At 40.1% G+C, this 144179-nt stretch overlaps 2 protein-coding genes across 7 annotated transcripts; one reads left to right on the forward strand and one right to left on the reverse strand.

Moving 5' to 3' along the window:
- Window positions 1-15465: 15465 nt before the first annotated feature.
- On the reverse strand, window positions 15466-85497 carry RIMKLB (ribosomal modification protein rimK like family member B). 5 transcript variants are annotated; one of them, XM_035028273.1, is made up of 8 exons: window positions 85192-85497; window positions 67245-67473; window positions 40099-40329; window positions 37166-37252; window positions 35259-35462; window positions 22289-26859; window positions 19415-19575; window positions 15466-15645 (listed from the first exon to the last, which is right to left on the reverse strand). In XM_035028273.1, exons 2-6 carry the CDS (start codon window positions 67417-67419, stop codon window positions 26396-26398), a joined length of 1161 nt encoding a protein of 386 aa, XP_034884164.1. In that variant the 5' UTR covers window positions 67420-67473; window positions 85192-85497; the 3' UTR covers window positions 15466-15645; window positions 19415-19575; window positions 22289-26395. The 5 variants fall into 5 exon arrangements, with proteins under 5 accessions (XP_034884164.1, XP_034884163.1, XP_034884168.1 ...); XM_035028272.1 differs by having other exon boundaries at window positions 19415-26859; XM_035028277.1 differs by lacking the exon at window positions 85192-85497 and adding an exon at window positions 84703-84970 and having other exon boundaries at window positions 19415-26859.
- A 29101-nt stretch (window positions 85498-114598) lies between these two features.
- On the forward strand, window positions 114599-125963 carry MFAP5 (microfibril associated protein 5). 2 transcript variants are annotated; one of them, XM_035028288.1, is made up of 10 exons: window positions 114603-114789; window positions 115290-115356; window positions 116318-116353; window positions 119814-119858; window positions 120174-120206; window positions 120813-120848; window positions 122703-122732; window positions 123431-123518; window positions 124106-124179; window positions 125537-125963. In XM_035028288.1, the coding sequence occupies exons 2-10, from the start codon at window positions 115299-115301 to the stop codon at window positions 125647-125649; spliced, it is 513 nt and encodes a 170-aa protein (XP_034884179.1). In that variant the 5' UTR covers window positions 114603-114789; window positions 115290-115298; the 3' UTR covers window positions 125650-125963. The 2 variants fall into 2 exon arrangements, with proteins under 2 accessions (XP_034884180.1, XP_034884179.1); XM_035028289.1 differs by lacking the exon at window positions 120813-120848 and having other exon boundaries at window positions 114599-114789.
- Window positions 125964-144179: the final 18216 nt, after the last annotated feature.

Consider the following 144179-nt stretch of genomic DNA (forward strand, 5'->3'; position numbering starts at 1 on the left):
TTCTCTATTAATCTTTTCTATCTCAGTAAAGTCAATAGTAATGTTCCCTATTCCATTCATAATTTTAATGAGTATTCTCTCCACCACTCCCACCCACACTTTGGTCAGTTTAGCTAATGGTCTATCAATTTTGTTGTTCATTTTAAAGAACCAACATTGTTTTGTTTTAATTTTCTTGATTGTTTTTGTATTCTCAATTTCATTAATTTCTAATTCTAGTATTTATTATTTCCTTCCTTTCACTTGCTGGGGATTTATTTTGCTCTTCCCTACTTAGTTCCTAAGGTGGAAGTTCAGGTAAATGATTTGCGTTCTTTCTTCATTTTTAATGTAGGTGTTTACAGTATACACTTACCTCTAACCATTGCTTTCACTATATCTCATAAGTTTCTGTATATTGTCTTTGTTTTTATTCATCCCAAATTATTTTTCAATTTCCTTGTGATTTCTTCTTTGGCCCATTGATTACTTAGATGTTGTTTAATTTCCAGATAGCTGTGAATTCCCCTAATTTCTTTCTCTTACTGGTTTGTAATTTCTTCCATTGTGGTTAGAGAATATAACTTGCATAATCTCAATCCTTTTACATTTATTGAGGCTTTTTTATGACATAGCATATGTTCTATCCTGGAAAATGTTTTGTATGTGCTAGAGAAAATTCTGCTGCTGTTGGGTATTGAAGTATTCCATAGATGTCTATTAAGTGTAACTGGTTTATACTACTGTTTAAGTCTTCTATTTACTTGTTGCTCTTCTGCCTGGTTCTATCCATTATCAAAAGTGGGTATTTTTTCTCTCTTTGATTTTGTCCATTTTTTTGTTTCATGCTTTTTGGGTTTCTCTAATTAAGTGCATATATAATTGTTATTTCTTCTTGATAGACTAATGTTTATCATTATGTCCTTTTTGTTCCTCATAACAATTTTTGTCTTAAAATCCATATTATCTGATATTAGTATGGTACCCTAGTTCTCTTTTGGTTACTATTTCATGGCATATCTCTTACCATCCTTCTACTGTGAACCTATTTTTCTTTGAATCTAAAATGACAACAAAATTGGATCACATTTCTTTTTTCCTTTTATATAGCCATATGCCAATTTCTGCTGTTTGAGAATTTAATCTGCTTACATTTAATGTAATAAAGCATAAAGGAGGATATATGTTGGGGCGCCTGGGTGGCTCAGATGGTTAAGCGTCTGCCTTCGGCTCAGGTCGTGATCTCAGGGTCCTGGGATCGAGTCCCACATCGGGCTCCCTGCTCCGCAGGAAGCCTGCTTCTCCCTCTGCCTCTCTCTCTCTCTGTCTCTAATGAATAAATAAATAAAAAATCTTTAAAAAAAAAAAAAGGATATATGTCTGCCATTTTGCCATTTACTATATTTTTTTTCATTCCCCAGTTCTTCCATTACTGCATTCTTTTCTGTTGGGTAGATGTTTCTATGGTATTGTTTTAATTTTCTTATTGTTTTACTATATATATATATATATTTTTTAAGATTTTATTTATTTATTTGACACAGAGAGAAATAGTAAGAGCAGGAACACAAGCAAGGGGAGTGGGAGAGGGAGAAGCAGGCATCCTGCCAAGCATGGAGCCTGATGTGGGACTTGATCCCAGGATGCTGGGATCATGACCTGAGCGGAAGGCAGACACTTAACAACTGAGCCACCCAGGCACCCCTTTACTATATATTTTTAAATTATTTTCTTAGTGGTTGCTCTGTGGATTAACATTTTAATTGACAGCAATCTAACTTGGATTAATATAAATTTAATTTCAATAGTTTACAAAAACTGTATATATATATGTATAGCTCCACACCACCCCCATTTTATGTTATATAATTTTAATTAACCTATCCTCGAGTTTGCTGATTCTTTATTATTCCTCCTTAAAGCTCCTTTAGTGCATATCTCATTTCAGATATAGTATATTTCAACTCCAGAAATTTTATCTGGATCCTTTTAATACCTTTTATCTTTTGCGGCACCTGTGTGGCTCAGTTGGTTAAGCATCTGCCTTCGGCTCAGGTCCTGGTATCAGGGTCCTGGGATCGAGCCCCACCTAGGGCTTCCTGCTCAGGGAGGAGTTTGCTTCTCCCTCTCCTTCTGCCCCTCCCCCCAGCTCATGCTCAAGCACGCACGTGCTCCCTCTCTCAAATAAATAAATGAAATCTTCTAAAAAAATACTTTTTATCTTTTTATTGATATTCTCAATTTGATGAGACATTGTTCTCAAACATTATTTTATTAGTTCTTTATAGTTTTCTCTTAATTCTTTGAACATATTTTAAATAGCTGGTTTAAAGTGTTTGTCTACTAATCATTTGCTCTTCCCTCAGGTACAGTTTCCATTGAATGCTTTCTTTCCTTCTATGTATGGACCATAGTTTCTTTCCATATGTCATAATTTTTGGTTGAAAATGGGGCATTTCTGGAATGCCTGGGTGGCTCAGTCGCTTAAGTATCTGCCTTCAGCTCGGGTCATGAGCCCAGGGTCCTGGGATAGAGTCCAGCATCAGATTCCTTGCTCAGCAGGGTGTCTGCTTCTCCCTCGGCCTGCTGCTTCCCCTGCTTGCGCACTCACGCACTCTCTCTCAATCTCTGATAAATCAATCAATCAATCTTTAAAAGAAAAAGAAAAAGAAAATGGGGCATTTCAAACAATATAATTAAGCAACTCTGGAAATCAGATTCTTTCACCTTCCCAGGGTTTGTTGCTGTTGCTACGTGTTGTATTTGTTTGTTCAGTGACTCTTTCTGGACTGATTCTGTTTAGTCTGTATTTGTGTGTGTGTGTGTTGTTTGTGTGTAGAGCCACTGACGCCCCTACTCAGTTAGCTCAATGGTCAGCTGGTAACTGTGGAGAGAAATTTCCTTACATGCCTAAAAAGTAAATCTCTGTCTTTGCTGAGGGGTCTTTGTGCATGTTGGAGCACATCTTCTACATTTACCCATGCAGTTTACAACTTTATCTTAGCGTTTATTTCCTGCTTGTACGTACTCACAAGGCCAGTCAGAAGTGAGAGCTTAGGACCTTCTCAGGTCTTTCCTGACCTTGTGAACAGCCCTACTCACGCATGTGGCCTCTTAGATCCCAGGAATATGTTGGAGTTTTCAAAGCCCATCTGGTCATCTCATTCCTCACCTTTTCCCTCTAATGACTTTTGGCTAATCTATTGTTTGCCCCAACTGTGACTGAGGCTTTCTTTTAAGTTGGTTAAGTGTGATGGAGCAGCCTTTGGTCTAGGGCAATTTTTTTCCCACTCCTGAAGCAATACTTTTCTGAGTTCTCTACTTTTTCTCCCATAATCTACTTAGTTTTTTCACTCTGGCTGGTGGGAATACTAATCCAAACCTCTCGTGAGCCCCAGGAACTGTGTCCACTAGTGATTCCAGGTGGTTCTCTTCCTGTCCTTGGGTAGTTTCTTCACACACATGTGCTAAACAGTACTCATCCAAAAACTCGGGGAGATCCTCTGCAACCTCTGTACTCTGCAGCTCCTTCCTCTCTGGTACTCTGCTCTGGGAATTCTAGCGGTGCTGGTTCTCTAATTCTCAACTCCATTCCTTCAACTCAGTGAAACCACTAGGCCCCTGTTAGACTGCCTTCCCCTGCACTGTGATGAAGAAACTCCCCATGGAGTGTGCTGGCAATCACAGGGCTCACCTTAGTTGTTGTCCCTCTCTAAAGAATCATCTTCTGCTGATGTTCAATATTTATTTTATATATTATGTCCTTTTTATTAATTGTTTCAGATGGCAGGGTAATTCAGTCTCTGTTATTCCATCTTAGCAAGAAGTCTTCTTGCCTATGTTACTTCCATAGTCTCCCTGTTTCTACCTATGACTGTCCAGAGTCTATTATCAACAGTGTAGCTAAAATAGGTCTTTGTTTTTTTAGTCTTTTAAAATATAAATTAGATCATATTACTTTTCTGTTAAAAGTAGTGCATACAGGGTATTTACCACAAAGATACAAATGTAGTGATCTGAAGGGCACCTGCACCCCAATGTTTATAGCAGCAATGTCTACAATGGTCAAATTATGGAAAGATCCTAGATGTCCATCGACCGATGAGTGGCTAGAGAAGATGTGTGTGTGTATGTGTGTGTGTGTGTATATATATATATATATATGTATGTATGTATATGTATATATGTATGTACATATATATGTATGTACATATATATGTACATATATACATGTATATATGTATATATACACATATATGTGTATATATATGTATATATATACACACATACATATACACAATGGAATATTATGCAGCCATCAAAAAAATGAAATCTTGCCATTTGCAATGATGTGGTTGGAACTAAAGGGTATTATGCTAAGCGAAATAAGTCAGAGAAAGACAATTATCATATGATCTCACTGATATGTGGAATTTGAGAAACAAGGCAGAGAATCATAGCGAAAGAGAGGAAAAAATGAAACAAGATGAAACCAGAGAGGGAGACAAACCATAAGAGACTCTTCATCTCAGGAAACAAACTGAGGGTTGCTGGAGTGGTGGGGGGTGGGAGGGATGGGGTGGCTGCATGATAGACACTGGGGAGCATATGTGCTATGGTGAGCGCTGTGAATTGTGTAAGACTATTGAATCACAGACCTGTACCCCTGAAACAAATAATACATTATGTAAAAAAAAAAAAAAGTGTGCAGTGCAGGGGTGTCTGGGTGGCTCAGTTGGATAAGCGTCTGCCTTTGGCTCAGGTCATGAACCCAGAGTCCTGGGATGGAGCCCTGCATTGGGCTCCCTGCTCAGCGGGGAGCCTGCTTCTCCCTCTGACCCTCCCCCGTCTCACACTCTCCTCTCTCTCAAATAAGTAAATAAAATTAAAAAAAAAAAAAAAGTGTGCAATGCCTTGCAATTTCCCTCAAATTAAAACAATGCCTCCACAGTTATCCTAAATCCATGTTTAACTGGGCCCTTCATTACCTCTCTGACCTACTACTGCTCTGTCCATCCATACTCACTGCTGTTCCTCAAACATTCCAGGAACACTTTCAGCTTAATCACTTAAATTTATGACTTACTGTTTCCCCTGCTGTACTAAAAAGTAAATACTGGCAAGATGTTTTTGTTTTTCCCTATTTTAATCTAAGCAGCTAAAATAGTGCACAGTACATAGTAGACACTTTTAAGTATTTGTTGAATGAAAGTCACAGAGCATTTAGGATATTAGGAAGGTTACAAAAATAGGCAGTCAGCCATAGGAAACAAAACAAATACAATTTTGAGTCTTGCCAGTAACAAAGGTTATTTGATGCCAAGTGTTATTGTTAAACAAGAGATATTTAATGTGTTTTACCAAAGACCAGAATTTAATCTAGAGATTCAGCTGAGATGGGAATAAAGTGACTCAAACTGTGGAAAGAGGATCTGATATTAAGCTCAGCTGGAAATGCCTCAAAAACATAATTTCAAAGGGCAAAAATATCTAATATTCCTATTAGAACTGCAGACTGACTATATATCATCATCCTTTTTAAAAAACAATTTGTCAGGATTGTTAATGCTGATAGAGATGTGGTAAAATGAGCACTTTATGATCGAATTGTGATCCAAACATTTAATTTTTAAAAAATTGTGGTAAAATATACATAAAATTTACCCTTCGAACCATTTTTTTTTTAAGATTTTATTTATTTGACAGAGACACAGCAAGAGAGGGAACACAAGCAGGGGGAGTGGGAGAGGGAGAAGCAGGCTTCCCGCTGAGCAGGGAGCCCGATGCAAGACTCGATCCCAAGACCCTGGGATCATGACCTGAGCCGAAGGCAGTCGGTTAAGGACTGAGCCACCCGGGTGCCCCCCTTTGAACCATTTTTAAGTGTACAATTCGGTGGCATTAAGTACGTTCACATTGTTGTACAACCATCATCACCACCCAGTCTAATTCCTTCCTTTCCAGATGAGGGAGCTGAAGCTCCCCCAAATTAAGTGATTTATCTAGGGTTACTCAGTGAGTGGCTGAACCAGCACACAATACTATTTCCTGTCTCTCAATCCATTATTCTCTCCATTACATATGCTATTGCCCTCGATCATTCAATATACTAGACTCCTATGCCTGTGAACCTATAAGCTATGTTACCCCACCATCAGACAAGTTAGCATAAATCTGCCAGTCTATATACCATATTTTATAGTATAAAATATATTTATAATATATAATACACACAAAATATTAAATATATTTATTTTATATATTTTTACTATAAAGATACTTGTGTTAGGTTTCCAGTGCCGTGTAACAAACTACCACAAGTTTTTGTGGTTTGAAAGAACACATATTATCTTACAGTTTTCATGGGTCAGGAATCTGGACACAAGTCTACTCAGATCTTACCTGAGCTGCAGTCTCATCTGAGGCTCAGGTTCCTTTTCCAAGTTCACTAGTTGGTTTAGACTTGACTCTTAGAGGTCACTGTTCCTTGCCATATGGACTTTTCCATATGGCAGTTTGTCTCTTCAAAGCCAACAAGACTCTCTGCTGATTCAAATCTGATTGCTCCTGTCCCTGTCCTCCAGATCTTTTTTTAATTGGCTCACCTGATTAGGTAGGGCCCACCAAGGACCATCCTCTTAATAACTTAAAGTCAACTGATTAGAGGCCTAAATTATAACAGCAAAATCCCATTACCCGTATCATGTAACATAGCCTAATCACAGGAATAATATCCCATTATAGTCAAAGGTTCCATTCAAGGAGGGGGAACTATATAGGGCATATACACTGAGAGGAATCTTGGAGGTTATTTTAGAATTTTGCCTACTGCAATACTTAGTGGAAGATATTTCATTCTTCTTACTTCCTGAGCCTCCAGAGCTATTCCAAATAATTTCCCTTTTACCAGATCATCATAAAATAGACCAAAATGCTTGAAATCCCTACTCTGATAGCAGTGACTAAGAGTTAACAAAAGGCTAGTGTTCTTTTCTATCTCGTGGAAGGTTAATTTCTCCAAATCTATGCCCTAACCTTTCAAATATTATTTGTCTCCATTAAGACAATGTTGTCTTTTTTTTTGTTTTTAAGATTTATTTATTTATTTAGAGACAGAGTGCATGGGGGGGGGGAGGGGGAGAGGGAGAGAATTTTAAGCAGACTCCCCACTGAATGTGGAGCCCCATGTGGGGCTCGATGTCACAACCCTGAGATCATGACCTGAGCTGAAATCAGGAGTCAGATGCTCAATCAACTGAGCCACTCAGGAGCCACAAGACAGTATTGTCTTTATATTAATATTCCTCAACCATTTTCATTTCCTTCATCTCTTCTGTGTCTTCTGGTAAAGGAAACTGCCCCCTCCCTTTTATTGTTGTGGGAAACTCTGTGTATCAGGAGGGGCCAACCTATCTTGCCAACACTTGTTTATTAGTTATCCTAATAAGTGTAAGGTGATGATGCATTGTGGTTTGATTTGGACTTCATTGATTAGTGATGTTGAGCATCTTTTTCATGTGTTTATTGGCCATTTGTACATCTTCTTTGGAGAGATGTCTATTCAAATCCTTTGTCCATTTTTAAATTTGGTTGTTTTCTCTACTATTGATTTTTCTCTATTGTCTCTATATATTCTGGTTATTATTCTCTTAGCAGAAATATGATTTGCAAACATTCTTACATTTTGTGGGTTGCTTTTTCAATGTTGATATTATGCAATGTTTTTAATTGTTCACAAGTATTTTTTCTTTTCTCCATATCCCAGCAGAATTTTGGCTAGTGGAAGACAGATTATCCTGTATTTCTGTTATGTTATGATTGTTTGGTGCAAAGGGGAGAAATTCTAGGAGAGCCATTAAATAGCAATTATGTACCAAATGCTACTAGGATTACTCCCAAATAAAGGAAAAACTTGTCACTAATCATCTTTTGCAGATAAAAATTGGTGCAAAGAAAGTTTAACTTGCCCACAATCTCAGAACTAGTACATGGAGCAGCTGAGATTTAGAGTTTAACTTAATTTGCTCAGTATGCATGATGATACGTATCAAATGATTAGGCTAGGGTTATTAGACACTATTGGGCAAATAACAGACTTGTTCTTATTAGTTGACTTAACTGCGAACTCCAAGAACTGGGGGCGCCTGGGTGGTCTGCCTTTGGCTTTGGTCATGATCCTGGAGTCCCGGGATTGAGTCCCGTGTCAGGCTCCTTGCTCAGTCGGGAGTCAGCTTCTCCCTTCACCCCGCTCATGCTCTCTCTTGCACTCTCTCATAAATAAAATCTTAAAAAAAAAAAAAACTCCATTAACCGGGAAATCCATATAAATCTGCCCTTAGGGATAATGTGTTTATGTAATCAAAAGTCAAGTCTGTTCAACCCAGACTAAGCCCACCATATACTACTTCAGGCTCTGTGGCACAGACGCCTTGCATGAAGTGGTGGAGAATTATGTTAATTACTCTGCTTATAAAATGAAATTATGTTTCTGACTTGCACTAACAAATATATATTAAATGTTTCTGACTGTCTAATGGCATGTTTTTGCTCAAACGGATTTTCCTGTAGATTTAGAGATGGAGTGTATATGGAAATAAAATTGAGGACTATAAAAACTGTTTTGGAAATACTGAATTGGTTGGCAGCCTTTTTCTTTTTGCGTTCATATGATCCCGTACCCTAATTAGGCCAAATATGGATTTTGAATCTATTCCGAGTGTGTGTTTAAATACTCCATTGATTTAACTGGTAGAAATGACTTTACTATTCCTGCTGGCACTGTATAGTTCCTAGATGTTAATGAGACTTTGCAATTCTTTAATCCTACCACATCCCTATTATGATCAAGTTATCCTCCATTAGACCTAGTACGACTCAGGTCAATATAAGCCTTCTGAATTATGGAAGTAAGCCAGTTTTTGTTTTGTTTTTACCTCTCCAGCAAAGCTCAGTTTCTGTTCAAATAATTTTCAACTGGTTATCCTAAGAAAATTTGTCAAAGTTTATTTTCTTTTTCTCATTTTCTTTTCTTGTCTTAGAATTCTTTTGTGGCATATAACAGAAACAAAATTTTAGAAGGGAAACTTCATTTAAAGAATGCTGGAATATTTCATGTAACTAAGCCAAGAAAATAAATTACAACAGAAGCAAATAGAATTTTATGTAGCTGTTTAAAAAACTTGAGGTAGCAGTATACCTATTTGTATGGCAAGGTATTCAAAGACATGTTGTGAAGTTATGGTGCACTGTTTATACCATGATCCCATTGGGTTTAAGAGAAAAAAGACATGCAGGGTGTCTGCCTTCAGCTCACGTCATGATCTCGGGGTCCTGGGATTGAGCCCCACATCAGGCTCCCTGCTCAGTGGGAAGCCTCCATCTCCCTCTCCCTGCCGCTCCCCCTGCTTTTGTTCTGTCAGATAAATAAAATCTTAAAAAAAGAAAAAGAAAAAAGACATGCTTTTAATGATTTAGAAATTCTGGAAGGATATGCAAGAAAATGTTAACAGTAATTCCCTCCAGAGAGTAAGGTCAGGAGGGGGAGGGATCCTGGTGGATCTTCTTGAGACCCATTTGTTAGCCATGAGCACTGTGACAGCCATTGAAGTATTGAGGTTTGCCAGTCAGACCTCTCCTAAAACTTACTGTGAAAAATGTTGCTGGCTGGCCAGTCTCCAGCTGCTCCTCTTTTGGATCCACCTCAGCATTCAAGGCCACAGTCTTCCTGGCTTACTCCTAGCCAATGACTGCACACAGCAGTGGTACTGGATCTCAGGTACCTAATATACAGCCATTGATCTGGTAAATAAAAGAAGTTTTTTTCTATCTTGAACAGAAGAGGACCAGAAAGTTTGCATTTACATGGAATGGAAAATAGTCACTTAGTTTTGCTCCAGGGATATGTTAACCATTGAGCTTTTGATGATATAATTTAAATTATACATCATATGGACATTCCACAGAACATCACAATGACATTATGCCAACTGGACCAGATAAGCAAAAGTCAGCTTACCACACTGAAGGCCTTGTGGAGATGTGTTTCAGAGGGTGGGAGATAAACTCTATAAAGATTTGAGGGTCTGCCATTCTTAGGAAGTTTTTAGGAGACCCAATGGTAAAGGGCATGCTGGAACAGCCCCTACAATGTAAAAGCTTGCTACATTTTTATCACCTGCTACAACGAAGCAAGCACAATACCTGGTGGTTCTCTCTGGATTCTGGAGGCAATACATTCCACCTAGAACAGTATTCCAACCCACATGCTGGATGATATAAAAGGTTAGTAAGTTTGAGTAGGGCCTGGATCAGAAAGGGATCTGTACAAGATTCAGGATGTGATCCAAGTAACCCTGCAAACTGGGGCCATATGATCTGCTCATATCCTGACCTGAGCTGAAGGCAGACACAACGACTGAGCCACCCAGGCGCCCCATTTTTTCTTTCCTTTTTTTTTTTTAAAGTAGGCTCCACGCTGGGCTCCAATGTGGGGCTTGAACTCACGACCCCAAGACCAAGACCTGAGTTGAGATCAAGAGTCAGACGCTCAACCACCTGAGCCATCCAGGCACCCCATCCCTTCCCTACTTTCTAAATTTTGATCTCTTTCTCACCTTTTTCAATAATTATCTCCTATTACAAATTCCCTACCTCTATGTCCACATGATCCATGCCTTTCTCATACCATCATTTGACCTTCACTTCCACACCAGATTTTCTACCACCTTATGGTGGTGCACTATTTTCCTCAGACTTTCTTTCCCACTCCCTGAAACCCATTTTTTATTCTAATTCAGTCAAACTGTCTTCCCTGTCAACTCCCTGTTCCCACCCCATTAGCAGACTCCTCACAGAATCGTTGCTCAGCTCTGTCTCTGGCCTAAGTAGTAAGACACTCTCACCCACAGCCCGGACTGCACACGGGGACCCAGGAGCTGCCTGTAGCTGTACTTCCACATCTGCTCCTGGAAGCTGCTGGGGAGGTGAGAAGCCAAGGGAAACCCGTGGAAGGGAGAAGTACAACTGAGGGGTCAGGTCAGCCTGAAGAGAAGGCGAAACAATGTCATTTGGAACATCAGCCAATATGCCCCAACTCTGGCATTCAAGCCCATTCCTTCACTTTTATACTGATCTTTTTTTTTTTTTTTTAAGTCTAGCCCTTTTAGAACTCCTCTCTTGTGGTACAATTGGAAAAAGCGAGCAGCATAACACAGAATAACATAGAAAGTTTGAGACAAAAACTAGAAAGAAAGAATAGCTTTATAGAATATACAAGTTCCCAGCACGACTTCTTAAAAGGAAGTGGGAGATAGATTTCAACAAAACATACTGAAGCCATAAATACAACAATGACATCCACTTCAATATGATCTTCTTATTTCCCTGCCCCTGCCTGATCTCCAACCTCAGCATACATGTGATCTCTCTCTATGCCCAGACCTTTTCTTCACCTTCCTCAGCTGCCATTTTACCTGATTGTCAAACATCTCTACTGAGAACTGAATTTTGTCAGTTATAATGCCTCCACTGGGAAAAATGGCATAGATCACCAGGGAAGGGTCAGGGGCTAGTCTGGAAGTGAAGGTCAGTGAGAGGGAAAAGGAGCCTTTTGTTCCTGAAAAAGAAGAGGGGATGGGGCGCCTGGGTGGCTCAGTCGTTGGGCGTCTGCCTTCGGCTCAGGTCATGATCCCGGGGTCCTGGGATCGAGCCCCGCATCGGGCTCCTTGCTCGGCAGGAAGCCTGCTTCTCCCTCTCCCACTCCCCCTGCTTGTGTTCCTGCTCTCGCTAACTCTGTCAAATAAATAAATAAAGTATTTTTACAAAAAAAAAAAAAGCTCTTACAGACTGAAGGAAACCATGAAGAGGCAGCCTATGGAATGGTAGAAAATATGTACAAATTATATATTTGACAAGTGGTTAATAAAAATGGACAGAGGGCTTGAATAGAAATTTTTCCAGACACAAGCTACAAGTGGCCAACAGGCACATGAAAAAGTGCAACATCGCTAATCATTGGCGAAATGCAAATCAAAACCAAAATGAGCTATCACTTCACACCTATTAGAATGGCTATTATCAAAAAGACAAGAGAGAAATTGCTGGCAAGGATGTGGAGAAAAGGAAAAGCTTATACACTGCTGGTGGGAATGTAAATTGGTACAGCAACCATGAAAAACATTATGGAGGCCCCTCCAAAAATTAAATAGAACTACTATATGATCCAGTATCTGCAACTACATGTTCACTACAGCTTTATAAAAGCCATGGTATGGGAACAACTTAAAGTGTCCATCGGGGCACCTGGGTGGCTCAGTCATTAAGCGTCTGCCTTCAGCTCAGGTCATGATCTCAGGGTCCTGGGATCGAACCCCACATCGGGCTCCCTGCTCGGCAGGAGGCCTGCTTCTCCCTCTTCCACTCCCCCTGCTTGTGTTCCCTCTCTCGCTGTGTCTCTGTCAAATAAATAAAATCTTTTTAAAAAAAAAGTGTCCATCAATGAATGAATGGATAAAAATAATGTGGTATCTAGATGCAATTAGATGCAATGGGATATTATTCAGCTATAGAAAAGGAAATCTTGCCATCTGTGACAACATGGATGGAATTTGGGGGCATTATGCTAAATGAAATAAGGTCTGACAAAGAAATACTCTAATGATCTATGTGGAATCTAAAACACAAAAACTCATAGGAAAAAAGATCAGATTTGTGGTTGGTCAGAAGTGGATTTGCGGGGGGGGGGGGCGGGGGGAGAGGGAGGATAGGTGAAGGTGGCCAAAAGGTACAAACCTCCAGTGATAAATGAGTTCTGGGGGTGTCATGTACAGCATGTTGACTACAGTTAATAATGCTGTATTGTAGATTTTAAAGTTTCTAAGAAAGTAGACCTTTAAAAATCTCTCAAGAAAAACATAACTGTGTGGTGATGGATGTTAACTAAACCCATTGTAGTAATTCTGCAGTATATACACATTGCAAATAATTGCTAATACCTTAAACTGATACAGTATTACATTTCAATTGTATCTCAGTAAAGCTGGGGGGTAGGGTATGAGGCAAGCAGCCCCCAGCTCCAACTCCTTATGTCACAGCATTTGTGTGGAGGCCCATTTCTCCTCAAGCTGCTCCTAGCATACTAGCCAGGCCACTTCTGTCCAATGCTGCACTGCCATAATGGGTAATCTGCTCTAACATTCCTCTATCAGGTTGGCCAGAGACTTTCTCAGGACAGCTTAGGTCTGATGCTCTTTCCATTCAATTTTCTTCTGTCATAGGTGTCCTATGCTTTTTCCTGGCTACTGTTCCCTCTCCCTTGTACCCTTCACTGCCATCTTCTTCAAACACCTCTAGCTCATCTAACTCCATCTTAATGTCTGCCTGTCGGAGGTTCCAAAGTAACACTAGCATGGATGCTTTAAACAATAAACTTTTTTAAAGATTGTATTTACTTGGGACACTTGGGTGGCTCGGTCAGTTAAGCGTCTGCCTTTGGCTCAGGTTATGATCCCGGGATCCTGGGATCGAGTCCTGCATCGGGCTCCCTGCTCAACGGGGAGCCTACTTCTCCCTCTGCCTGCAGCTCTCCCTGCTTGTGTGCTCTCTCTCTCTGATAAATCTTTTAAAAAATAAAAAATTTAAGATTGCATTTATTTATTTCAGAGAGACAGTGGGGGAGCAAGTGAGAGTGGGGGGAGGGGCCAAGAGACAGGGAGAAAATCTCAGACTCAAGCACAGAGCCCAACAGGGGGCTGGATCCCACAACCCTGAGCTGAAGAAAGACGCATAACTGACTGAGCCACCCAGGCTCCCCTGAGCTAAGATTTTTAAAAAATATTTTTAAGGAGTTATCTTATAGGTGGTTGTAGGTCACCAAGAAAATTTAAAATTTTATGACTGAATCAGATTAGACCATCAGGAGGGTTTCTTACTGTGCTGGCTTTAATGGATTATATTTTAGTGTCACAGTACTGATCTACATTGTGGGATATCTCAAGATCAGAACATATTGCCTCTCCTGTGCAATAAATTTGCTTCTATCTTAAGGTTACTAAGAATCTTCTAATTATCTTTAACATTATTTTAGAGAGCAAGAGAGAGTGAGCACGCAAGTAGAGCTCAATCTCACAACCCTGAGCCAAAATCAAGAGTCGGGCGCCCAACTGACTAAGCCATGCAGCCCCCTCCTCCCGTAATTTTCTTATTCCACTCTTTGCCGATTTTGTTCCACCTCTAAGCAAATGTAAAGACCTGATAGTATGTATTTGCATGATTTTAATCCTTGTTTCAACCTATCTTTGCCCTTTATTTTGGCTTCTCTACCGTTTGATTTAATACATCTCTGTTAAGTCACATTAAATCATTTTTAGGAAACAAGTCACACTATCCTAAATTATTCCTTATGGTGCATGGTGTGCATATTCCTCACTTGTTTAATTCTCCTGATTTATAAGAAAAAGTATTTTTGTTATGAGCTGATAGGGAAAAATTGGAGAAAGTATGAAATAAAAGGTTTCTTATATAAAATTCCTTAGTCAATGAAGTGTGGAGACAAGGAATAATTAGTCTAGGAGAAATGCCACAAATGTGCACATGCACATACATGCATACACACTATGTTCCAACCACAAAATCTTATGAAAGGGGCTTAAGTAAGAACACCAAAAAGTAATCAATAAAGAAAATCATATGTACTTCAATTCTGAGATGAAAAGATTTAGCAGCTCTTGAATAAGATATCAATAACCAAGATTTACATAATTAAAGATCAGTATTTATTATTCAAACATGTGTTAAGGACTATACATGTATTATAGCAAAGTTATACTTACACTTTAATCTAGTAAAGTAGGTACAATTATTTCCATTTTTTACAAATACTCTCCTATGGCTTGAAGAGGGTGATTTGTCCAAAGTCCATGTAACCAGTTAAATAATGGAATTAGAATTTGTATCAATATCTGACTACCAAGAATATCAGTATTTTCTGTCCTAAGTACTAGGGCTGCCTCTGTATACACATATAGGTATCAGATCTTCTATAGTCCAAATATATTGGGTCAGACATGGTCTCTAGCTACAAGAAGATTAAAACATAGTGAGTGATGCTGTGATGAGTGTATGCCAGGGTGTTGTCAGAGGGAAAGAGAAAAAAGCTGCATTTCTTCAGAGATTAAAAAAACACAGAAACCATTATTTAGCATGGACAGATAAAGTGGGACGGAAAAGGGCAGGGCTAAATCCATGTAATACATATTTACATGTAAAATGATACATATTTTAGTGCCTATGTACTAAGAGGAGAAGTAATCATTTCAAAACATATTATAGAAAAATCAGTGGAGTTTGCAAAGTGAAGAAAAGGAAAGAATAAAGAGAATGACACATGTGGAGCTAGACTTCAAGTCTAGCCATGCAGACTGAAGTGAATTCATATAAGATGGAGCGGGCAGGAATAACTGCCAAAAGAACAAATCACACTCCATACTATTTTATTCCCAGTTCTGGTGTTTTTATTTTAGAAAACACATTGAATCAAACAGGTTAGAGCTACTGCTTCCTTGTTCTGGGTATTTCTATCCTCCATTTCAAAAAACAGTCAAATCTATCTTCGTCCATTCTGTGAATGAAGTAATAAGCAAAAAGGATCACTGGTTACTTCAAAAGAACCTAGAGGGGAAAAACACATACAGCTCACTTAAATCAGATTTAAACAGTCTTTGTAATTAAGATGAGAAAAAAGAAAAAGAGAATATTGAAAATTAAGTTGTGACAATAAAATACTACAAACTGTCTAGATTACCAAAGAAATTTACAATCGTTTTTTTTGTGATTACCACACTTTAACTTTGTGATCTCATCTGAAAAAGGTATACTAAGTATACTAAGGTACGGTCTGTTATTCTGACATATAAAGATGTATCAGCAATATTATCCCTTTACAATCCTATTAATATAGACAAGTGTTGATTTTAGTCAGAAAAACTGTACCAAGAGGAAAACCCTGAGGCAAAAATAATTCTTGAACATCGCACAAAATAAAACATAAAATTATACCAAAATACCTGAACAAACAAAATTAAATTTAAATGTTATGTTCTTACCCTATTATTACCCTAGGTTACATTTTTTTTTTTTTAATTTTTATTTTAAGTAGGCTCCATGCCCAATGTGCGGCTTGAACTCACAACCCTGAGATCAAGAATCACACGCTCTACCAACCGAGCCAGCCAGGCCATCCCTAGGTTACATTTTCAGTAAGTTATCCAATAAACAATATATTTTTGTTCAGATTAAAATTCAAGTTGGTCATCTTCTTTCAGTTCTAAAGCACTGTCATCTCTATATGAACTATATGAAAATTTTCGTGATAAAGACAAAACTGTTCAAAAAGATTTAGAAATTCTAACCATATTAACTTAGGCTGTGTAGTCTTGTGTTCCACACTGGGATACATAATGTCATTTGGCATTAGGATAAATATTTTTTAATAGAAGGTAAGTTCCTTTTACAATTTTTTTTTACACTTTTTTTTTTTTTAAAAAGAAAAGAAGGGCGCCTGGGTGGCTCAGTTGGTTAAGCGACTGCCTTTGGCTCAGGTCATGATCCTGGAGTCCCGGGATCGAGTCCCGCATCGGGCTCCCTGCTCAGCAGGGAGTCTGCTTCTCCCTCTGACCCTCCTCCCTCTCATGCTCTCTCTATCTCATTCTCTCTCTCAAATAAATAAATAAAATCTTTAAAAATAAAAAAAAAAGAAAAAAAGAAAAAAGAAAAGAATACTGCATATTTAGTCAATGGTATCAGTTATTCTAGCTTCATGTTACTATTCATCCATGCTATACTAGATCTAAGGAATCCATTCCTCTTCTCCATTAACCAGAAATTACAAAGAACCAAAAGGCTTCTTTGTGTCTTAACAGGGGACACCTTTTCATTACCAAACCCTGTAAATGATGTACTCATTAATTTTACATATAAGCCATCTAAAATAGTCACCCACAGTTTGCCTTAATATCTTTATTTGAACAGACTTCCCACCATATGAGATAACCACAAGCACAAATAGTGGTAACTTTTTATTGGTATACCACAGCTCTCATTACAGAGCATTTCATTTCTTCAGTTACTACAACAGATTTAGAAAGATACATGATATATAATGCAATGAGCACTTTATTAGCAGATAGGAGACTTGGGCCCTTGCTCTGGCTCTGTTATCTTGGGAAAGTTACTAACTTCTGTGAACCTTAGTTTCCTTACTAGCATATTCAAGATTATAATAATATAGCCTTTAAGCTTTCCAGCTTAAAAATTCTGAACTTCTATGGCAGGCACTTGTATGAGGTAGTTCAATCTGTTACTACATCTATTAATAGGAAACAGGACTCCTTTTCTTTAAATAATTTCTCCTCTGGATATCCTGTTTTCACCATCTATAAAATTTGAAAACAATTATTTGTGTGCTACTTTAATGAAGCTAATTAACACTTCTAAAATGTTTACATGTATATCCTAGAAAAAAAGACATATTATCTCACTTTTAACTTTTATCTGGAAGACTGAAGATTTATTTTCTCTCCAGTTACAAATACCTAAATCGTAATGCTGTACTGCATATTTAAAAGTTGTTGAGAGTAGATCTTTAAAGTCCTCATCACAAGAAAAAAAATTCTGGGGTGCCTGGGTGGCTCAGATGGGTAAGCGTCTACCTTTGGCTCAGGTCATGATCCCAGCGTCCTGGGATCGAGTCCCACATTGGGCTCCTGGCTCAGCGGGGAGCCTGCTTCTCCCTCTCCCTCTCTCCCTGCTCATGCTCTCTCTCTCTGTATCTGTGTGTCTCGAATGAATAAAATCTTAAAAAAAAAAAAAAAATCTGTAATTACGTATAGGGATGCATGTTACCTAGACTTACAATGGCGATCATTTCCCAATGTATATAAATATTAAATCATTGTGTTGTACATCTAAAGCTTAGAGTGTATGTCAATTATATCTCAATAAAAAATTTATTCTCTAGTAAATGTCTATAAAATAATAAGTGCTTTTTCTGATTTCAAAACTTGAAAAAATCCGAATCAATTTGAAGGCTAGATGAAATTAAGAATGACAGGACTTTTCTTTCTGTCCAAGTGATCTTAAAACAGCTTGTTTTAACAACAATAAAGACACTATAGTTAAAATAAACTTGTGGGTGAATGAATAAAAGGATCTGCATCTTACTATAAATTTCAATGCTGAAATTTAATCTTACCAGGGACTTAAAAATCCCAATTTCTTCTATATAGCCTCTCTAAATTCTAAAAAAGTAATCACAATGTTGATACTCTGATTAAAACATCTTAAGGCAGTTGCCGATGCAAAGAAAATAAAGCTGTTTACTCTGAAAGATACAGACATAGATAACGCAAAAAAGGGGGAGGATACACACATATAGAAAAAAAGGGAGCAGAGATGAAAAATGGCAATACTGGAAAAGTAAAATTCTGAGGGAATGAATGAGACAGGCACAGAGAGAGACCAAGAGGAGGAAGAGATACAAAGACAGGGAGGAAAAAACACAACTAAAGAAAATGGAAGAAATAAGAGCAGAGACAGAAAAGCAACAAAGAAAGGTGAACAGAGTGGAACTGATGAGCAGACACAATGACAAGGAAATGGGACCAGATAGGTAAGACATAACTAGTTGAAGAAAAAATCATTTTCACCCAGTAAGTTTTCCAAATTACCTACTTTTGTTGCTATCTCCCCAGTGCTGCCACTGAAAAAGACACTTTATTTTTTACAAAATGGTTAAACAATGTATATTTCATTTATCTTGCAGATTTTTAAAAATCTTATTTATTGGGGCGCCTGGGTGGCTCAGTTGGTTAAGCGACTGCCTTCGGCTCAGGTCATGATCCTGGAGTCCCGGGATCGAGTCCCGCATCGGGCTCGCTGCTCGGCAGGGAGTCTGCTTCTCCCTCTGACCCTCCTCCCTCTCATGCTCTCTGTCTCTCATTCTGTCTCAAATAAATAAATAAAATCTTTAAAAAAATAAAAATAAAAATAAAATAAAAATCTTATTTATTGTAAGAGGCATAATTTTTGCCATCATTGAGGTTCACATATTGGATGTGAAATAACAACTTGATGGGGGAGGATTCTTTTATAATGTATACACCTATCAAATCATCATGTTGCACACTTTAAATATCTTACAATTGTCAATTATACCTCTATAAAGCTGGAAAAAGGTTCGTATGTAACAATATACTGGGGAAAGATCCCGAATTTTACATAATGCTAATATTTCCCCCCCCCCCAAAGTAAAAATGATAGTACCCTAGTTAGGCCAAATTCATCCCAAGGCAAGGACCTACAGAGCCATTTATGAATTCATACCACAATGGCATATAATACCACTAGACTGATAACACATTCTTAGTTGAAAATAACTTACCATTTAGAGTCAAAATCCAAACATTTTAGTCCTGTTTCCATTTTCTGCCCCCTTTGCTTCACTTGATATGTTATGCTCTATCTCTTCTATGTAGATTCTTTCAGTAGCCATCAATCTGAAGAATTCCTTCTTCTGCTGCCACCTACCAGTTTATCTCTCTGCTGCAGCAGAAGGGTATATAGAAAAAGTTCTTGCTTACTATTCAGATTAAATGGAAAAATTCCTTTAACATTTCATACTTTCACATGTGTATGAGCTTCCTCACTGATTCCCCAAGACCTCCCCACCAAAGTCAAAACAACAAAAATCCCAATCACAGAAAATCAAATAATGTAATGTATGATCAATATTCATGCTAAGCTGGAAATTTTTTTTTTTTAACTGGAATAACTGGAAACATTTAGACACTCAGCAGTTGCCATCTCAAGGAACCATTTCTTTTGTTATATTATCCTTTTTCACCTATCCCTACAATTTATGAATAAGTGTGCAATTTAAAATTTTAATGAGGTAGTCCACAACTCCTGCAAATTTTAAGTTCAGAGACTATTAAAGAATTGTGGAAGATGCAGCAATAAAGGAATTTTTAATAGTAATTCTAGAAACTAAAGGTGTTAGGTGCTTTACCTGCATGAGTTTTCAATGTTCTGGACTGCTTATTGCCCAATGGCTCTGAATACATTAAAACACGAACACATACGCCACCTATATTTAAAATAGGGTAGCATTTGTATGCCCATATAAGCATTGGGTATATCTTTGTGCAAGAGTAATAAAGTCACCGAGTCCTTTTTAAAAGGACTGATCACAAATGCACACTTCCTCAAACTGTATACATACACAAAAAAACTAGGGTTGAAAAGGGAGACAGAGGGACAAATGTAATAGCAGTTGTAAAACTGGAAACTAACACAACATAAATGTTTTGTGTCCTGAGATTCATTTCTATTCCCATTCTCTTTGTCACTGAAGGTCTAGGTTTCAAGTTTATTCTGTATTAGCTACTAAAGAACAGTATCCACTAATGAACTAGTAATAATAGTAATGGCTTGTTTTTGTTCCACCCTCCCACTACCTGTACCCCAAAACAGGTAGTTTTGCCAACATAAAACAAACATTGACATTAAGCACCAAAGGCTAGTCAACAGTGGCACTGCAGTGACATTGTTTCTACTTTCTCATTCCTTCCCCCGATCTCAAACCCCACCCCCTTTGACCTCTGTATGTGGGATGAGCCTGAGCAGGAGAGTTGGTGATGTCAGGACTGCGCCGTTCCCACGGATGCTCCTAGAGGCCTGCTGTGCTTCTGGGAACTGGGGCACAGTGATGTCTGTCTGACTGAAACCTAAAACAACAACAATTCACCCCACCCCTCATGTTCCCAAACCCCACAATAGCAGCCAGGTATATATGCTATATAAGGCCCAGCTAATAAGTTTGAATATGGTGAAATCTGAAAGCAAGATCATTCTTAACAAGTCCATGATCTTCATGGGGATAGCAGAATGGGGACTGTTAAAATTCTCTATGTCCCATGCAATCACATAGTCCACACATTCTAATGCTGGCCATTCTTAGCAAGAGAACAAGGTTCTCTGGTACAAGCCTTTTTTAGTATCTATTCATTAATTCCTTCAGGAGGCAGCTGGGATTCCTCTGTTAGTAAATTTTACTTCAACACATACATAATTTTGTCTTAAGACGTTTAGGGGACAAATGGCCCTATCTTACATAAGTGAATTGAAGCACAAAACAGGTTAATGATTTATTTTATGCCTTCAGCTGTAGAATGCATTATAAGCCACGATATCCTATTAGCTAACTAGTGAACTTAAAACCTCTTCAGATAGGACATCTAAAGTCACAGAATAAAATTGTGCAGAAATCTATCTTGAAAAGGTCCTGACCACTGTCACTAAAATTCTACCTAAGAGAAAGAGGATTATCTTCCCAATGATAACAACTCATATCAGAACTAAAACTCTAGGAATGACAGGAGAAAGGAGGAAAGGGCAAGGGACTGGGGTATACAGAGAAAGGTATACTACATTAACGGAAAGGCTATATTAAAATGGACAAGTTGCATTCCTATTCCTGCCACTAAGCCCTTGGTTAATGGGCTTAATGATTTGTGCTTCAGAAATGCCCTCCAAACTGCTCAAACCTGTAAATTTTTTAAATATTTGAACCATTATGATAACCTGAAACTGTTCACATCTATCTCTTTGTTAGAACTAGTGTCTTAGAAATGCTAAAATGATTAGTTCTGAAATCACACTGTTCCTAAAATAACTGAAATGCTTTCTATTTTCTTTGTCTCATCATTCCTTTTCACCTTTATAATGACGTCACAGAAAGAGAAGCACTAAGATCAACTCAACACTATGGTGAGTTTTTACCATATATATAACCTAGAGCCTAATTTTACCTTTTCAAAACTCTAGTTTTCCATACCTGTCAACTCCTAATTGATGTCTTTATACTGTGAGCTCACTGTGTATTCGGAACACCAAACCCTGAAAAAGCTTAAGCCAGAGTAGCACAATGGAAGAAACAAACAAACCCAAAACAAAAACAAAGCCAAAAAAGTCACACTCTGAAATACTTAATTATAGACATATATGCAAGGAATGGAGTTATCTAAATGGCTAAAGTAAATCCCCAAAGAAAGTCCTGAGTTCATCCCAACCAATTCAAACTTTACCCCCAAAAGTTCTTCTTTAATCAAATTATTTGTTAGATATACTTAAGCGTTATTTTCTAATCAAGAGTTTTTACAAACCCATGGTTGCCTTTAAGTACATAAAGAAAGAAAAATTTTTAAAAGGAAAGTAAAGTTAGCCTTGCGATGGAAAGAAAGGAGAGTCAAATTACCTGCAAGCAGGCTGGGGCTGTGCCTGAATCCAAACCGCTGCATTTACCATTCATTATACAGCTGCATTATTGGGGGAAGGGGAGTTTAGAAGGGCACTGACCCCGAAAGTTCTCAATACTTCTCACTCATCATCAGGAAGGGGGAAGAAGGAAAGTTTTTTCTCTGGGTATTTTTTTGTTTGTTTGTTTTTGTTTTTTTGGCTCCTGAAAAGGCTGGCAAAGAACAGTAACAGTGCAAGCAGTTAGAATATTTCTTTAAAAACAGTTTTAAAAAATGCAAAACATTAAGGAATTTAAAACACCAAACTTCCGTTAATATAGAAAGAATTTTCACTAGAGTTAGGCAGCCACCCCAAAACAGCATGGCAAAAGGGCACTGATATAAAGGAAATAAAATACCACACAAAAATCCAAAACAAAACTAAAAACATTTCAAATTAAACCTGGAAGACTAGAAGATTCCAACAGCAGATTTCTGTCCACTACTGAAACATTCCAAAATCCAAGCTTCAAAGGCGCCTAAATGTATCTTAAATGAAACTTTGTTTTTTTTTTTAAGAAAAAAAAAAAGAAAGCAAGCAGTGAACCTGGTTATAAATCCTGCAATATATTACATTTAAAAATATCCTAGTACAACAAAAACAAATTTTAAATGAAATTAAACAAACAAACAAACAAATAAAAACAGTAGCAGCAGAGGTTACCTGTCTGAGCACCTACATTTTCTTAGGAGGGGATCGTGTCTCACCAGCCATATAGCCCATAAACCTTCTCAAAAAGAGTGAGCCAGGAGAAAAATGTAACACAAGATTTGATTTCACAATGTCTCTACACTCCCCAGACCCCAAACTGGGGATTCACTGAATGAAGAGAATTTGTTTTTCCATTGTTTTCTTCTTGAGAAAAAGAGATGATTTTTAAAGTCAATTCTTTCAATGCCTTCGATACCTTCTCAAAAGTCTGATAAAGTGCTTGATGAAAGCCAAGTCTCTTGGTGGATTTTTCTAACGTTCCAGCATATTTTCTTATTGATAGCATATACAGAAAGATTTCAAAGTTCAGTGAAGGAAAAGCCAGCAGAAATGACCAATCAATTATTAGGCACCAAAAAAAAGAAAAAACTATTAAAAATTTTAAATGGAATAGTTCATGGGGGTGTGTGTGGCGGTGTGTGTGTGTGTATGTGTAGTCCAGTTTTCATCAGAGGTAACATAAAAACAATATCAGAAAGAATTACTTTTAAAATACAATTAAGAATTACAATTTTAACAATACACAATTTTACAATAGTTCAGATTTGGGCATGATAAGAATTACACATATTTGATAAATACATTTTTAGCTCTCATAATAGCAATGAAGATTATACAAAAGTTATTAAACAATATGAAAATATATTTAAGTTTCACTTATATATCTGGGGTGTTTCATCTGGGTTCTTCCAGAATGATTTGATCATATTCTTTACCTTAATTTTTGAGGGAGTTCAAGAAGATATTCATGTTTTTAAACGCTAAGATGATCATTCCTAACCTCTTTATTCTAACATGTGAGTGTATAAATCCAGAAATAGGTTGGTAAAGCTATGTTTTAATATAGTGTGATTGCAAAAAAGATTGATCAGTAGTGAATAAAACTAAAAGTGAAATAATCTCACATAATTCTTATATTTGGTTAGTTTGGTAAAATAGTTTTAAAGGCTATCTACATTTTTCCTGACACCTTATCCCACCCAGCAACAAACCCTGAGTTTTTCATCAAGTAGAGAGGGTGTTCTATTTATGTTTTAAAATTCATAAATCTATATACATGTGATATGTAAGTATTTAATGTATCATAATTTATGTGACAACCAGATGCTCTCTACACAATCATATGAATAACTTAATTAAGCACTTCTTTCTCCCTCATTTATTTCTCTATCCCAAATATGCATCCTCCTATGGTCATTCAGTGAAAGTACCACCAAGTATTTCTTTCTGTTAATGAGTCAGAGGTACTTATAGACATATGTAAGGCCCACAATAACCCTATGCAAATTCTTTTATATGAGATTAGAATATCTTAAAATAAATTAGAAAATCCTCTTATTATCATCTTTTTTCTGAGTTGAAATGAGACACTGCACAGATCAGAAGTACTATTCTATTTGCCAACAATCAACCTTTCACTCAATTTCAATATTATTTAATTCTATGGAAAAGAACAAATTTTATTACATTCCTTTTTAAAATGGGGGAAAAAACTGTACAAGCATGATCAAACCTCTGTTAGAGCTGGTTAATACTGATCTTTTATTATTGCCTTGAAGTCTCTCTAGTAGTGTCCGAGAAATTATGTTTAAGGTCCATCTGAAGGAAAAAAAGCACTGGAGAGGCAAGAAAGGACTCAGGTAAAAGCTTCAGAGGATTGTAGTGAGATGGAACTTGCTGTTTAAAAAAATTACGTTGAGTTCTGGAGCATCTCCATTTCTTAACACACCTTCCAAACCCATTATTCAAATAGATTTACCCATGTTTTAAAGGCTCGTGTTATATGCCATTTTGGGGCTTTTATAAATTCAGAAAATAAAGGAATATAAAGAGTGGACAGTATTGAAGGCTTCAGAGTTGGGCTATAAGAGACTTAATACTGCAAAATAAGTCTCCAGACAAAAATGTCCAGTCCACCCCACCCTAAAACCTATGTGTAATAGGAGAAAATGCACAGCCAGAAGCATAGAAAAGCATGTAGCCTTAAATAAATCATACACTGAACAGTCTAGAACCAAAGAAAAAAACCAAACAACATACATATACATTAAAAGGCCTTAGAAGCATCTATTCTCTTTAAGTCTTTAGTGAGTACCTCTACCCCAGTGTAGTTATTTCTGTTATTTAAAGTAAAAACTGTGTTTCCCCATCATGCTCCATTTTCTAGAATCTATCCTTTTTGATTGGTTGGTGTAAACAAAAAGCAAAACACATACACATGCATGCGTGCACACACACACACATATATATACTCCCTCCTAAAATGTGAAAAATGCAAATATATAATGCTGGTATTATAAAATCACTTCAGCTTTATACTTAAGAACTTATAGGCCCTTGATTTGCCCCCCAAAAATATTTTCCCTTGTCCTTATACTTTAAATGCCCAACCACCAAAAGAAAAAAGGAAAAAGGAAAAGGCTTTAAATGCACATGTTTCAAGTCAGTGTCTTGTTAACAAAAAGGTAGCACTTTCTTCACTTTGGCCATTGTTAAAGATGCAGGCATAGATCAGGGAATGTTAGACTAGCATGTATTAAAAAAAAATTGCAACATTAACAGAGCATGTATCTTTCAAAAAAGATTAAAACACTAACATATACAAGTCAATGCACATATTTTAAACTAGTGTAATTTTATCTACATTGGAGTAAATGTCATTTTGTGTACCAGACATTGCAATACTGTTCACTTCCCTTTCATCATACGAAAATGCCAATTCTGTCATTAAGAAACCTTTATTGGGTCATACTAATGTTGCCCTCCCACCCAAATTAAAGGAAAACCAAAAAACAGAAATAATAAATCCCAGTAAAAGAGTTCCTCAAGACTTCATAAACTATGAACATAAAGTTGCTAGTTAATATGGTAAAGGCAGAATTTTCAGATTTGTATGTAAAAATTCCTATAATTTAGGTAGATGTTTTCCTCTCATTACAAATCTCTGCAATGCGATGTGAAGTAACGCTACAACAAAATTTGTAGCAACTGTACAAAAGCAAAAGCAAGGGGCCATGAAGAAAAAGTTGTGTGTTCTTCATGACCTGAGAGCATACACATTGAGTAATTTTAAAGGGTTACAGAAGAGCCTGACATTTTTCTGTATCTCACCTCTTCTGCCATTCTATCTGTAGTATCTGTAAATGAAAGTCAGTAACATCTTAATAGCAGAGGTTGAGTCTATCTCCCCTTTCTTCTCTCCTAATTCTACTCAATTTTCTCTCATCTTCCTGAGTACCCTTCCATGAACAGCATTGCAAGTTGGTTTAAAAAAAAAGAAAGAAAGAAAGAAAAAAAAGAAGAAAAAGAAAGTGAGTTTTACAAGGTTTTGTTGGTTAATTATTTACCGGTGGAGTCACTCCACCAGGAGTTTGATTTCATTGGCTATCAGCTGGTTCATGTTGAATAGGCCCCCTGGGAGCTTGGTGAGTAGCTCTCGCTCCGTGCTTTCAGGGTCGCTGTCAACAGAGCTGGAACTTGCGCTCATGTTGTCGACAGCAGTGCTGGCTGGGGGACCCAGCTCCGGCTCACTAGTCTCACTGGCCGTGGACACCACGGAGAGCAGGGACATACGCCGGGTGAGCCGGCCAGAGGGCAGGAGGGAGGCGGCATAGTCCGCTATGATACCAGCTACATCTAGATTACAAGCCTTATCAAAGGCGATGAAACCTACATTTGCATTGGCCTCGCAGACACAGAAGGAGCCGTCATCTTTCATCAATAGGTCAATGCCACACACATCCATCCCCAGGATATTAGACACCTGGATAGCTAGCTGCTTCCCTTGTTCACTCAAGGAGCACATCATCCCCACACCACCTGGCAAAAAAGAAACAACATAAGTTACCAAAATGATACATTTTTAGAGTAAAACTAAAACTTGCCTCTAATGCTGATTGTCTTTTAAATTAGCAGTGATAACAAATGTGCCATTCTAGTGTAAAACTGTGACTTCCGAAATCTGTTTCCTTCATTAGAGAATCCCTGTCCAATTCAAAGAAATAACTTAGTATTTTTTCAATATGCTTTTTCTGAAGATGGCATAAACTTTCACAGAAACTTATTTTACTTGGAATAATATGGGTCAAGGTAATATTCTTAAGACCTCATATTTCTATGAAGGCAGAGGAGAGTAGAAAACTGAGAGTATCAGGGAAAACTGTTACCTTCTCAAATAATAGGAGGAAATAGTGTCTGATTTAAGCATATGGAAAGAAAAAATTAACCACTAATGGAATGTAAAACTGCGGATGAGCATCCAGATTGACTGAGTTTGGGAACCGGGGTGGAAATGGAATTAATGGTACCTTACAAAACAGCAAACACAAAATAAAACTGGAATAAAGGAATAACATGAATTGTATTGGCAATTACACTAAAGACAAACTGAAATTTCCCATGGAAAAGGTGGAAACTGGTCAGATTGGTATGAAAGACGAAGTTTATCTATATACTGTACCAAACAAAAAAATTTCTGAAAACTAAAGGGATGGGCAAAGAGATAAGGGACAAAGGCAAAAACAAACTTCACTTCATAGCTTTATACCTCTTGAATATAGTATATACCCACATACCCATTTTTCCTTTACTGACAATAAACAATCACGTGTTTGCCCAAACCAAACAAAGGGCGCCTGAGTGGCTCAGATGGTTAAGCGTCTGCCTTCGGCTCAGGTCATGATCCCAAAGTCCTGGGATCAAGTCCCGCATCGGGCTCCCTGCTTCTCTCTCTCTCTCTCTCATGAATAAATAAATAAAATCTTTAAAAAAAAGAGAGAGAGAGAGAGAAAGAGAGAGCATGTTAAGTGGGGGGTTGGGACAGATGGAGGGAGAGAATGAATCCCAAGTAGGCTCCAAGCTCAGCTCAGCGTGAGATCTCAAAACCCTGAGATCATGACCTGAGCCAAAATCAAGAGTCAGACGCTCAGGGCGCCTGGGTGGCTCAGTTGGTTAAGCGACTGCCTTCAGCTCAGGTCATGGTCCTGGCTGGAGTCCCGGGATCGAGTCCCGCATTGGGCTCCCTGCTCGGCAGGGAATCTGCTTCTCCCTCTGACCCTCCTCCCCTGTCTCATAAATAAATAAAATCTAAAAAAAAAAAGAGTCAGACACTCAGCCAACAGAGCGGAGGTGTCCCAACAAATTATAAACACTTATAAAACACTTTTTACAGGCAACATTCCCTGACAATAACCCAAGAAGATTAGAAATTAGGAATTAATGATTTAAGTAACCAAAAGGTTATTAAGGACTTAGAAACTGATCCCCTAAATTAAAGGAAAATAAATACCATCTGTAAAAACACTTCATACTAAAACTTATTTTGAAATTAGAAAGAAACTAAGTACTCTAAAAAAAAGAAACTAAGAAGAAATTAAGAGAGACTTAATAAAGAAAAAAAGTTGAATGACTAGAAAAGAAAAAATAGAGGAGAAAAAAAATCCAAGTGCTACTTTGACAAAATTATGAATGATATCAAAGAAAGAACTGCAGACAAAAGAAGAGATTCAAATAAACATAAGCAATCATCTCATGAAACTGAAGACTGAGGCCTGCCTGAAACCTAAAACAAATGGCTGATTTATTTTTTTTTTTTAAAGATTTTACTTATTTGACAGAGAGAGAGACCGCGAGAGCAGGAACAAAAAAGCAGGGGGAGTGGGAGAGGGAGAAGCAGGCTCCCGGCCGAGCAGGGAGACCGATGTGGGACTTGATCCTAGGACCCCAGGATCATGACCTGAGCTGAAGGCAGATACGTAACAACTGAGCCACCCAGGCGCCCCACAAATGGCTGATTTCTAAACAAATGAGAAATCATCATTCATCCAAGAAGAAGGAAATTGTATTAAACAGGCCAACTATTATTACAGAAGAGACTGGAAAGGTGATAAAAGAGCTACTTCTACAAAAAGAATCAGGACAGGGTGCCTGGGTGGCTCAGTTGGTTAAGCGACTGCCTTCGGCTCAGGTCATGATCCCGGAGTCCTGGGATCGAGTCCCGCATCCGGCTCCCTGCTCGGCAGGGAGTCTGCTTCTCCCTCTGACCCTCCTCCCTCTCATGCTCTCTGTATCTCATTCTCTCTGTCTCAAATAAATAAATAAAATCTTTAAAAAAAAAAAAAAAAAGAATCAGGACAGGATGGTTTCAAAGTGGAGTTTTCTTTAGCTATCCTTTATTCCGATGTTAACTTTACCTGTAGAATGCCCTAGGAAAAGACTGAAAATTTCCCAATACACTGAATAAAAACCAATGTTACATAACCTTGATCAAGTCATTTTAAAAAGTAACATTATAGACCAATCTTTAATTATTAAAATAGATGTAACTATTTTACATGAAATACTAAAGGAATACCAATTTACAAGTATGCTAATACCTATTTAAAGGTTTATTCTAGAAATGCAAGGGTAGTTCAAAAACTGTTTTAAATCTAAAATTTATCAACATAATCCATTACACAAAGAAATTAAAGGTGGAAAACACACTAATGATCTTATCAATACAAGAATTCCAAAAGACACTGGATAAAATTAGACAATCATTCCTACTTAAAAACTCTAGTAGAACAGTTACTTAAGTATTCTAAATAGCAAATTAAATCTATTTCAATGAAAATCAGAAACTTAGGAGCACCTGGGTGGCTCAGTCATTAAGCGTCTGCCTTCGGCTCAGGTCACGATCCCAGGATTCTGGGATCGAGCCCCGCACTGGGCTCCCTGCTCCATGGGAAGCCTGCTTCCCCCTCTCCCACTCCCCCTGCTTGTGTTCCCTCTCTTGCTGTGTCTGTCAAATAAATAAATAAAATCTTAAAAAAAAGAAAATCAGAAACTTAGATACTTACAATCATTACTTAACACTGTACCAGAGGTTCTAAAGCGGTGGTTCTCAACAGGGGAGAATTTAGAAACTGAATGGTGGCATTTTGGGCTGTTCAATTGAGATTAGAGGAGGAGGGCTCTATAGCCGACATTTAGTGGTTATTGGTCAGAAATGTTAAACAAAAAAGATGACAAATATAATAAAAAGCAATTCATATACAAGTACATGTAAATTACCAATAAGCTATGAAAAGATACTCCCATCATTAACAGGGAAATAAAATTAAAGTTAACAGTGAGATAGCATTTTGACTCCCATTAGATGGGCAAAAACTTAAGATAAAAAAAGTAACAGTGCTTGTGAGGCAGAGATGAAAAAAGGGTATTTTAATATGTCAGACGTAAAAATACACTGATAGCCTTCTGGTAAATTACTCTGGCCACATCTATAAAAATTAAAAATATTTTGACCCAGCAATACCAATCTTGAGACTCCTCAACACAAAAGTACCAGTATGTAAAAGCATTATTCACAAAGATATGTATTTAAAGTAACATGCTCACAGTGGCGAAAAACTGAAAATAAATGCAAATCAAAGGGACAGATGTATATATAGTAGGGGAAAGGAGAGTAGAAGAGGTAAGGAAAATGGGGGGGGATGAAAAGGATGACATTTAAATGATTTTATAAAATTATTTAAAATATTTTAAAGTCGACCAAAACCTATTCATTATGGAAAAACCAAAAGTCTCTGCAAAAATAGCTTGAAAGCTGATTTCCAGTACTAACCATAATTATCTAACCTTTAGTTAACTATCCATCAGATGTGTCTAGGTAATTTCACATAACTGAGATCATAATATAGTTAATAAACATTAAGAAGAGTACAGAGGCACATAGCTTAACAGTTTTTTAAAAAGGCTATTTTCATGTCATTTCCTTGAAAATCTAAATGGTATCTGCATAGCTTCCATGTAATTTTTCCAATTTTGGAAATCAACATATTCAAAGAGTGGTTAAGAGGACAACTCTGCAGCCAAATAATACATTGGCATTCTGGCTCCACGATTATTAGATCTGTATCTTGAGCAAGTTACTTAACTGTTCTGGGCCTTCCTCATCTCTAAAATGGGAATACTAACAATATCTAGCAATATCTAAAGAAGTTAATAGTCATTAAGCACTTACTACAGTACCAAAACTGAAGAGATATAGTTACCTTTACTGTAAATACTGAATGTAAGAGAATATTCATATAAAAAAGGCCTCTAAACAACTTGCTGCCAGAGGGGAGGGGGTAGGGGAGATGGGTAAAATAGGTGAAAGGGATTAAGAGGTACAAACTTCCAGTTATAAAATAAAGAAGTCATGGGGGTGCCTGGGTGGTGCAGTCCTTAAGCACCTGACTGGTTTCCGCTCAGGTGGTGATCTCGGGTTCATGAGATTGAGCGCTGCCTTGGGGCTCTCCCTTCCTCCCTTCCTCTTCCCCACCCGCCCTCCCCTGCAAGCATGTGTAAATCTTTTTAAAAACTAAATGAATAAATAGGTCATAAGATGAAAGGTATAGATGAAGGGAATATAGTCAGTAACACTGCAATAATGTTATACGGTGACTACTATGCTTGCTGTAGTGAACATCGAGTAATTCACAGAATTATCAAATCACTGTGTTGTACACCTGAAACTAGTATGTCCACTACACTGCAATGATAAGTATTTTTAAAATGTGAGATTACACACACAAAGGAATATTTTTTAGCCATAAAAAAAAAAAAAAAGAAATCCTACCATTTGTAGCATGGATATATATTGAGGGCATTATACTAAGTGAAATAAGTCACAGAAAGGGAAATACTGTATGATTATATGTGGAATTAAAAAAAAAAGCTCACAGAGAACAGATTGGTGGTTGCCAGAGGGGGGTAGGGGGGAGGAGGCAGGGGAAATGGGTGAAGGTGATCAATGGGTATGAGCTGCCAGTTATAAGATGACTAACTTCTGGGGATATAATGTATAGACTGATGATTATTGTTAACAATACTATATTACATATTTGAAAGTTGCTGAGAGGTTTTTTTTTTTTTAAGATTTATTTTTATTTCAAAAAGAGTGAGAGAATCAGACACTTAACCGACTAAGACCAGATTTTTTTAAAGTTCTCACCACACACACACTCCAGTAATAAATGAAGCAATGGATGCATTAACTAATCTTATCGGGGTAATCATTTTGCAATATATAGATATATAAAATCACTATGTTGTACATTTCAAACTACACAATGTTATATGCCAATTATATCTCAATAAAGATAGAAAAATAAATATCTGGATTACCAAAAATGGGGGGCCTCCCTGGGGATAGAATAATGAGGGCATTCAATTTTGAAGAATAAGGTAGAGGTGCTCTTGCTCTATCAGATATTTAGGCATACTAGAGGACTTAAGATTGATAATCATATAGGGAATGAAGAGTATATAAAACAGACCAGAGGACCCTGAAACAGAAGGAAAATAGCATTACAAATCAGTAATGAACAGGCTATTCAATAAATAGTGCTGGGAAAACCAGTTGTTAACTCATTTGGAAAAAAGAAAATGGAATCCCTATCTTACACTGAACAACAAAATCAATTTCAGGTAGCTTAACAACCTAAACACGGTAAGTGAAACTTCAAAAACTTTTAGAGGACTATATACAAGAGTAGAACACAACCACAGGGTGAAAAAGAATTTCTTCAATAAAAAATAAAGAATGTAAAGAAAACCATGAATATGCTTGACACTAAAACTGAAAACTTCTGTTCATTAAAATATATAAACCAAAAAGATGAGGGAGCCTGGGTGGCTCAGTCGGTTAAGCAGCTGCTTTCGGCTCAGGTCATGATCTCAGGGTCCTGGGATGGAGCCCCACTTCGGGCTCCCTGCTCAGCAGGGAGAGTATGTGTCTCCCTTTCCCTCTGCCTCTCCTCTCTCTCTCTCTCAAATAAATAAATAAAATCTTTGGAGAAAAAAAAAGATGAGGTATCATAAGCTGGGATGAAAACTGCATTTACAATTCATGTAAATGAAGGATTTGAAATCAGATTATATACAGGACTCTTTTTCAAGTCATGTTAAAAAAAAGAAAAAAAAAAATTCCAATAAAAAAGGAGGCAAAGGACCTCAACAGGCAATTCACCGAAGATAGATGAAGAGGGTCTGAGGTACAAATTAAAGTAACATGATATAATGTCACACCAGTCTGACAAAATGTTTAAAGTCTATCAATATCACAAGTAGGTAAGAAGGTGGTACTACAAGAAAGAAACATTATATAATAACTTTGGACACTCATTTGGTAATATCTAGTAAAGGTGAAGTTGTATAATTCACTAGGATACAGAAATCCACTTCTGAGTGAATGGGCTAACCTACAAACACAATTGGCCCTGTATCTAAGGACACAAAAAAATTTTCATAGCAACAGCGCTTGTAAAAGGCCCAAATTGGAAGCAGTCAACAGGTAAATTTATGCAGCAGGGAAAATTAATCAACTACTGCTACAATGTTGACATCGATGAGTCTCAAAAATGATGCCAAGTGAAAAAAAAAGAAAGTTATAAATCATTTATATAAAGTTTTATGACACACAAAACAATACCTTGTTTAGGAAGACCGAAGAACTGAAAGTACTTTTAAGGTAAAAAGAAACATCAAGTTCAGAACTTGGGGAGAAGAGGGAGAAATGACCAGGGAGGGGAGTAAACAGAGAATGTAATTAACTTATTTCTCAAGCCAGGTAATGGTTACAAACGATTATATTATCCTTCATACTTTCCTGTAAGCCTCAGTTACTTCAAAATTTAAAAAGTATCACTTCTTAATATAAAATTAACTTACCTTTTTAGTTTCTTTGCTTAAAGTATAAAAAGTAATTGTTAATTAAGTCTCACGGTAGAAAAGTAAGAAGGTAAAGGTGTTCCAGAAATGAAAAAATGCTATTCAACTCTGCAGCAGCTAATAAGCATAATATGACGGGATGGAAAATGTAAAATGAGATATGAAGAACTAATGCCAGGAGGCAGAAATTATTTTTCAAGAGTACAAAAGAGGCTTTATATCACTATTAGCTTTTAAATTCCCTGTGCTCCTATTCTATGCACTATGCTGAATTTCACATTTATCAATAGTTTTTTACAGTTTACTACATAAATTTATATTCCCAGCAAACTATTATTGATTTTTGCGTATATTTAAATTTTATATAAATGGAATCATACTATATGTATTCTCTTCTGTGACTTTCATTTCTTCTCTCAACATTATGTTTCTGAGATCTGCCCCTGAGGCTGTAATCTCAGAGGTAAGTAGGGGTCAAATCATGCAGGGCCTGTTAGTCTACTGTAAGACCAATATAGACTACTGTACTTTGAATGAAGCAAGGAACTACTGGAGGATTTTAAACAAAGTCTGACTTGATTTGACTTGTATTTTAAAAAGATCTATCACATCACTGCTGTGTTAGAAACAGACTGTAGGACAATAAGGACGGAATCAAGAGGACCAATTAGGGGCGACTACAAGTAATCCAAATAAGGTAAGACAATATTAATGGCAGAGATAATGAGAAATTGTCAGATTTGGATACATTTTGAGAGTAGAAATAAAGAAATCAGAATCTGACAGTTCTTAGTCAATGACTAAGTATTTTGGTCTAAATTGGAGAGACAGAGTTGCCATTAAATGATAAGGAGAACGGGGGGTAAAATACACTGGGAGGGGGAGTTTTATCAGGAGTTCACTTTTGGACAGGATTAAAATGTCTGTTAGACAACTACTGGTAGATACTGAGTAGACAGTTATTTATATGTACTTGGAGTTCAGGAAGAAAGCCTAAGGTAGAGATATAAATTTGAAAATAACAACACAGATAGTATTTAGAGCCACAACCAGATCAGATGACTAAGATGAAATACACAGAAAAGAAAAAACTCTAAGGCACTTCAACAATAAGAGATCAAAAAATACACATTAAAGTAAATCAAAAGCAGTAATCTTGTTTGGACCAATGGGTAAAACAGGTTAGGACCCAGCTTGAGTGAACTCCAATTACACACAAAATAAGTATTATCACCAAAGATGGAATTTTTAACTCTGGTCAGACATTTCATACAAGTGTGAATTGGGTTACAAATTGAGCATGGGTAAAAGCAAATTTATGTTTCAGAGAAATCCAATTTTATTACTAGAAAAACAACTCAAAAGTACATTATATTCATTATAAGTCTATTGATCATAGTTACAAGTGAAAGATAATGTTTTTCAACTTACTAAGTAAAAAGACCTGCAGTTATATATGAGTACTCACTAGACAAGCTATAATATTATATATACTAGAAAGACACCTGCATTGTTTTTACCTAGTGAGCAGTTGCTCTGCATCCTTCCATCTGTTGAACAACGTAACATGGTGCCAACCACACGGCCTCCCACAACAATGACACGCACATCCCGTCCATGAGATTCCTTAATATACTTCTGGAACAGGTATGGAGCTTCATGGCGAATAAGATGGCTTAGATCAGCCAAATGGTGCTTATCTCGAGCCAAGAAAACCGCTTTGCCTGTGGTTGAAAAAGAATACAAAATATATGTAAGTCAAACTCTGAGCAGTTGATATGTATCACCTGCATCTTCTTGGGTCTCAACCTGCTCTTTCAGGATCTATTACTTTTTAACCAAAGTAACAGTTATGGTAATGAGTAAACAATGCAAAAATGTGTATAAAGTTAATACTCTCCTACCACTCCCTTAATTCCTACATTAATCTAGAATTTATTTCGGTATATGTCATGAAGTAGGGGTCTAAGATTTGTACTCCTCCAGGTGAGCCAATAATGCCAGCCTCATTTATTAGCAAAACATTTTCCTCTGAGTAAAAACAAGTCCTACATATTAATATACAATATATATAACACTTGCATAGAATAAAATAGTATGTTACTACATACCTAGTTTTATTTCTGAGTTCACTAGACAATTCCATTACTGTATTTGTCAATTTCTATGATAAAACAAGTGGTTGCTTTTAAAGCATGGGTATGGGGCGCCTGGGTGGCTAAGTTGGTTAAGCATCTACCTTCAGCACAGGTCATGATCCTGGAGTCCTAGGATCCAGCCTGAATCAGACTCCCTGCTCAAAGGGAGACTTTCTCCCTCTCCCTCTGCCCCAATGCCCGCCTGTGATCGATCTCTCTCTCAAATAAATAAATAAATAAATAAATAAATAAATAAATAAATAAATAAATAAAATCCTTTAAAGACAGTAAAATAAAATGGGTACAAATCCTTTGACATTCTTCCCACTGAGAAGAGGGGGAATCTTTGTCCCTTCCCTTTGAATCAAGGAGGGGCTGTGATTGCTTCGAACAATGGAACACAGCAGAAGCTTTTCTGTATGACTTCTGAGGCTAATTCAGAAAAGATCATGTCACTTCTGTGTTCACTGGAGCCTCTCTGTGGAGCCCTAAGACTTCTTGGCTGCCATACTGGAGACCTAATGATAAACAATACATTCGACAGCCCCAGCTGAACCCCGATCCAACTATCTCTGTCAAGGCATCAAGCTTTATGAAGTACTTGGATCCATGAAAATTTTGAAAATGAAATCCTTACTATTCTATAGCTTCATAGCTTTGCTTTATATATTTAAGTCTTCAAACTATATAAATTGGGACAGGGATCACTGGAGTTAGTGATCCAAGGTCCTTGCATTGTTAAAGAGAAAGATAAAGATATAATTTGAAGGTTGGTCTAAATTAAATATGCATCTTAAAATCTCCAGGACAACCACTAAATGAACAGAAATAGCTTCTAGGGGCACCTGGGTGGCTAAGATGGTTAAGCGTCTGCCTTCGGCTCGGGACATGATCCCAGGGTCCTCGGATCGAGCCCCACATCGGGCTCCTGGCTCAGCAGGGAGCCTGTTTCTCCCTCTTCCTCTGCCCCTCTCTATCTCTGTGTCACAAATGAATAAATAAAAAATCTTAAAAAAAAGAAATAGCTTCTAGCCAAAGTGAACAACTCACAGTAGACCTCCATAAGTTTGAAGTACCATGTACCAACAATTTCCTTCTATTCTCCCAAAGTCCTTTCAAAAGCTATTCATTTCAATTGTTAAGACTACTGTCTAGTCAATAACCATAAGGAAATATAAAGAAAATAATAGCAATGATCAGATTAAGAAAAATTTATTTTGTATAATCACCCTTATTAATTCTCAAGAGTAATCTCAAAATGATGTACCATAGTAACAATTCGTACACACCTCTATGACCTCGAGTATTCTTCACTACCATTGGAAACTCCAGTACTTCTGCTTCATCAATCATTTTAGCAAAATTTTCATGACCGCCTGGTTTGAGCAAAAAAGAAATTAAAAACAGTAACACAGGTGTTATGTGGTAAGTTTTATCTATACTAAAGTCAGCAACACAGAGGAGGTAGAAGGTTAAGAACCTGGTGGCTAAATTTTGTTTTTCTTAAAGAAAGTAATTAAAAGTCGAGGGGTGCCTGTAGCACCCGGGTGGCTCAGTCAGCTGAGCATCTACCTTCAGCTCAGGACATGATCCCGGGGCCCTGGGATCAAGCCCCACATGGGGCTCCCTGCTCAGTTGGGAGTCTGCTTCTCCCTCTCCCCGCTGCTCATGTCCTCTCTCACACACTAATAAATGAACAGTATCTTTAAAAAAAAAAAAAAAAAAAAAAAAAAAAAAGGTTGAAGGGTGCCTGGGTGGCTCAGGCAGTTAAGCATCCAACCCTTAATCTCAGGTCAGGTCTTGATCTCATGATCTCACGGTCATGAGTTCAAGCCCCATGCACAGCATGGAGCCTACTTTAAAAAGCTGTTAAGTACAGTTAAATACCAGTTTGAAACAACCCCTGTTAAAATGGATGAAAGCTATCTTAAACTACAAATATTCTAGTATCTAACTTAAAGAAATTAAGTATCTTTCAGCTCACTTTCCTAATTCTATACGATATTTTATATTTTTATCCCTTATTCCTCTGCTACACAAAATAACAGAAGCATCAAGATCTACTTCAGTGTACTTATTGCCCGGTTTAGAATAAGAAAAGGAAGAATGAGTCTGTTTAGAAGACTCATCCAAGGTTGATGCCACGTGTTCTCTCCCTCTCACGAAACATACAAATTAATTTTTATCTTCATTATAATCAGCGTTCTTTCTACACTGAGCCACCTAGTACCCATGAGTTAAGTTTTATTCTTTCCTGTTTTTACTGCCTAAGAACAAATGATACAGTAGTAAGATTAGAGCAAAAATGAACTTACATTTACAAAAATGTAAAAAATCAGCATGGTGATAAAAAAAAAATTAAACCAGGAAAAAGTTCGTTAATCAAATGCAGTATCACACATTTACAGCTTAGAGAAATTAAGATGATTCAGTCCCCTAATTTTAAACCTTCAACATGAGAGTATAGGTAACATTTGTTAATTTGTTTAACTCTTTTCTCCTTTCCACTCTCTTGAAATCCAAAGTGTAAACCCATAATATAAGCTAGAATATCCCAAAAGCATCTGACAGAATTCTCAAACATACGGTCTCTTCTTATGCAATTGCTAAAAACAGCAACTGTATCCACACATGCCATACAGACTTGGGGAGCTCCTTTTAAGTTGGGGGGCGCCTGGGTGACTCAGTCGTTAAGCATCTGCCTTCAGCTCAGGTCATGATTCCAGGGTCCTGGGATCGAGCCCTGCATTGGGCTCCCTGCTCAGCAGGAAGCCTGCTTCGCTTCTCCCTCTCCCGGAACTCCCCCTGCTTGTGTTCCCTCTCTTGCTGTGTCTCTGTCAAATAAATAAATAAAATCTTAAAAAAAATTTAGGTTGGGGCACCTGAGTGATTCAAGTCAGTTAAACGTCCGACTCTTCATTTTGGCTCAGGTCATGATCTCAGGGTCATGAGACTTGAGCCCTGTTACGGGCTCCACACTCAGTGCAGAGTTTGCTTGTCCCTTTCCCTCTAATCCTCCCCACACGTGCGGGTGTGCGTGCGTTCTGTCTCTCTCTCATAAATAAATAAATCGTTTATATATATATATAAAAAAAGCCTCATTAACTCTCCAAAAACACTACTGAACATTTATTTGAGGAATTGTCTTTATGGAAAATTGTAATGATTTATAGTAAGTTTGATCCTTTCCAAACAAAAGAACTGGACAGGCAGGAAATATACTAACACAATATTACTTACGACAGTGCTACTCAAAAGCGTTGTCCGGTAACCTGTGCCTGTTTGCAACTTCTCTGATACTGATATGTGACCCGATAAATATAAAAAGAGTAGCACTGAAAGCTTTTATAGCAATCTTGCATTGCTCAGACATTTTTATCATATTTTATAAGAGTACTGATCCACAGCATGTTGGTCTTTTAAAAAAAAATGATCCTTTACCTTGATCCTTTACCTTTACCATAGATAGTTTTGGAAGCAATGGTTTTCAAGTATACCTAGGATAGTGTCATTTTCTTAAAAATATGAAAAATTTATTAAGAATTACCATGAAAATGCTGGTAAGGATAATCAGACATTAAACAGAGATGTCACCAAATTGTATTATCTTTTACCATGTCATTGGCAAACTAAGGCTTTTAAGACAGATTTGGTCCAGTGTCTTTTTTTATAATAAAGTTTTATTGGAACACTGCCATACTCATTTAAGTGTGGCCTATGGCAGCTTTCACACTACAACAGCATTACTGAGGGTCACAAGAGAGGACTGATGACCCAGAAAGTGCAAAATATTTACTATTTGGCCCTTAATAAAAAGTTTGCTAAATCTACTCTACCAGTATCATGGAATTAAATCTTAACACAGATTTATAATTCTCGTGCCTAGTTTGTTAAAACTGAAAGGTTTTTTTTTTAAGATTTTATTTATTTGACAGAGAGAGACACAGCGAGAGAGGGAACACAAGCAGGGGGAGTGGGAGAGGGAGAAGCAGGCTTCCTGCCGAGCAGGGAGCCCAATGTCGGGCTCAATCCCAGGACCCTGGGATCATGACCTGAGTCAAAGGCAGACGCTTAACGACTAAGCCACCCAGGTGCCCCAAAACTGAAAGTTATTTCTATAAAAAGTTCCTTCATGTATCACATAACCCTATTAATTCAGTATGGCTTTCAAAACTATAAGTGCTGTAAAACTTAGGCTATAAATTCTTATTAATGAACTTACCGTAAGAGAAAGTATCTGGTAGAGGAACACCATGGCCAGCCAACTCTTGAAAAGTCCAAAACTTATTAACACAGTTCAGGATGGCTTGAGGTCGGTTCATCAACCGGCATCCCATCTTCTCTAAATGGCGCAAAACAGTGATGTCACTATCACTTTGCACCCAAGGGGTTGGTACTCTCACTACCACCACTTGGGGATAGGCAGTAATTAGTTCTCCATTGATCCGTAGACCTGAAATATATAGGAATGAAGCCAAAACCATTAAAAGGGAATATACCTATATATATATATATACACACACACACATATATATATATACATACACACACTTTATATTGGGTCACGAAACTAAAAGTACAATACAATTTTGTTAAGGTTTCACTGGAAGGAGACATTCCTTATATTCCTTTACAAGAAAAAAAGAAAATTTAATGAGAAAAATTTCTGCAGTGGTTAAATTATGGTATGTGTCAATAAAATGAAATACCAGAAAGCCTTAAAAAAAAAAAAATGTCACGGGGCACCTGGCTGGCTCAGTCATTAGAGCCTGTGACTCTTGATCTCAGGGTTGTAGGTCCCAGCCACATGCTGGGTCTAGAAATTCCTTAAAAATAAAATCTTAAGGGCGCCTGGGTGGCTCAGTCGTTATGCATCTGCCTTCGGCTCAGGTCATGATCCCAGGGTCCTGGGATCGAGTCCCACATTGGGCTCCCTGCTCAGCAGGAAGCCTGCTTCTCTGTCTCCCATTCCCCCTGCTTGTGTTCCTGCTCTCCCTGTCTCGCTCTCTGTCAAATAAATAAATAAAATAAATAAATTAAAAAAAAACAACCAAAAGCAAAGCAGATGTATGGAATTGTTGAAGCACTACACTGTACACCTGAAATTAACATAACACTGTATGCTAACTATATTAAATTTAATTTAATGGAATTAAATTCTGTATTAATTATATTTTTATGTATTCATTTTAGATAAAGCAAGAAATAAGGAAGTTGCCATCTTTTATGGTTTTTCTCATATGATTTTACGCCTAGGTGTTGCATTTTTTCAACACCTGCTAAAATTTATTCTTTAAAAAAAAAAAAAAAATCCAAAAACAGGGGCACCCAGGAGGCTTATTGGGGACCACATGCAACGCTTGATCTCGAGGTTATAAGTTTGAGCCACAACTTGGGTGTAGAGATTACTTAAAAATTTTAAAAGTCTTTTAAAAAAAACCTGTTTACATTAAAAAATAGTATGCTTGTTTTAAAACATTCAAATACAAAAATATATGATGTATTCAGCTCCCATCCAATATCCTAGGTACTCAGTGTTTATAGTGTATTTTCCCCACTGCTAAGTATACAAAAATATTTAGATTATTTTTAGAAAAATTATAGATATTTTACGTTACTTTCTCTCATCACTTAAAATTACACCAGAGACATCTTTCTCTGTCAGTACATATAACGTTTCATTTCCTTCTCTTTTTAGTGGAATTTAACTGGACTTATATCTTATATGAGATATACCATATGACCAATACCTTACTCATAGACATTCATTTACTTAATATTAAGCTATTACTATGTGTCAGATTATTTTGTAAAGATTAGAAATAGATTGGTAAATAAGGCAGATAAGGTCCTTATTCTTAGAAGAATCCATTCTAGTGGGAGAGACACTTTTAAACGTGGAAGTTCTGATATAGGAGAGAGAAGTGGGTTATCACCTGAGTTAGGGTATAAGACTTAGTTATGTGTATGTTTAAAGAGGAAGGAAACTTCACATTTAAGGGAGTTGAAGTCACAGAACAAAAAAGCAGTAAGTAAGTGGTTCAACTACAATATTTACTAACAGAATGTAAAAGATAAGGTTGGTCATTTAAGCTGTCAAACATGAAAAGCCACAAGTTTTTATTAAGATATAACTGCCATATAACACTGTATTAGTTTTAGGTGTACAACATAATGCTTTAATATATGAAATACATTGGGAGATGATCACTACAATAAATTTACTGAACATCTATCACTCTCTTAGCAACATTTATATATACAATATAGGAGTACCTGCATGACTTAGTCAGTTGAGCAACTAACTCTTAATTTCAGCTCAGGTCATAATCCCAGGGTTGTGAGACTGAGCCGTGTCAGAGTCTGCACTGGGTGTAGAGCCTGCTTAATATTCTCTATCCCCCTTGGGCCCCCTCCCCATCCCTTCTCTCTTTAAAAGAGAAATATACACTACAGTATTGTCAGTCATAGTCACCACGCTGAACATTACATCCCTAGGATTTATTTATAACTTGGAAGTCTGTACTGTTTGACCACCATTTCCCATTTCCTCCACCCCACTACCCACCTCTGACAACCACCAAACTGTTTTCTGTACCTATGAGTTCGGCTTTTTTTTGATTCCACATATAAGATCATACAGCATCTGCCTTTCCTGTCTGACTTACTTCTCTTAGCATAATACCTGCAAGGTCCCTCCATATTGTCACAAATGGCAGAACTTCCTTCTTTTCAATGGATGAATAATATTTAAATATATGTACATATGTATCACATTTTCTTTATTCATCTGTCAATGGACACTTAGGTTATTCCTATGTCTTAGCTATCATAAATAATAAAGCACTGAACATGGGGCATGCAGATACATCTTTGAGATAGTGGTTTTGTTTCATTCAGGTAAATACTTAGACCTGGAATTGCTGGATCCACAAATTCTAAGCTAAAGAGTTTATATTTGTTCTGAGTAAGGGAACTCAGACTGTGTGCTGCATACTGCCTGTGATACTTCACACTATCTCCATCTTTTAATCCTTCTCTATATGGCAGGATCTGGAAGCATTTCCCACACTCCCTTACCAGCAGGATTCGATTTTGAAAATCTACCACCAAGACAGAATTACACAAAAATTTAAAGGTCAAAGAGAAGTAGAAGTCACTATTCTCCAGGGGCAGCTGCACATAGGTATGTAGTCATTGGGAGATGTGAGGTTTTGCCAGTGGCTTCAGGGATTCCCATAATCGTTCATGGTGCGGCTACAGGTATCTTGAGATCAGCACCATACAGTTGTCTGCAATCCCACACTTTGACATTTAAAAAAAAATGTATTTTATTTATTTGAGAGAGAAGGGGGGGAGGAGCATACAGAGAGGGACAAGCAAAGCAGACACCGTGATAAGCATGGAGCCTGACATGGGGCTTGATCTCATGACCCCGAGATTATGACCCGAGCCGAAATCAAGAGTCAGAGGCTTAAGTGACTGAGCCACCCAGGCGCCCCTGCCCTTTCTCAATTCTTAGGCTTTTTAGTGACTTGCCTCAATCGGCAAATGTAAAAAGCATTTTTTTTAAGACAGAAGAAATTTATTGACCAGATTGGGAGTTACAAGTTTTTAAACTAAGACATGAAGAATGAGAAGTTAAAAAAGCAAAGCCATTTTAGGGCAGAAGATGCTGAATTTGGATATAAAAGATTTCAGTGATAACATGAGGACATCAAAGTGTAACTATTCTGTAATAGTAGAAGTATGGGTTGAAACTATACATATATGTGTACATAATTCATATTGGTATTGTGGAGTGTGTGTACATGTGTGCATATTTACTTGTCTGTTTACTGGAATTTGCCCAAGACATAATAGCTAAGGAAACAGCGATATATAGGCTGAAAAAAAAAACCTGAAAAAATGAAGAAACCTAAGACCAAGATTTGATGGATATCAATCAGAGACAGCGAAAGGAACTAAAAACCTGAGGGGGAAAAAATCAGCCAAAACACTAGGAAAATCTACTTTTAAGTAGTATTGTGAAAAATGAGAAAGGTCAGCATAATCAGGAGAGAATGATCAAATTCACTAAATAAAACAGAAGAAATAGGAAGGATGAGTGTTAAGAAGTCTGAGTGATCAGAAAAGGATACTGTCAATTGCCAAGAGAAAAATTCAACCATCATTATAGTTTCATCTCATTTCCCTAAACTGCACTTTTAAGAAATGTGATAAAATTGGGGCACCTGGGTGGCACAGTTCATTAATCAGCCAACTCTTGGGTTTGGGCTCAGGTCGTGATCTCAGGGTCATTAAGACCAAGCCCCACGTCAGGCTCCACGCTTAGCACAGAGTCTGCTTAGTACTCGCTCTCCCTTCCCCTTGTGCATTCTCTCTCTCAAAATACACATAAATCTTAAGAAAGAAAGCAATGGAAATGTTCCACGCTTAGTCCACCCATCTGTTGCCACCAGAAATTGGGAGTATGGGAGTACTTTACCCAAAGTGCATATCTGCATACTACACTATATGGGTATTATTGATGAAAAGAAATTCAATACCTCTTGTATCAGAAACAAACACTTCTTTTTTTTAGATAAGCAGAAGGTGAACCAAGACTAGAAAGAAGGGCAGGTACAGATCAATGTGAGCCCAAAAAGGCAAAACAACATCTCTCAGAACTCTGCCTTAAATGTTACTCATCTTTTGGGCACTGTTAGCAAATGCTGTACCATTACCTTTGATGTAGAGTTTATAAAACTGAAATATAAGATCCCTGTTACTCAGTATACACGTGCACAAAGATGTGTATAGAATTTTCCCCACAATTCCATTACACTCATCGTAAAATAGTTGAATGTGCTACCACTCACTTTGCTAGACTCCATTTTCTCAGAAATATATTTTTTACTTATCTTAAACCTCAACTTGTGAAACCGTTCATCTAATTTTATTTTGTACTGGGATGAAGATTTCAATACAAATATTTTAGATTTTACATTTTAGATTAAGTGCATGATCAAGCATTAACAACCAATAATAAGTGAACCTTAGAAAAGCAATGGGGAGGGGGTTATTCCTATATTTTCGAGATAAGAAATTTATCATGTAGAGGTACCTGGATGGCTCAGTCAGTTAGGCATCCAACTCCTGATCTCAGCTCAGGTCTTGATCTCAGGGTCGTGAGGTCAAGCCCTGCACTGGGCTCCATGCTGGGTATGGAGCCTACTTTTTTTTTTTTTTTTTTTTAAAGATTTTATTTATTTATTTGACAGAGAGAGACACAGCGAAAAGAGGGAACACAAGCAGGGGGAGTGGTAGAGGGAGAAGCAGGCTTCCCGTGGAGCAGGGATCCTGATGCGGGGCTCGATCCCAGGACCCTGGGATCATGACCTGAGCCAAAGGCAGATGCTTAACGACTGAGCCACCCAGGCGCCCCTGGAGCCTACTTTTAAAAAAAAGTATTAGGCAGAAACAAGTGTTGGCAAAGATGTTGAGAAAAAAGAACCCTCTTGCACTGTTGCTGGGAATGCAAACTGGTGCAACCATCGTGGAAAACAATATGGAGGTTCCTCAAAAGGTAAAAATGGAAGCACCCTACGATCCAGAATTGTATAGGGTATTTACCAAAAAAATACAAAAACACTAATTCAAAGGGATACATGCACCCCTGTTTATTGCAGCACTATTTACAATAGCTGCACTATGAAAGCAGCCCAAGTGTCCACTAATAGATGAATGGCTAAAGAAGGTGTGGCATATATATACAATGGGATATTATTAGCCATAAATAAGAATGAAATCTTGGGGCGTCTGGGTGGCTCAGTTGGTTAAGCGACTGCCTTCGGCTCAGGTCATGATCCTGGAGTCCCGGGATCGAGTCCCACATCGGGCTCCCTGCTCGGCAGGGGGTCTGCTTCTCCCTCTGCCCTCTTCCCTCTCGTGCTCTCTGTCTCTCATTCTCTCTCTCAAATAAATAAATAAAATCTTTAAAAAAAAAAAAAAAAAAAAGAATGAAATCTTGCCATTCACAACGACATGGATGGAGCTGGAGAGTATTATGCTATGTGAAATAAATCAGTCAGAGAAAGAAATACCATATGATCTCACTCATATGTGGAATTTAAGAAACAAAACAAATGAGCAAAGGAAAAAAAGAGAGACAAAGAGACTCTCAACTACGGAGAACAAACTGATGGTTACCAGAGGAGTGGGAGGGGTGGGGGGTGTGGAAAAAAGGTGATGGACATTAAAAAGTACACTTATGATGAAAAATAAAATGATTAAGAAATCTACTATGTATTAAAAGCCTACTGCTGTTAAGGCAGAGTGAGAAGGTGCTATGGGCTGATTATTCTCCAAGTTCAAAGATTCCTTTGGGAGATTAACAATCTCCTTGCCAATAACTAAGTGGAGAATCTCTTACGTAGCCCTAATTTAAACCTGTGCTTTTTGAGTGTAGAATTTGGCTACACCATTAAGAATTAAGTACTAGTGTTTTTTTTATTAGGGGGGGTTAAATGTTTTTGTCCTCAGGAAACAAACAGGTTCCTTGCTAACTGACATTTTTTTTTTTCCATCTTCTAGCGTTCCAGAGGATTCTTCAGGATTTCTGAGATATTTAGAGCTTACAGAATTGTAAGAATTTTATTTATTTATTTATTTATTTATTGTGGCTCTAAACATTTTTTTTTTTTAAGATTTTATTTATTTGACAGAAAGACAGCAAGAGAGGGAACACAAGCAGGGGGAGTGGGAGAGGGAGAAGCAGGCCTCCCGCCGAGCAGGGAGCCCGATGTGGGGCTTGATCCCAGAACCCTGAGATCATGACCCGAGCTGATGAAGGCAGTCGCTTAACCGACTGAGCCACCCAGGCACCCCAAGTGGCTCTGAACATTTTATCTTCAAAAAGAAAAGAAAAAGAACTGTCAGAATATTAAATGAAAGTTTCATTTAAGTGAAGGTACTATTTGTACACAATTAAAAACCCACACAATCTGTGTGTCAGAGATCAAGGAAGCACTCAAAGACTAAGGGAGATGTGTCCCTAAAACAAACGTGACAGTCCGGAGGGACTCAAAATTAGCCAAATTTCAGGTGATCTGACCATCAAAAAGGTCAATTAACTGATAATATTTTGACTGCAAAAAAAGTTTATGCATTCATAATAATTATAAAGGACAACCAAAAAAAAAAAAAAGCCTCATTTTCTATCACTGAAGGGACTACTATATAATTCCTTATTCTAAAAACCAGTAGATAAGGAAAAATTACATTTATCCCACCATTTCTGCAGGAACTACAGTTTACTAGGAAAAGATAGGAAAAGCTCTTCTTTGGACATGAATGCCAATTAACAAAGAATAACAAAATCTGAAAAATAACCATTTTGTAAAACCCAATGCAGTAAGTGAATCAGGCAAAGATCATCAAAGATGTTAAAAGCATTAAGAAAAGGTTGATGGGATATTTGTATAGTGCCAAAATATCAGCAATTTGCTAGGCAAAAAGTAAAAATAGGTTTTTGTAATAGACAGACCATACACACATTACTTACCCAGGGACCAAACTTAGCATCACTACCAGTGGCACAGACTGTCGTTTTGTGCCTCCTGGCTGAATGCACTATGAAGTATCTACATCACATAGTAATTTTTTGCTCAAAATGCATAACCTGTATGTAATCGTGCCAATTCACAAGAAACTTCAGAAGGCAGACGCCACAAGGAAACTATCAGACAAACCCAGAATATGAGACATTAAAGATAATTTTTCTGATTACTTCAAAAAGTTATGTCACTGAAGAAAAAGATGGGAAGACTGTTCTAGAGTTAGAAAGACTAAGACATTACATCCAAATATCCTTGCATGAACCCTTACAGAGCCTGATCTGAAAAGAATAACTGAAAGATATTTTAGATTCAACTATAAATATCTGACTCTGAAGTATTAGATGCCATTAAAGAGTTATTCATGTCTTAAGGTGTGCTAATGGTATTAAAGTATATGGGACAGTGTCCTTTTTTTTTTTTGGCTACAGATATTGAAGCATTTAGGGGTAACATGAAGACAGCTACTTGTAAAAGGCTAACAACTCTCTCAAAAAGCTGTGTGCAATGTACATAATATTTATATATATTAGGAAAAAGAGACATAAAAGAACAAAATGTTGCTACTGAACACTCCATCTAGGCATCAAGAATATAGCTGTCCATAATTCTATTCTTTCAATTTCTCTATTCACTTAAAACTTTAAATACAAAGTGGGGGTGGGGGTGGGGTGGGGGCAGAAACCAAGACATCATATCAAATTCATCTAAGGAAAACTAATGCTGGTCATTCCTATTTCAAAATCTCCAGGGTTTGTTGTTGCTCAGCTTTCTGCTCTTATTTTTTTAATAGTTTCTCATCCTTTCACCAATACTGAAAGTCCATTTACTGTTCCACCACTGTCCTACTTCCCTTGCCATTTATGTTCAAAGTGTTATTAGTGCAGTAAAATTACTTATTAGTTCATCTTGGAAGGGGTGAGAACGGAAAAGTAACTAAGAGCTAGAATAGCTTGCTAAAGGTAATCAGAACCAATCCTAGGACCTGAAATGTTTCAGTCTGTGAGTTCTAGTTAGAAAAAGCAAGTTGGCAGTATAAGAGATGAACAACTTTGAGCTCCATATTCCCAGCTAAATTCTCCTAACAAAATTTAGCTGTTTGGGTCAATAGTCCAGGAAACTGATCCATTACTTAACTGACAAAATGAAAATGTACCACCAAAAAGTTGTATTTCCCACATTTTAAAATCTCCAAGTCATATCACACAAAAAAAGACCAAATAATTATGAACATTTTATGATACTCAAGTCATTAAAACTTATTTTCCAATTGGTCACAATTAATGCCTACCATTAAATACAAATTGCAAATCTGTCTTCCCGTATCTCTAACACATCAGAAATGTCCTCTTGAACTTTTTTTTTTAAATCACGGGTTTGTTTCCCTGACCATCAGGTCCAAACTAATCAAAATGAAGTAGTAAAAGTACGTAAATTTTGAAGACGGCACTGGATAATGGGTATTTATAGTACCAAAGGACAGATAATTCTCAAGAGTTACACAAAACACTAAAAAAGCCTTTATTTTAATAAAGATAAAATAATTCTGGGTAAGAATTCAAACAGCTACTAATTATCAAACACCAAAAACAAAAATAATATTAAGACTCCATTCTACTAAGAATATATATGATGCCTTTCCTATTTGCTTAGTCACTTCCTAACAAGACGTATTTTGTGTTTCCTATCAAAATATCCTTCTTTAACCCTCCACAGCAATCCTTTTGCCCTGCAATTTGTTTCTAAGTCTTAGCTGGTAATCCAGGTAGAGACAAAATTATTTTTTTCAAAGGTAAGCCCTTTTGGAAATGAGGAACCAATAAAATTCCTTTCCAGATCCCTTGTCAGTGGCACAGAAACAAAAGGAAGACTACTGTAACAGTCTACCTCATTATCACTGTGCACTGCACATTGCAGCTGACAGTCATGTGTTTTAAAAAAGAGAAAGAGAAAATGGGTGAACTGTTTGTTTGGTGGGTTTGGTTTTTGTGGGGTTTTTGTGGTTTTTTTTTTTGTTTTTTTGGCTTAGATAAACTGAAAAAAAGTTTTAAAGAAGAGGGAAACCAAAAGGAGGTAAACAAGCAGATTATCACTGTCCATATTATAAAAGCATCTTTACTGAAGTAGTGACTAGTTAGCTTCTTTTCCAAGTATCTTTAACAAATAGAGAATGTGAGGTTAAGATAACCAACTCTATACCAAAAATTGGCAGAAAAAGCTAAGACACCAATTATACAGAAATGTGATGTTACTAGCTAAAATAATTAATCTCTTAAAAAAATAAAAGTATTCATCTCCTTAAATTTTATAAATGCCGACATTCAAGCTCTGCAGGGTTTTTTTTTATTATTTTATTATTTTTTTTATTTTTTAAAAAGATTTTATTTATTTATTTGAGAGAGAGAGAGTGACAGAGACAGCACATGAGAGGGGGGAGGGTCAGAGAGAACAGCAGACTCCCTGCTGAGCAGGGAGCCGGATGCGGGACTTGATCCAGGGACTCCAGGATCATGACCTGAGCCGAAGGCAGTCGCTTAACCAACTGAGCCACCCAGGCGCCCCTCAAGCTCTGCAGGTTTGAGTACATTCTCTTCAGCATTTCCACAGATAGTTTTAAGAAAATTATCTTAGGATAATGCAATATATGTTAAGAAAAAAAAAAAAAAGAAAAAGAAGATAGCAGGAGGGGAAGAATGAAGGGGGGGAAATCGGAGGGGGAGCCAACCATGAGAGACGATGGACTCTGAAAAACAGAGGGTTCTAGAGGGGAAGGGGGTGGGAGAATGGGTTAGCCTGGTGATGGGTTATTAAAGAGGGCACGTTCTTCATGGAGCACTGGGTGTTATGCACAAACAACGAATCATGGAACACTACATCTAAAACGAATGATGTAATGTATGGTGATTAACGTAACAATAAAAAAATTTAAAAAAAAAAAGAAAAAGAAAATTATCTTAGGAGAAATACTTCCTGAAATTGATAAACAAAAAGACAAAATACTGGGCGCCTGGGTGGCTCAGTTGGTTAAGCGACTGCCTTCGGCTCAGGTCATGATCCTGGAGTCCCTGGATCGAGTCCCGCATCGGGCTCCCTGCTCGGCAGGGAGCCTGCTTCTGCCTCTGACACTCCCCCCTCTCATGTGCTCTCTTTCTCATTCTCTCTGTCTCAAATAAATAAATAAAATCTTTAAAAAAAAAAAAAAGACAAAATACCTTTAAGGGCCTATTCCATTTATACATTCCTTCTTTTATCTGTTCAGAAACATTTGCTGAAGACCCAATTTAACATGCTCTGAGCCTTGGGATAAAATCCTAGCCCCAGGGTGCCTGGGTGGCTCAGATGGTTAAGCGTCTGCCTTCGGCTCAGGTCATGATCTCAGGGTCCTGGCATCGAGTCCCGCATCGGGCCCCCTGCTCCTTGGGAGCCTGCTTCTCCCTCTGCCTCTCTCTCTCATGAATAAATAAAATCTTTAAAAAAAAAAAAAAAAATCCTAGCCCCAGTTGAGAGTTTTTAAAGAGGATGACAGGGAGGAAAAATGCATGTAAAGTTCTTAATAAATGATTGGCATATAGTAAGTGCTTAATAATTGTTAGTGGCTATAAATAGAACTGAGTTTACATTGCTGGGGAGGGTAGGTTGATGGCACAGATGGTACAGTTAATAGCAATAAAACCTGGGAACTTGTTTCTTTATCCCCTCTTGTCCCCAATCCCAATCAAACTGATCTAATTTTTTAATTATTTGACACACAAGAACTCACTATTAGAAACAAGATATACTTCTATTTTGCTAACTTAATTCTATATGCTATTATTCTAATATGATTTAAAAATTAAAAGTTGAAATACTGTAGTAAACCTAATTAATATATTTTGCTCCCCCATAAAATAGCAATCTTTCCTGAAATGGTAAAGAAAGCCCTATACAGAAGATAAGTGGGTCGGGCGCCTGGGTGGCTCAGTTGGTTAAGTGACTGCCTTCGGCTCAGGTCATGATCCTGGAGTCCCGGGATCGAGTCCTGCATCGGGCTCCCTGCTCAGCAGGGAGTCTGCTTCTCCCTCTGACCCTCCCCCCTCTCATGTGCTCTCTCTCTCAAATAAATAAATAAAATCTTTTAAAAAAAAAAAAAAAGATAAGTGGGTAAATGTATAATTCAAGTCACTGTTAATGAAGCCAGCCATAAAAATTTAGTGCAGTCTTCCAGCAACAGACTGCTGTAGAAGAAAGGAGAGGGGAAGCAAAGCTTCCTTGTGGTGTAGGCAAAGCCCCTTCTGTCCACTTTAAAAAGGGCAAACTTCTTTCTAACAGTGGCTCCTGGTTGAAGACAAATATTTGTATCAATCTGTTCTACCAACTTTTGGCAATCAATACCAGCTTACACAACTAATTATAAATAGAACTTTCTGAATGCAGCTATAATAAATATAAATATATTTATATAATTTTAAATAAATATAAATTAAAGGTTATGGAATTAATAACAAAGGAAGGGAACTATATCATACTCTCTGAATACTCAATGTTCCAAAGAAAACTACTGGGAATGTAGGAGATTAGGGTTTTTCCCATCAAATGTTTCATTTAGACCCAAAATAGCAAGGGATAATGGTGAGGGGATAGCAAAGGCAAAAAAAGAAAGTGATCTATTGCAAGGTCTTCTCTGGCATGCCTGTAACAATAACCCCACATCTGATTCAAACCTAGTTCCACCACTTACCCACTGTGTAACCTCAGACAAGTTACTTAACTTCTGTCTCAAGTTCCTCATCTGTAAAATGGGAACAGTAAAAATAGTTCCTTTATAGAGTTGCTGTGAGGATTAAGGTGGTTAACATTAGTGAAAAAGTACCTGGGAAATAACAGGCACTTAATCATCACTGTCATCCACCATTCCCTCTTACAGCCGGGAAAATGATAGCTAGAGAAAGTAGAAGTAAATTCCGTGAGAGTAGGAATCTATCTTCTTAACAGCTATGTGCCCCAGCACTATTTGGCACAGAGTAAATGCTCAATTATTATTTATTGAAATTTGAATTTATCTCACAGTTGTTTCAAGAAGCAGAAAAGGGACTGAAACCCAGGTCTGAGTCTGAAGCTCTTCTGCCTAAAACAAAATTGTCTCTATAAATTGCTTTAGAAAAACGAGCAAACTCAAAGAGAAATCAAACCATATTAACATCTAAAAAATCCAAAGTAAGTAGAAGGAAAAAAAATTTAAGAGCAGAAATTAATGGAATGGAAAGCCAACATCAACAGAAAAGACAACCAAACTAAAAGTTTGTCCCCCAAAACTAATAAATTTAAGTCCCTGCTGAGACTGATACAGAGTTTAAAATAAAAAGGCACAAATAAAGTTGAGAATGAAAAGGGAGCTTCACCTTATATCCTATAGATATTAAAAAGATAATGAAATGATTTCCTGAATAACACATGAAAACTTAAGATAAAATGTACATAAATTCCTAGGAAATTTACCAAAATTTACCAAAACTGCAAGAAGAAATAAATCACTAAAACAAATTAACCATTAACTAAAACTTTTCAAAAAGAAATCTCCAGAACAAATAGCTTTCTTTTTTTTTTTTTTTTTAAGATTTTATTTCTTTATTTGACAGAGAGAGGGCACAAGCAGGGGGAGAGGCAGAGGCAGAGGCAGAAGCAGACTCTCCACTAAGCAGGGAGCCAGACATGGGGCTCGATCCCAGGACCCTGGAATCATGACCCGAGCCAAAGGCAGCCACTTAACCGACTGAGCCACCCAGGCACCCCAGAACAAATGGCTTTCAAAGGTGAATTACATCATTTAAGGAAAAAATAAAACAGTGTTACTATACTTTTGTCTTCTGGAACAAAAAACACTCCCCAGGGGCGCCTGGGTGGCTCAGTTGGTTAAGCGACCGCCTTTGGCTCAGGTCATTATCCTGGAGTCCCGGGATCGAGTCCCGCATCGGGCTCCCTGCTCAGCGGGGAGTCTGCTTCTCCCTCTGATCCTCTTCCCTCTCATGCTCTCTGTCTCTCATTCTCTCTCTCAAATAAATAAATAAAATCCTTAAAACAAACAAACAAACAAAAAAAACACTCCCCAGCCCTTTTAGTAAGGCCAAACACAACTTTGCAGAAATTGACAATGACAAGTTCACAGAAGCAAAGTTATAAGGCAATCTCATTCATGAACATAAATGTAAAAATCTTCCAACAAATATTAACAAATTAAACCTACCATAATAATAACAATCATAAGCAAGTTGGGTTTATTAAAATTTTTAGGTTGGTTTAACTTACAAAAACCAATCATATAATTTCCAAGTGTAAAAATATGTATAACCATTCAATAGATGTATGAACACTGATAAAATTCAACAAGCATTCAGGATTTTAAAAAATCTTTTAGCATACTTATATAAGAAAACTTCCTTATTCTGATAATGGGCATCTTAAAAATCCTACAGCCAACAACATTTTTAATGGTTTAATGTTGTAAGCTTTCCTGAGATCATAAGGAACGCTAGAATGTTCACTATAACTATTCAATCCAATATTGTCCCAAAGATCCTGCCCTACACTGTTAAGAAAAGGAAGTGAGATATAAGGATTAGAAATGAAATATAAGGAGCGCCTGGGTGGTGGCTCAGTCGTTGGGCCTCTGCCTTCGGCTCAGGTCGTGATCCCCGGGTCCTGGGACCGAGCCCCGCATCAGGCTCCCTGCTCAGCGGGAAGCCTGCTTCTTCCCTCTCCCACTCCCCCTGCTTGTGTTCCTTCTCTCACTGTCTGTCAAATAAGTAAAAAATCTTAAAAAAAAAAAAAAAAAAGAAATATAAAACTGATATTCCTTGTAAATGATACAATTTTAAAAGCAGGTAATCCAAAATAATCTATCATAAATTACTGAAATAAGTGAGTTATCTGACTGTCAACATATTATTAAACTTAACCAGCAATGAAGTAGAAACGAAAAAATTTTTATTGTTATAATTTATAATAGCAACAAATTCATAGGAATAAAGTATATCTAATAAAGATGTGCAAGACCTCTGGGGATAAAATTACAAACTATCATTAGAATCATTAAAGACAATTGAGAGAGAACAAGCCCAAGAGCACATGCAAATATTTTCAATAGTATGAATGTGTCATTTCTTCCCAAACTGATCTATAAATTCAATAAAAACCTAATCAAAATTCCAAGCAGTATTTCTGTGGAACTTGACAAGCTGACTATAAAATTTATATAGGGGTGCCTGGGTGGTGCAGTCGGTTAAGTGTCCACCTCTTGGTTTCTGCTCAGGTCATGATCTCAAGAGTCCACACCCAGTGTGGAGTCCTGCCTGAGATTCTCTCTCCCTCTCTCTCTGCCGCTCCTGCTCATGCTTGCTCTCTCTCTCTCTAAAATAAAATAAAATTTATGAATAAATGCAAAAGAACATGAATAACTGGACAATCAAAAAAAGAGAACTGCCTTACTGGGTATCTTAACACTGTAGTGATTAAGACACTGTCATGCTGGTGAAAAGAATTAAAATTAAGCAAAGGAGCAGAATAAAACCACCCATGTACAGAAAACTTGATTGTAAAGGTAACACTGGAGAGCAGTAGGGAAAAGTCAGTCTCCCTTAGTATAAAGGGTGCAAATGGAAAGAAAATGAAACTTTACCATTACCTATCACCACACACAAATCTCAATTCTAGGTGGATTATAAATCTACATGTGAATGACAAAACTCCTTAAAGTTAACTCTCTTTTTAAAAGCTAACATAAGAGGTTATCTTCATGACCTCAACACAGAAGATTTTTTATGCAGGGTACAGACAGAAATCAACCATAAACAAGACAAGTTAAGAGTACACTAAAGGTAAATTCTTTTATATCAAAACGTCATTAAGAAGTTAAAAAGCAAGCTACAAATGATGCATTTAAAAGTAAAATAATCAGACAACCAACCCAACAGCAAAATGGAGAAGACACTTGAACAGTCACTTTACAAGTGAGGATACCCAAATGAATATATAAAAAGATACTCAACCTTGGAGTGCCTGGGTAGCACAGTCTGTTAAAGGGTCTCTTAGTTTCAGCTCAGGCCATGATCTCAGGATCATGAGATTGAGTCCTGCATTGGGCTCAGACTCAGCACAGTGTCCTTAAGATTCTCTCTCCCTCTGTGCACCCCCTTCCCTCTCTCTCTCTCTCAAATAAGTAAATAAATCTTTAAAAAAAAAAGATACTCAACCTTATTAGTAAACTGGGATATAAAACCACAACTAGACACTATTTCATACCCACTAGAATAGCTAGAACCAAACTGACCCTAACAATTTTTGATGAGTATGTGATTTAAAGAGAAACACTTCGGGCAGCTGGCTCAAGTCATGATCCCAGCATCGGGGTCACTGCTCAGCGGGGTACCTGCTTCTCCCTCTACCCCTCCCCCCTGCTCATGATCTCTCTCTCTCTCTCAAATAAATAAAATCTTTAATAATTTAAAAAATAAAAAGCTTTAACCACTTCTTTGGTCACTAGGAAGAAAAGGGAATTTCCTTAACTTGGTAAAGGTTATTTGCCAAAAAAATCTATAGTAAATGTCAGGTTTATTTACTGGAATAAATTCACAGTACTCCCTTTAAGATCAAGCAGAAGAAAACTGTCATCATTTGCAGACATTATTTGCATAAGATACTCTCGAGAATCAGGGACACCTGGGTGGCTCAGTGGGTCAATCATCTGCCTTCAGCTCAGGTCATGATCCCAGGGACCTCAGATTGAGCCCCATGCGGGGCTCTCCGCTCAGCGGAGAGTCTGCTGCTCCCTCTGCTTTTCCTCCCTCTCTCTCTGTCAAATAAATACATAAAATCTTGGGAAAAAAATAATCTAGAGAATCAAATGGAGGAAAAAACCAGGAGAGAGTATTTATAGTATACCACTTTATATGTAGGAAAAGAGAATATGAATATATTCAAGATCAGAAGACAGATTGCCTGATTCTAAATCTTGGCTCCACCACTTACAGCTTTATGATCTAGGGTAAAAAAACATTTAACCAATCTAGGATTCCATTTTCTTATTTGTAAAACAGAAACAATCAGTACCAACCTCATGGGATTACTGCCAGGATCAAATGAGTTGATATTTATAATAAGCTTTGTATATCGCTATGTAAGTGTTTGTAAAAAAATATATAATTTTATAATTTCAACTCTAAGACCTCGGACTAGTATTCTTTACCAAAGTTTAGTAACTACACTGACTACTACTCTAAGTTCTATGGTGACTTGTCACTTGGGTACCTCTCACAGAATAGTCTTCAAGAATCAGAATATCCAGGGCACCTGGGTGGCTCAGTCAGTTAAGCGTCTGCTCAGATCATGATCCCAGGGTCCTGGGATCGAGCCCCGTATCAGGCTCCCTGCTCAGCAGAGAGCCTGTTTCTCCCTCTCCCTCTGCTGCTCACCCTGCTTGTATGCTCTTTCTCAATCTCTGTCAACTAAATAAATTAAAAAATCTTGGGGGGAAAAAAAAATCAGAACATCCAATTTCACAAATACCAAAAGTACTGTGTGTACTCTGTGTAAGGGGCACCTGGCTGGCTCAGTCAGTAGAGCATGTGATTCTTTTTTTTTTTTAAGATTTTATTTATTTATTTGAGAGAGAGAGAATGAGAGAGAGCACATGAGAGGGGGGAGGGTCAGAGGGAGAAGCAGACTCCCTGCCGAGCAGGGAGCCCGATGCGGGACTTGATCCAGGGACTCCAGGATCATGACCTGAGCCGAAGGCAGCCGCCTAACCAAATGAGCCACCCAGGCGCCCGAGCATGTGATTCTTGATCTCAGGGTTGTGAGTTAAAGTCGCACAAGGGGTGTAGATACTTAAAAAATAAATACAAAAATAATTTTTAAAAAGTACTTTGCATAAACAGAAGATTATCATGTTTTCCTGTTGCCAATTAATAACAGTATCATTTACTGAATACTTACTATGTGTGAGATACCTTACCAGGGAATTTTATACACATCTAAAGTAATCCTGAGCACATTATAGAGTAGGCCTTTTAATTTTTTATTCCTACTTGTTAGAGAACTTACCAACAGATTTAATTTCCCAGCAAGTAAATGAAACCAGACAACCAATCTGACCAACCACAAAAGGTTTAATAACTAGATCAGCCAGGAAAATTAAATCTAGCTAGTTCTAAAGCACAACCCCTTTTTTTATGTCACATGAATTCCCTCCAAATCTCTAGCTGTGCTAATTTACTAAGCAGCATGATAGCTGGAAGGCTTTTCAGGAGGAATATATGGTTAGGTTAGACCTATAGTCCCAGATACTAGAAAGCCCCTGAATTTTATTATTTGCCTTGAAAAAATAATTGGGACATTTGAACTCATTTATTCCTTTAAGTTCCTCCAATTCCTTCAAAAGGCCATTCTAGTCTTCCATTCCAAATTCGTCATACTTTTTTAAAAAGGTTTTCTGTGGCAATACCTATCATTCCACTGAGCTTTATCCTCAATAAGACCATGGTTCTAAGTAAATAAAGGTAACTACTTAATCACCATTTTGAACACTGTGTATCATGGGTTATTAGATTACCATTCTCGAATCATACTAATTTGATTTCTATCCTATCTATGCCAAGTAATCAATTCTCTGAAGGTCTACCATCTGCAATACTTTCTCGGGAATTAATTTCTGCATTGGTTAAGGTTATTTGATTTTAAGAAACTATCTCTAGTTAAGTTGAGCAAGAAAAAAAAATGGATGGATATAGGATTGTGCTCAGAACTAAAAAGAATGATGACAAAACAGGTGCAGAAAAAAGACAAGGGCCATTCTGGGAATCTAGGACCAAGACAGGACCTAGAATCTGTAAGTGCCATACCAACATTATTAAATTTCAAACATTCTCCTTCTATCCTTGAGTCAAACTGCTCAAATTCAAAGGGAAGAGAGGATGCCTGGGTGGCTCAGTCGGCTGAGCACCCAACTCTTGATTTTGGCTCAGGTCATGATCTCTGGGTTGGGAGATCAAGCCCCACATAGGGTTCTGAGCTCGTTGTGGAGTCTGCTTGAGATTCTCTCCCTCTCCCACTGCCCCACCCCCACTTGCGCTTTCTCTAAAATAAAAAAACCTTTAAATGGGGTGGGGGAGGGACACCTAGGTGGCTCAGTAAGTTAAGCGCCTGCCTTTGGCTCAAGTTATGATCCCAGGATCCTGGGATCAAGTCCCGTATTGGGCTCCTTGCTCAGAGGGGAGCCTGCTTCTCCCTCTGCCTGCTACTCTCCCTGCTTGTACTCTCTCTCGCTCGCTCGCTCTCTGACAAATAAAATCTTAAAACAAAACAAAACAAAAAACGGAGCAGGGGAGAAGACTAGCTTGACTAACAACGGGCAATGCACCACTGACTTACAGTCTCACCAAGACAGTGAGGGAATTTCTCAAAAGGAAATCCATGTGCTCTTTGTACAAAAGGGAGGGAGGGAAGGATAGATACTGAAGGCCAAGAACTGAACTAGCAACTTTATCTACATTTTATGTAGTCCACACAATTTAATAATATTTGGTAAGACAGTTTTGGTTATCTTTAATAAATATAGTTAGGGGCACTGACCAGGGATATTCAACGTCTTCATTACTATCTCATCCTGCATCATAACCAAGGGAATTATTTTGACATGGCATCTATAATTAAGAACCTGCTTTTTTACTTGCAAGAATATGACATCTCTTAATTTACCTCACTTCTCTGTAAATTATCAGTTAACTTTTATTCATATGAACATACATTATACATTCATACCTTAATTTATAATATTCAACATCACATATAAAAACTACACATTTGCATAAGAAAATTGATCCCTAAACCTGAAAGAGTTTAAAGCATTAAAGGTACAACTAATCCAATTGCTTCACTTTCCTGAACTACTTTAGAAAGGGATAGGCAACTGCTCTGATTTCTGACTACTATAGGTACTTGGTGCTAAGAAGACAGAGAAGATAAAATTTGATTCAAGTATCTCACTGGAGAATTAATAAACATCCAGACCAATTCAGCATGGAGACTAAACATAAGCAACGCTCCCAACTATTTTGGTAACAGGAACAGGAGGCCTGAGCTCAAACAAGAAAAGATTTTCTTCCTGATGACTAAAAACATTAAAGGTTTTTCCTTTGAATACTCAACTTATTTTCTGACTTAAGGAAATACTCAACTGTAAATCTCACTGTCCAGCTGGGTTTGGAATCACAGTCCAAGTTCCTAAAAGATTAAGCAGAAAAGTGACTCAACCAGGGCCATTTGTGGTCTAATATTAAAATGCAAACAATCACACTGGAGAGGATATTGGAAAAGGACACAGTAGTACAAACTTTCTGGAGGACAGTCTGGCAACAAACAGTGATTCCTCTCCTAGAACTACGTAAGAGCAAGCATATATTCTTCCTCTCACTGTACCCCGGGATAATACCTACTCATCCTTCAGGTTTTAGTGTCACTTCCTTAAAGAGGCCTTTTCTAACCTTTCAATCTAAATTAGATTCCACTGGGGAAACCTGGCTGGCTTAGTTGGTAGAGCATGCAACTCTTGATCTCAGGGGTGTGGATTCAAGCCCCATGATGGGTGTAGAGATTATTTAAAAAATTTTTTAGGAGCGCCTGGGTGGCTCAGTTGGTTAAGCGACTGCCTTCAGCTCAGGTCATGATCTCAGGGTCCTGGGACTGAGCCCCGCATCGGGCTCCCTGCTCAGCTCAGCGGGAAGCCTGCTTCTCCCCCTCCCACTCCGCCTGCTTGTGTTCTCGCTCTCTCTCTCGAATAAATAAAATCTTTAAAAAAAATTTTTTTTTAAATATTAAAAATAAATAAAAGTAGATTCCATTGGTTCCATTTGATTCTACTGATTCCGTTGGATTCCCATATCACACTTTACTTTTCTACCACTTAAGTAATTATTTCTTTGGCTTTGTATAATGTCCATGTCTCCCACTTACCTTAAAGAGGCCATGAAGCACTTAGAACAGGGCTACTTTGCTAAACTCTCTATCTCCAATACCTAATATCTTGGCACACAGGTGACACTCACTGGTAAGTAAAAAAAAATTTAGAGAACAGTAGGTATGCTATAATTCATTTATGTGTATGGGGTTAGCAGTGATCTGTGGATGCTAAAAATATCAAATAATATTTGCTTTAATTTTATATTTCAGTACTGTTTATGTCACTTTATAATTAGTAAAAATATAAAGCTATTAGTATTTTTTTTTTAAAGATTTTATTTATTTATTTGAGACAGAGAGAATGAGAGACAGCATGAGAGGGAGGAGGGTCAGAGGGAGAAGCAGACTCCCTGCCGAGCAGGGAGCCCGATGCGGGACTCGATCCCGGGACTCCAGGATCATGACCTGAGCCAAAGGCAGTCGCTTAACCAACTGAGCCCCCCAGGCGCCCGCTATTAGTATTTTTAAAAAGAGAAAAAACAAGATATATGTGCCTAATGCTATGCTTCATATATAGTATTACTCTCAAACTATTCCTTTCTCTTTCTTTAGCAATTAACTAAGAGGAAACTTCCAGGGGAAAATCTTGAGAATAAATTAAAATGTTTCAATTATATGAAATAACTAAGTGTTATTTGGGGATAGGTTTATTTACTAATGCAACAATGGGGGGAAAATGCCAAAGAGTGGGTATTAGCCCAATAAATTGGGACCAGCTGAGGTGTCATTGACAGTACCTGCTTCAAATAACCGAATCAACCCCATGAGAGCACTATAACATGGGGGGGGGAATGGGGGACGTGGGCGATGGGTATATGTCTATATTAAAATGAGGTAATTTATAAATCTAGAAATTAAAACCAAACAAAGTAACACAATATATGTAAAAGCAAACTGATTTCTTCTTACAAAACCATTTTTAAAAATGAAAAAAAACTAGGGGCGCCTGGGTGGTTCAGTCGTTAAGCGGCTGCCTTCGGCTCAGGTCATGGTCCCAGGGTCCTGGGATGGAGCCCCGCATCAGGCTCCCTGCTCCGTGGGAAGTCTGCTTCCCCCTCTCCCACTCCCTCTGCTTGTGTTCCCTCTCTCGCTGTGTCTCTTTCAAATAAATAAAATCTTAAAAAAAATTGAGGAGCGCCTGGGTGGCTCAGTCGGTTAAGCGTCTGCCTTCAGCTCGGTTCATGATCCCAGGATACTGGGATTGAGCCCCGCATCCGGCTCCTTGCTCAGCGGGGAGCCTGCTTCTCCCTCTCCCTCTGCCTGCCACTCCCCCTGCTTGTGCTTTCTCTCTGTCAAATAAATAAATAAAATCTTTAAAAAAAAAAAAAAAATTGAGGAGTGCCTGGGTGGCTCAGTCGTTAAGCATCTGCCTTCGGCTCAGGTCATGATCCTGGGGTCCTGGGATCGAGCCCCGCATTGGGCTCCCTGCTCGGTGGGAGGCCTGCTTCTCCCTCTCCTGCTCCCCCTGCTTGTGTTCCCTCTCTCGCTGTGTCTCTCTCTGTCAAATAAATAAAATCTTAAAAAAAAGAAAAGAAAAAACTAGACTCAAATTTCCAAGATGTAAATTGTGATATTATTAACATAAAATAAGGGGAAATTTATAAGGGTAGAGTTGATATATGAATAAATTTATCACCTAAAAGAGATTAAAAGTATACAATGTATTATGTAATCTTCACAGTAATGATGAATAAAATACCTACAGATGATACCTATAATAAGGAACTAAAGCATGCCACAACAACAAATCAACACAACACAAAGGAAGTTAACAAGAGAGGAAAAGAGACAAAATAGGTATAAGACATACAGAAAACAATAAAATGTCTTGCTCAGGTTGTAGTCTCATAGGTCCTTGAGACTGAGCCCTGTGTCCCTCTCTGCACTCAGTGGGGAGTCTGCTGGAGATTCTCTCCCTCTGCCCCTCCCCACATCTGTGTCTCAAAAAAATTTTAGGGCGCCTGGGTGGCTCAGTCGTTAAGCGTCTGCCTTCGGCTCAGGTCATGATCCCAGAGTCCTGGGATCGAGCCCCACATCGGGCTACCTGCTCAGTGGGAAGCCCGCCTCTCCCTCTCCGCTCCCCCTGCTTGTGGTTCCCTCTCTGGCTGTCTCTCTCTCTCTGTCAAATAAATAAAATCTTTACCAAAAAAATTAAAAAAAAAAAAAAAAAGAAAAGAAAAGATACACAGGGACAAAATGGACCAAAAACCAATGCCCAACTATATGCTATCAACAAGAGACTCACTCTAGATCTAAGGACACTCAAAGGGTGAAAGTGAAAGGCTGAGAAAAGGTACTTCATGCAAATGGTTACGGAAAGAGAGCTGAAGTGGCCCTACTTATAAGACAAAATAGGCTATAAGAGAAAAACTGTCACAAGAGATAATCATCATTATTATGATAAAAGAGTCAATTCACCAGGAAATTATAACAATTATAAATATGCAGGCACCCAATACAGCACCCACATGTATGGAACAGTGAGAGACCAAAGAGAGAAATGGACACTAACAATAAATGAAAACTTCAAATACCCTACTTTTAATAATGGATCGAGCAAACAGAAAATCTAATGAGGAAACAAAATAACTGGAAAACACTACAGATCAATTGGACCTAAAATATAAAAAACACTACTAACAACACAATCCTCATTCTTCAAGGGCAAATGGGATTTTCTCCAAGATCCATCACATCTTAAGCCACAAAGCAAATCTCAACAAATTTAAGAATACTGATATCATACCAAGTATCTTTTCTAGAGACGAAACTAGAAGTTAATAACAAAAGGAAACAGAATTCACAAATATCTGGAAATTAAATAACACTTTTTTTTGGAGGGGGGTGGGGACAGGAAGAGGGAGAGAGAATCTTAAGCAGGCGCCATGCCCAGCGCTGAGCCCGATACGGGACTCCATCTCACAACCCCAGTATCAGGACCCGAGGTGAAACCAAGAGTCGGATGCTTAACAGACTAAGCCACCCAGACACCCCTAAATAACACACACTTAAAACAAATAAGACAAAAGATGTCACAAGGGAAATGAGACATATCTTAAGACAAAAGCGAAATATAGCATACCAAAACTTATGGGATGTGGTGAAAGCAGTGTTAAGAGGGAAGTGTACAGCTATAAGCATGCACATTAAAAAAAAAAAGCTCATTAAAAAGAAAAATCTCAAATCAACAACCTAAACTTACACCATAAACAAGGGGAAAAAGAACAAACTAAACCCACAGTTAACAGAAAAATAAAAATGAGAACACAAATAACCTAAATAGAAAAGAGAAAAACAGAAAAAAACCAACACTATCTTTTGGAAATATCAACAAATTGACAAACCTTTAGTTAGACTAAGAAAAAAAGAGAGTAAGGAAAAAAGAGAGGTCTTAAATAACAAAAATTCAAAATGAAAGGAGATATTACAATGGACATCACAAAAATAGAGATTGTAAGAGATGACTATGAAAAACTATATGGGGGGGGGGCGCCTGGGTGGCTCAGATGGTTAAGCGTCTGCCTTCGGCTCAGGTCATGATCTCAGGGTCCTGGGATCGAGTCCCGCATCGGGCTCCCTGCTCCTTGGGAGCCTGCTTCTCCCTCTGCCTCTCTCTCTGTCTCTCTGTCTCTCATGAATGAATAAATAAAATCTTAAAAAAAAAAAAAAAAAATTATATGGGGGCGCCTGGGTGGCTCAGTCGTTAGGCGTCTGCCTTCGGCTCAGGTCATGATCCCGGGGTCCTGGGATCAAGCCCCGCATCGGGCTCCCTGCTCGGCGGGAAGCCTGCTTCTCCCTCTCCCACTCCCCCTGCTTGTGTTCCCTCTCTCGCTCTATCTTTCTCTGTCAAATAAAAAAAAAAAAAGAAAGAAAAATTATATGACAAGAAATTGGATAACCAAGAAAAAAATGGATAAATTCCTAGCAACATACAACCTAGTAAGACTGAATAAGAAGTAAAAAAATCAGAACAGACATACTGAACCAGTAATCCAAAATCTCCAAGGAAAAGCACAGCACCAGGTGTTTTCACTGGTGAATTCTACCAAACATTTAAAGAACAATTAACACCAACCCATCTTACAGACTCCCAAACATATGCTGTCACTCTTCTTTGGTATGTATGCAGGAGTGGGATGGATCCTGTGGTAATTCTACGTCCAACCTTCAGAGGAACTGCCAAACTTTTTCCCAAAGGGACTGCCACATTGTACATTCCCTTTATCAATGTAGGAGGGTTCGAATTTCTCTACATCCTTTCCAATACATGTTTATGCAGCCTTTGGTTTTCCAACTTTTAAAACATAGTTTAACACCTCTCCCTCTGACTGCTGCTCCCCTTGCTTGTGCTGTCAAATGAATAAATAAAATCTTTTCAAAAAATAAATAAAATGCAGAAGCATACACCATTAAGCCTGTGAAAGTGGTGCTTAGTGAGCTATGTACCACACTGGCCTTTAAGCCTCTTCTCACACATACTTCAAGAGCATGGCTCCTAACACAATACAGTGTCCAAATTTCTGACTCCAATCTCAACAGTTTGTACATGCACTTATGTTGAAAAGCTGTGAATTGTAAAAGAATGTGATAGATTCTGGATTTTATTTATTTATTTTAGAGAGAAAATGTGTATTTATATTAGAGAGAGGGCACATGCGCACAAGCAGGGGGAGGGGCCGAGGGAGAGAATCTCAAGCAGACTCCCCCCTAGGCACAGAGTCCAAAGGGGCTGGATCCCAGGACCCTGAGATCCGGACCTGAGCTGAAATTAATATTCAGACAGCTTAATCAACTGAGCCACCCAGGCGCCCTAGATTCGGGATTTTAATTGGTTCGATCAGAGTATCTGTCATAGGTGCAGGGTGGGGAGGGTGCAAAGTGACATTCATACCTTTTATAATTTACCAAAGTTATAACAATTATACACTTAATTGTGTGATCACTTGATTAATGTTAATCTTAGCCTATCTCATTTTGCACACCATACCAATTAACTAGCACACAGTAATACTTAAATTATACTTATGAAAGAATGGAACAGGCTCTATACCAAGTCTTCAGAATCTGAATAACTAAGTGCTAGATCTAGGTGTATATATTAAAAAAAGAAAGCTTGACTAAAATAAAATACTGTGCATCTTTCCTGTAAACGTAGTTACTACTTATACACTCAAGTGAAACCATCTAGAAACAGTTCAATTCTAAAGAAGTTATTTCTAGGGCGCCTGGGTGGCTCAGTTGGTTAAGCGACTGCCTTTGGCTCAGGTCATGATCCTGGAGTTCCTGGATCGAGTCCCGCATCAGGCTCCCTGCTCGGCAGGGAGTCTGCTTCTCCCTCTGACCCTCCTCCCTCTCATGCTCTCTGTCTCTCATTCTCTGTCTCAAATAAATAAATAAAATCTTTAAAAAAAAAAAAAAAAAAGACGTTATTTCTACAGCAATAGCTTTTGATCCTAAATTAGCAATGAGGATCATTTATACTAAAATGGGGATCATTCTGTTTTTCTATTAAGTCTTTGATATACATTAATTTACATATTAAAGATTTGCTGACAAAACATAACTGTTGAAAGGTAATGAGAATGAATTAAATGTCAAGAGGGCAGAGTAAAGAGTAACTGCTAAGAGATTCTACCCACTTAAACTACAGGATCATGTTATCAGGTAAGAGTTTAGATCCATTAACTAGTGTATGAATGAAATTACCCTAACAGCAGATTCATATACTGAATAATATTAATTCTCACAATAACCATATCTCTCCATTTTATTGATGAGAAAATTAAAACACATGGTCTCATTATGATTCTAGACACAAAACAAGTTATGTAGAATCTATTTTAAGTGTTTGTCTTATACCTTAATACAATACTATCAGTAAACTATGAAGTATTTTCTGAAAGTTAATTAAAAATTTCATGTATATGCCACCATATGATGCTCCTTAACAGAAATGACCGATTTAGCTATAACAAGTCATAACTTTCCAAAGACGTAAAGACTCCTAAGTCAGTTCAAAAGAATTCCTATTTTTTAAAGATTTTATTTATTTGACAGAGAAAAAAAGAATACAAGCAGGGGGAGTGAGAGAGGGAGCAGGGAGCCCGACGCCAGGCTCAATCCCAGGACCCTGGGACCATGACCTGAGCCAAAGGCAGACGCTTTGCGACTGAGCCACCCAGGCGCCCCAAGAATTTCTATTATTTCTAAAATATCTTCCCCTTATAACCTTAAAACAAACATGAAATATTAAAAATACAAGACTTATCACCAATTGAGTCAAATCATTAGGACACTTCTATCCAGTAAAAAGAATAAAATTGTATTGCCATTTTATACTATATGTATAAAATATTTTATAAAGAAAATAAGAATCACATGTGGAATTTGATGCATTTACTGAAAAGACCCCCATGAGGTACAAATTCTCTTATGAGCACTTTATAAACAAGGTCTTTTAAAATTAGACAGCAATAATGGGGGGGAAAAATAGATCATCTTTAATTTCTCTCCCAACTATTTTCTACATAATAAGAAGTTCAATAAATACTGATGTTTCCATTTCTTCCATAACATATAGATTTTGGAGGGCCAAAATATTGTTGGTTAAGTGGCTTGTGCTCTCTCTCAAAATCTTAAAAAAAAAAAAAATGCTAGATTTTAAGATTAGATGATACTTCGTAACGATAAGGCTAACAATTCCTTCCTCCAAACTATTCCTAAAAAATGTGGATTCAAGATATTCTAAGAAAAAAATCCATTAAATTATTTAGTATAGACTTACCCAGGTTTCCTTGCTCGATTGTCAGTACCACCTCATCCATCACCACGGCCCTGAAGTCCAATTCCTCCTCACAACATTTGGCCTTTAATGCTCGTAAAATCTCTTTTTGGGGATAGTCTTCCCTGATTCGACGATCTGTCAAAAACCACAACTTGGCTGCCACAGAGCTACACATCTTGATCTGCTTGGTCTTCCTTCTGGATTATTTCCTCCTGAATGCAGATTCTTTCTACACAGAAAGACAAAATTCACAAACAGGGTAAATAAAGAACTCTACTTAAGGAATTTCATGTCTTTGGGGCTCCCCATACATATGAAATTAAATTTCATTTCCTCTTGTTAAAAAATACATCTATTTGGGGCTACTGGCTGGCTCAGTTGGTAGTGTGTGCAACTCTTGATTTTGGGGGTTGCTGAGTTAAAGCCCCACATTAGGCGTAGAGATCACTTAAAAAAATATATTAATGGGGAGCCTAGGTGGCTCAGTCGGTTAAGCGTCTGCCTTCGGCTCAGGTCATGATTCCAGGGTCCTGGGATTGAGCCCCGCATCGGGCTCCCTGCTTAGCAGGAAGCCTGCTTCTCCCTCTCCCTCTGCCCCTGCTTGTGCTCACTCTCTTTCTCTCTGCCAAATAAATAAATAAAATCTTTTTTAAAAAATTTATATATATATACGTATATAAATGTTACAGTATTTATATATATAAATGTTAAAAAAAGAAATCTAATTCTTGGCTTTCACACAAATAAATGCTGTGATTATATATTAACTATACAAACAAATGAATAAGGTAATAATGATGCCTTTTCCATCTTATTCAAATCAAAAATTTTTATACCACTAGAAATATAGAAACTCACAACTTCCCATGAAACAAAATTTCTCCATCTTCCACTGGGGAAGCTACCACTGCAGTTTTTTTTGTTTGTTTGTTTGTTTTTAAAGATTTTATTTATTTATTTGACAGAGAGAGGCACAGCGAGAGAGGGAACACAAGCAGGGGGAGTGGGAGAGGGAGAAGCAGGCTTCCCGCCGAGCAGGGAGCCCGATGCGGGGCTCGATCCCAGGACCCTGGGATCATGACCTGAGCCGAAGGCAGACGCTTAACGACTGAGCCACCCAGGCGCCCCCCACTGCAGTTTTATAATTACAGCAGATCACTTAGTAAAAGTCCCATTTTCTGTATCATATTCAATGTCATTTCCTGTATTCTTACATACTATCTAGGAATGTACTTTAATCTCATCATCTACTTTTGGCTGATTTACTCCTTCCCCCAAAATGCAAATCCCTTGATATAAAATAGATGAGACTGTAATCATCAGTATATCTGCAGTTAGTTTTTTATTCAATTTTCTTCCCTTATTGTTAATTTATGTGTATTTTATTACAAATACATTTATAGAAATGTTTTAAATAATGACACAGTAACACCTGTATTACTAGGAGTATCAACACTGAAATCATTTATATACCAACATCAATCAAAATAAATAGTTCAAGAATATGGGAAAAACAACCTTAAAAAAACAGTAAGTGCTGGGGTCCATTCACTAAAATTTATTTGAGTCAGGGGATAGCATGCTCTTACTCAAGGTTTTTATGCTTACTTTAAATAGAAAAAAAGTTTTTATGCTTACTTTAAATAGAATTTTTTTAAACAAGCAGATTGTTTACTAGAACACAAAAAAGCACTTCCTTCCACAAATAGAGAGCTGCTTCTCAGAGTTTGTATCATGAGCAAGACAACAGTTGAAAATTTTCCTAAGAAGCAAAAAGTTACAAGTTTTACTAACAAACGTTAACAGGTGATTTCAAGCAAAAAAAAAAAAAAAAAAACTTTACAAAATTAAAATTCCTGAGGCCCCTGGCTGACTCAGTCAGTAGAGCATGTAACTCTTTATCTCAGGATCCTGAGTTCTAGCCTCACGTTGGGCATGGAGCCTACTTTAAAAAAATTCCTAATACCCCCCCAGATGACCTAGCAAACCTAACATAGAAAAAAGAACTAGAGGAAGCAATGGCCATACAGATGGGCGGCTTCCAGCATCAGAGCTGGAAATGGTCCCTCATGCACCATTCACACACTCTCCAGGGTCTCAGTCAGAAGGGTCTGCTCCATAGATACACAGGGTGACTAGAACATCATGAGCCAGACGCACCACCACACACATACACACAGCCCTCACCCCAAACTTTAGCCTGCCATGCCTGCCACACTCACCCACCTGCCCCACAACCCAGGATCTCAAGGCATCAATCACAGGAAAGCAGGGAAGGAATAAAATAACATGGGAGATACACACGAATGTGACCTGTAGCTGTGGAAAAGCAAGGGAAGAGCTCTCAGATGTGATGCATCAGGCCAAGACCCAAAGTAACCAGCAAAGGGATTGCTTGGTGCCCAGAGCCTCCTGACCCCTTGTGTTCTTGTTCCAGAGCTGTGGTCAAGAACATGAACTCTTAAAAAAAGAACATACCCTCTTAAGCCTTAGGCTAGATACGAATCGAAGATGTGGTCACTAAAAAGTCTCACTCAAAGGAAAAGCTCCATGTAAGAAAAGTCGCACCAGAGTACCTAATGTCTCCCCAGTTTCCCTTGAGAGGGGCATATAAAAATGACCTTAAGATGTTTAGACGGAGTAGTTCTCGAAACACCCTGTCAATGACCTCCAATACTCTGAAGCCATCTTGGTGCCTTCCCTGACACTTAGGTCTTGAACATCTGTTCAATGATATGACTGAATTTCACTGAGTGAGTATAGCAGTTGTGGCCCCAACACAAATCAGGATAGGATGTTAAAGCCACTGGCAACTGGGAAGTAGGAATATTTGCCAATACTGGTATGTCAACTTGTGGAAAATGCCCAGGCCACAACATTAACACATGGTGTTTTCAATGATTCTATAACCAGATAATAAAAACACTCCTGGGCTGCAATCTCATGTAGTTGTGCAGCAACTTCTGACAAATGATGCACATGAGCATCATGGCTGCAGCTCTGATACCCATGCTTAATCTTTGGGTGTTTCCACACTGGTATGAAACCATCAACTGCAAGTTCAGATTAGCCTCCCCATCTCCTTTCATTTTTTAAAAAAAAAAACACTACTTATCAGAGAGAGTAAGAAACAGAGCATGAGCTGGGGGCGGGGGGGAGAGGGGACAGAGGGAGATGGAGAAATAAGACTCCCCACTGAGCAGGGAGCCTGATGTAGGGTTCAATCCCAGGACCCGGGGATCACGAACTAAGCAAAAGGCAGATGCTTAACTGACTGAGCCACCCAGGTGCCCCTCCTTTCATTTTCTCCCAATGGAGCAGCCCAATCTTTGCAAGGCTTTCATAGGGGATACTCGCACCTCCAGATCTGAAACTGAAGAAATGCTCTGCAGAAGACTCTATGAAAGAGGTAGACACTGTCTTGAAGAGGTCCAACATCAATGTCAATGATTGTGGTTCCTCAAATCCACCTAGTGGCAGTCAATATGGCAGGATCTGGGGATCATGACCTTGCCCAGCCCCGAGATTATCTTTGTTCTTATGGGATACATTTTCTTTATCAGCTTCAAAAGATTCTTATGCTTTGTCTTGCTTTTCATGTAAAGAATCACAGAGGTATACCACACTGTATTCCAATGTACATCAAAGTAGATGACATCTCCAGGAAAAGGGCAAGTAAGCTTAACAACCTCCAGCTTGTTAATTACTGTTCCATTTGTCCTGGTATCTTCAAGTGACACCTGTCCAATTTTTTATCCATTATAATTTTACAGTGATCTCCAAAGACCATTTTATTGCCAGAGAAAGAGCACAACTCTCTCCTTCAACCAATGGTCCACTCCTATTTCGACAGGTAGAGGAGCAGCTGACCGTCCTCAGGTCCCCAGGGTGGCTTGTCTATCAGGCTGCTCCACTGGGATTCACATCTAAGAATACCCAGGAAACGAGGTAAAGACTCTCCAACCACAAAGGCAGAGGCTCTGCATTCTCTCCCCCTCCCCACCCTACCCCACCCCCATGGCCCTCCTGGACCTGGGAGGCCACCTTCCTGTGGGCCAGGTGGAGAACAGCAGGCCAGCGCCTCCTCCAACATATCTACTTTTCTATCTATCCCATTCGTGAACATCCAGGGGGAAAAAAAAAACAACTGCTGATAAGTAAAAAGCATAACGGTAAATCTACAGTCCAAGAGACCAAGGGGGTGCCTGGGTGGCTCAGTCAGTTAAGCGACTGCCTTCAGCTCAAGTCATGATCCTGGAGTCCAGGGAGTCTGCTTCTCCCTCTGACCCTTCCCCCTCATGTGCTCTCTCTCTCTCTGTGCTCGCTTCGGCAGCGCATATATCAAGAGACCAAAAGTACACCAATAAAATGATAGTCCTGAGTCTTAAAAATAAAACATCAGATTATATTCACTATTTTAAAAGACAGTAAAGAGTCCTTTGTAAAAGTAAAATGGTTCCTTCCCCCCACACCAAGGTATCAAGGAAAACAATGTACAAATATCAGATACCAAATAAATGCTATTGATAAACTGCTAAAGCAGTTGTTTTTTTTTTTTAAGAGACATTTGACAAAGAAAATTTACATTTATATTAGGTACAGTTTTCCCATGCAAACTTCTGGATACACACCAATAAAAAAAAAAAAGTCCCTGTCATCTGTCAATAGCCTAGGCAGGACTAATTAATCATAAAGTGCTTCATTCATTTTTCTCATGAGACCCCTTCCCAATGGTACTTATTCTGCTAGGAAAAAAGCACAATTAAAATCTACCACGAAGATATTAAGGCACCTCTTACTTCTAGGAACATTACTTATTCCAGATAAGACACAGCATGTGAACTTAGAATCAAAACACTGAAAAAGAATAAAGGTTAGATAAGGAAAATATACATACTAATGTACAAATAAGAATTGACTCCATTTGGGGCACCTGGGTGGCTCAGTCGTTAAGCGCCTGCCTTCAGCTCAGGTCATGATCCCAGGGTCCTGGGATCGAGCCCCACATCGGGCTCCCAGCTCCGCGGGAAGCCTGATTCTCCTTCCCCCACTCCCCCTGCTTGTGTTCCCTCTCTCGCTGTGTCTCTCTCTGTCAAATAAATAAAATCTTTAAAAAAAAAAAAAAAAAAAAGAATTGACTCCATTTGGGTCCAGATGTGCTTTTGATGACATCATTTCTGTCTTGGATGGGGAATATGGGAGTTATATCAGGCTTGTAGTGAAAAATAACAAATTTCTGTAACTTGAGTTGGGCACTCCTTCAGTCTTCTTTTCTGTGACTCTTTTCTCCTGACAGTTCTTTCTCTATCCATAACCCCCAGGGCTTCCTTCTTGAACCCTTCTCTCCTTTCTCTTAGAACTACCATCCTCAGCCATGTTTCAGCTATTATCGTTAAAATTTGAATACTGACCTACTAAATCTCTTTCCAAACAGTTCTCAACTGAATTTGAGATCCTATTTCAATCTGCCTAGTGGGCATCTCTAGCTAAATGCCACTGACTATTGCCTCAGTTGAGCAAGTAAAAAGTTGATTTTATTCACATACCTGCTTCAACACCTGGATTTCTCATTGTGACAGTTCAATTTTGTGTCAACGTGGCTAGACAATGGTTCAGTTGCTATGAAGGTATTTTGTAAATATGATTAAAATCTGTAATAAGTTGACACAGTGAAGATTACTATGATGTGGGTGGGCCTCACCCAATCAGTTGAAGGTCTACAGAGCAAAAACAGGTTTCACAAAGTTAACTACGCATCAATACTGTATTAAGTCCCTCCCTGAATTTCCAACCTACTGGCCTGCCCTATGAATTTCAGACTAGCCACAATCACACTAACCAATTCCTTAAAATTAATTTCTATTTCTTTCTTTCTCTCTTTCCCTACCTTAAGTCTGTCTTCACATATATACAATTTCCTATTGGTTCTGTTTCTCAGAAGAATACTGATTGATATACCCATACTAATTTAAGGACTTAATTCAGAAACTTGGGCATCATTTACTTCTATCTTTCATGCACTACTTCAATATACACACACCACAGTAATTCCATCTCCTAAATATCACTTGAATTTTACTGTTCATCCCCAGTACAATCATCACTGAACACCTAAAAACACCCCCCCCAAACTAATCTTCTGCAATCTACTCTCTCCCATTTACCAATTTTCTGAACACACTGCATTCTCTCATGCTTCCTTCCGCTTAGAATATATATCCTAGACCTACCTTACTGAACTTTTGAGCTCAGGAGTTAATCCATCTGTTAAGTTTGAGGTGCCTGGGTGCATCAGTCAGTTAAGCATCTGACTCTTGATTTCAGCTCACATCATGATCTCTCTGGGATTGAGCCCCAAGTCAGGCTCTGTGCTCAGCGGGGAGCCTGCTTGATTGAGGATTCTCTCCCTCCGCCCCTCCCGCCACTTGCACCCTCTCTATAAAATAAAAACAAGTAAATCCTTAATGCACCTGTTACGTTCTTCCAACTCCTAAAAATCATCCTAACTCTGTGAATCTACATTATCTTGTTATATGTATATTCTAGCAATTATACAGTATGTTTAGTTTTATTTTTAATAACTCTGCCAGCGCTGTAAGATAAATTCTTAAAAGTATGTCTTCATGTAGATGCGTATTTTAAATGATTCTATTGATTAAAAAGACAATTTCTCTTTTACAGGGCTAAATCGTAATTCAAAGGTATTTTCAAAGAATAAGCCTACTTTAAGTTGATGTTTCTCAAACTAGGGCCCTGAAACATATTTGGGGGCGGTGCACATTTTTTCCCCATATGACAAACTTGAAAAAGTTCATGGGCCTGTTTCCACACAAAAATTTAACTTTGGGGTGCCTGGGTGGCTGAGTCGTTAGGCATCTGCCTTCCGCTCGGGTCATGATCCCAGGGTCCTGGGATCGAGCCCTGCATTGGGCTCCCTGCTCTGAGGGAAGCCTGCTTCTCCCTCTCCCATCCCCCTGCTTGTGTTCTCTCTCTCACTGTGTCTCTGTCAAATAAATAAATAAAATCTTTAAAAAAAAAATTTAACCTTATCTCACTGAACATAGAAGTCTTTTTTTTTTTTTTAAAGATTTTATTTATCTGAGAGAGAGAGAACACAAGCAGGGAGGAGGGGCAGAGGGAGACGTAGACTCCCCATTGAGCAGGGAGCCCTACTGGGACTCAATCCCAGAACCCTGGAATCACAACCTGAGCCGATGTTAGACGCGTAACCGACTAAGCCACTTAAGGTGCCCAGGAGTTAAGTCTTCTTGTCTATCCTCAGAACCTAGCATTTCTAAAACACTGTATGCCATAACAGAAACATGTGTGAAGATGCTGAATGATTACATGCCTTATCAAAGTTCAAATACTGAACATTTTCATACATGCTATTTCAACTAAACCTCAGGTATTACAATAACCATTTTACAGTTAAAGAAACAAATTATCAAAACACATATAAAAATATGCTTGGCCTCACAAATAAAGGAATCCAAATTAAAATTAAAAATTAAAAAAAAACACCTGAGGTGGGGCGCCTGGCTGGCTCAATCGGTTCTGCCTTCGGCTCAGGTCATGATCCCAGGGTCCTGGGATCAAGTCCCGCACCAGGCTCCCTGCTCAGTGGGGATCCTGCTTCTCCCTCTCCCACTCCCCTGCTTGTGTTCCCTCTCTCGCTGTGTCTCTGCCAAATAAATAAATAAAATCTTAAAAAAAAAAAAAAAAACTAAACTGAGGTTGAGAGACATACATAAAATTTTTTTCACCAAAAAATAAATAGCACAGATTGAATATCAAGAGAATTTCTGATTCTAAGTCCTAACAGTTTCCCTTCAAATCACACTATGTGCCTATTACTTGACTTAATAGAAGAATGTACCTTTTAACACTAACTTTGTGATGTTCCAGATATTAACCGAGGATCTCTTTATCAATGCTTTTTCTCTCAGTGACTTCTAATGCCTCCAATTCTTTTCAATCCCACTCCACAAAAAAGACCTCACATTTTGGGATATATATAAATTTTTCCTCTTTCCTTTCCCTTGCACTATCCAAAAGTCTATTACAAGTGGATCCGAATTACTGTTAAAATGAGAAAGAATGTGAATAAGGGATAAAGGAATAAAAGTATTAAGAAGGATGGGTGAGGGGGCACCGGGCTGGTTCAGTTGGTAAGATCTCAGGGTTGTGGGTTCAAACTCTTATGTTGAGTGTAGAGATTACATAAATAAAAAATTTAGGGGGGGTCTGGGTGGCTCAGTCAGTTAAGCATCTGCCTCCAGCTCAGATCATTATCTCAGGGTCCTGGGATTGAGCTCTGCAACAGGCTCTCTGCTCAGCAAGGAGTCTGCTTCTTCCTCTCCCTCTGTGCTTACTCTCTCTCTCAATAAATAAAATCTTTTAAAAAGTCTATTTCTTAAAAATAAAAAAATTAAGTCCAAAAAATAAAATTGCTATTTTAAAAATTAAATAAATCTTGTAAAAATAAAGTAAAACTTATGTGTGTGTGTGTGTGTGTATATATACATATATATATATATATATATATTTTTTTTTTTAAGATTTGACAGAGAGAGAGTGCAAGCACAAGCAGGGGGACCTGCAGAAGGAGAGGGAGAAGCAGGCTCCCCGCCGAGAAGGGAGCCCAACATGGGGCTTGTTCCAAGGACCCTAGGATCATGATCTGAGCTGAAGGCAGACACTTAACTGATTGAACCACGCTAGTGCCCCTGTAGCTCTTATCAAAGGTACAGAAAATGAATGAATGATAAATTGAAAACCTCCGAAGAGTCTCAGAAACAACCGAATAACTGTCTTAGTCCAATTACCCCTTTACACACTAATAATGTTCACCAATAAATGACCACCAAAAAAATGTCCCTCTGAAACCTTGGTAGTTCTTATACAATCTCATCCTTTAGCTAAGATGCCACTTAAAATAGCACTGCTTAGGTGTTTGTCACATTAACTTTAAGGTAGACTGGAATGCTGTGAAAATAGGAGCAGAAGGCTAGATATTAATGAAAGTTGTCTTTAGAGCTGTGACAGAAAAAAACTTTATGACAGTTCTCACAGTTCCCTCTTTATATTCAAAAGAACATACCTCAAAAACAGAGCAAACAAGTAAGGTCCCAAAGGGTACTTCACACACTCGCTCATTACTCTCCCCTTTTTATAGCTCTTTTACCTATGACACCTTTTTTAAAAAGCTACATGCACAATTATGGGTCAAAGAGGACAATGATTTCCTAACCAAACACAGTAACATGATCCCTTTATCAAAAGACTGAAAAAAATAATGATAAAACATGAGTGTTAAAACAGAAAAATTAAGAAAGGGCAACACTATGAAATATATAGATAATTACCTATAGATTCCCTTTCTTCATACAAAGAAACATATGTAGGAAAAGGCAAAACAATGCATACAGATAAGGTTAAAAATTCTCCATTGCAGCGCCTGGGTGGCTCAGTCGGTTAAGCGTCTGCCGTAAGCATCAGTGCAGGTCATAATCCTGGAATACTGGGATGTAGCTCCACAGCGGGCTCCCTGCTCAGCCAGGAGTCCGCTCCTCAAGCTCCCTCTGCCCCTCCCCCGCTCCTCTCTCTCTCAAATATATAAATAAAATTTTTTTAAAAAATTCTCCATTTACAGCTCATGAAACACATTCCACATATATTTTCTCATTTCAACTACATATAATTATGTAAGGAATACAGACTTTTCCCATTTTCACCAGCACAGAGCCCAACGGGGGGCTTAATCTCAAGACCCTGATATCATGACCTGAGCCGAAACCAAAAGTGAGTCGCTTAACCAACTGAGCAACCCAGGTGCCCCTATTTTCCCATTTTTAAGAAATCGCCTGCCCAAGTTATCACAATAATAAAGCCAAGAGTAGGTAGGATTCAGGTTTTCTGATTTCTTTCTACTTTTTCTATCATACCTAAAGACAGTGAAAGGAATTTGGATAAAAATATAAGTCCACATTTAGAGTGATTATATATACCAAATCCTGTGTTAGGAGACTTGTTTGTATCCTTTCATTTAATCCTCACAACCATCCCTTTGATACATTATTGTCTTCATTTGGCAGGTGAAGCTGTTCTAGGAAAGAGGTTAGTTAACCTTGTCTAAATTTGCAAAATTAGAAAGTGATAAAGCCCAGGGTGAATTGAAATTCCACACACTCCATGGCAGAGATTATCACTTGCTCCCCAATATTCATTTTCTACTGACTCCTTAGTAATAAGATATCTGTTGCTAGTTAAACATAATGCCATGTAAGTAAAAGACTGAATTCCCTAGGCTTTCTTGCAACTTGATGTGGTCATGTAAGTAATGAGACCTGAAAGCACCACACTGCAACTTTCAGAATGCGTATTTGATGAGAGGTATACTATTCCTTGGCCCTTCTTCCATCTTCTACCTGCAATGTAAATGTTACAGCTACAGCTCTAACAACCACCTGGACTCTAAGGACAGGAGTGAACCCTAGGAAAAGAACAGCTACCTGTTAGAATTGAATCCCTGACAACTGTGTGGTGCCATGACCTTGGACTACTTACTACCTCTTTTGCTTATGTCAATGATATTTGGGAATTTTTTATTACAAGCCACAGAACTTTACCTTAAGTATGGTTTGTCATACCTTGCTCAAAAGTTATAGGAAATTATTACCTTAACAGCTAAGTCTGCATATGTCAGCAAGTAGTGGTATTGTTTGTAAGAGAGATTTTCTTTTTACAGTAACAAGATCTTCTTACATTTGATCCATTTCACTTTTACACTTATTTTCACAACACCCCTGGAAAAGTATTTCTATATCCTCCCTCCAGAAAAGGCAAACTGTTCAAAGTCAAAAATTAGTTTTAAATCTCAGATCAAGTAAGAACATAAGTACGAAACACACAAACTATTTGATTCAATAATATATTCAATTAATATTTGATTGCCTAAAAATATTCTGGTAAACAAAACATAATCCCAACCCTCACAGAGTTAAAAATATCTGATATTAAAATGTCACAAGAAAAGATGCTCAACATCAATAATCATTAGGAAAATGCAAATCAAAACGACATAAGTCAATCACACACATTGGATGGCTACTATCAAAAAACAGAAAACAGGGCGCCTGGGTGGCTCAGTTGGTTAAGCGACTGCCTTTAGCTCGGGTCATGATCCTGGAGTCTCCGGATCGAGTCCCACATCGGGCTCCCTGCTCGGCAGGGAGCCTGCTTCTCCCTCTAACCCTCCCCCCTCTCCTGTGCTCTCGCTCTCTCTCTCTCATTCTCTCTGTCTCAAATAAATAAATAAAATCTTTAAAAAAAAAAAAACAGAAAACAAATGCTGGGGAGCATGTGGAGACACTGGAAGCCTTGAAAACTGTTAAGTCAGAATGTAAAATGGTGCAGCAGCTATGAAAAACAGTATGGCAGTTACTCAAAAAATTAAAAAAAGAATTCCCATATGATCCAGTGATTCTGCTTTTAGGTATATAACCCAAAGAAATGAAAGCAAAGTTTTCAAAGAGGTATCTGTACACAGGTTCACAGCAGCGTTACAGTAACTAAATGGTGGAAGCAACCCAAGTGTTCATCAAAAGATGAATAAATGAGTAAAACACAGAATATACATACAATGCCTTAAAAAAAGAATTAAATTCCAATACATGCTACCACATGGATGAACCTGGAGGACATTATGTACCAGTATGCAACTGCCAAATTCACAGAAGTAGAATGGTGGTTGCCAGGGGCTGGGGTGTTGGTTGGAATCAAGACTTAGTTTTATTGGTATGAAGAATTCTAGAGATGAATATGGTGGATAGTTGCACAAAAATATGAATATAGTTAATATCACCAACCTGTGTTTTGTTTTTTAAGATTTTTTTATTTATTTGACAGAGAGAGACAGAGCGAGAGAGGGAACACAAGCAGGGGCAGTAGGAGAGGGAGAAGCAGACTCCCCGCCAAGGAGGGAGCCCAATGTGGGACTCCATCCTAGGACCCTGGGACCATGACCTGAGCCGAAGGCAGACACTCAACGACTGAGCCACCCAGGTGCCCAACCAACCTACGTTCTTAAAACATGATTAAGACGATAAATTTTGTGCTGTTTATTTTGCCACAATAAAAAGAAAACTGGAGAAGGAAAAAACTGTCATAAGCAAATTAACATGCAAATTTTTACACATATTCACCTAAAGGATCAGAAAAATGTTTTAAATTACCTGTAGCTTTGTTACTAAATTTCCCAAAGTAGTTTGGGGTGTATAAAACTAACATTTTAATTTTTTTTTTCTTAAGATTTTATTCATTCCTGAGAGAGAGAGAGAGAGAGGCAGAGAGAGAAGCAGGGTCCCCGCGGAGCAGGGAGCCCAATGCAGGACTCAATCCCAGGACCCTGGGATCATGACCTGAGCCGAAGGCAGACACTCAACCAGCTGAGCCACCCAGGACCCCCTAATTAAACTTTTTAAGAAAATTTTCTCTGCATGAGGCACCTGGCCGGCTCAGTTGGTGGAGCATGCCACTCTTCATCTCTGGATTGTGGGTTCGAGCCCCACGTTGGGTGTAAAGATTACTTAAAATCTTCTTCAAAAAAAAGTCTTCTCTGGAATCCAAATAAAATTTCTAATGATTTCACTTAATACAGGAATCAAAGTATCTCTCTCTGCAACATGGCACAAAATTTGCAAAATCTTCCTGAGATGCAGTGCATGGTGTGGCTCCCTCAAAGTTCATTATGTTTAGGGGCACCTGACCGGCTCAGTCAGTGGAGCATGCAACTCCTGATCTCAGGGTTGTGAGTTAGAGCCCCAAATTGGGAGTAGAGACTACTTAAAAAAATGAAATCTTTAAAAAAATTCATCATGCTTAATATGTTAAATGTTGGGCCTTCCAAATTTCCTTTCTGGACATCACATTGAAAAATAAGTTAGGAGGGGCGCCTGGGTGGCTCAGTTTGTTAAGCAACTGCCTTCGGCTCAGGTCATGATCCTGGAGTCCCTGGGTGAGTCCCGCATCAGCTCCCTGCTCGGCAGAAAGTCTGCTTCTCCCTCTGACCCTCCCCACTCTCGTGCACGCTCTCTCTCTCTCTTTCTCTCTCTTAAATAAATAAAATCTTAAAAAAAATGAGTTAGGAAACTATTAATATAGTCAAGCTGAAAGATATACAGATATGGCTAACTAAATCACATGTCAAAGTAATAAGCTAACAACAAAGAACTCAGGAAATATTTGACGTTTGCTATTTAGACAAATCTGCAAGGATTTCCAAGTCGTAGTTTTCTGATAAATTATCAAAGTTTGAAATCCTGCCAAATATGGGACAGTGGAGCAGTAAGAGAGAACTGGTGTGATCTAATATAACAAATCCTTATTCTATTTTGGAGACCTTATTTCTTTTTTTTTTTTTTTAAAGATTTTATTTATTTATTTGACAGAGAAAGACACAGCGAGAGAGGGAACACAAACGGGGAGTGGGAGAGGGAGAAGCAGACTCCCTGCCAAGCAGGGAGCCCGATGCGGGACTCGATCCCGGGAGTCCAGGATCATGACCTGAGCCGAAGGCAGTTGCTTAACCAACTGAGCCACCCAGGGGCCCTGGAGACCTTATTTCTATATTCCTTAGAATATGAAGCCAAGAACTAGTATCAAAAAGGGTTAAAACAAGGGGTGGGGGAAGAAAGGGAAAATAAGGAGCTGAATAGAGTAAAATCATTAAGGGGCAGATTTGGAATTTTTTTAAGTTTTTATTTTAATTCCAGTTAGTTCACATACAGTGTTATATTAGTTTCAGGTGTACAATACAGTGATTCAACAACTGTAGAATTTTTTTATTGGTCACAACTTGGTGATGTACGTAGTAAAAATTATTTGGGCATATCAATGTTTATACAAATTTGTTACTTTATCAATTGACAAATTGGTACACATTTTACAAGAATCTAGTAGTCTCCTCCAGACACCGCTGGGAGAACAGACTGCTAGATGAAAAGAACAAGGATCAATGAAATTACATTGTGATCTCCATGAAGACAGAATCCCTGTTTTATTCTCTATTATCCCCAGCAGGTAACATAGAACCTCATGTATGACAGACAAATGTTAAGGGTTAAGGGGTTAGGAATCATTTTAAAGCAGTTTGTTATACTGAATTTTAAGGCAGTATCAAAAAACAAACAAACCATAGCTATTTTCAGTATTTAATACCAGGCAAATATGTACCCATAAGATCTAAACACAGCTGTCAAAAATTCATAATTTATCAGGATGCCTGGGTGGCTTGGTTGGTGACTCCTGGTTTCCACTCAGGTCATGATTTCATGGGCCATGGGACAGGGCCCTGAGTTGGGCTCTGTGCTCAGCAGGGAGTCTGCTTGAAGATTCTCTCCTTCTACTCCTCCCCTTTCTCTCTCTCAAATAAGTAAGTCTTTTTTAAAAAATTCAAAATCGGGCGCCTGGGTGGCTCAGTCGGTTAAGCGACTGCCTTCGGCTCAGGTCATGATCCTGGAGTCCCGGGATCGAGTCCCGCATCGGGCTCCCTGCTTGGCGGGGAGTCTGCTTCTCCCTCTGACCCTCCCCCTTCTCGTGTGCCCTCTCTCTCTCTCTCTCAAATAAATGAATAAATAAAATCTTTAAAAAAAAAAAAATTCAAAATCTATCTTTTCAGTTTCTCATAAAAAACAAACAACCCAAGCCTAATGCTACTTTCCATTGCCATTATACAACTCATCCTTAAATAATTAGCTTTATTAACAATTAAAGTCAAAGGGGAAAAAAAACCCTATAATTTTAGTAAAAGGAATAAAAAAGATATAAGCAGATGGGTTCCATGCAGGCCAGGCTCTAAGGGAGTAGAGCTGGCTAGCTCTGTGGCTTTTGTCCTATAAGCCAATTTTGAAAGGAAAAGATCACTGGAAAAGAAAACATTGAAAAAATACCATGGCATGAGTTACCATGACGCCAGAAAGTCAGTTCTTTCTGCAAACCTATGATGTACACAGACACATATGGTACATGAATCTAAAATACATTATGTACAGGGCGCCTGGGTGGCTCAGTTGGTTAAGCGACTGCCTTCGGCTCAGGTCATGATCCTGGAGTCCCTGGATCGAGTCCCGCATCGGGCTCCCTGCTCGGCAGGGAGTCTGCTTCTCCCTCTGACCCTCCCCCCTCTCTCATGTGCTCTCTCTCATTCTCTCTCTCTCAAATAAATAAAATCTTTAAAAAATAATAAAAATAAAATAAAATAAAATACATTATGTACAGGTATTTTGAGGTAGTATATTATTATTTAACAATCCTTAATATGACAAGCAGGAAAATTCCCAAGTAATGAAAGACAATTTCCTCAACATCTGTACCTCATCTCTCCTATTCAACCTCTCTTGAAACAACTGCACATGCCAGTACAGTTAACATTAAACATTCCTATCACAGTCTACTTCCAGATTTTAAAATAATATTAGACTGTAATTTCTCAAGGCTCTTTTCCCATATGTTTGTGACTTAATCCCACTTGCAGAGAATACTCTAAAACTAACCTGTCATACGCTCTCTACAAATCCACATCACTAAAATACATCCCCAGTTGTCAGTAAGCAACATACAAAATTCCTTCCTTTACTTTATGTTTAGTTTTCTCTCACTCTTCAAATGTTGTTCCTGGGTACAGAAGTTTTTCCTCCACCCTCTTTCACTCAATTTAGGACTCTATGCCTGCTTCCCAGAGAAAGAGGACAAAAGCTACTTCTCAAACTGTGGAACAACCGGCTCTGTTCTCTCCCCCGCCCCAACCTGTTCCAGTGTTCATGTTCTTTCAGCTCATAGGGAAGGGAGAAGTTGAGAGATCCCTCTAGTGACTTACCCCAGTAGCAAATCCCAGGTAAGTACAAACTCTCCCAAAGCAGAACTGGGAGAGATTTTTTTTTAAAGCCATGTTTCATCCTGTGCCCCAAAACACTAATGCCTGAAGCTTGGTTGGCATTCATTGGTCTGAGGTAATAAAAAAAAAAAAAAAAGTTCTCTTTAGTGTGTTTCTTCATATGATTAAGAAGGGGTAGAGGATTTATAAAACATTGCTAGTAATTTCCCTCTAGAGAGGAAAAGGGGACTGAATGAGAAGGGAAAGAAAAAAAGGGAAATTTGTTGTTGTCACTCTCCCTCCACACTCAGATGCTAATGTATTCAATAGGGAATCTAAGAAAATGAAAAAAAAATTTTGAAGATACCTACCAGAAACTAAGGTAGAGGAATGTTAGCTGGGAGCCCCAGTCTAAAGGGTAGATATATACAATTCCTTACCCCCTGCAGGGGGAAAGGCAGGAACCAAAAAAAGGATCTTCACTGAGTGGAGGATTCTATGTGACTGAATTTGCTGTTCCCCTTCTTGACCTCTCTGTTCTCAGAATCACAGAGTACCCCCTCCCTGACAAGCGGACTCCAGCGGGGGGGGGGGGGGGGGGGGGGGGGGTTTAAGAGAAAAAAAGGAGACAGAGAAAGATAAAAGCATCAACAGCCATCTTGCCAAACAACTGAATCTACTACAGGAAAGAAGGAAATTAATTGCACTAACCAAGATAGAAAGTAAGAAACAAAAGATTACCTCTAAACAAAATAGGCCTCCTCCCCTTCGACACACTAACCAAGTATCACACAGTAAACATTAGAAAAGAAATTTAACTATGACTGTTAATTTCTAAAATTAGAGGTTGTCATTCTAAAAGTTAGAAAATACTCAGTCCGGATCCGTCACTGGAATTTCAGAGTGTTTCATTCCAAATGAGTATCTTAAAGTATTCTGACAATGAATTTTTTAAGAAACAGAAAAAAAAGACCTTTAAACTGACCAATGCTGTGAAAGAAATGATATCTACATGGCATTTAAATTCTAATGGTTACAGTTAATAATTATGAACTTCATCAAATATAATAAACATCAAGCCCACAGAAAAGGAGTATCTTCCATATTAGGCTGCCCATGTACTTTCCATACAGATTTAGAATTTAATCCAAGTCCCCAAAGACGTGAGAACGACTTATGTAATTAATGGGAAAATAACAGCACGCTGAAAGAATTTACATCGAAGTTACATTCAACACGGTTAGCGCAATAACCTCACTCACTGAATACAATTAACACCCCAACTCTATTCATACCCACAAATGGGATAAAATACTGGGATTACAAATCTGCAATCACAGATAAGGATACATGAGTAAGGCAAATCTGAAGTTACTATCTCCTAACTATTTGGGGGTTTTTAAAGGGAAGGGGTGGGGAGGCAGGATTTGCATCATGGTCAAATGCTGACAAAAAAAAAAAAATTTAAGCAATTATTTGTCACCCCATTCTTATCCAGAGGGCTGTCAAAAGAGAAAGAGGAATGACTGTCAGACTATCTAAAATCTTACGCGTCAGGAGGAAAACAGGGAATTTAAGCCATACTCAAGTGCAGGACGAACACATCCTCCTCCCTCGGTCACACCACAGGAATGTCGTCTGAGGGAAGCAGGGGCAGGAGAGATTACCACACTCTCGAGGACAGGTTGGCACAACGCGTGTTTTACTCCAACAAGCATTCCCAGGGTTACCACACCCCCTCACAAACAGGGGGAAGCACACTTCACGCCCGAGGTCGCTGCCTCTCCAACAGTTCTCCCGTCGCACGCACACGGCTTCATCAGCCCCCTCCCAGCACAACGACCCGCCCGGGCTCCCCACCGCCTCTCGCCGAGGAGTGGACCCCCCCACCCCCACCCCGGCCTTCACAATCTCCCGTGCGCCCGGCCCCGCTCCCTGCCCCGGCCGAGCCCCGGCTCGTCGCCGAGTCCCTCCGGCCGCAGTCGCCCACTGGGGGGGAGGGGCGCGGGGGCGGGCGCGCCTCCGCCTCACGCCCCTGCACCGCGCTCGGAGAGAAGCGATCGCACCGCTCACCTGGCCCGGGCGGCTCCTCCCTCGCTTTCGGCCAGCGGAACCGGACTGGGGCCTCCGAGGGAACCGCGGGCTGCCGGGCGGGCTGGAAGTCCGAGAAGGAGGGGGAAGGGGGGAGGGATGCCGGGAGCCGCCTCCTTTCTCCTCCACCACCGCGGCTCCCGCAGCCAGGCCGGGCGCCCTCGCACACTCGCCCACTTTCTCACAGCCTCGCGGTCTGTCTGGCTCTCCCTCACCCCCACTCCCACACACACTCGCCCCCACCCCCACACACACTCACACCCGGCCGCTCCTCGCTCCCTCGCTCCCTCACTGCCTCACTCGTCTGTAGTGCGCGCGCGCGCGACCCCGCTCACACACAGCGCGCGCGACGCCGGCGGAGACCGCCCCGCGCTCCCCCAGACCGAGGCGCCGCGCGCCGCCCGCCCGCGTGCAGAGGACCCTCGCGCGCGCCGGCCCCGCCCTCCAGGCGCGGCGACGCGGCGGGCAGCGGGGGTGGCTGCCGGGGCGAGGGGACGGGCCGGCCCGCGGAGCTCGGCCTAGCGGATCCAACACCTGCGTCGGGACCCGCCCTCCGGACTCCGCGTCCCCACTCGCGGCCATCGCCCGCCTCTCGGGTGGTGAAGGGGCGATGGAGAGCGCGCGCTAGGAGGGAAATGGGAGCGCGAGAGCGCTTCGAGGACGCGCTTTCCCCACCCGCCCCCAAACCGTCCTCCCTAAGGACGGGAAACGGGTGGGGGGGCGAGGTTTGTTCCCAGCTTGAAACCGCGAGATTGATTCCTTCCGTTGTACACCCTCCCCGCCTTCACATTCCCTCATCGGGCCCCATTCATACACAATGTGAACCCTGACGCCAGCCCACCAAGCCTCTGGGGGACAGCGTGCTGTCTGCCTGTCCACGCCTCTGTGTCTCCGGCCCTGCCCAGCCCAGCCCAGCCCACCTCCCGCGCAGCCTTTCCGGCGACCTCGCCTACAGTCCCCTCAAGCCGTGGTCCGCCTCCCAGCCCCAGAGGCAAAGATTGGGAACAAAGATCAATACCTGTAAGGTCCTTATCCCTGTACGGAATAAAGACGTTGCCTCTGTACACTGTGAGGCAAATTTTTAAACTACAGTACATCATATATTCTCAGGGCTTTAAGCAGGTTTTTGAAGATAAAGACAGGGTAGTGCGGTGCAGCCAGCCTCGCTACTTGGAAACCAGTATAAACCTCCCGCAAATCAGTTCCTTAACTTCCTCCGAGCTTTTGTTATGAAAAGCTAAGAGTATGTTCCAAGGTTGCTGTGAGAATGAAATATATTTAGGAGCATTTTGAAAATCCTCAGGCTGTCTATAAAAATAAAATTATAGTCCAAAGGAAGCTAAGAATATGAGTATGTTCAGCTACGATACTCCTGTTAATTTTTCTCGATCATGAAGAATGAAAACAAAGGCAACAGATGACCGTGCTACTTTACATGACAAATTCATTTCTAAATAACCTTAGTCATTTATTACCACCAGAGATCCCAGATATGAGCTACCATAATGTCCTAACCAGTTTGCCTTCTTGCAAGTCACATTCCATTCTGAATGGCCTCAGCCAACAAATTCTTTTCAGCACTCAGTTCCCAATCTTTTTGGTCTGCCCCCCCCCCTTTTTTTTTTCTTCCTGATTTCACTCAGGAAGTCCTTTAAGAGATATAGCATAACCCAGGGTGGTAACTTCTGGACTGGATCAGACTTAACTTATGTGATCTTCTAAAGTACCCTGACTTCTCTGTATCTTAATCTACTTGATTACACAAGCTGTCTATAAAAATATTTTATAGAAACTATAAAAGTAGTTACTTCACTGAACTGGTATAAACAGTAAATGAGCTAATAAGTGTATAAGACTTAAGGCCTGGCGCAAACTGAGTGCTACTGTGTTTACTGCTGTTACGTTTGCCCACTTAGAGTAACCTAGGATAGTGAACAGTTTTCACAAAGAACACATTTAGAGGAACAAATGTGCTATATGACACACTACCTTCAGAAGAAAGGGGGGAAAGTTTACAGAGCTAAAATGTTGCTATTTATTTCCACCCGGATATTCAGTCTCCTGAAACAAAGTATATTCAACCTAAAGACAAAAGAGAAGCATTTCATCACAGAGATATTAACACAGTGAGAATCTGGCAAAAGATAAAGGGAGAAATTGACACAGGGAAAAGCATGACTGGGCAAGCAGATTATCAATAATACCTAGCCTATCCTTCAGTCCTACTGTTAAGAAACCCAATTCAGGGTAACGATGCATCACCCAGAAAAAGAAGGGTGAAACTGTGGATAGGGAGTATTAGACTATTAATTCACTGGCCACCTGCCTTTAAAAAAATGCTATCTATTCACGTACTGTCATTATGCACCAGACACACCCAAAAATTCATAATGTATACAAAATTGCTTTCCACTTAAAGTAGTCAGAAAGATACAAAAAACAGAGCTATGTTGCTGTGGGTTTTTTTATGTTATATCTATTTTAGAGAGTGTATGTACAGGCATGTGGGTGGGGGGAGGGGCAGAGGGAACGGGAGAGAGAATCCTCAAGCCGACTCCCAGCTGAGATCATGACCCCAGCCAAAATTAAGAGTCTGACACCTAATCTACTGAGCCACCCAGGTGCCCCTTAAAGAACTATGTTCTTAAAAAAAAACAAGTAGGAGCGCCTGGGTGGCTCAGTCAGTTGAGCATCTGACTTTCATTTGGCTCAGGTCATGATCTTGAGGTCAAGGATCTGACTTCATCAGGTTCCTGCTCACCATGGAGTCGGCTTGAGATTCTCTCCCCCTCTCCCTCTGCCCCTCCCCCACTTATGTGTACGTGCTCTCTCTTTCTAAAATAAGATAACATCTTAAAAAAAAAAAAAAAGCCAAGGATATGGCTCATTTTAAACCAACTATTATATACTATTTACATCAATGATGATCAAATTCCTACTTTATATTTTTGTATGAAGTAATGAGGGAGAAGCAATTATTTTTGGCATTTCCATAATGGAAAGCAAGGTCCAGAAGGCTTGGTTTCCTAGACTCGCTCATAATCTTCGTACTTTCGTGGCTGATATGTTTAGACAGGTATGGACTCACAACTCCTTTGGGTAGCAATGTATGCTCCAAAGTATTCTGGGGCACCTGGCTAGCTCAGTGGGTAGAGCATGAAACTCTTGATCTTGGGGTTCTGAGTTCGAGCCCCATATTGGGGGTAGAGTTTCCTTTTAAAACAAAAGAAGTATTTTAAATAGCTTGTCTTGGTTGAATTGTGCACCACTCATTTTTAACCATTAAATTAATATTCTTCAGCCAGCTGAATTGCTTGAGAAGACATAACTAGCCTAGCACCTTTGGAGTCAGATAAATTTGACTTGAAATCCCAGCTTTATTAGTGGCATGTGATTGTTGCTTAAGTTCTATAAGCCTCAGTTATCAACAAAATAAAGATGAGGTAACTCAAACATAATGTACTACATAGTAAGTGCCCAAAAAATATTAGCTATTGGAGCAGCTCGCTGGCTCAGTAGCTACAACGTATGACTTGACTTGGGGTTGTGAGTTTGAGCCCCACACTGGGTGCAGAGATTTAAAAATAAAATCTTAGGGGCACCTGGGTGGCTCAGTTGGTTAAGCCTCTGCATTCTGCTCAGGTCATGATCTCAAGGTCCTGGGATCAAGCCCCACGTAGTCCAGCCCCACGTCGTCGTCCAGCCCCACGTCAGGCTCCTTACTCAGTTGGGAGTCTGCTTCTTCCTCTCCCTCTGCCCCTCCCCCCATTGGTGCTCTCTCTCAAATAGTCTTTTTTTTTAAGATTTTATTTATTTGAAAGACAGAGAGAGAGATACTGAGAGAGCAAGCGTGGGGAGGAGAGGGAGAAACAGGCTATATATATATATATATATATATTGGGGGCACCTGGGTGAGCAGTCGGTTGAGTCCTGAGTTCAAGACTTGTGTTGGGCTCCATGCTGGGCCTGGAGCCTACTTAAAAAAACTGATTAGGGGCACCTAGGTGGCTCAGTCGGTTAAACGCCTACCTTTGGCTCATGTCCTGATCCCAGAGTCCTCATGCTACCTCTTGCTCTCTCTCTCTCGAATAAATAAAATCTTTAAAAAAAAAATGAATATAGGGTGTTATACAAAAACAATGGATTGTGGATCACCACATCAAAAACTAATGATGTATTCTATGGTGACTAACATAATAAAATTTTTTAAAAATGAATATATATCTAGATAGATATGTAAATATATAGATATAAATATAGGCTATTATACAAGACCAATAACAAAAGTCAAATAGCAAAGAGAAGTTATACAATGTTTAAATATGTGTAATAGTACAAATAGTTACATATTTACTGCACGCCGGAAGCATGAGTAATGTAAGACTGAATTGAAAGGCATCTTTTACCTGAGCCAAAACATTTCTATATTTGTGCTCTCCTTCCTAGACACATCAGAATCAATGGAGAGCTTTTGAAATTGATTTAATCAGAATTTCTGGGATTTTGATCCAGGCACCAATATTTTTTAATGCTCTCCAGGGAATTTTAATATGCAGCCAAGCTGAACCAAGGTTTGGACAACACACATGTCAAATTAGCTATATATATGACTATATTGAAATGTGCACATTATCTAGATACATTTCATTTAATCAACCAGATTAGCTGATTCAGAATATGATGGCTAGATTTGCAGCAAAAAGCACTTTTATTTATTTATTTATTTTTAAAGATTTTATCAGGGGCACCTGGGTGGCTCAGTCGGTTAAGTGGCTGCCTTCGGCTCAGGTATGATTTCAGGGTCCTAGGATCAAGTCCCGCATCAGGCTCCCTGCTCATCAGGGGATCTGGTTCTCCCTCTCCCTCTGCCCCTCATGCCCTTCTCCCTGACTCTCTCTCTCTCTCTCTCTCTCTCTCTCTCGTGCGTGCATGCACGCTCTGTCTCAAATAAATAAAACCTTTAAAAATAAATAGATAAAATAAAGACTATTTATTTGAGAGAGAGAGCGCAAGTAGGGGGAGGAGCAGGAGGAGAGGCAGACTCCCCGCTGAGCTGGAAGCCCTCCTCAGGGCTTGATCCCAGGACCCTGAGATCATGACCTCAACAGAAGGTAGATGCTTAACTGACTAAGCCACCCAGGTGCCCCAAGAAACACTTTTAAAAGTTTCTGGTAGACAGTTCTTGGTAGACAGTTCTTGAGATGCTAGATGGAAGGCACAGAAAATGCAGTGAGTTGATGGAAAATAAAATCTCCCCTAACAAAGTTGTCTGGGTCCAACCCACTCCATGTCTCTTATCTGACTTGTGTCGCATTGGTGAATCTGTACATCAGGCAGAAAAACATAATTCATATATTGTTATCTAGTATGCACATCAAACAAAAATCTTTAAGTACCCCATAGACACCATCTGGTGCAAATTTTTTCCTCCTGGGTTTAGACAAGAAAACAAGCTGGGATTTGATCAAAATTAAAGTCCTCAAGGTAGTAAAGAGGAGAATTGTAAACAGGAATGAATCCAGGATTGTTATCAGGACATAAAATAGTCTTCTTGATGGCATATCTAATGTGATTACTGTAAAATTCTTGTTGGTGGAGAAAAGGTAGTAGGTATCGCATCAGAACCTACACTCAAAAATAAGGAATGGTGGCAGCAGCTGCAGTAGATCTAGCTTTCCCCACTGCTTCCTCTCCCTGAACCAGCCGGCTAGAACCAGCCCGACAACAACAGTCTTCACAGTTAGAATAGCTAAATACTGATCTAGCCTTTCCCCACCCACATCCCTCCTCCTTTTCCGCCACTCCATTTCTGCACATTAAACTGAGCGTCTCTCTAACTATGCTAAGAAAATGTCGATGCCAGACACAAAGGAGGATGGGGGGAAGGGAGGCAGTGAAGATTGTACATTTGCTGAATCAGAAGGAAAGGGTGTAAAGAAAAATAAGACTTAAAAAGAGGAATTAATGGAGGTTTCGCTGTCCTTTAATTGTACTGGTTGTTAGGAATATTTCCTTTTTCTCACTACATAGGAATAACCTGGAATGCTTGTTTAAAATGCAGATTCCAGGGTGCCTGGGTGGCTCAGTCGTTAAGCGTCTGCCTTCAGCTCAGGTCATGATCCCAGGGTCCCGGGATCAAGCCCCGCATTTGGCTCCCTGCTCAGCGGGAAGCCTGCTTCTCCCTCTCCCACTCCCCCTGCTTGTATTCCCTCTCTCGCTGTGTCTCTGTCAAATAAATAAATAAAATCTTAATAAATAAATAAAATGCAGCTGTGTATCTGCATTTTGAGCCAAACTCAAAGCTTACAGAACCAGCCATGACTCTGCATTTTTTAAATTTGCATCCCAAGTAATTCTTAGACACATGAAAGTTTGAGAATAATGTCTTTAAGAGAAAAAGAACCATTTGTAAAATGTTCTTTATTTAAAGCCTTCAACATTTATAAACTCATCTAGCCTCAGGCAACTTGGTATGATTAAGCAAATATTGTGAGTCCCCTCTGAAAGAGAAAACTGAGGCATGGAGATTAAATCCTTGGTGGTAATTTCCTAGTCTCCTGTTCCCTCTTCCCTGGAGTATTTTAAAAAGTGTATCAATCTGGGAGCACCTGGCTGGCTCATTCAGTAGAGCATGCAACTCTTGATCTCAGGATTGAGTTTAAGCCACATGTTAGGAGTAGACATTACTTAAAAATTTTTTTAAATTCAGCGTGTGGGGGGATGTGGTAACTGGGTGATGGGCATTAAGGAGGGCACTTGATGTAATGAGCACTGGTGTTATATGCAACTATGAATCACTAAATTCTACCTCTGAAACTAACAAAGTATATGTTAACTACATTGAATTTAAATAAATTTTTTTAATTAAAAAAAATTTTTTAAGTGTATCAATCTGGGAAGAATAACAGAAACATGAATGAATTAGTAGACCCTTCAACCACAGAAATGCAGCTGTTTTTTTTTAATATTTTATTTGGGGCACCTGAGTGGCTCATTCAGTTAAACATCTGCCTTCAGCTCAGGTCATCATCCCAGAGTCCTGGGATTAAGCCCCAGGTCCGGCTCTCTGCTCGGCAGGGAATCCACTTCTTCCTCTGCCCCTCCCCTGCTTGTGCACGCTCTCTCAAATAAATAACATAAAGATTTGATTTATTAATTTTAGACAGGGAGTATGAGCAGAGAGAGGGGCAGAGGAAGAGTCTCAAGGCAACTCAGTGCTGAGCACAGAGCCCGATGTGGGTCTCGATCTCACAACCCTGAGATCAGGACCTGAGCCAAAATCAAGAGTCAGAGGCCTAACCAATGGAGCCATGCAGGTGCCCTAGAAATGCTGTTATTTAAACCACACAAGGGCTGTATGGACCTGTCACAATTTATCTCACTATCAGTGCCCCAAATTATTAACAAACATTTACATATTGAATAAAAATTCTAGAAGCATTCTAATGACCTAGCACCATCATGACTGTCCTGGTCTGCTTTGCTTCTTTTGCACATTGAAAAAGTTAGACTATGAAGCCCTGTTGATGAGTATAAATTCATGTAGTTCTCCTCAGTGCAAAGAAACAGAGCAATTTAGGGGGTGGAGGGATGGGGTAACTGGGTGATGGACATTAAGGAGGACAAGTGATGTAATGAGCACTGGGTATTATGTAAAACAGATGAATCCCTGACCTCTACCTCTGAAACCAATAATACAATATGTTAATTGAATTTAAATAAAAAGAAACAGCAATTTACATCTATTCTGTCCAAATTCTTGCCCTATTCATTTAGGGGGGGAGGGGCAGAGGGAGAGGGACAGAGAGAATCCGCCCGCCCTCTGCTGAGCATGGAGCCCCTATGCAGGGTTTGATACCACAACCCTAAGATCAGAACCTGAGCAGAACAGACGCCTAACCAACTGAGTCACCCAGACGCCCCTTTTATTTTGTTTTTAAATCACTTTTGTTTTCTTGGCTTTCAAACCCTATACTGATCGTTGAATTAGTTTATTTATTTATTTATTTGACAGAGAGAGAGAGAGAGCGCGTGCACAAACATAGGGAGAAGAGGGAGAAGCAGACTCCCCGCTGAGCAGGGAGCCCGATGCGGAACTCGATCCCAGAACCCTGAGATCATGACCAGAGCCGAAGGCAGCCGCTTAACCAACTGAGCCACCCAGGCGCCCTGAGTTTTTTTTTTTTTTTTTTTAACCTCTTCCTTGCTTTTATTTAGCCTTTCTTTCATCAACTCCACCTGAATCGCCAAACTCCTTGATTTTTCTTCTCTCTCTCAGTGCTTTGCAACTGGAGTTTTATCCTAACAGCACAATATAAAGTCAGAAGGGACAATAAAGAGACAGAAAAAGGAAAAAAGAAATCCATGTTGGGTGACACAATGGAAATACTAGACAAATCTCTAATATACAGGTTCCAATCCTTCTTGCTTGTTTCCCAGAAATTTTCTGGACAACCAGAATAGACAACCTAGACTAAGAAAGAGGATCTATTAATAGTGGCTTGCCTAGTAAAGAAATGATGAATGAAAACACAGGCATGAGAAAATTATCAGAAAAATACTTGAAACATGTATAATTATCTGTCCTCAGGCTCATAAACCTAAAATGTCTTAGATTATGGAACATTCTCAGAGATTTTAGGTAGATCATTTTAATCCTTGTAATAACCCTACTTGATTTCAGTATCTTCTTTTACAAGTGAGCAAACTAAGGCAGACAGGCTGAGTAACTTTTTCAAACTTACACAGCTAGCAAGTGGCATGACCATAACTAGAGTTCAAGCATCAAACTACATACTCTTAACCATTTCTTCTAATCCCTCCAAAGGCTATAAAATTGGTTTTCTCCGCAGTTTTCCCCCCACTTCTTAGTACAGTAGCCCCCCTTATCCGTGGTTTTGCGTTCTGTGGTTTCAGTTACCCACAGTCAACCCAGGTCAGGAAGCAGATGATCCTCGTCAATAGCAGCTTAATGCAATGTCACAGTGTCATTCACCTCACTTCATCTCATCACACAGGCATTGTGTGTCCTCTCGCATCATCACAAGAAGGGGGAGTACGGCACGAGATATTGGAGAGACCACATTCATATAACTTTTATTACAGTAAATTATAACTGTTCTTTTATTATTAGTTTTATCAGTAATCTCATACTATGCATAATTTATATGTTAAATTTATCATAGGTGTGTATGTATAGGAAAAAACTAAGACTCTACTATGTGTGGTTTCAGGCATCCACTGGGGGTCTTAGAACATATCCCCGGTGGATAAGGGGGGACAATTGTATATAAAGTTTTATTCAGGTATCAATGCCTGCAGTTTCGGCTGATGTCTCCAATATCATATAGAGAATATTTGCAAATACATATTAGAATTTGTCACAAAGGATCTAAAGTCCATCAGCCAAACATACCTATAAAGACTGAACAAAATTACTAATACCTGTATTGTCTAACTACAGAGATTCCATTTTGATTAACAAAGTACTAATCCATTTAAGTCATAAATGAATTTGCTGAAGTCATGAGAGCTTTTTAGCATTATGCTTTTTCTCAACGCTCCAAGACTAAAAAACCACTGCCTTATGGGAGACCAGGAAATGTTTTGAGGTTTAAAAGGGACCAACTGACACACTGGGGCAAAAAGTAGTTACCAGAAATTCAGAGGTTCACAAAGAAACCAGGGTTTGGTGCCTAACAGAGGGCAAAAGTAGGTCAGTGTCCCTGGCAGTCACAGCTGGGAGAAAGGGATGTCATCTGAAAAATGTGGTGGGGAGAAGGGGAGGTAGAATTTAAAGTAGAGAGACTCTATGAAGGGGAGAAGCGGGAGGCGGGAGGCGAGGAATTTGGAGCCGAGCTGAAATCAGCCTTTCTGCTGATGGCAGAAACAGCTGAAGCACTACTCCTCCTCCCCCTCCCAGCCTGCCTTCGCCCAGGCCTCATCCCTACCTCCGATCATCATCAGACCCCCTCTGCTGGAGACAAAGACAGCCGAGAAAGGAATGAGGAGAAAGACAAGCCTGAAAAGTAATTAGTTTGATAAAGGAGAGACAGGTGAGGAAAGAAGGGAAAGAGAATTTTAATCAAATCCAGGGAACCATGATCGAGAGGAGGAAATAACAAAGGAGAGAGGCAGATTAAAAAAAAATAGTAGGAAGGAAAGGAGGAAAAGATGGCTGAATGAAACAAAAGACCTATTAGTGAATGGGGCAAAAGTAGCATTGGAAATGTAATTATAATAAAATGTAACCTCTTAGGCTTAAAAAACGACTTGAGTAAAGAGCTGAGAAAGACACTGTAATGGTTACGATTTGAAATAAAAAATATGTAGTTAGTGTTTTGGCAATAAAGCAAAACTGGGATGCTCCCAAATGAAACTTCCCTCCCCAGCCTGCATCCAAGTTCAAAGTTATGATGCCCCTGTGTTTATCTGTCTAGATCTACTAGTTCTTATGCCTAAGTTAAATATTTCATTCCAGGTGTAAGGAGTCCCTGTTAAATTTTGTTAATAATTGTGGTAATAATAACAATAACTACCACCTCACATTATTATTTTAATCACCACAAAGGTAATTCTCTAATCCTGTTCAATTAATCTCTGATCAAAACTGAATGTCCTTCCATTACGTCCATTTGCTTTCCTATTTAACAAAATGAACCCTCTTTTTTCTCTTTAGAGACCATTAATGCTCCTGTTTGGATAACTGTTAAGTTTTAAAATATCCTCCGTCGTAACCGAAACATACCCGGAACATTCACGTTTACATAGACCTGTCTAAAAGGAAAAAGAGGAAAACTAGGAACGATCTCACCAAGGTGCAGGAAGAACTAGGGAAATATAATGCCTGTTATCAGGAAGAATGTTACTTTTCTCTCCCTCCTCTTCTCAAATTTCTTTCTATGGAGAGAATGTCTATTGTTTAATCTTCTGTTTTCTCATTCCCTCTTTCTTCAAATCTCTTTTTTTTTCTCTTGTTGCAACAGCTCTCATTATTTCCAGCTCATGTTGCCCCCACATTTCCTTTGGACTTTGTTGTGTCTTGGCTTAGTCAGCCAGACTTCCACTAAACTTTCAGAGCTGGAATCAGAACAGTGCATTTGGCAAAAAGTCAGTCACACATACCACACAACCACAAACAAGCACTCTGACTGCAAAATCCTTTCAACAATGCATTCCCGTTTCCTGCACTCAGCAGTTCACACAGACCCATGATCTGAAATCAGCAACACATGCATTCACATGCATTCTGCATGCACATGGCCTCTGCAGTCAGCTCACAAAGACACAGTATCTGCAGAAACGTCTTTTGCAGGCAGCATACTCCGCCAGTACATTCTCCTCCCCTTTCATAAGCTCTTCCTGACTGGCTCTCCCCACCCCCGCCTGGCAGTGGCTCCCCTCCTTTTCCTGCAGTTCTCAAAGTCGTAACTGCGGTGCCATCCATCACCCTCTCAACAGATCCTCAGGCCAAGGAACTGTTTCTTGAAGCTCGCTTTTCTCCTGACGGAGAACTTGCTCCACCGAAGGGGCTGTCGGAACAGAATCTCCTTCTGGAACACAACCCTGTAGGCTGGATCCTAGTGACCTCACTTGTTTCTGTGGAGCCTCATTTTGACATGGAAGGCTCGGGGAGAAGGCAGGGAGGAAAGAAAAAGAGAAGGAAAACAGAAAAGAGGGAAGGAAGTGGAAAAGAGAAAGCCCTGGTAGAAATTTCAAGAAAGACAACTGGAACAAAAGCCAAGAAACAGACTTAAGAAGGAAAGAGGGAAGAGCAGAGGAGGAGAGAGAAAATGGAGCGGGTGTTAAAGTAAAAGGAGAAACAAAAAACAGAATTATGACAGAGTAGTTGTAACAGTTTCTCAAGCTTTTTGTTACCCAGTAAATTACTGAGGTAACCCTAGAAGTAGAAGAGATTAGAAAGTTAAAAAGAGAATCAGTGAGGGGCGCCTGGGTGGCTCAGTCAGTTAAGCATCTGACTCTCGATTTCGGCTCAGGTCACGATCTCAGGGTCCTCAGATTGAACCCTATGTCAGACTCTGTGTTGGGCACAGAGCCTGTGTAAGATTCTCACGCTCTCCCCTTGCCCTTCCCCTGCTCTCCCTCTCTTTAAAAAAGAAAAAAAGAATCCGTGATAAAGAAAATCTATAGATGAGATTATATATTTTTAAATTTCCTACAAAGACAGAATAGACACCCATCACATATATCTGACAAAAGGAAAATTCAAACAACCAATTTGAAAGTATTTAGCGATGGTTGGAGAGAAGGTACATTTAAATTTCAGTTAAAACAGGTATTTGTCACAAATATTGCAGTATTTGAGATATAGAAAAAATTTATCTGCTGTTTATCTGAAATTCAAATTTATTTGGCCATCCTGTATCTTATCTACCAATCATATCCTCAGGGGATTCTGACACATGCTCAAGTCTGAGAAATACTGGGACAAAGTAAGAAAGCAGGCATTTAATAAGACCACAGGAAGTGGTTGCAAAGTGTAGATTCGAACCCCAACACAAACATGCCAAATTGAGATCGCCAAAAAAGGAGCTTAAGAATTTGACATGCACTGGATAATTTTGATACACTAAAGTTGGATAACCCCCGATTTTCTCAATTCTTCCCTGGAGCCCCTCCTAAATCTACATGAAATGTGTTAAAGTAATTAAACAAGGGGACCATTAAACTGAGGCTCTATGTAAGAAACCAAAATCAGCCTATAATTATCTCAAGATTACAAAATTTAAAGCTAAGGACAGCCAAGCACAAACAGCCAAATCAACTAAGTGATTAAGCTATTAATCTCGCTTTTGCCTTTTCTCTGTAAGTCTCTCCTGGGGGACCAGGGTGGCTCAGTTGGTTAAGCATCTGACTTTGGCTGTGGTCATCGTCTCAGGGTCCTGGGATCGAGTACCGTGTTGGGCTCCTGGTTCAGCGGCGAGTGTGCTTCTCCCTCTCCCTCTCCCTCTGCTCTTCCCCCAGCTTGTGCTTGTGCTCTCTCTCTCTCAAATAAATAAAATCTTTAAAAAATAAAAATTATAAAAAGTAAAAAAAAAATATAAAAGTGTCTCAGAGTTCCTGTGGGTAGAGCACTCCCAGCCACATCCAGTTTGGTACTGCCCAATTCAATTCTTGTTCATATAAACTCTTAAAAATTTTAATATGCTTCAGTTTATCTTTTTAATAGTTTTGGTGTTAACAGAGGGAACCAGGGGAGACCCCTGATAACCCCCATGGGCACTGAGCAACCCAGTGAGCCAGATAAATACCCAGTGAGCCCAATGAGTTCACTGCTTTTTCCCTGTGTTGGAGGTTATAGGTTAGTGCCTCTCTAATCCTAGCTCTGCAGCTTTTGTGTTATGAGCTTTATTTGAGCATTTCTTTTCCCAGACTGGGTTCAGGAATAAGCCAGAATTGAAGTGGGTCCAACTCAAGTGTTGGCGGAGGTCATCAAGAGAACATGACCCCCCAGCTGACTGCAAGGTGTACCTGGACTACTGGAAGCCCCTCTCCCTCACCCTGTCTTTGGTATGTGCATTTTGCTTGCCTTCCCTATTCCCAGAAGCTGCCCGAAGGACCCAGCCTTCAGATAGAAATGTGGTGTTGAGACTATCTGAACAACAGATGTGACTAAACCCAGGTAGGGCCTCTAATATAAACTTCTACGATTTGGCAGTTACGTGCACAGATCTACTCATCCTGAGGCCACCCAAGACAACCCTTGTAAGTTCTTTTGCTTCTGAAACCTGCAATTTACCAATCTGGGAAGGTCTGCCTTTCAGTCTCTCCTTGCCCACTAAATACAGGACCAATTTGCAAGCCAACAATTGCTGAGCCACCCAGGAGACCAAAGAAATGGGACTTGGGAAAGAAGTGTCTAAGGGGGAGATCCCACATTGGCACTGACTTCTAAGTCAATGGGAGAGGTGGCTTCTACGTTAGATGTTTGTAGATCACCAAATGAGAATGAGGACACCCTGAAAATGTTGGCTGCTTTGATGTGCTTATCTGATAAACTGCACAGTGTACTGCAGAAAGATGGGGACACATGACTGCTGTAATGGGCTGGCTCTTCCTGGGGGCAGTTTAGCTGGCCATCAATGTCCAACGAGACACTGAATCTTGAGTTAGAAAGTTGGAAGAAGAGCTAAGGCAAGAGAAGGGCATGAAGGTTTCCACTATTCTGCTAGCTTTGGGGCTGGCTGACAAGGTGGGAAAGCAGAATAATCTGGAAACCTTAGCGTGTCATTTTCAAAAGCTAGGAGGGCACAGATTAATAAGGTCTGACTTGATCCTGACAAAGCCTGATTGGGATACTAAGTGGTGGAATTCCCTAGAAAAAGAATGGGCATGAATATGGTGGTGTGATGATTGAAGGGGAAAGGGATGAAATGCCCCATGCTGTCCACCCCAAAAACAAAAGCAATTTTTAAGTAGCAATTACCCCAAAATGCCTAGGGCAAAAACTTAACATTCTTTTGCTGTTGCCTTGAAATTGTAAATCTTATCGTGTCTTTGAAATGTAAACACCTAGGAGTTATCCAAAACATTGCGCACAGAGACTGAAGATAAAAAACGAGCGGAAAGAGAATTTTTCAAAATACAGTGCTTTTAAGTTCTCTTGCCCCAAATCTACTCTGTAGCCTCCAAAAGATCACAAATATCAATAAAAAGTTTTAGCCATGGGAGTGAAATAAAAGCTATCTGTATTGATGTATGTTCTGTATGTGATTTTCTTTTTAACCTCCAGGGTATTGCCAAAATTGATTTATAAAACAGGCAAGTTTTTTTTTTTTTAAACAAAACTACTATAAGTAAGGGTGGAAGGAAATGACTGTGCATGAAAAGAAGGTAAGGAAAGTAGAATGTGATAGAGTTTTGTAGGGGGAGGGTAAGGAAAGATGTGAAGGACATGGGGGGGTTGGTTCTGTTTGGTAAAGGGGGAAAGTAATTTTGTCCTAAAATAAAATTACTGTTCCAAGATGAAAAACGTAAGATGGGATAAAGCTGAACAGATACAGAAAATTGCAGAAAGTCTGTGGGAAAAGAACATTAAGAAAGGACTTTTACCTGTGGTCAAGCCAAGATCAGGATGGATTTATTTAAGTTAAAAAAGAAAAGGACAGGTTTTTTGTTTTTTGTTTTTAAAGATTGTATTTATTTGACAGAGATAGCAAGAGCAGGGACACAAGCAGGGGGAGTGGGAGAGGGAGAAACAGGCTCCCCTAGGAGCAGGGAGCCTGATGCGGGGCTCGATCCCAGGACCCTCGGATCATGACTTGTGTCGAAGGCAGACGCTTAACGACTGAGCTACCCAGGCGCCCCGAAAAGGATAGTTTTTTGTTTTTTGTTTTTTTAAAGATTTTATTTATTTATCTGAGAGAGAGAATGGGAGACAGAGAGCATGAGAGGGAGAAGCAGACTCCCCGCCGAGCAGGGAGCCCGATGCGGGACTGGATCCCGGGACTCCAGGATCATGACCTGAGCCGAAGGCAGTCGCTTAACCGACTGAGCCACCCAGGCGCCCGAAAAGGATAGTTTTAATATCAAAAGTACACTGCCGCAAAATTAGAATTGTTTCCTTTCTGTTAAAAATACATTTTCTGGGCGCCTGGGTGGCTCAGTTGGTTAAGCGACTGCCTTCGGCTCAGGTCATGATCCTGGAGTCCCGGGATCGAGTCCCGCATCGGGCTCCCTGCTCGGCGGGGAGTCTGCTTCTCCCTCTGACCCTCCCCCCTCTCATGTGCTCTCTCTCTCTCAAATAAATAAATAAAATGTTTAAAAAAATATATACATTTTCTTAGATTTTTGGTCTGCTCCTAATAAACTGTGAACAAAGGTTTTTCTTTATTTTAATAAATTTTGTCTTTAGCAGGTCTTTGATTACTTAAAAAAATATTGTCTTCTCTCCTAGAAAAACTAGGGTTTTTACAACCATGTAATTTTTATTTTATTTTTATGTTTTACAGTCATCTCTTACACACAACATGGGGCTTGATCTCCAATCCCAAAATCATGCTCTATTAAGTGAACCAGCCAGGCACTCCTGTCCTAAACTTTAATACATTTGAATGACAACCTGTAAGGCCTGTTGACTCATATGCCAGACTGGGGACCCCTGTCAAGGCACCCAATACTGTAAAGGTATGGAAGGTGCAAGAAACAGCCATGGTCCCAACTCTCACCATGGATCAATGTGCTATGCTGCTGAGAACACCAAGTCTCATCATGCCTGAGAAAGGAATTATCTACTGGAATTTGCAATGGGACATCCACTGGGATGAGTGAGTTACTTTGCATCCCTAGATAAAGGGGAACTACTCAATCTCTACAGGGAATCCCACTGTCCTGCTACAAACCAGATCTGTAGAAACCTATAGCTAATATCATACTTAATAGTGAGATATTATTTCCCACTATAATCATAACAAGGAAAGGATATCTCAACTCGTCACTGCTTTTCAACATGCTGGAAGTCTAGCTATTGCAATAAGATAAGAATAGCAAAGATGACGTGTATGCATTGAGAAAGAAGAAATAAAATTGTCTTTATTTGCAGATGACTTGATCATCTATGTAGAAAATGTTAAAGAACTGAACAAAAAAACCCTCCTGGACCTAATAAGGAATCACAGCAAGGTTGCAGAATACAAATTATAAAAAATTCATTTTTCCATATATCAGCAATGAACAACTGGAATTTGAAATTAAAAAAATACCATTTATAGGGTGCCTGGATGGCCCAGTAGGTTGGGAATCCAACTTGGGGTTTTGCTCAGGTGATGAACTCAGGGTGGTGAGATGGAGCCCTGAGTTGGGCTCTGCACTCAGTGTGGAGTCTGCTTGAGATTCTCTCTCCCCCTCTGCCCCTCACCCTGCTCACAAGCTCTCAAATAAACAAATCTAAAAAAATTTAATTATAACCTGAAAGGAAAAGCTCCTGTTTCTTCTCTATTCACAACACTTCTGACAAATGTGTAGGGTTATTTAACTCAATTCTGAAACTCCAGCTGGGCATCCTACAGTTCAATTTGACACTGTCTACCTGGAGTTAAGGTCCGGTCCCACAAGTCAGGGGATCAATCCCACGGACGACTCCTATCTATCAACTGACATCCTGCCTCCTGTACTTCTAACAACTATAAATCAGGAGTCCGTCCTTGAGTTCAATAATTTGCTAGAATGGCTCACAGAACTCAAGAAAGTGCTTTCCTTATTACCGCCCACTTATTAATAAAGACTACAACTCAGAAGCAGCTAAATGGTAAGAGTGCGTAAGGCAAGGTATGAGGAACGAGTGCAGAGTGATGAGGGAGCAGAAGGCTAGCTAAAGACAAAGTACAAAGTGACACCCCCCACACTCCTGGATGGGGTATGTGAGACATTTTTCCAGGAATCTCCCAGACCTTCCCCTCTTGCTAAAGGGGAAACATCCTTAATTTGACAATGGCAAGGCCTCCAGTATCTTGTAGGTATCTTGTAGGTGGGTCGTCTTTAGCATATGAAAGTTCTTTTGAAACCTCCCTTTTCCTTACTTCCCCCAACTCCACTCAAGATCCCGGTGCAGCAACCCTTTCTGCCCACAGGTCCTTTCCCCATGCTTCAATAAACCACCATTCTGCACCAAAGACGTCTCCAGAATTCTTTCTTGGTGGGACGCCTGGGTGCCTCAGTCAGTTAAGTGTCTGCCTTTGGCTCAGGTCACGATCCCAGGGTCCCAGGATCGAGTCCCGCATAGGGTTCCCTACTCAGTGGGGAGCCTGCTGCTCCCCCTGTTTGTGCTCTCTCTCTCTGACAAATAAATTAAAAAATCTAAAAAAAAAAAAAAAAGAATTCTTTCTTGGTCGTCCGCTCCAGACCTCACCCCACTGAACCTCACCTATATTCCAAAACCACATCAAGAGCTTCCATGTCATCCCAGGCTACACCGCCTTCTCAGCACTTGAATGTGTTCAACACAGCAGCTCTCCAAATCCAGTGGGTTAGAGTTTTTTATGGAGGTTTCATTACATGGGGGTAGTGATTAAATCACTGCCCATTAGCAGTTACTGCTTCCCTGGAGGCAGGACTCAAAGTTCCAGCCCTCTGATCACATGGCTTGTTCCCCAGCAACCAGCACCCATCTTGAGGCCATCTATCCTGGATTCCCCAACCACCAAGTCATCTCATTAGCATACAAAAAGACATGAATCAATTAGAAGGGTTTTAGGAACTGTGAGGAGGTAAGACCAGATATATATTACTTATGATGTCACAACACCCAACAAAATGAAATACTTACATATATAAATCTGAGAAAACTTACTATAAAGCTACAGGAATCAAGACAGTGTAGCATTGGCAAAAGAATAGACAAATACATCAAAGGAACAGAATTGAGAGCTCAGAAATAGACCCACATATAGTCAGCTGATCTTTGGCAAAGGATCAAAGGCAATACAATGGATCAAAGACAGTCTTCAACAAATCATGCTGAACTATTGGACCGCCACATGCCAAAAAAAAAAAAAAAAATTCTAGGAATCTAGATACAGAACTCACAGCCTTCTCATGACCTCAGGGTCATGAGTTCAAGTACCCATGTTGGGCATAAAGCTTATTTAAAAAAATAGGCAGAGCATTTTTAGGGCAGTGAGCCAGTATATTCTAATGGTGGATACATGTCATGATACACTTGTCATAGCCCACAGAACTTAAAACAGCCAAAGTGAACCCTAAGGTAAACTCTGGGCTTTGGGTGATAATGATGGGTCTATGTAGAGTCAGTGATATGGTTTTAGAATATAGGTGAGGTTCGGTGGGGTGAGGTCCGGAGCTGATGACCAAGAAAGGATTCTTGAGACATCTTTATTACAAAATGGTGGTTTTATTAAAGCTTGGGGAAAGGACCCCTGGGCAGAAGAAGTTATTGCACCAGGGCTGTAAGGGGTGGGGGGTACCGATTATATACTTGGGAGTTGGGGGAGGTAAGGAAAAAGGTGGTTCCACAAGAACTTTTATATGCTAAAGTGGACAAGTTAAGATTGTTTTCTCCTCTAACAAGGTATTTACATTAAAATAGCTGAGAGATTCCTGGAAGAATGTCACACATAATCCCACCCAGGACTGTGTGTGTGTATGTGTGTTGGGGGTGTTTGCAGGGTGTCAGCTTATACTTTGTCTTCAGCGAGCCCTGTACACCCTTCATTAGTTGTAACAAATGCACCGCTCCGATAGTGGATGAGCATGTGAGTGTGGGGAGCAAAGGGTATATAGGAATTTTCTGTACTTTTCACTTAATTTTTGTTGTGAACATAATAATGCTCAAGTCTGTTAGAGAAAGAAAGAAAAGCAGTGGGCTTAAGATGAATCATGCTTCTCCAGGCATTTGAGAATTACTTGGGGTAGAATTAGCTGGGTTCATGGTGATCTTGCTCTTCAAACATGTCAGTCATTTAAGAGATTCTACCTTATCTGCACCCAATAACTAACCATTCCACCATCCCTTTTCTTTAAGTAAGCTCTAGGCCCTACGGGACTTGAACCCACTACCCTAGAGATTAGGAGTCACACGCTCTACTGACTGAGATGGCCAAGCACCCTCACTGCTCTACCATCTGAAGCAGTCATTGCTACTGATAAAAATGGGTCAAATCACTTGTTTCTTCCCATGTGAAGGAATAAAGTTCAGGACCACTTCTCTTTCCCACTAAATTGATTCCTTGAATGCAGGAACTGTGACTGATTCATCTTTTTTTTTTTTTTTTAAGTAATTTCTACACCCAACGTGGGGCTCCAGCTCCTGACCCCAAGATCAAGAGTCACACACTCTACTGACTGAGCCAGCCAGGTGTCCCTGATTCTTTCTGTAATTACCAGTACTTAGTGAAGTGGCTGGCATTGAGAAACCAATCAGAATATAAATGAAGTACACGTCTGAGTCATTAGGAATCTTCCATCTCGGGGTGCCTGGGTGGCTCAGATGGTTAAGCGTCTGCCTTCGGCTCAGGTCATGATCTCAGGGTCCTGGGATCGAGTCCCGTATCTGGCCCCCTGCTCAGTGGGGAGCCTGCTTCTCCCTCTGCCTCTCTCTCTCTGTGTCTCTTATGAATAAATAAATAAAATCTTAAAAAAAAAAAAGAAATCTTCCATTTCATTAAGCATAGCTCTAGAGTCGTCCTACATGAATATCAACAGACAGCTGGAAAAGTAAACGGGACACAAGAAAAACCAACTGCCTAGCTGGCCTAAAGAAGTTATTTGCTGCCCTCTTGTGATAAATTTTAGGAAATACAGCCTCTCCCCTTCACACTCGACACTTCCTTCTGATGCACAGAATATTGAGTCTCTAGGCTGGTTTTGGGCATACAACAGTAAACAATCTGTCCACATTGAGCCACTCATTGTCATGGAGACACTCTGGAAAACAGTCCATAGAGGTATTACCCAACCTGAGTTAAAAAGGTTAAGTAGCAATTAGCCAGCTGAACATAAAGATTGTGGGAAAGTAAGGATTATGGTTGGAGGTATGGCAAATAGAATGTAGCACGTACAATGGCTTAGATGCAAGAGAGTGCTTGCAGTTTTTCAGAATTGCAAGTAATTCAGTATAGGTGGTAAGCAAGGTGCAAATGTCCTAGATACTGTGGGTTGGTTGGAGCACTGGTGATGAGAGATAAAAATATTTTTTATTTATTTATTCGAGAGAGCAGAGGGAGACAGAGAGAGAGAGCACAAGCTGGGGGGGTGGTGGGTGGAGGGGCAGAGGCAGAGTGAGTATCAGAGTCCTGGCTGAGCAAGGAGCCCAACCCAGGGCTCAGTCCCAGGACCGGGAGATCAGGACCTGAGCCGAAGGCAGATGCTTAACAGACTGAGCCACCCAGGCGCCCTGAGTGATAAAAATATAAATAGCCATATGTATGCATACTAAGAATTCCATCCATACCCTAAGGATGAGGAACCTTTAAGGTCTTTAAGCCAAAAAGTGACTTAATCTGACCAGTGCTAGAAATAGGACTCTTGGGACTTTGTGTTAGGAACAAGGGTGGAGAAACACTGAAACTGGGAGCAATGTCTGGGCTGAACTCAAGTGGTGATGGAAATAATGGACAGAATGGAAGGATTTGAAAGATGAAGGAGTAAGATCTGTAGAATTTTGATGACCAAGGGTGTGTGGGGAGGACTCAGGGTTGAGGGAAAAGAGCAAGGGAGCCTGAGCATGACTGGCCATATTTCAATTTAGTAGCTGGGCAGATAATGGCAGCACAGTCCTAGAGTGGGATAGAGATGAGACTGTGCAGGGAAGAAGGTGACTCCACTTTAGACACTAACACATCATAATTTAGCTTACTTAACATTTATACCAACCTCCTTCTTGTGCACCTTCCTGCATTCCAGGGTGCACAACTAAAAACTACATACCCTAGACTCTCCTACAGCTGAAGTTGGGATGTTACTTAGGTTCCAGCAACCATGTGCCCTAGTAGAAGACTTGGAGTCAAAACCAAAGTAAGTGAGGCAGAGCCAGGGTGGTTCTAGACCCTGAGTGGTGACATCTCAGTTTAGAAGGTACCCTTGTGATGGCAGGAGCAGCAGTAGAGTCTCTTGGTGGTCCTGTCTGAAAGCTCAGCCAAAGTCTGCTCTTCAGCTTTCTCTCTTGCTCAGGTAAAGTCTGAATGACTCAGGGTGCCTGTCGGACGTCATCCAAATAGAGATATGCTGTTGGACATTCAGCTGTAGAGCTCAGAAGAGAGAGGTAGATGAGAGTGAGGTGTGGATCTGGGAGCATAAGTCTATAGATGGAAAATACAGACACGGGCGTGAAATGTGACCACTGAGGGATAGAGTGTAATAACGAGAGAGGACCGGGGCAAGCACCTTGAAAACTACCAGCGTTTAAGCATGAACAGAAGAAAAAGAAATGTGAAAGAACACTGAATGAGGCAAAGAGGGACAAAGGGATGAGATGTCAGAGACGCCAAAGGAAGAGAATATTTCAACAAGGAGGACTGGTCAACAGTGCCTAATGCTGCAGAAAACAAGAAAATGAGAGTGAAGTTCCTCTATAATACTGAGCTTCAAAAGAGGGCCTTGCGGGACAGCTGGCTTGAGCACTGTGAAGAGAAGTGAATGAGGTTTCCAGGAAAGAGCAAAATACAAATGTCACCCGAAGGCACTTACCTAGGCTGTTGGAAAGATTCACTGTAACCTCAGAGGCACTGTGGTAGATGAAAGATGGCTACGCATTTTCTGCCACTCCTCCCATGAAGAGGGAGTCTACTGCTCCTCCTCCAAAACTGGAACTGATGCTGGAGACTTGTTTTGACCAACAGAATATGGGGGAGGGATGCTGGGTAACTGAGGCTGAGCCTCAACTGAGATCTGCTTCTTCCTTTGTTTCTTGGAATGCTCCATCTCCAACCATGGCTATGCTGTCGAAACCCAAATGAGTTAACACTACATGGAGAACTGTTGCCTGCAACTGCGTCACAGATTCCTGTGGGCAGCTAGTACGAGCTAGCTGTTAGAGTGAGGCCATTCCGGATCTTGCGGCCAACACCACGGAAAGCAGAATTCCTGCCTGACCGACACACCACATCAGGGAGAATAATAAATTGTTGTTTTCAATCACTAAGTTTTGGCATGGTTTGTTAAACAGCACTACTAAGGGACCTGGGGAGAAGATCTTCAAGTGGAAAGGTATCAACGGTTCATGATAATCAACTGGTATGCAGTGTTTGAATGCGTGGCATTGCACTCCCGCCCATCACCATCTTCCAGAAAGCTCTGAGAGCCCCCTTCACTCTTCTACCAGAAAATTTACAGGCTACCTGGCTGGCTCAGTCATAGAGCCTGCAGCTCTAGATCTCAGGGTTGTGAGTTCAAACCCCACATCGCGTGTGGAGCCTACTTATGAGGAGTTCCAACTTTAATGACCATCCAATCCATCATTGTTTCCAGAAATATATCAACGTTCAGTCACTAAAGTCTAATCTGCAAAGAAAAAATTTCCATAGCTTTCCTTAAGAAATGTAAGCAAACTAATGGCAAAATATTGTCCATTATTTCTGTGTTCCCTTTCTTGCTGTGTCTCTCTCTGTCAAATAAATAAAATCTTAAAAAAAAAATAATAATAATAATTTCTAAAAAAAAAAAAGTTTCAAAAACTGAGTCAGGTGTAAAGAAGTAGAGGATAGAATTCTAGAGAAGAAAGTAGTTTGAGCATATACAAGGAGTGTAGTAAGTGGAACAAAAAGCCAGTGTATTGAAGTGATCCGAAGGGAATTAGAGCAAAAGGAAAAAGGCCCAGAAATTGGGCAACAGTTATTTTAGAAACAAAGGAATCTTGGCAGGAAGGCTGTAAAGTCAGTGCATGTAATACATGTAGTTGATATCGACAATAAGTAGTGCTTCTGTCCCATCATTTTAGAGGGAGAAGCAGGCTCCCCGCTGAGGAAGGAGCCTGATGCAGGGCTCGATCCCAGGACACTGGGACCATGACCTGAGCCAAAGGCAGACACCTAACGACTGAGCCACCCAGGTGCCCCATAATCATACTTTTTAACACAGTGTCTAGCATATGGTCAATGTTCCATAAACATTCGTCATTACTATTAACTAGTAAGTATTAATAGCTAATGCATAATAATAGCTAATTTAGTCTTTCATATAATTATAGCAATATTATAAGACATTATTATATACTATATACAGTTAGAAATATATAAATGTTGGGGCGCCTGGGTGGCTCAGTTGGTTAAGCGACTGCCTTCGGCTCAGGTCATGATCCCAGGGTCCGGGGATCGAGCCCCGCATCGGGCTTCCTGCTCGGCCATCCCTCTCCCACTCCCCCTGCTTGTGTTCCCTCTCACGCTCTCTCTCTCTCTGTCAATTAAATAAATACATAAAATCTTTGGGAAAAAAAAGAAATATATAAATGTTATTTTATTTATATAATAAATGAAATAGTTATGTATTATAGGATAGCACATATTACTTATCTATTTAGCAGCTTAAAGCAGCAAAAATTTATTTTCCAAGTTTATGTTGATTAAGAATGCAAGTACAGTTTAGCTGCATACCTCTGGCTCAGGGTCTCACAAGGCTATCGTCAAGATGTTGGCTGGAGCTGCAGTCTTCTCAAGGCCCAATTGAGGGAAGATCTACTTCCAAGTTCATTCACATGGCTTTTTGCAGTCCTGAGGTTGCTGACTGTTGGCTAGGACATGCCTTCTTTCACATGAGCATTACTGTAGAGTAGCTCAGAGCATGGCAGCTGGCTTTGTTCAGAGCAAACAGCAAGCAAGAGATCAAAAGAGAGCACTAATGCTAGAAGCCAGTCTTTGTAATCTCATCTGGGAAGATACACGCCATGCCTTTGCTGCATTCTATTTGTTAGTGGTCCCTAAATCCAGCCCACACTCGAGGGGGTAAAGAATAGGAAGTGGGGATACGGGGAGGGAGGGGGTCCTGCAGGCTGCCTAGCACATACAATCTATAAAAATATAAATATGTATCATATAAATCTACCAAACTTACTAGCTGTTGTTATTATATGCACTGAACTTTCCCATTTCTTCCCCCGTATCTGCAAAGTACAGACTTTCTGTTTTGTTTGTTTTCTGGAGATGGAGACTTCCTGCCCATTAATGAATATCTAGTATTTATCCTATTTTGTTTGTTTATAGCCAGTTTCATCAGTTATTTAAATTTTGTTGTTGTTGTGGGTTTCAGGAACCTTAACAGAATCCTGAACTGGGATGAAGCATTTTTCATCATTTTACGTGGTCATTTGCGTGGTCAGTAGAGTGTGGGTGTACTATGTAAGACCACGAATGCAATCAGATTTACCCAAACCAAAATGATGGGACAGAAGCACTACTTATTGTCGATATCAACTACATGTATTACATGCACTGACTTTACAGCCTTCCTGCCAAGATTCCTTTGTTTCTAAAATAACTGTTGCCCAATTTCTGGGCCTTTTTCCTTTTGCTCTAATTCCCTTCAGATCACTTCAATACACTGGCTTTTTGTTCCACTTACTACACTCCTTGTATATGCTCAAACTACTTTCTTCTCTAGAATTCTGTCCTCTACTTCTTTATACCTGACTCAGTTTTTGAAACTTTTTTTTTTAGAAATTATTATTATTATTATTATTTTAAGATTTTATTTATTTGACAGAGACACAGCAAGAGAGGGAACACAAGCAGGGGGAGTGGGAGAGGGAGAAGCAGACTCCCCGCCGAGCAGGGAGCCCGATGCGGGGCTCGATCCCAGGACCCTGGGATCATGACCTGAGCCGAAGGCAGATGCTTAACGACTGAGCCACCCAGGCACCCCAGTTTTTGAAACTTTTTTTTTTTTTAAAGATTTTATTTATTCATTTGAGACACAGAGATACAGAGAGAGAGAGAGCATGAGCAGGGAGAGAGACAGAGGGAGAAGGAGAAGCAGGCTCCCTGCTGAGCCAGGAGCCCGATGCGGGGCTCGATCCCAGGACCCTGGGATCATGACCTGAGCCGAAGGCAGATGCTTAACCATCTGAGCCACCCAGGCGCTCCCAGTTTTTGAAACTTTTAAAAAAGATTTTATTTGAGAGACAGTGCGCGCACGAACAGGGGGAGGGGCAGAGGGAGAGGGAGAAGCAGACTCCTGGGGGAGCGGGGAGCCCAATGTGGGCTCGATGCAGGGCTTGATCCCAGGACCCTGGGATCTTGACCTGAGCCGAAGGCAGATAACTAACCGACTGAGCCACCCAGGCGCCCCAGTTTTTGAAAGTTTCTACGTGGAAACTGCAAGTTACAATTTTAAGTCATCATCTCAACTCAATTCGAATGACCAAATTTTGACTTTTTAGTGCTAATCATAATATTAGCCAGAGATGAGTAAGACCTTACCTCTGCAATCAAGGAACTTGGTCTAATAGGGAATAGAGACATGCAAATGAGTATAATAGAGTTGATGACATGATTATAAAAATAAAAAGGTAGCTCAGTAGAGAGAATGATAAGCTCTTTAGAAGCAGGGGGGCACCTGGCTGGCTCAATCAGTAGAGCATGTGGCTTGATCTCGGGGTGGTGAGTTCAAGCCCCACCGTTGGGTGCAGAGCATACTTTAAAACAAAACAAAAACGGGGGCACCTGGGTGACTCAGTTGGTTAAGCATCTGCCTTGGGCTCAGATTGTGATCCCAGGGTCCTGGGATCGAGTCCCACTTTGGGCTCCCCTGCTCAGTGGGGAGCCTGCTTCTCCCCCTCCCTCTGCGGCTCCCCCCACCAACGCCCCCGCTCATGCTCTCACTCTCTCTCTGAAATAAAATATTTAAAAAACAAAAACAAAAAACAAAAAAAAAAAGAAAAAGAAAAAAAACTCTTAGAAGCAGAGGAGACCAGGAAAGGTTTGTGGGAAGAGACAGCATTTAACCTGGGTTTTTTTTTTTTTTTTTTTTAAGATTTTATTTATTTATTTGACAGAGACAGACACAGTGAGAGAGGGAACACAAGCAGTGGGAGTGAGAGAGGGAGAAGCAGGCTTCCTGCGGAGCATGGAGCCCGATGTGGGGCTCGATCCCAGGACCCTGGGATCATGACCTGAGCTGAAGGCAGACGCTTAACGACTGAGCCACCCAGGCACCCCTCTAACGTGGGTTTTGATGTACCTATGAGCATTTATTTACTGGAATTGGGAAAAGATGTGTCAGAAAGGAAGGAACACAAAGTACAAACTACAGAGGCACGAAGGGAGATACAGCAAGTCTGGGCTACTAAGAAGTGGGAAGTTGTCTGATGACATATGTTTGCTAGCTTCTAACTCCTACACTGAGTCCATCTTTTAACTTTGGCTGTTACTAGTTTATTGCTTCATTCCTCTACACACACAGCTCTCTGCCTTTTCTCCTTCCCCACCTCGTATAATCCTCCTCCCTTCTTGCTTTCCTTTTATGGGAATTTTTTTTTCGCGTTTAGACCCTGGATTTAATTTAGTTAGATTGGACTGGAGTAATAACATTTCTGTACATTTGCCCAGAGGCCTTCAGCTAATGGGTGTATTCTTTACAGGCCAATAAACAGACGAATAGGACCTGCGAGCCAGTGCTGTCTTGCATGTCTGCCTCCCTTCTGTTTCCTTGCACTTTATACCCATCTTCCATTGACTGGAGACCTTTTGGAAAACTAAAAATTTTCCTAGGTAACTCAAACATTTCCTTGCATGCACTAAGCGGCTTCTGCACCTGCCAATTGGTTTCATGGAGGATCTTCCTGTTGCCGGAGAACCTGCTCTCTACCTACCCACAGGAGATCAGCCTGTGTTGGATGCAGGCACGCACCGCTGCCCTGAGAATACCTTCCCCAGTGTCAGTGAGAACCTCAGAAAATTATAGTCTCAGGGCTCTGGATGGCTGTTGCTCATTTCTGACCACTGGTGCTGATCATGACGCCATGTACTTCAATGATAAATGTCGGAATAGAAAGGCTGACCAAATCACCTTGAGAAAAGGAAATCTGAGGTTCTCCAAACCTGAGGTTCCAAGCCTGGGCTCTGAAAACAAGTGGGGAACAATGCTAGAATAAAGGGGGCACCATAGCCACAAGGAAGAAAAAAATTCAGACTACTTTAAAACCAACTGCATTCTTGAATGCCTATAAGCCCAGCATGAACGGATGACGGTTTCTGCTCTCACCAGTGCTTGCTGGATTTCCTCTCCTTTCCTTCTAAGCTGCTGCTGCCTGCCTGCCTGCCTTCTCCCTCTGCCTTACTCTGAACATTCTGTTCCATTTTCACTGCCCAGCTTCAGACTCCCTCCTAGGACCCCAGGAGAGCACCCCCTCCTACTGCCTGGGGAGACTTTCCTATGCTATGGTCTTGAGCTGGGCCAGCACGTTGAGGTCATTGCTCTCCCTGCCAAATGATTGGCCTGAGTTCAGTTTGTCCATCTGCCTGAGCTTCATGGAAAACATGATTGTTGTTCTAAGCTCTCTATTCTATGTTCTGCCTTAGCTCTGCTTTGCATCTGGCTTTTGTTTCTTTCCCCACCCCCACCTCCCTGTCTTTCCTTTCCCTGACTCTCACAGACTAGAATCACATCTGTTTTCCACCTCTGCACTCTCGCTGCAGAGCAGATGGGCGAAGAGCAAGTTCTCGGCCAGGCAGATGAGAAAGAGCTGGGTTTGGTACTCAGCTTTGTTCTAGAGACTGACCAGAATCCATGGATCTTAGAGATGGAACATGTATTGATCACTCCTTGGGCAGAGCCAAAGGTGCTGTTTCCTTATTTCTGATTATGTCCATTGCTCTCCCTTCCTCCCAGCTAACTAGCTTCCTTCCTTCCTCTCTTTCCCTCCTTCCCTTCTTTTTCTTACTCTTTTTCCTTTTCTAGTCTGTACTCTATTAAACATGATCTGCTCTGTCTACCTGTATTCTCCTCTAATTTAGCTCCTCAGGGAGATATACAATGTAGACTCAAGGAGCTAACAGAGAACGTGAAACTTACACACCAGTAAATGCACATCAGGTCAATGATTCCTCAGATTTGCGTTTCTGTAATTTAAATTTATTCCCTTCAAAGTGGAAATATTAAAAAAAAAAAAGTGGAAATATTTTTACCAGTCTAACCACTAGGTTTCAGTGAGTAAGAGCAAATACAAAGACTTTAAAACTCCTGGATCAGAGAAAGTGTTATCTACATATTACATGATGTGGGGGAAAGTACTGTTGGAAAATAACGCAAGCAAGGTGAGCTTGGCTCCCCATTTTCTTTAGACTTCTAATGGCATTTTGTCCTGAACATTCCAGAAACCAAGATTCTGAGCATAAACCTAAGCAAAGCCAAAAGACAGAAGAAGGCTGACATGTCTTCTCACAGAGCTCCTCCACATTTCAAAAGGATTCAGAGGGTACTATATTTTTCAACTTTTTCTAACAGCCAAGCCTCCTCTTGAACAAAATTCATGTGGTGTCTGTGTGTCTCTGAATATGGAATAAATAGGATTGGGATGAGGGGGACCACATTCTTAAAGAAATCCTCAAGAAAGAGGAAAAAAGAGAGACAAATACAGGGATATAAAGGAATTTGTTGGTGTTGAAGAGACAAATGTCGAAAAAGTGAGAGAAGATGGAAGAATGATTCAAACTTGGAAGATGGCCACAGAAGGGGCAGACTGTCCAAAGATGAGATGGAGCTATTTAGGTAAGAAGGAACCCAAGGCAGAGGTGGGCTGGGGGCTGGGGCCATGTTCCAAGAGGGAAAAGAAGCTCATGGAAGAAAGGCGTTTGTGAGCGGGAGCCAGGCCTCCCAGGGAATAGCAGTACCACTCACTGGTGTGGTCATAACCTTTGGAATGAGGGTGTGAGTGACTGTAAATCCCCAGCCCCTTCTCATTCCCGCCTCATCACACTCCTCTAGCCTTGCTTTCTCTCTCGCTCTCTCTCGCTCTCCCTCATCTCGTTGTTTCAGAGTACAGCCAAATTTGAAGTCCTTCCCAGGGAGTGGCCCTGTTCATCCTATTCTCCAGCCAAAGTAGAAACAGCGTGAGAAGGAGAGAGGCACATTCAGCAGCCAAAGGACTCGGTGGAAAGAGCAGAGGAAAAATACACAGTGAGTTCTCTGATTGTACAAAACCCTAGACAGACAGAGTGTGTGTGTGTGAGTGTGTGTTGAAACTGAAAGCCAGAGGGGGGCAATGGGGAATGTCACTGACTTGGAATTGAGCGAATATCCCATTTATCCATGAAATTAGACAGACAAGATACCACCAAGATAAGCAGAGGAAATTAAAAGGCCAGATACCAAAAAGGAAGATCAGACACTGGGGGTGAAAGTGGCCACAGAATAGGGGCAAACACGCACCATTTAGACTATATAGTTTCCTCTGACTTGGCAGAAAAAAGGAATGCGAATGAGAATAACGGTGAGGGATCAAAAAGAAGTGAATCTGAAGGAGAAACAAATGATGGGTGAAAAGAGAAAAGGGCTGGTGTCACACGGGGACCAGGAAAAGCCCTGGACAGACGAAGAGACAGGGGCCCTAGAGGTATGCGTGCTTGGACTTCAATGCTGATGTGTCCCGAGCATTACAGCCTCCACTCTCCCAACAGCCGTTAGATATGCTGCTCTTGGGACCCAGGGTGCTGCTGTTCCTGACCGCACTCATCCTCCCCTCCGGTGAGTCCCGACCTTTCATCTTTCCTGCCTACGGTGCCTGCTCCTGGGTGCGCATGGCCGTGGACGTTACTGGAGGGCGGGATGCGGAAGGGGACCAGGAGCAGAGGTGCTTGCTACGGAGTTCTAGAGTCGCTATTAAAGGACAGATTTGTGTCTGAAAAGCAAGGGCTGGGATGAGACCATCAGACTCGGGAAGTAACTGGAGAGTTATGAATATAAGATCCACACAAATAAATGCCTATTAACCCCAAACGAGGGTCACACACACAAAAATGTACGAGCAAACAGAAGACAGAGAAGCTGATACACAAATGCCTTCTCAACCATATGGAGACAGCTAGTAAGAAACTGGACCAAATGCAATGCATGACGGGGAACAGTGGGACTATATACACTCACACCTACCCCACACTAGCTCCAGCATACACACAAATGTATTCACAGGCACACAAACCTGTGCCAAGCTATACGCTCAAGAAAAGCCATCACAGACGTCACAGAACAGAGCTGAAAGCCTCGCCACAGAAAGTGAATCTCGGGACTTTGAAGAAATCCTGCTCTATTTTCTCATTCTGCCAGATACACACTGTGAGAAAATCGTGTTGTGCCTTGTTCGGAGTGTAGCTAGTACGATGGCTGTGGGGCTGGGATGGGACACATTAGAAGGCTGCTGGGCCCTACAGCTGAACAGGACCCCACTCCTTCTGCTAGGGGATGAGGGGGAAGGGCATCCCGAGTCGGGGCTTGCCAAAGCAGGGCTTTATTCTCAGGAACTTATTTTTCCTGAGTGTCTCCATGTCAGCACTAATGGTCTGAGTAATTTTGTATTGGACTGTATAGAAAGAAAACGCAGAAAAATAAAGTACAACCATTTTCCCATCATTTTCTGGTTCATCTTATAAGAGCTTTATGGGGTGTACAGCTGGAGTCATTGATCCCTCTTCTCTGTCCTTTGGTACAGACTGGACACCACTAGGAGTCGGTGGTCAACGAGGAGGTAGGTAAACCTTTGGAGCTGGGCTCTTCTGTGGTTTTTTTAAAAATATACATTTAAGTAATCTCTACCCCCAGTGTGGGGCTCCAACTCAAGACCCCATGATTCAAGAGTCATATGCTCTTCCAACTGAGACAGCCAGGCGCCCTATCTGCTGGGGTTATCAAGATAATGTAGATGGGGGGCGCCTGGGTGGCTCAGTTGGTTAAGCGACTGCCTTCGGCTCAGGTCATGATCCTGGAGTCCCTGGATCGAGTCCCACATCGGGCTCCCTGCTCGGCGGGGAGTCTGCTTCTCCCTCTGACCCTCCCCCCTCTCATGCTCTTTCTCTCTCTCATTCTCTCTCTCAAATAAAAAAAAAAAAAGATAATGTAGATGGTCAGAGTTAAAGAATATTGATGAATGGTCAGAGTTAAAGAATACTGATGAATGGTCAGAGTTAAAGAACCTGTAATATAACAGAGAGACACATTGCCAAAGTGTGGAAAATAGGATCTAACTCACCAGTTTCCACAATCCTATTATCCTGTTCACAAAATCTTCTTACTTTTTAACAACTGAAATACCTTGTCCCAACCCTCCTCTATGGCCCATCTCTTATTTCCACTCTCCTATATACGGCTCTTATCTCACTCAGAAAATGCCACTAATCCTAACAGGGCTTTTTCCTATCCATGTAACAATGGAGAAGCTAACATGCAGACAGAATAAAAAGTCAGCTCAGTACTGCAGCGAAATTCTGGCACTAAATGGACAGAACCCAAAAGTTTTGGCTTCCAAGCAGCCACTTCCTCCAGTTCAATGATGGAAACTCCAATCAAACATCTCCACTCTGCCTCCAGACATTCAACCTTATGACAATTCATCTCTTACTTTTCCCAACCCTTGAGAGCACATTAATGGACCATAAAATCAAATTAGCAGATCACAATGGTTAATTTTTAATGAATTAGTACAGACTAAAATAAAAATGGAGTACACTGCAAGAGTAAAGCATTATCTTTTTAAACTTGTTTCAATTTTCTATGTGTGCATTGGGGCACAATGTAATTTCTTGCTGTGCATCCTGGTACAGAAGATAAAAATATAGAAACACAATTTTTTTTTTTAATCTGCTGTGGCTAAAGTGGTCTGAATCCCGAACTTTCTGAATCTACATCAGAGTTCAGCATTAGCAAAAAAAATTTTGCATTCGTTTCTCTAGGCTGGTTAAGGTCTAGTCCTTGTCTACAAGTTTGGGATGGTTTCCTAGCAGAAATGTGATATTAAAATGACTACTTAAGGGGCACCTGGGTGGCTCAGTCGGTTAAGCGTCTGCCTTTGGCTCAGGTCATGATCTCGGGGTCCTGGGATAGAGCCCCGCATGGGGCTCTCTGCTCAGCAGGGGAGCCTGCTTCTCCCTCTGCCCCCCACCCCCGCTTGTGCGCATACTCTGGGGTGCCCTCTCTCTAATAAATAAAATCTTAAAAAGAAATTGCCTACTTAAGATTTCTTTTCAGGGAAGATGAATCCTAGATAAGCATTTATACAGTGGTAGCTCATGGAAAAGGTGGATAATCCGAGGAATATACTGAAAACCAGTACTCTATCCAGAAATTCTGAGGTGACAGCAAGGACTCACTCTCAACCCCTCTGCTCTGCCCCTGGATCACTTGCATTTCTGTACTGGAATGCAGCTAGGGAGGAAGGGAACTGGAGGCACTGGGCTACACCCTGGAGAGGTTCCACGCCCCTCTTAACGGTTTTTGGAATGACTTGGGCTAGTGGTTTTTCCAACGTCCTGGGGGATGGGAACAGACTTGGATTTCTTTTACCAAAATTTCTTCTGAAATGCGAAAGCTAAATCTGATAACTTTCTACCTGGAATTTTTTTTTTTTAAAGAGGCTGATGTAAGCAGTTAGCAGGGGAGATTGCTTCAGAATATATTATTTGCGTTTTGCCTCTGCCACAATGATCCATAGCTCTGGCATGCTGTATAAAAATGCTATTTTCTCCAGACTAAACATGGCATTTAGATGCTGAAGTTTAAGGAAAAATTCAAAGCAAACTGAATTTGCTGACCCCTGGTGGGCGAACCAGATTATGACGATAAGTCATCTACAACAAAGGATAATTATAGATAGGATATTTATTAAATATTTAGATGTGAACACTGCATTGTTATTTTGCTTTTTATTTATTTTATTTATTTTTATTTTTTTATTTTTTTATTTTTTAAAGATTTTATTTATTTATTTGACAGAGAGAAACACAGCGAGAGAGGGAACACAAGCAGGGGGAGTGGGAGAGGGAGAAGCAGGCTTCCCGCTGAGCAGAGAGCCCGATGTGGGGCTCGATCCCAGGACCCTGGGATCATGACCTGAGCCGAAGGCAGACGCTTAACGACTGAGCCACCCAGGCGCCCCTATTTTGCTTTTTAAAGCTGAGACAATTTGTTTCAGGTAGTGCTGTTATTTATAGTTTCAGATACAGTTTTCTTAGTGTATCTTAATAGATTCCACCTTAAGCCCTGGACCATTTATTTTTATTTCTCCTCTTGCCTTTACTTTCCAATGATCAACTGCAAGTATTCTCTACAAACATCCCCTCCCCTCTTCTCACCTCACTTCTGAGCATCAGAAAATCATCAACATCACCTTTGGTGAACATACTTTCATGTAAGCATATCAGCAAACTGATATCCAATTACTTCAAACCTGTCATTATCGAAATCAGTGTCTTTGGTAAAGACAGTTTTCACTTAAAATAAGTATTGCAAGGAAGTCATCAATCCATTGTACTGCCAACAAGCTGTATGACCTTGGGTAAATTATTTACTTGTCCGGTGCTCAATTGTATCATCTGTAAAAAACAGATTTTTTAAATAGTGCCTGGCATATAGTAAACCCAAATTAGCTATTATCGTATTATCTGGTAGGACAATGAAATATGTTATTCTTCTATTCCTAAACTTAAAAGTCTAACTGAAGAAGGGGATGCCTGTGGAGGATTATCTGATGGGCATATACGTAAAGGAGACAAAGGGAAAAGGATATTCTAGGCTAGGACAGTATGGGTATATTCATGGAAGTGGGAAACTGTGACATTGGGTTGTGGGGGAAAGGACTCAGGTTGGGAAGCAAACAATGAAAACCAATTGTGGGATACTTGCTACGTGTTGGCAACTGTGATAGACAGGTTTCACTCACTGGGAGTACAAGAATGGGAGGGGGACAGAGAATGCTCAAAAAATATGTTTCCTGGGGTGCCTGGGCAGCTCAGTTGGTTAAGCGTCTGCCTTCAGCTCAGGTCATGATCCAGGGATCCTGGGATCGAGCCCCAGATAAAAAGCTGCTCGGCGAGGAGTCTGCTTCTCCATCTCCCTCGGCCCCTCCCCCTGCTCTTGTTTTCTCTCTCATAAATGAATAAATAAAATTTTTAAAAAATTATTAAAAATGTTTTCTGCTTTTTTTTTTTATTCAGATGATGTGACTCCAGCGACTCCAGAACCATTCACAGAAGATCCTAGTAAGCTATCCTTTTTATTTCTTCGTTTTCAAACTGGGAATAGGATTGAGATGTCTGTACAAAGATAAATGAGGAGTAGAGAGACGTTAGTGGGCACTCTGAGCTCATGCAGACCCTAGCGTCTCGGATACCACTGATGCTGTGAACATGTTTTCTCTCCCACTTCCTTCCTGAAAGTCCCTTACAGGGGCCCAAGAGGCCATATCCTTTCACTTCAATCTTTCTTGCCTCCTTTTAGATCATCCCTTTATCCTGCTTCCCTTTCCCACTTTTCCTGCCTGTGTTTTTTTTATTCTTTGTGTTGTATCTTTGCAGATCTGGTGAACGAGCCCTCTACAGATGAAACAGGTAAGTTTTACTACCGCTTTTAAAATGGCATGATTGTTAATATCCATAATTATTTTTCCCAGCTTTTGAATTAATCCTGTATTTTTATCTAAGAAAGGGATAGAGGGATTGGGGGTATTTTGTCCAGTGACAGTGGGATAAAAAGAGAGTCCCCATTCCTCTAAAAAGATGAAACAAAGTGGATGAATAGCTAAAATAAGGCATGTATAATAAAGTATAATGTCAGTAGGCCAAATATTCTTCAAAAGGAAATTTCACAATTACTTAACAATTAACTCTATTCCCTTGGATATAATACACAAATCCAGCCATAGCCTTGACTTTGCCCCATACCGCCAAGCTCCCTTTTTTTCAGTCTTTATTTTTTATAATGGGGGAGGGGCAGAGAGAGAATCGGAAGCAGGCTCCAGGCCCAGTGCAGAGCCCGACCCGGGGTTTGATCTCAAGACCCTGAGATCATGACCTGAGCCAAAACCAAGAGTCAGATGCTTAACCACTTAACCGACTGAGCCGCCCAGGCGCCCCTTCATTCTTCCTTTTTCTCCTGTGCCTTCCCCCTTGCCAGTTCAAAGCCCTCCTCATACCTGCTGTTTTGTGCCTTTTCAGTTCTGGCTGATATCGAGCCTTCCACAGATGACCTGGGTGAGTTCAGATCTGCGATCCCAGGGCCACTGGGGCCACTTTGGGCTTTCCCCAGAGCCCATTACGGAAGGCAGTACAGCTGGTGAAGGATCCGACACAGAGAGGACTACAGTTTATGTAGCACATTCTTCCAACAGTTCAATTTAAATTAATGACATTTTTGTCCCCTAACAAGCAGGGGCTGTGCTGGGTGTTTGACGTACAAAATACCAACGTGTCATCTTTTCCTCAAAGTTTCCAAGCCTGGGTGGGTAAAGGCAAGACAAATATATAAACAGATCAATGTTTGGGAAGCTGAAGGGAAACTTCCTAGAAGTAATGGTTGAACCGATTCTCGAAAAAAGAATTGGAGCCAGTCAGGCAGTCAAAGAGGGAGCAGTATGTTCAAAGATTTGAACACAAAATAGAACTTGGCACATTGAGGAAAAAAATTTTTTTTTAATGAATAGGGCAAAATCTACAAGAAACGAGTGGTAGGATGTGAGAAAATGAGACAGAAATTAGATTTTGAAGAAATAGTTACTGAAAACCTACTACTGAGTACCAGGAATATAAAGATGAACAAAACTGACTTCCTTTTACTTGATATTTTTTGTCTAATCCACAAGATAAACAAATGGGTAACTTTATTCAGTTTTACAAAATGCCGTAATCAGGGTAAGTAACAGACACTAAAAAGAGTCCTGGAGTATTCAGTGCTGGGGCTTAAGAAAGGCTTCTGTGGAGGGCACACTAAGTTGCTTCTTGAACGACAAGTAGAAGTGAATCGAGTAACGAGGAAGAAGAGCTTTTGGGTAAAGAAAACACTATGCGAGAAGGCTTAGGACGGAAATAAAAACCCATCAGAATAGCTTAGACAAAGAAAGGTTCCCATCAGATTTGTGAATTGGAAATCCAGCCAGGATGCTATTGCCCTAGTCCCAATAAAAGATGATGGCCTGAACTCACTGAGGTGGAGGTAGGGAGAATTAAGTGTGAGCCGTGAAAGAGGACTGTTGAGATGAGGTCCAGTGTCCTGTTGTGTAGATGGTGGGACCATTCACTGAAGAACAGTTTGAATCAGTGAAGGGAAAGATAGGACAGTTTAAGATGTTAGATTTGAAGGATCTTGGAAAAATCCACAAACTCTTCCATAAAATGTCAGGTGGCTTTTCTAGAAGTCTGGAGCTTAGAAGAGATCTGGGCTGGAAGGAGAAGTCTGAGAATTCTCAGGATTTAAACCTGCAATTGAAACCAGGGGACAGATGAGATCACCTAGCATACTTCCCATAGTATTCTATCTATCGACAACTCTTCCAATGGCATTTTGACACATAACTCCCGTGGTTAGTGTCTTCCCAAGATTCATCTTACTCCTTGACTTATTCATTCTACAAGTTAGGCCCATATTTAACTTGACCTTAGATTAAGTTTGGCTATGGCTGTGACCTTTGCTATTCTTTGCTGAGTAACTTTTATCCAAGAACTCATGATGACATATTTGATTTACAAAGAAATTTTCTTTTATGAGTAAGAGCTTCTACAATCTTTTCTCCCTTAGCTGTAGGATGAATCTCTTCTGGGCATATGGCTCCTTGCCTTGTGTCCCTACTAAATTTGCTTCTTGTCAACAAAACAAAGACACAATGAAAATCAATTTTTCAATTTTAGAAGAGGAGAAAGGCAAAATCAGAATTCTTATCCTAAATTCCAAACCTCTCCAATTTTGTGGAACAGCCCATTGTGGGTTTTCTGTTAGAAGTTGCTAAAGCTTAGCAACTCATTTGTTTTTTATTTATAAGTGAGGCGACATGACAGTTGTAGAGGTGTGACTACTGGAACTGGTAATAACTGAATAAAATTTCTGCCTTCCAGCTTCTCCTACTGATAAAAATACCACAACAGGTATGATTGCATGTCTTCTTCCTCAGCCTTCTTCTTGGGGATTCACACCTCCTTATTTTTGGAGGATACTTGGTATACCTTCTAGTTTGCTTCCAGTTCTTTCTCAAAGAATATTTTTAGTGCTCTTCATTCCTACTCTTTTTTTATGAGCTCCTATCTTCAATCTCATGGGGAAAAGATGGGACCACTGTTGGATGATCCTGAAAGAATCCTCTTCCTAAACTAGATTCGGACTTTCTGTGGTGGTTAGTGAGTTGGGAAGTAACTGCAAGGACCCAATATTACTTGAGTTGTCATGGCCAAAGTTGCTCTCTCTATTGTACTGATTCTGATGTGCATCGAGGACTGGAAACTGCTAAAATAGAAACTATTACCCACCTAAGAATTCTGATTCTTTAGAATGGGGTTAAAAGCACCTCAATTTTATATTTCATACGGCCACCTGGAGAACCCTAGAAAGACTTTCCTAGAAGAACCCTCAAAGATTATTTTATCAACTTCTGCTTCCAGGTAGGAAAGCACCTAAATTTTATTTCAGCCAATTTCCTACCGTTCTCTTTTGGTAAACAGGGAGGGCATTCCCCAAACTGCAATGATTCTGTGTAGAGACTACTTTGTATTTTTTCCCCATTTTATCTACCTTCTTCCATCTCTTGAATCCTTTGTTTATCCCTGTTTTCTGTGTTTGACTTCTTCAGATTGCCGGGATGAAAAATTCGCTTGCACGAGACTCTACTCTGTGCATCGACCAGTCAAGCAATGCATTCATCAGTTATGTTTCACAAGGTAAGGGATCCCAGGATATGCAGAAAGCATCATCCATGGTCGTATTTTCATGTCAGTAACTGTTTAATGAGCACCCATCATGGGATTTCAGTTTTTGGTGGCACAGAAGTTCTTAACATGATCCTCCTAGCTATTCCTGCTGGTGCCAGATAGAACCTGGAGTCTGAATTGAGGTATATGGAGAACAGACTGACCAATAAGACTAGATGCCAGAAGGCAAGTGAGATCAGGGCTGGGGAAGGGACAGTCATGAGAGAAATACTGGCACAGTGAACCTATTACCTCATAGAAAAAGGCTGAAGCATAAGATCCAACTCTAAAGGTAGAAAATAGTGGGGAGGAGTATTAAACTTGACTCTAGGTGGAGTGTGTAAAGTATCACTAAGAATAATACCATTCCATTCCCTGCACTCCTCTGGGAGGGAAAAAAGTGATCCAAAATAATTAAGGAAATCCAGAGAGGAGGAGAACAGATAGGGAGAGTGGGGAATACAGGAGTTGAGCAGGCACCCTTGGCCTAGTCTAGTTCTCCCCCACAATGCTTTGTTCTATCTCCTTCCTTAACCATGTTACTGGGACTATGGCAGTTTACGACGTATGTACATCATCAACAATGAGATCTGCTCTCGTCTTGTCTGTAAAGAACACGAAGTTATGAAAGGTAAGATGATGTCTGGGTTTTAGTGGGGAGGGGCAGTTATGAGAGAGGTGAGTAGAAACATGGTCCTAATGGATCCAAGGTCTGGCTTCTGAGGACGGCTTTAGGCCACCTCCTTAAACCTCATCAATCCCTGCTCCACCCAGTTATGCTAAATAAGCAATCTAAGTAAAGAAGTATGCTTAATATATAAGAAAAGTATGCTTGGGTCTCTTTCCAGCTAGGTTGTAACCCCCAACCTCTCCTATACATAGAGCTTTCTGGCTCAGTCTGGGGAGCAAGCAACTCTTGATCTTGGGTTCATGAGTTTGAGCCACTCATTGGTTATAGAGATTACTGAAAAAAAATGAAAACTTAAAAAAAGGCCAAGTCAGCCATTACAAACAATAGACTAATAGTTGGAAGCCATGTTCATAAAGGAAAAACTTTGTAAAAAAAAAAAAAAAATCCACTAATTTGGAGACACTGATGTCTATATAGAGCCTATAAGTAAATAAAAAAAAACAGACTGGATATTTAGAAGTTGGCAACATTTAAACAGTCTACCAATGCCAGGAACCATTTAAATTACTTATTGTGAAAATTTAGAAGTAAACAAGGGTAGAAAACCTTTATAAAAACGATTACAAGGGTCCAAAGTGTGTGGTTATAAACCGTGCATTGTGGGAACAAAGATACTTCTCACCTCCCCTATGGCCAGCCCCAAACGATAAGTGTGGTTGGTGAAGGAACCACAGACACAGCCCCTTCTGACTCAGCAGCCCATCTTGCACTGAGCTCCTGAGTAAGAGCTGTAGTTAACTTCGCAGAAGGAAACTTGCTACTTGCCCCCATTGGCGTTGTGCAAGCCACCTGCAAGGGAAGCACCTTGAGACTGAGGATGAGTATTTGGGACTCTAGGCACTTTCAAATGTCTCAGGGGACTTACTAAAATTAGCTATTTGCACACAGTAAACACTTAAATATATTGTGAATGATTGAATCTCTTTTTTTTTTTTTTGCTATTAATAAATCCATGATTATAAGAATTGGGAGCTAGGTATACAGAGGAACCTAAAATTTACTGGCCACCTGTGCTAGGTACTTTGCATACATTATTTCATTTTAATACTCACAACTACACTGTTGAGGCAGGTATTTCATGCTTATTATACTGGAAGGGACAGTGAGGTTCAGCAAAGTTAAGAAACTTTCTAGTAAGTAAGAAATAACCAGTGAGCTGCACATCTGGGGTTCTAGCCCAGATCTATTTCTCTTCAGTCTTTCACTACAGCACCCTAGGGTCTTCTCTTTCTCTTTAAACAGGATTCCTTGTTATTTTTTTGCAATCCCACCCCATTATGCTCTGCTTCTCTTCTAGATGAACTTTGCCGTCAGATGGCTGGTTTACCCCCAAGGCGACTCCGTCGCTCCAACTACTTCCGACTTCCTCCATGTGAAAATGTGAATTTGCAGAGACCCAGTGGTCTGTGATCATCAAGGAAGAGGAAAGAAGAATGTGTGGGTGGGTGGAAGAGAATGCTCTAACAAGAAGGAACTCCTTCTTGTCCAACCAATGTCCACTAACCCACAGACAGTAGTATTTCTTAAAACAATCCCTTTGCAGTGTCTAGCTTTTGCTTCCACTCCCTGATTTTCCATCCAGACTGATAACATAAAGTCTATATTATTGCATGGTTTTGCTGCTTCTCAATATCATAGACATAGATTAATGATAACCATGTGGCTTATATATAAGCACTCTACATACAATTTCAAAGGAAAATAAACCTTGGGTTAATATTTACCACCGAATCTGTCTGAAATAAATCTTAGGGTGGAAGAAGTTGTTGCTGTCCATTTTGGCTAGCCATTTTTTTGATTTTCAAGAGTTTCCTAGATTAACGCCTCATTCATTTACATAGCACTCTTTACTCTTATTTTAACTATTTTCTGGATTTGCCTGCTCAGATCTTCTTTGAGAAGAGTCATGGTAATTTTTGTAGTCCTAGACAATTCTCCAGAACCAAGAGTTACACAGTCGTACTGGCAATATATAAAGACCCAAGATGAGGTCTGTTAAGTTTAGAGGCTGAGGATAGAGAGAGAGGAGTAGGCTATGTATGGAACTGGGACTCATTGGTTCCCTATTCACTTTTTCATGCAGTTGTCCAATTGGCAAGTAGGGGTACAAAGTCCCATTTACCTATTTTTGGTCATATGGGGGTTGCCCACCCTCGCAAATTAGATAATTTCATGTGAAATAATTTCTGACTTTGGTCAGAGTTTCCTTGATTTGTGCTACTTCTTTCATTCTCATCACTAAACAAAATCTGTAGAGATTACCGTGCAAATGGACTCTGGAATAGCCTGATTTGGGGCTTAAGAAGGGCATTCAGACCTAAATTTTAATAAGCAGACCAAGTTTACCTATGGGTTTATAAGAAAGAGTAAAACACAATATTCAGACAACCTACATTCTTATCCTGGCTCTAGCAGTAACTAGGTAAACCAGTAAGCCAGGTCTAATTTCCCATCTCTAACACGACAAGGTTAAATTTATGTTGGTTCTAAGGTATCTTTTCATTCTGTGATTCTTAAGATTTAAATGCATTATTTGAATTTCTTGAAGCCTAGATGCACTCTTAATTTATAACCACCATGTGTACTTCAAAACAGGAGAAATATATTAAGACAGCAGTCCACAACATAAAGGAAAAAAATCCCATTATAAGTTACCAATTACATACTATAGATCCTTCTATCTGAATAACTTAGTAACTTTCCAAAAAAGCCCACAAAAGTCAACTAAGATAAGAAATAGGAGACTTTGAGGCAAGTTACACACTCAGAATTCCTCTCTGCTTGGTAGGGTTGGATTCTTTTCCTATTGAAAAAAAACTATGTAGGGCGCCTGGGTGGCTCAGTTGGTTAAGCGACTGCCTTCGGCTCAGGTCATGATCCTGGAGTCCCGGGATCGAGTCCCACATCAGGCTCCCTGCTCGGTGGGGAGTCTGCTTCTCCCTCTGACCCTCCCTCTCATGCTCTCTGTCTCTCATTCTCTCTGTCTCAAATAAATAAATAAAATCTTTAAAAAAAAAAAAAAGAAAAGAAAAAAAACTATGTAAATGAGCATCAGACTCTTGCTGTTAAGAAACAATTTAGTTTAATTGGATTTGCACAACTGATTAAAGAGAAATGCTAAGACCCAAAGCATGTAATCTCTGCTCTACAGCCTCTAAAAGTAAATATCCTCATATATAGATAGAGGTATTAAGTAAATATTATACCCACCGTAGAGAAATCTCATAGGCACAGAATTTCCAAGAATCATTTAAGGATCTCACCGTGAACATGATCCTCCTACCGTATATTGAATGAGGTGGCATTCCCACCACAAAGCACCTCAATCCCAGTATTGTGTATATTGCAAATTAAACATTTTAAAATAAATTTTTCTTAATTCCTTTTCAGAAGAGTGGTCTTTGATCTGTTTTTTTTTTTTCTCATGTTTAGAATGATGCCAGTTTGTACTTTTTAAATTATTAAAAATTTTTTTCTTTTTAAAGACTTCATTTATTCATTTATTTGAGACAGAGAGAGTGCATGTGAGGGGGGTGGGAGGAGCAGAGAGAGAGGGACAAGCAGACTCCGCTAAGCGCAGAGCCGGATCCCAGGACACCGAGATCACGGTCTGAATGAAATCAAGAGTCCCTTGCTAACTGACTGAGTCACCGAGGCGCCCCTAATTTTTTTTTTTTTAAGATTTATTTTAGAGAGAGCATGTGCAGTAGAGAGGAGCAGAGGGAGAGAGAATCTCAAGCTGACTCTGCACTGAGTGAGGAGCCCGACTCTGCACTGAGTGAGGAGCCCGACTCAGGGCTCCATCTCATAACCCAGAAATCATGACCTGACCCAAAAACAAGAGCTGGAGGCTTAACCGACTGCACCACCCAGGTGCCCGCCCCCATTTATGCTTTTATCCCACTTTGCAAAAGGAACACCGGTATTGCTCTAGTCTACTATTCTCTATTGTATCGTTCCTCACACCACAATTTTGTCATTGGTACTCCAACGCAGCAAATTTACTCTCCTCCAGGAAATTCCTGAATTCATCAGAAAATTCTTTTTCTTTTCTACCCCTTTGGACCCAACAGTCTTGCTAGGTAAAGCTTCATGCTTTACTCTTGCTTCTCTTCTACGGGATCATGTTCCAGTGTTTTCCCATTTCTCATTGTTCTTATGTTCTCTACCTTTTTTACTCTTGATATGTAAACCAACATTCCTAACTTGCTCCCCATTCTTTCCTTATGCTTCTAAATTCTTATTTTCCCCCACAACTTTTCCCTAAGGACAGTCCCAGATCAGTTTCAGGAGGTTGATTTGGTCCTGGTTTTTCTTTCTTCCCCCCCCCCCCAGATTTATTTATTTTAGAAAGGGGGGGGCATGGAGGGAGGGGCAGAGGGAGAGAATCCGAAGCTGACTCCCTGCTGAGCATGGAGCCCTACAAGGGGCTAGGCTGGGTTGATGGGGGTGTACATCTAACGACCTGAGCTGAAGCCAAGAGTGGGTCACTCAATGGTCTGAGCCACCCAGGAGCCCAGTCCTGTTCTTTCCCTCTGTATTTTTTTTGAGATTTTATTTATTTGAGAGAGAGAGAGCACATGCCAGAGTGCTTGTGCACTAGCGGTGGGTATTTGAGAGAGAGCACGAGAGGGGTGAGGGTCAGAGGGAGAAGCAGACACCCTGCTGAGCAGGGCCCAATCCCAGGACCCTGGAATCATGACCTGAGCCAAAGGCAGACCCTTAACTGACTGAGCCACCCAGGTGCCCCTTTTCCCTCTGTATTCTTGCCCACTGGCAGAATTTCATTTACCTCCTTCTAGTTTTTTACCCTCACCCCATTTCTGATGTTCTAGTTTTCATTCCTTGCTCCTCCCATGAAAGGATCTGAAAATCTTTTATTCTTTTAGGTATTAATATTATCCCTTTCTTGGTGAGCACAAATGATAACTCTCTTCAGTGAGGAATTTATATTTTGATGAAAAATTATTTGAACCCAAACAGTGCATCTTTAAACTTGGAACTAAAGGATTTGGTGAAAGTATCTGTAGGCAGGAGCGCTTGGGTGGCTCAGTCAGTTAAGCATCTGCCTTCAGCTCACCTTTGGCTCAGGTCATGATCCTGGAGTCCCGGGATCAGAGCCCCAGGTCTTTGGGTTCCCAGCTCAGCGGGGAGTCTGCTTCTCCCTTTCTCTCCGCCCCTCCCCCTGCTCATGCTCTCTTGCTCATTCTCTCTCAAATAAATAAATAAAATCTTAAAAAAGAAGGTATCTTTAAGCAATTTTTGAGATTGAATGCCTTCTGGTACTTTGAAAGATAGCAGCTTCATCTGCCCACCCATGAGGTTTACTCCTGTTTTCTCGTCCAAAATTGAGCTGATCCTGCTCTGAGCCTAACTTTTTCCATACTGCATGCTTATGAAAATTCTCCTTTCTCCCTGAATGGGAAATTCAAGTGTGCACTATACTCTAAATATAGTTCCATGCACACTTTCTCTAAGTATTCTTTTGACTCACAGGCAGATGGTGCAAACCCCAGCTGGTCTCCCCACTTCTGGGCCTTGCTTTTGATGACATCAAGCGGTGGATGCTGCTAGCCACAGGCTCCTCCCTCCTCTGCCTCAGGGTGTTTGTGTCAAAGCAACTATGTTCCACCCAGGTAGAGGTGCAAACAACTTGCCACCTTTAAGGTTACCCTTCCTCTGGTACTGAAGCAGCTGTAAACCAGTGAAGAAAGAAATGTGAGAAGAAACAGAAGACAGAAGAGCACCAGAGAAGGGGAGTTAGCAGATGGGACAGTAATGGCAGGTTGGCATCAGGGCAGGGGACCAGGACACTGGAAGATGGGAATTCGCAGATCTGATGGGGAAAGGGAATTTGCAAAGTGTGGCCAAGAGGTCCCGAGAGACCTGGAACTTTACAGGGTAGAATGGGAAGACATCAGGAGCACAGCAGAAGAGAGGCAGGACTGTCCCCATAGTTTTGTCAACTCAGGGAGGTGGTTAAAAATACAACGCTCCAATCAACATTGAAATCCTGTATCATTTAGCATTTTCACTAACCAAACATCAGGGAAAGTGACTTATTGAGGTTCTCTGTGGTAGAGAAAGGAACATGTGGCCACAGTTTTTTTCTTTCTTTCTTTCTTTTTTTTTTTTCTAAAAACCAGTCAAGCAGAGCCAGAAGCAGTGGTCAGACAACAACTTCTGGGCAGAACCTAAGATGGAAAAAGCAAATGCTGTTTATATAAATAGAGGTGCAGAGCCCATAGCTTCCTGTTGACAAACTGAGCTTCACTTCACCTCAAACCCTCAATTTTTTTTTTTTAAATAGCCGATAAAGGTTTTTTTTTTCTTTCTTTCAATTTGTCCCATCACTTTAGGAAGGTTCTGGGTTTTTTCCTAACCCAGGGGGTCCTGCAGGTCTTTTCTCTATCTCAGCTAATTTTCTCCTTCCTCTCCCTTTTCCTTGCTTCTGCAGGTTTACCTACCATATGTGTAGCTTTGTGGGGTACATTATTAAATTTACATGATGAACCATGAGGACTGAATTCAGGATGGTCTTAAATTTGTGAGATTCGCCTCTTGCCTTAACCCGGAAAAAGAAGAACAGATGAACTTTGAGCAAATGCAAGCTAACAGTTAAATGGAAAATAACCTGAATGACACTTAAGGGATTGATGGGCATTGAGGTATCAACTGTGTCATTATACATTGTTTCCTAATATGTTGTTCTGTCCCTAAGGGTCAAACACATGAGTTACAATGAAGGATAATGAGGACTGCCCAGAAAAAGTTTTCTTCCATTTGTATAAAATGACATTCATATACCTACCCATCCATTTCCCAAAAGGGATGAGATTTTCAGAAGAAGGGAAAAAAATGGTTTTTTTCCCCAAGATTTATTTAAGTAATATCTACACCCAACGTGGGGCTCAAACTCACAACCCTGAGATTGAGAGTCACATGCTCCACTGACTGAGCCAGCCAGGTGTCCCAAAAAGTATTACTAATATAATAAGCTTATGAAAATGTGTAATGTTAACCTCAAAGTCAATAGGTGTTGAAAACAAAAATTACTTCGAAAATGTTCATATAAAATCATGAATGACAACTCCTCAACTGGTTTTTCAGAGAAACCACTTTGCTGGAAGGTAATCTATAACTTGGTAAATTTTTTTTAAAGATTTTATTTATTTATTTGACAGAGAGAGACACAGTGAGAGAGAGAACACAAGCAGGGGGAGTGGGAGAGGGAGAAGCAGGCTTCCCTCTGAGCAGGGAGCCCGACGCGGGGCTCGATCCCAGGACCCTGGGATCATGACCTGAGCCGAAGGCAGACGCTTAACAACTGAGCCACCCAGGCACCCCTATAACTCGGTAATGTTAAACTATGCTCTTATGTTGCCATTATTTCACAAAAACTGGGGAAGATCAGGCACATTGTAATAAGTGGTAATGTACAATAATTCATAAATTATAAACTGTATGTGTAAGTACAATTCATAAGAATCACAGTATCTTCTACTGACGCAGGGCAGGAATAATTTTTGTCACATAGCTAAAAAATATATGCATCTATGCATGGGGCACCTACACTCAAATCAACATGGTTCTAGGTATAATAAAATATATATTTACATCATCCTGTTCATTTCAACATAAAGGAATTCATGTTTCTTTCAGGGCCAGTCCTGATGTAGCACTCACTAGTTGTGTGTCCTAAGTGAATAGCTGCTCACCTGTAAATTTATGGGAGTACATCTACCTTCGGAGTTGTTCTGAGAATGAACAAGATCGTATTCCAAAGGGTCAGCACCTGTAATATTATATATTTAATATAACAGTAAGATTTTTTTCCTACTTAAATGGATTGGTTTCTCCCTAACTGTTCTTGAGTAGGTTTACTCTTCCTTCCTTTGCAACAGAATGAGATAACCCTTGCTGATTAGCCACTGAGCAGACAGGTGTGCAAACCTGCAGAGTGTAAATATCACCAATACTAGTTTGTCTCTAATTTAAATTTTTTTCCCTACCATCCAGAATCTTTAATAAGAGAGCAGGATCTCGGGTTAGTTTTTGTAGCCCCCCACAGGCCCCTCCACCTCCGGCACACACGTCCCTTGGAATGTGCTTAGGGGTCTGGTGTGGCCGTGCCCGCTTCACGAGACCTTGCCCAAATGCTTGTACATCTCTCAGCCCTTTAGAGGACGGGAGCGCAGGTCGGGCTGGCGCCACAGCCCTTGGGGGGAGTCCAGGGCCAGCTGGTCTAAGGCGAGGACCTCATCTCTGCCCTTGAGGATGCGTCTCTGGGCATGGCCGTGCATGCGCAGTGCACACAGATACAGTTTGGCACCTTGGGCACACGCAACATCCTCTGTTACTGTTCCTACAACCACAGCTGTTTTGTCATCTCGGCCAGGAAGCTTCATCTTCCAATGTTCCGCAGAAGGGTCCGAGGCGACTGGTTGGAGAGAGTCAAACCTTTTTGGCACAACTTGGTTGAAGGTGTGATTGGTTCATCTGGCCAGAAACCTGTTCAGCCTGCCCAGCCTTCGGTAGATGCCCTAGCTCTTGGGGCCCTGAGCTCAACTTTTCGGTCCTTGTTGTGGTGAATGGCGATTTGCATGATGCCACCTCCTTTTCCAACTAGCCCAGATTAAATTTAACTTTCAAAATTTTTTTTATCAGGTTGTTTATTATGAATCTCGTATTTCATTCTAAGAGCAACCCCATGCGGTGGGCAGTTAAAGGGATTATTGCTCCCATTTTTCCTGACAGAGAACAAGGTTTTGAGCCGTGGAGAGGTGCCACTGACTTCATAAAATTTAGTGCAGTGGAACCATGGCCAAACTCACGAATGCTAAAACTCAGGTTAATGTTGGTTCCACTGCAAAAGGAAGATTTGAAGACAAAGGTGTTTTTTAAGGGTCATAAATGAGTTGCAAAAGGTTTGTAAGAGAGTCTAGACTTTTTAAAAAATTGGAATTAAAAATACGGTAAACTGGGTGGTTCAGTCAGTTAAGCATCCATCTCCTGATTTCAGCTCAGGTCAGGATCCTAGGGTCATGAGATTGAGCCCTGGGTCATGCTCCGTGTTCAGTGCGGAGTCAGCTTGTCCCTTCCCCTCCCTCTGATTGCTCTCTCTCTCTCTCAAATAAAATATATTTTTTATTTTTTTTTAATTTTTAATTTTTTTTTAGATTTTATTTATTTATTTGAGAGAGAGAGAGAGCATGAGAGGGGGGAGGGTCGGGAGGATCAGAGGGAGAAGCAGACTCCCTACCGAGCAGGGAGCCCGATGTGGGACTCGATCCCAGGACTCCAGGATCATGACCTGAGCCGAAGGCAGTCGCTTAACCAACTGAGCCACCCAGGCGCCCTCAAATAAAATATATTTTTTAAAGATTTTATTTTTATTTATTTGACAGAGGGAGACACAGCGAGAGAGAGAACACAAGCAGGGGGAGTGGGAGAGGGAGAAGCAGTCTCCCCGCAGAGCAGGGAGCCCCGATGCGGGGCTCGATCCCAGGAACCTGGGATCATGAATGAAGGCTGAAAGCCCTTGTGCTTCCCTTCCCACACTGCCATAGACTACCCAAGAACTAGGTTACTGGGGAATTTTTGGGAGACACCAAGTTGTTGAGAGCTACGAAATCTGGCCAGAAGAACATTGAAAATGCCAAAGAGGTTCGTACTTTTTCCTCTCCTCAGAAGGATAAAGAGAATCCATATGTTTGCTGACTAGTCAATCTTTTAATTATTGTGTCTTTGATTCCTTCGGGAAATATAGCAAGTGTTTCAGAGCACAAACTCTGGAGCTAAACCACCTGGATGCAAATCCTAACTCCGCCATTATGATCCTAACCTTTCCATGCCTCAGGAGAACTCAATGATACCAAACACTTAGGACCATTGTTTAGATTAAGTGGATTAGATAGTTAGAAAAAGAGTTGACAGGGGCGCCTGGGTGGCTCAGTCGTTAAGCGTCTGCCTTCGGCTCAGGTCATGATCCCCCCGCATCGGGCTCCTCGCTCAGCGGGAAGCCTGCTTCTCCCTCTCCCACTTCCCCTGCTTGTGGTTCCCTCTCTCACTGTGTCTCTCTGTGTCAAATAAATAAATAAAAAATCTTAAATAGAAGAGGAGCTGAGAGATCAGCAGCAACTTTTGACTATCTATGCCTGGCACCTTGCTGGGACTACAAAGTCAAGTAAGACACGGTGCCTTCCCTCAATGAGAGTAGAGTCACTTGTTACTCAACTTGTTTCTTTCTGCTTTGAATAACACCTTTTGTTTCCTGCAATGGCATACATTTTGTTTCTTTTCAGGTTTAATTTTTGATTAGAGATAAAGCAATGCTTTAATTTATACTACATATTGTGTTTCCTCCTGTTCAGAAATAAAGAGGTCCTTAATTTTGTACAGCCGTGCCCACAGCCTTCAGTTCCCATTAGCACCTACTCCCTAAGTGTTGGTGAACTTGCCATTTATATCTGAGTTCTTCCTTCCCATTCCCATTACTACTCCTCTTCTCTGTCCCAGGGTGTTAATCACCTTTGCTTTCTTCACTTCCAGACTTTTTTAAAGTTTACTCATTTAAGTAATCTCTGCACCCCACATGGGACTCCAACTCACAACCCCAAGATCAAGACTCGCATGTTCTTCTGACTGAGCCAACCAGGTGCCCCCCTACTTCCAAAACTATCACCCCAAAAGAAAACTCCATATCCATTACGCAGTTATTCCCTATTCCTCCTCCTTCCAGCCCCTGGGAAACCACCAATCTGCTTTCTGCCTCTCAGAATTCACTTATTCTGGATATTTAATATAAATGGAATCATATACTCTGTGACCTTTTGTGTCTGCCATAACCATGCTTGTTAAAATGATCTGTATGAAGGGGTGCCTGGGTGGCTCAGTTGGTTAAGTGTCCAACTCTTGGTTTTGGCTCAGGTCATGATCTTAGGGTCCTGAGTTCAAGCCCCATGTCAGGCTCCGAGGTCAGCACAGTCAGCTTGTCCCTCTCCCTCCTCTGCTCCTCCACCTGCTTGCATGCAGGCACTCTCCCCCCCATCAAATAAATAAATAAATAAAATCTTTTTAAAAAGGTTATTTCTTTGGGGCATAAACAACTAGTTACAGAGCATATCCAAGATAACTTTCTCAACAGGGAGAACTTTGACTTCTTCATGTGCTGTAGCCATACCTCGTCTGTGGAACCTGTGGACGGAGGTCTAAAGTAACCAAGATGTGTGGGAGACAGGACCATGCTGAATAAATTAACCAAAATGCTGAGTGCACTGGATGAGTTAGTGGTGGTTTTTTTTCTACTATTACTGACATAGTTTGGCTCTTCCAGTCTCCCTCTGGTAAAGGGAAGAGATCTTTGTTGGTACTTTTGGCCAATGTATGGGTGAGTAGAGGAGGAGGGAAGGTCTGAGGGTTGTGGGGGAAGAGAAAACCAGGCTACACACAATTTGGATCTGCTGATATCAAGTAGCTGTTTCTCAAATCTCATCAGGAATACTGACTATAATAAAACCAAGAGGGTGTGATTTAATTATCAGTGACAGAACAATTATTGAGAAGAAAGGCAATAATCAGCACAGACTCTACAAAAACAGAGGAAGAATTTGCCAATATGGTGCCAGGACTTCCTTAGAGCAGAGGGTGATTTGATTTCAACTGTTCAGGATTATTTAGAGAGGAATAGAGGAGAATGGCAATTCCACAGGTAACATATTGTTTCTAATATGCTATGCTTTCTTTAGGAACTGTCCCTCATCCACTTCGGAGCAGTTTTGTCAAGATGGGAATCGTCATTCCTTACATCACTGAGCAAACAAGTAACAGGGAATTTGGTCTTTGGAATGTACCTTCCCACAAAAAGAGAAAAGATCTCCATGTTATTTCGAGCATCTCTAATTTCCCCTGGCATTTCAATTGGCTAAAAAGCAATGAAGCAAACACTCTCCAATTTTTCAAAACTATGTGAAGTCATATAAACACAAAATTGTAGAGCGAAGTCATACAAACACAGAATTTTAGAGCTGGGAGAGATTTGAGTTCAACTAGGCCAATATTTTTCAAAGTTAGGTTCCAACCACACCACCTGCTTTGGAATGAATGGCCGCTTGTCAGAAAGGCAGAGAACCTGGGCTGCATTCCAGACTTACTGAATAAACTCTTCAGGGATTAAAGACCAGAATCTGCAATTTTATACACTCACTGTCACTGAAGTGTGAGAACCTCAAAACTCCTCACTCACATTTTATTACTAATCAGAAAACCATGTGCTCCCATAACGTGCTGATGATCCCGGCTGATATTTTTAAAATATCTGACCTTCTAAATTTATCAGTTCTATAAGATATCTTATAAAACCAGTTCTTTTTTTTTTTTTTTTTAAGATTTTATTTATTTATTTGACAGAGAAAGACACAGCGAGAGAGGGAACACAAATGGGGAGTGGGAGAGGGAGAAGCAGACTCCCTGCCGAGCAGGGAGCCCGATGCGGGACTCGATCCTGGGACTCCAGGATCATGACCTGAGCCAAAGGCTGTCGCTTAACCAACTGAGCCACCCAGGCGCCCTAAAACCAGTTCTTTATAGAATATCTGCCATGCACTAGGCATCGTGTGGCGTCCCTTGCTTACATTATCTTTAACAATCCTGCAGGATAGTTGTTTCATATCTGAGCTTCAGTGTTCATGGCTGAAAATTGGGGTAATAGTCCCCACCTCTTATACTCAATATATGCAACATGCTTGGCACAGAAGCTTGCATAAAGTATGTGCACACTAAAGATTAGCTGTTATTACTTTTTTTTTTCCCCACATTTCACATGTGGGGAAACTGAAACAGACACACGCAGACACTCTGCTAGGAAGTGGCAGAGACGATTCAACTCAATGTGCTTAATTTCAAAACCCAACTTTTCCCACTACTCTGTACTATTTTTCATTATGTGCATGATCAATGAAGCTTCTTTCGTGACTTTTCCCACTGAAAATAACTTTCTTCAGCCCTGTGCCCAGCCCTAGGCTTTTGATGAATACTTGTTTGTTCTCTCAACCTCACTGAGACCCGGGCAGCTGCACAGCGGAAGGTGGATGAGTAATTCCTGTATATGCTTAAAGGTCTGTCCCTCAACTTGTTCATACCCCAGAGAAATTCAGTAATGTGTCTGGCAGCCAACTGAGAAAAACAAAAATCAGGAAATGCAGAAGTTAAAGCACTCCAAAAACCACACTTCACCCACATGGATCCCTTTTTGGGCTTTTTCAAAAACAAGAAAGTATCATATTGAACAATCTACCTGGTGCCCAAAAATAGTGGCCTGGGGAGTCATTATCTGAGCATCTTGGCTCACAGACCCAGGAATGTGTGCCCTGGAGGATTCCCAGGGGGCCTTTTGGCCTCACACGCTGGCCAGAATGAAACCTCACCACGAGCTTCCCATGATGAAGATCAGCAGTGGTGAAGTCCAGATGTCCAAAACTTCACTCAGCTACCGGAGGCATAATTTCCAAGTCATGTTGTTTTTGTTAAAAATAAACTAACCAGGTTGTCCTGTGGTTTTTCAAGGGAAGTTGGTGAGGGGAGAGGGTAATTAGTAAGGAAAATAAGTTTTAAAAATAGCAAAATGAAACCTCAAAAAATGGTCTTTTTAACTGCACCAACTCCAAATGCCCAGGAAAAAAAAATGCTATTGTAATTATAAGAGATGTAATTTTCCTTCTTTTAAGAGAAAGGGAAGCAGGGAATACAGCCTCTGGGGGGAAAAAAATTATTTTCTTATGCTGAACAAATCATGCCTCTTCAATAGCTTTTTATTTATAGTCGTTGTGCAAGGTATAGAACTCTCTACTTTGTTCAAAAGCTTTCCTTAAGAAACTTACATGAGGGGTGCCTGGGTGGTTCAGTAAGTTAAGTGTCTCTCTTCGATTGGGGTCATGATCCCAGGATCCAAGGATCGAGCCCATATCGGGCTCCCTGCTCAACGGGGAGTCCCGCGTCTCCCTCTCCCTCTGTCCCCCCCCCCATGCTCGTGCTCGCGCACTTGTGCACGATGGCACACTCTCCCTCCCTCTCTCACAAATAAATAAAAAATTTTAAAAAAAGCTTACACGAAATATGAATGACATCTCAATTTTATCTGTCGTCATTGTTTTGTTATGAGCCATCACTCAAACCGAACTAAACTACTCATTGTTGCTAAAACAGATGAAGCACATCCACACAGTCCCTGCCTTTGCTCATGGGGCTTCTGTTACCTGGAGAGAGGATGGTTAAGTTTTTAGCAGGCATATTCCACATATTCCAAATACCATGCTTTCACATTCACACACAGTAGCCACCTGAGCTCATGGAAGTGGGTGATGTATGTCCTGTTATTGGAATTATACAAGTATGAGGTTAGTAGACAACTGCTTGGGATGCTTTAGGATTCATGCTTTCTATGGAGAATTAGAGAACCATTGTTATTCATATTTCCCCCTATAAAAGAGTAAAATGGGCCACCTGGGTGGCTCAGTCGGTTAAGCATCTGCCTTTGGCTCAGGTCATGGTCTTGGGATCCTGGGATCGAGCCCCAAGTCAGGCTCCCTGCTCAGCGGGGAGTCTGCTTCTCCCTCTCCTTCCATGTGCTTGCATGCTCTCTTTCCCTCTTTCAAATAAATGAATAAAATCTTAAAAAAAACAAAGGTAATAAATGCTGATGATCTGCGGATATAATCCCAAACAACCCACATTAGGCTGAAATTTCCCTGGAATCTGTTTTATTCTTAACATTTACATGATGCTATATTAGCAATCACACTTGTGAGCCTTCCAAATGTGGGCTAACTCTACCTACAAGGGAGAATCATCTTTGAAATCTTCCATGTTTTGAGAACTCTTACTTTTTACATGAGGGTGGGAGAGGATATTGGGGAAAAGCCATATAATGTAAGGAAAATGAATATGCATATTATATTCTACTTTAAATGTAAAGCAAGGTGGCCAGGATTCTTTCGTACACTGTGAAGTTTTTTTTTTTTTTTAAGATTTTATTTATTTATTTGACAGAGAGAGAGACACGGGCGAGAGAGGGAACACATGAAGGGGGAGTGGGGGAGGGAGAAGCAGGCTCCCCGCTGAGCAAGGAGCCCGCTGCGGGGCTCGATCCCAGGACCCTGGGATCATGACCTGAGCCGAAGGCAGACACCCAACGACTGAGCCACCCAGGCGCCCCATACACTGTGAAGTAGACATTGCCAGGATGAATCTTTCACAAAAAAATATTTTTTTCAGTATTTAGTAGTGAGAGATATTAATGCATTAATGGTAATACATTTCTCATTTAATGTAAATTGAGAATGTTTTTCTAGTTGTTTATGACTGCTGGCAACTTAGTAAGTTTTGACAATTGTTTAAATATGTAACGTTAAGCTTAGGTTTAAAAAAGTAAAGCTGGTAAACTAGGTCTTTGTCATTTGCTTAAAAAATGCAAGGGGTATTTGGTGCATTCTTTCCTGAGTGGGGCCTGTAAAAAAAATAAATAAATAAAATAAAAAACCAAAATTGCTGTTTCCCCCTAATCTCTGGAAAGCTTTTATGTTCTAGGATAGCACGACATATTTATCCTGCAGTTTTGATCTGATATACGGTCATGCACTCATATTTAAGTGTATCTCCAAATAAGCATGTCATTTTGAGAAGCATAGGGCTATATATACACTAAAGTTCCTCAACTCTGAAATATGATTCCGTAATTTTTATTTTTATTTTTTATTTTTTAAAAGATTATCTGAGAGAGTGAGTGTGGGGAGGAGCAGAGGGAGAGGGACAAGCAGGCTCCATGCTGAATGCCAAGCCCAATACGGGGCCAAATCCCATGACTCTGAGATCACCACCAGAGCCGACCAAGAGCTGGACACCCAACCAAGTCAGTCACCCAGGTGCCCCTGGTTCTGTAATTTTTAGATTTGTCTTCCATTGATATTTAATTCTTTTATATTGTCATGTAAGTTATTTTGTCTAGCTTTAAAACTTCAAACAAAATTATGAATTCCTTGAAGAACTACAATGTGCATCATAAACTCAGCCTTATGCTTTCTCATAGTAGGCCTTCAATAAATATTAACTGAATGAATTTCAGTTTTCTAAGATTTTATTCATAACTTACAAGAGTACTTTTTAAATTGCCCTCAAAGCAGAACATCAAAACATCCTCTCTCCAGAAACTTCATTTTCAATTCAAGTAATAAATATTTAAAACTTTTACATCTGTTGGAGAAATCTTTTTAAGTCTATACACTGAAAAGATTTTCAAGCAGGAGATATACAAGAATGTACTTATGTTGTGTTCATAGATTTTGCCAACATCATATCAAATCTGCTTTAGAGATGAAGTAAATATCCACAGGTAACTCTGCCTCAGAAACCAATTTGGAGGAATTGACTCCATAGCCATCTTTTTTAAAATTAATCTCCACACTCAACATGGGGCTCAAACTTACATCCCAGACTGGAGATCAAGAGTCATATGCTCCACCACCTGAACCAGTGAAGTACACCCATAGCCACCTTCCTATATTCTCTCCCACACCCCCATTCTTGTATGGTTCCCGATATGCAGCATTTCATTTCCCAGTGGTGCCTGGCTGAGACTCATGCCGCATCACTGAACTGAGAGATGAGAAAAACATCCTGGCTAAAAAGGTGACCCACAGATACTGTTGATAAAAATAAAGAGCTCCAAAATGCATGTTTCAATTAGATTTAAATTCCCTGCTAGACACTTACATGTTTTATGTGGGAGAGAAATTCTATCTTCCATTAAGTAATTCATTGAGTTTGCCTGACATATCTAGCCAAACCGACTTCTAAGTGATACAGTAATACAGGGGGAGAAAATCCTTCTCTGTAGCTCTGATAAAGATTGCTGAGCTGGTATGTTCAAACTGATTACGGTTCTGTGGGGTTGTTTTTACCAGCCTGATAGTATTGCATGGACAGTATGGAAGAACTGCTGACTTGGGTTCAGAAGTTATGTGTAGCTTTTCTACTTCTCAGCTATTAAATGGGCTTGTGAAAAGTAGAATGAAAATCTCTCCCCAGCCAGAGGCTGAGCAGAAAGGAGGGCCCCTATGTGAGGAGCCGTTGGGTCTTTTAAAGTGATCAGTTTCAGCCAGAATTATTTTTTCAAGATTTTACTTTTTTCCTAATGTCTACACCCAACGTTGTGCTCAAACTCACAATCCCGAGATGAAGAGTCGCACACTGTAGCAACTGAGCCAGCTAGGCAACCCTCAGCCAGAATATGTGTGTGTGTGTGTGTGTGCACGCGCACGCGTGTATGTCTATGTCATTCAGAAGGTGACTCCACTTCTAGTTTTGAAAACAAGGACTCAGGAGCGCCTGGGTAGCTCAGTCAGTTAAGCCGCTGCCTTCAGCTCAGGTCATGGTCCTAGGGACCTGGAATCAAGTCCCGCATCTGGCTCCTTGCTCAGAGGGAAACCTGCTTCTCCCCCTGCTTGTGCTCTCTTTGTCTCTGTGTCAAATAAAATCTTTTAAAAAAACCAAAAACAAGGACTCATGCTGTATGCAAATCTTCATTGCGACACTATGCACAATAACCAAAAGGTGGAAACCCAAGTGTCCAGATGCATGGATAAGTAAAATGTGCTATATACATACAATGGAACATTATAAATGTATAAACCATAAAAAGGGATGATGTTCTGATACAAGCTGTATCATGAATCTTGAAAACTGACAAAGTGAAATAAACCAAACACAAATGGACAAACCTTGTATGTTTTTCACTTACATGGAATATCTAGAGTAGGCAAATTAAGAAAGTAGATTAGAGGGCGCCTGGGTGGCTCAGTTGGTTGAGCGACTGCCTTCGGCTCAGGTCATGATCCTGGAGTCCCGGGATCAAGTCCCGCATCGGGCTCCCTGCTCGGCAGGGAGTCTGCTTCTCCCTCCGACCCTCCCCCCTCTCATGTGCTCTCTCTCTCAAATAAATAAATAAATAAATCTTTTTAAAAAAAAGAAAGTAGATTAGAGGTTACCAGGATGTACAAGGAGGGAATGGTGAGTTATTGCTTAATGTTTATGAAGTTTGTTTTTGGGGTGATGAAAACGTTTTGGAAACAGACAGTGGTGATGATTGTACAACACTGTGAATACAATTAACACCACTGAATTATACACTTAGAAATGATTAAAACTGCAAAAAATGAAAACAAATCAAACCAAAACCAAACGAAGAGGCACGTGGATCAGCAATGGCCCAGTTTTCTTATTTCTGGCTGGAACAAAGGGGTATAATTTGATGAGAGAATACATAACGGGAACTAAATACAGTTTGGCATAATGATGAAAAGTTTTGGGCCGATGGAAAATTTCTATTTTTTGGATTTGGAGATACTACCATCTCTAAAAATTAATATTTATCTTTTGGGAGGATGTGTGTGTGTGTGTGTGTAATTCTCTGGACAATTGGATAAAAATATGGTAAAGGTCCAACTCTTATCTGAGGAGACAATTTAAAGGAATCAACTTGCCTGTGGCCCTGCCCCACTGTGGTCTCTGCAGAGGAATTTGTGAAGTGTCCTTCCCTCTGCCCCCACCCATCTGTTCCATGGAATTCAGAGCGCCAAAGGTCACTTTCTGGTGCCCTTAGAATCTTTTTCAGAAATAAAGACTTGGAGAAATAAATGTCTAGATAGGAAATGGATCCATGGGTGAGAATAATCCAAGAGAATCCAAGGTCGAGTTTCCCTGTGGAAGTGAGAAATAGAGGCTTTTTGACCAAGAGGAGTAGACTGGAGGGCAGGAATGGGTGTAGTCTTGAGCAGAGTCCTGTTAAGAGCCTAGTTCTTTTGAAATTCTTTCTTAAACCATAAAAAGCCAAAATTAGCCTATTAATTTATGACTTCTTTCACGTGTATTATTCCCTTGGATTTCTCCAACACTTCAGTGAAATCTGCTGTACCTTTGCATTTTGGTGTGGTTTATTGGAGGCAAGTGAGAGATAGCCTCGTAAAGCTTAGTGAGGCTTCCCTGCATTAAATCCTCTCCCTCCTTAAGAGAGTCCTGAGAGTGAACTAGCATCAGGCCATCCTTGGCTGGGTACCCACCATGAAGCAAAGCAGAATTTGCAATCTATAGAATCAGTGACCAGGAGCACAACTCAGGAGCATACAAGAGACTTTGTCCCACCACAGTTTTCCTAAATACGTTTACTTTGTCTTTAAAGTGCTTAGCATAATGTCTAACCATAATAAGCTCTCAAAACTACTAGCTGTTCTATACATTAACCCACTTCAGAAATTTCCCTTAATGTCCCAGCTTTGATAGTGTGAAGGGAGGAGTAGGGCAAATCGGAAAGTCTAAACTTCTATGGTTTAACAAAGGATGTAATTATAAAGTTTCTGGGTCAGAGCATGGAATGTTAAGATGAAGTAGTGAATACTGCCTTTCTTCCATAACCCAACCATCAGGGAGTCTCGGACTGAGAAGGGAGTTAAGACATTGTCTATTACCATCTCCCAACCAGGAGTCCTTCCAGTGATCATGGACTGGCCAGTTTCTGGTTATGTGATGTGTAATTTTCTTTCATAGTAAACATCTGTTTCAATGACGTATTTACAGATTACTTGATTATTGTTTCCCACTTGAGTGTAAGGTCCATGAGATCCTTCTTGATTCATCCATTCTACATTCATTCAGTGTCTACTATAGGCCAACCAGGTACTAGTTACTAGTGATATCGTCGTGGGGGAAAACAAAGACAAAAATCCCTCCCCTCATAGAACTAAGATTCACTGAGGAACAGAGATCACAGCGCATTTTGTGATAAGTAGTAAAAAGAAGTATGAATTAGGGAAAGAGGAAATGTGAGGATTGTGGGCTACAGTTGAAATTTTAGATACATGGTAGCTAGGAAAATCCTCAACTACAAGGACATA

The sequence above is a fragment of the Mirounga leonina genome, unplaced genomic scaffold (assembly GCF_011800145.1).
Source record: "Mirounga leonina isolate KUSES-001 unplaced genomic scaffold, KU_Mleo_1.0 Mir_201, whole genome shotgun sequence".
Lineage (NCBI taxonomy): Eukaryota > Metazoa > Chordata > Mammalia > Carnivora > Phocidae > Mirounga > Mirounga leonina.

Bases quoted from the DNA above. Each gene is read 5' to 3' on its own strand.
- RIMKLB (XM_035028273.1), bottom strand. From the start codon at position 67,419: ATGTGTAGCTCTGTGGCAGCCAAGTTGTGGTTTTTGACAGATCGTCGA. The intron at 35,463-37,165 runs GTGTGTACGAAT...TTTCAACCACAG, and splicing joins GAATACTCGAGGTCATAGAG to GCAAAGCGGTTTTCTTGGCT. The intron at 26,860-35,258 runs GTAAAAACAATG...CTTTTTTGCCAG, and splicing joins GCAGAGCAACTGCTCACTAG to GTGGTGTGGGGATGATGTGC.
- MFAP5 (XM_035028288.1), top strand. From the start codon at position 115,299: ATGCTGCTCTTGGGACCCAGGGTGCTGCTGTTCCTGACCGCACTCATC. The intron at 120,849-122,702 runs GTGAGTTCAGAT...TCTGCCTTCCAG, and splicing joins GCCTTCCACAGATGACCTGG to CTTCTCCTACTGATAAAAAT. The intron at 122,733-123,430 runs GTATGATTGCAT...TGACTTCTTCAG, and splicing joins TGATAAAAATACCACAACAG to ATTGCCGGGATGAAAAATTC.